This window comes from Carassius carassius, chromosome 33 (genome assembly GCF_963082965.1).
Source record: "Carassius carassius chromosome 33, fCarCar2.1, whole genome shotgun sequence".
NCBI classification, from domain to species: domain Eukaryota; kingdom Metazoa; phylum Chordata; class Actinopteri; order Cypriniformes; family Cyprinidae; genus Carassius; species Carassius carassius.
The window spans coordinates 28,558,100-28,702,278 of record NC_081787.1 but is presented as its reverse complement, the minus strand read 5'-3'; the positions used below and the strand labels follow the sequence as shown (position 1 = coordinate 28,702,278).

The 144,179-nt window shown below is 38.9% G+C and overlaps 6 protein-coding genes, 1 long non-coding RNA gene and 1 pseudogene across 8 annotated transcripts in view; 2 read left to right on the top strand and 6 right to left on the bottom strand.

Moving 5' to 3' along the window:
• LOC132114357 (uncharacterized) overlaps window positions 1–6,413 on the bottom strand; it is a 10,523-nt gene extending 4,110 nt beyond the window's left edge. Inside the window, exons 1-2 of the long non-coding RNA XR_009425297.1 lie at window positions 6,250–6,413; window positions 6,042–6,137 (exon numbers count right to left, since the gene is read on the bottom strand). This is a non-coding gene — a long non-coding RNA (uncharacterized LOC132114357). The remainder of the gene's footprint in view (window positions 1–6,041; window positions 6,138–6,249) is intronic.
• Window positions 6,414–7,618: 1,205 nt separating this feature from the next.
• Window positions 7,619–11,752, bottom strand: LOC132114355 (glutamine amidotransferase-like class 1 domain-containing protein 3, mitochondrial). Of its 2 annotated transcripts, none has more exons than XM_059522462.1 (5): window positions 11,665–11,752; window positions 11,093–11,208; window positions 10,766–10,937; window positions 8,128–8,329; window positions 7,619–8,015 (listed from the first exon to the last, which is right to left on the bottom strand). In XM_059522462.1, exons 2-5 carry the CDS (start codon window positions 11,198–11,200, stop codon window positions 7,823–7,825), a joined length of 675 nt encoding a protein of 224 aa, XP_059378445.1. In that variant the 5' UTR covers window positions 11,201–11,208; window positions 11,665–11,752; the 3' UTR covers window positions 7,619–7,822. The 2 variants fall into 2 exon arrangements, with proteins under 2 accessions (XP_059378445.1, XP_059378446.1); XM_059522463.1 differs by having other exon boundaries at window positions 11,093–11,213; window positions 11,665–11,716.
• A 958-nt stretch (window positions 11,753–12,710) lies between these two features.
• LOC132114354 (uncharacterized) lies at window positions 12,711–21,929 on the top strand (annotated as a pseudogene).
• A 6,435-nt stretch (window positions 21,930–28,364) lies between these two features.
• LOC132114054 (uncharacterized) lies at window positions 28,365–35,240 on the bottom strand. The gene is made up of 11 exons (XM_059522183.1): window positions 35,231–35,240; window positions 34,187–34,367; window positions 32,529–34,001; window positions 32,339–32,431; window positions 32,147–32,251; window positions 31,927–32,036; window positions 31,627–31,818; window positions 31,369–31,531; window positions 31,053–31,218; window positions 29,071–29,165; window positions 28,365–28,983 (listed from the first exon to the last, which is right to left on the bottom strand). Exons 2-11 carry the CDS (start codon window positions 34,341–34,343, stop codon window positions 28,898–28,900), a joined length of 2,640 nt encoding a protein of 879 aa, XP_059378166.1. The 5' UTR covers window positions 34,344–34,367; window positions 35,231–35,240; the 3' UTR covers window positions 28,365–28,897.
• An 11-nt stretch (window positions 35,241–35,251) lies between these two features.
• Window positions 35,252–39,761, top strand: LOC132114055 (cis-aconitate decarboxylase-like). Its single transcript, XM_059522184.1, has 6 exons — window positions 35,252–35,695; window positions 36,076–36,139; window positions 36,374–36,561; window positions 36,771–36,863; window positions 37,407–37,612; window positions 38,761–39,761. The coding sequence occupies exons 1-6, from the start codon at window positions 35,678–35,680 to the stop codon at window positions 39,686–39,688; spliced, it is 1,497 nt and encodes a 498-aa protein (XP_059378167.1). The 5' UTR covers window positions 35,252–35,677; the 3' UTR covers window positions 39,689–39,761.
• A 20,184-nt stretch (window positions 39,762–59,945) lies between these two features.
• LOC132114053 (E3 ubiquitin-protein ligase RLIM-like) lies at window positions 59,946–70,562 on the bottom strand. The gene is made up of 4 exons (XM_059522182.1): window positions 70,407–70,562; window positions 69,497–69,675; window positions 63,085–63,189; window positions 59,946–62,983 (listed from the first exon to the last, which is right to left on the bottom strand). The coding sequence occupies exons 2-4, from the start codon at window positions 69,648–69,650 to the stop codon at window positions 61,359–61,361; spliced, it is 1,884 nt and encodes a 627-aa protein (XP_059378165.1). The 5' UTR covers window positions 69,651–69,675; window positions 70,407–70,562; the 3' UTR covers window positions 59,946–61,358.
• A 6,364-nt stretch (window positions 70,563–76,926) lies between these two features.
• Window positions 76,927–131,769, bottom strand: LOC132114052 (neurite extension and migration factor-like). The gene is made up of 3 exons (XM_059522181.1): window positions 131,371–131,769; window positions 86,979–87,085; window positions 76,927–82,242 (listed from the first exon to the last, which is right to left on the bottom strand). Exon 3 carries the CDS (start codon window positions 82,045–82,047, stop codon window positions 78,370–78,372), a length of 3,678 nt encoding a protein of 1,225 aa, XP_059378164.1. The 5' UTR covers window positions 82,048–82,242; window positions 86,979–87,085; window positions 131,371–131,769; the 3' UTR covers window positions 76,927–78,369.
• Window positions 131,770–136,487: 4,718 nt separating this feature from the next.
• Window positions 136,488–144,179, bottom strand: part of LOC132114295 (iron-sulfur clusters transporter ABCB7, mitochondrial) — a 37,203-nt gene continuing 29,511 nt past the window's right edge. Inside the window, exon 16 of the mRNA XM_059522407.1 lies at window positions 136,488–137,045. Within this exon, the coding sequence (XP_059378390.1) occupies window positions 136,824–137,045 (222 nt within the window). The 3' untranslated portion in view covers window positions 136,488–136,823. The remainder of the gene's footprint in view (window positions 137,046–144,179) is intronic.

Sequence of the window (144,179 nt, the reverse complement as noted above, 5' to 3'; positions counted from 1 at the left end):
TAGTGAACGAATACGCCCTTAATGAACGAGTTTCATATGAGTCTGAACTAGATCTGGAGATCTTATCGTTCGTGAATGAAATGACTGAACTGATACACATGTCGTTCGTGAACGAGCTGAATGAACGGATACATGTCGTTCGTGAATGAAATGAACTGGTATAGCTTATCTCGTTCGTGAACAAAATGAATGAGATTAAACAGGGTAAGTCTGCCATTTAGCATGTCAATCTCGCAAAAATGCAAAGCGCAGTTAAGTACTGTACTGTGCACATACGCTTGTTTTGATATTTAGCAACTCCACGTTTAATCCCCGATTTATGAATGTGAATATATAATATACAAACGGTCTGACCAAACAATTAAAATGCTAATTAGGCAAGAAAACCTTGTGCTTTGTTCATCTGAACAACTTAATTAGACTTTATATATTGAATGTGATTATACACACATTTTAATAAAGCCAGATCAGTTTTTGTAACAAGTGAATACGTTCGTTGACTTAAGACATAACACATAATACACTCTTTTGCCATCTGCTGGCTTATTTTGTGTAATACGAAGAAATGGTCTCTGAACGAATCATTTTGGTGAACAAACTGAAAATGAACGAATCTCTAAAAAGAATCATAATTTCCACCACTAATCGTGCTAAATAAGCTCTGACTTTAATAATGTTCGACCAAGGGAAAAAAAAACTTCTGGGGGGTCGGGTGTTTGGCTCGACGTCTTGGTGCAAATGACCCTAGGTTGAATTTACTCTGAATCATTCCTTTGTTACCCACATGCTGTGAAAACTCACCTGTATCTGCTGCTCTGCAACTGAGATGAAGTGAAGGATAAAAAAAAAAGTTTGGTGAACAAGCTTTTAGTCAACTTGACAGAACCTGTGAGTCAACATGAGAAAGTACAATGAGCGAATCTTCTATGTGCATAAATACACTCAATAATCGTACATTCGTGACAACATCGTGTGTAATTCTACACATTATTAAGATTTCTTAAAACAAGAACAAAAGCGCGATGAAATGGCTCAACGCCGCCCAGGATCCAAACTCCGAATAGTAACGTTAATAACGAAAACTGTTGTATCGTAGATTCCAAGGGAAAACTCATAAACAACAGAACTTCAGAATGGTCTCTCTTTATTAGGACTCATCTCTGTAGCCAGCAATATACACACACAAGCACACACCACACGGCATGTTCTTCTCTGCTTTTAACACTGCTACAGCCCACAAACATGGTACGTCACCGCCCCCTATTGGACAACCCCAATGCCACCCTTTACATACAACATTTCCCCTCCACTTAACTCAGAGGCCATCCATCCTTTCTTCAAGACACCAAATCTTTTAGAACAACTGTAAAGTGATTTTTTTTTTTTTTTTTTATATATATATATATATTTTTTTTTTATTTTTTTTTTTTACATCATTCAACTCATAACATTTCTTAATGCAAAAAAAAAAATGATGTCACAAAGTCTTTATAATATGCTAGTGGTTATGCATTTTATGTCACAAAGTCTTTAAGATATGCTGGTGGTTTCCTCTCTCTTACTGACCGTCGTAGACATCCAGAAAGTGCACTCTCAGGCTCCCGTCTAGCTGGGCTTTGAGTCAATTCAGGCATTCTTTGAGCACTGGGTAAATCTGGCAGTTGATTGCTTTGACATCCAGATTTCAAACTCTCAGGCTCCCAGTTATCTACAGTTTGAATTGATTCAAATGTTGTCGACGTACTGAGTGATTCTGGCATTTGAATATCAGCATCCATTGACACAACATCAGTCTCATAAGGTTGAACACACAAGGCATCTTCAAAGTCTTTAGTCAGCATCTCTTTTTGTTGTCGACTGAATAATTGATCAACATGACGTTGCACTACTTGGGCACTTCCTATCGCTACTTTATAGGATACAGGTCCTGTGATATCCTGAATTACTCCCTGCACCCATTTTGGTCCATATCCAAAATTCCTAGTATACACCATATCTCCTACTTCAAAATAGCGAGATTTTGCATGTTGGTCATGTTGCTCTTTTTGAACTACTTGTTTCAATTCAATTTTGCTGGTGAAGTCGGGGTGTATTTTGTCTAAGGTGCACCGCAATTTCCTCCCCATCATCATTTCGGCAGGCGACAATCCCGTGGTAGACTGGGGTGTAATACGATAACTGAACAATGCTCTATGCAACTGGGTATCCACAGTGGTACCAGAACTTTTTTTCATGAGATCCTTAAAAGTTTGAACTGCCCGCTCAGCCAGACCATTAGATGATGGATGATACGGGGCTGAAGTAACATGTGTTATTCCATTCTTAGACATAAATTCTTTGCTTGCTTCACTTACAAAGCATTGAGCATTATCAGACACCATCATTTCAGGAATGCCATGGGTACTGAAACTCTTTCTGAGGCACTCAAGAGTAGTCGCTGTTGTTGCTGAATTTACGGGATAGGCCTCAATCCACTTAGAATGGGCATCGACTAAGATTAAAAACATCTTCCCCAGGAATGGACCAGCATAGTCCATATGCACTCTTCTCCATGGCTGTCGTGGCCACTCCCATGGATGGAGTGGTGCACTCCCAGGGGCTTTTCTCTGTTCTTGACACACAGTACAATCTTTTACTCTGGCCTCAATGTCCGCATCTAAATTTGGCCACCACAAGTAACTCCGCGCCAGGCCTTTCATCCTCGACATACCTGGGTGAGATTGATGTAGCTGTTTCAGCAACCCCGAACGTCCTTGTTCTGGAATGATGATGCGGGCTCCCCACAGCACACACCCGTCTTGAACACTAAGCTCTTGTTGTCTCTGTTTATAAGGGGCAAACTCATTTAGATTACTGTGATTAGGCCAACCTTTAAGAACATACTCACGGACTCTAGAAAGGACAGGATCTCGACTTGTCCAATGCTTGATTTGTTCGGATGTCGTCAAAGGACTAATAATGCTGTCCAGCATTAAAACATAATCCTCCTTTGATTCTTTCTCTGGAATCTCTGGCACCGGAAGACGACTGAGGGCATCGGCATTTCCATTGTCCTTGCCAGCTCTGTAAGACATGACATACTCATATGCCCCCAACATCACTGCCCATCTCATAATTCTTTGAGAGACCATCTGTGGCACAGCTTTGAGTTCATTCAGTAAACTTAGTAAAGGCTTATGGTCTGTACAGATCACAAACTTACGGCCATACAGATATTTATGGAATTTCTTGACCCCGAACACTACAGCTAAACCCTCCTTCTCCAGCTGCGAGTAGTTTTTTTCTGCTACTGTAAGTGTTCGTGATACAAACCCAATGGGTCTCTCCGTTCCATCTGCCATCCGATGAGATAACACGGCTCCCACACCGTATGCTGAGGCATCACAAGAAAGTACTAGATCTTTTTCCTCATCATAGTGGATTAACACACGGTTAGACTGCAGTAGTTCTTTGGATTTTTTAAAGGCTTCCTCTTGTTCCTCTTTCCAACACCAGGGGACTTCCTTCTTCAAAAGCAGGTGTAATGGAGCCAGCAGTGTTGAGAGGTTTGGCAGAAATCGGTTATAAAAATTCAACAGTCCTAAATAGGCTTTCAGCTCTGTTACTGATGTTGGTCTTGGTGCCTCTTGAACTGCTTGAATTTTTTCGGGAACTGGATGAATACCAGTGGCATCCACTTTGTGTCCCAGGAAAATTACTTCCTTTTCCAAGAATTTACACTTTCCCCTTTTCAACCTCAAACCATACTCCTCCAGCCGCTGCAACACTTTATCCAGTGTCCTCAAATGCTCCTGATCATCTCGTCCTGTCAGCAAGATATCATCCAGATATACAGTGACCTTCGGAATATTTTTCAGGACTCCTTCCATGGTCCTCTGGAAGATTGCTGGACTGGAACTAACTCCAAAAGGTAATCTGGTGTACGTGAACAACCCTTTATGTGTATTCACGGTCACATACGGCTGTGATGTCTTATCCAACAGAATCTGTTGATATGCATGACTCATATCTAACTTGCTGAATTTTTCACCTCCAGCTAAAACTGCAAACATGTCCTCCATCCGAGGAATGGGATACTGCTCCAGTGACGACTCTCTGTTAATGGTTACTCTGTAATCTTCACAAAGTCTTACTGACCCATCTGGTTTTAAAACAGGCACAACAGGTGCTGCCCACTCTGAAAATTTCACAGGCTCTATAATATGATCTTTAATCAGACGATCCAGTTCGACTTCAACTTTCTCTCTCATAGCAAAAGGTAGTGACCTTGACTTAAAAAAATGAGGCTTTGCATTACTTGGTACATAAATCTTAGCAGTGGCTCCTTTTAATGTTCCCAGTTCCTCTTTGAAAACCATTTCATGTTTCCTTAGGATATCTTGTAACAACTCTGAACTGTCTTTAATTTTTGTCACTTTTTCCCAGCTGAGTTCCAGCTCTGTGAGGCATGATCTTCCCAGTAAATTAGGCCCAGATCCTGCTACCACCACTGCTGTGAGTTCTTTGATAAGCCCTTTGTGTTTGACTTTAACCTTGATGGTACCCAGAACGTGCACTGACTGTCCGGTGTATGTTTTTAAACTGAGAGAGCTTGTTTTAAGTTTAGGCAAGTTTTTCTTAGCTTCTAATTTGCCATACTCCATCTGTGATAAGACAGTCACGCTACATCCAGTGTCAATTTCAAACTTTACAGGGCATTCATTTACAACCAGTGTCTGTGTCATGGGGGGTACATGGGGCTGTGGTGTCTCTATACTATACATGGTGAAAACGTCTTCAGATTGATCTTCCTCCTCTTCTTGAAGATAATTAGCCCTCTTTGATTGATTTCCTCTCCCCCATTTCCAAAATTTCTTGTCTTTATCAACAGCCTTTTCTTGTGGTTCCATTCTACACACTCTTCTCACATGTCCAATTTTACCACAATTATAACACTTTTCATTGGCAAATCTACAGTCTTTGGGCCCATGATTACCTCCACCACATCGATAGCACAGTCCTGTAAAACTTGACTTACTTTTTTCTCTTGTGTCCATCTTGAAAACAGTAGTACCCATTCGACTTCCTTTATCTTTATGCAAATCAGCCATATCCTTATTAGCAGCTTCAATTGCCTGAGCTTTCCTTAGCGCTGTCTCAAACGTCAGTCCATCCTCAGCCAGTAATCTCCGTTGTATGCTGTCATCATTAACACCACACACTAATCTGTCTCTCAGCATAACAGTGAGTGTGTCTCCAAAATTGCAATCTTGTGCCAGCTTCCTCAGTTCGGCCACATATTCTACTATGCTTTCATCACAGTGTCTGTTACGTGAATTAAACTTCCACCGTTGAACAATTTCACTGGGCTTTGGATTAAAGTGATTTTTCAGCAAACTCACCAGATCCTCAAAACGTTTTGATCCCGGTTTCTCAGGACTCAGTAAATTCCTCATCAGTGTATATGTCTGAGCTCCGACACAGCTCAACAATATGGCTCGTTTTTTCTCTGGTTCCTCCACATCATTTGCCACGAAAAAATGATTCAATATTTCACAATACTCCTCCCATGATTGTGACTTATTGTCAAACGGTGTAACGGATCCCAGCATACCAGCCATAGTTCAGTTCAGTCAGTACTCCAGGTGATAGTGATTAACTTTCCTCAGCTCACCCCGTTGAACTTGGCAACCTGCTGCTCCACAGTTCTGACTTTCATCCTCGTCGCCATATGTTGTATCGTAGATTCCAAGGGAAAACTCATAAACAACAGAACTTCAGAATGGTCTCTCTTTATTAGGACTCATCTCTGTAGCCAGCAATATACACACACAAGCACACACCACACGGCATGTTCTTCTCTGCTTTTAACACTGCTACAGCCCACAAACATGGTACGTCACCGCCCCCTATTGGACAACCCCAATGCCACCCTTAACATACAACAAAAACCGTGACATTTCAAACCACAGATATATTAATTGTCATTTCTATCACCCATATCAATTAAATTTAACAGTTAACGTTACTTTTTTAATTCAAATATTGTGGTGAAAACTTACCTATATCTGGCGCTCTGAAGTGACGGTAAAAAGGTGAGGTAAAAATCCGATTTGGTCCAGTTGGTGAACGAACAGCTTTTATCAACTTGACTGAACCTGTGAGTCAACAACACTAAGTACAATGAGCGAGTCGTCTATGTCCAAAACGCTTATTATGAACTTAACACTGGCAACAATCCACTTGCACAATATAAAATGTCACACTTACTCTGTATCACTCTATTTCTTCTGAGACACGTGTGGTCCAACATGGAAAATCCAGTTTCCGCTGGCTTCTCTCGAAAACTCTCAGAGGAAAAAAATAGGCGCGTGTTCGACTTGAAGCAGCGCTGTATGACATCAAAGAACCGCGAGAGCGATAAGAGAGCACACGGATCCAATGCATTCGAATCGCTCTCGCGGTACTTTGATGTCATACAGTGATCATTCTGTGCAGCTGCTTCAGGTCGAACGCGCCTATTGATTCAGCGAATCATCTTGAGCGGTTCATTTTTATGAATCGCTCAATTCCGCCAATGATAAATTGGAATCTGACCATGAATAAACTGAAGCAGCTAGACAAATTGTAGGTGTAATAATTTACTTAATCTGTGCTCATAACTGTAAATTACAGGAATGTTTTTAATGTACACACTAAAATAAAATACATTGTAATTAATTAATTAATATATATATATATATACCACAGTAGTGATAACTACAAGACAACCATTGACATTGGCTTGAGAAACTGGAGCAGAAAGTTTGAAATAGATTTAATGTCGTTAAGTTTGAAGATTTAAAGCGGTTTTAAAAGCTTGGAATTCAGGGTTTAAGATCATGTAATTTACCAGACAGCTATTAGAGAGGTAAATTAAGTTAAGTTTACTAAGTTTAGTTAACACAGTAAATTAAGTTAAGTTTGCTGCAATTAAAGCATTAGAATTTATGTAAAACCTTCTGCAAATTTTGTGCAGTTGTTTCAACTTACATTTATTAGTTAAAATAACAGTTATACTTGTTAACTCAACAGAAAATCTATTGCAGTTGTTTAAACATACATTTTTGAGTTAAAATAACAATTTTACTTGTTCATTCAACTTTCAGTTTAGTTGAGGACAAGAAAACTTAAAATTTCTTGTTGTCTGGACAATCTAGTTATCTCTACACAAAAAAAAAACAGTTGAAATAACTAAATTGCGAAAATATTTTTTACAGTGAGGAATAAATTATTTTTTTTAAAGTATATTCAAATAGAAAACTATTATTTTAAGTTGTAATAATATATCACAATATTACTGTTTTTTTCTGTATTTTTAATCAAATAAATGCCGGCTTGATGTACAGAAGAAACTTCTTTCAAAAACATTAAAAATAGTAATGTTTCCAAACTTTTTGTCTGTACTGTACATACATTTTTTTTTTTTTTATTAAATTTAGTAATGTTATTGTTTTGGGGAGTATGCCAATCTTAATGAAAGAAAGAACAAGTGTAATTTAAACCTTAAAATAATATATGTTGTAAAATAATAATTATTGAGCTTGTCTATTATGACATTAAAAATCAGCACATTAACAAACCAATGAGCAAGCAAATGTTTGAAATCAGTAAAATTTTATTGATAATAGGTTACCACAAAAAAGTGTGTCCAGTTTTACTGAAAATGAACTGGTCTCACCAGGTTTAAACTCATGACCGGTATTCAACTTTTTCTGGGGTTAGTGGATAACATCTTTATTCTTTTATAAATAAATATACATATTTATTGATGTAATAACTTTGAGAAAGTGAAATGGCAAAGTTAGGCTAGTTTGAGAACTTCTTTGACCATGACACCCAGACCATCAAAGACCTCATGGATAGGAGCGTTGCACATGAACGCACTCGTAGTCACCAGTTTGTTCTTGGAATCGATATGCACCTCGCCGACATTCTTATTCAAGTGTTTGCAGCCCAGTTCAGCCATGGCTTTAGCCACCTGAGCGTACGGCCACCTGCGGTCACAAGAAAGACAACACTCAGTTCAGAACCAAAACACCTCTAACCCAGTGATCTCATCAGGGTCAGGTTTTAATAACTCTAGGGCCTAAACCTGCCCAAACTCACTTCTCACACTCTGTGTCATGGCCGACGGTCAGCTCACATCCTGGAATAGCTTTGGCTGCCAGTACAGGAGAGATGCAACACATGCCCATGGGTTTCTTCGCCTTATGGAAAGCTTTAATGATCTTATCAACCTCAGGTTTGATTGAGTAATCCTTGCCTTTGGTGGCCCAGTCACTCAGGTTTTTAGCCACTCCAAAACCACCTGTACGGCACATTAAGAGTCAATTCACTATTAAAGGGGTCATGAAATGAGTAATCAATTTTCCTTTGAACTTTTGACACATAAAATGTCACTATAATGTTAATAAAAATATGCTGTCTTGGGTTCAGAATCAAAACTTGCAAAAAACAAACCAAAAAAATAAAATAATGAAATCTGCTAAATGTTTGTTTCAGAGTGTTTGCTCATCTGCAATACGACTGTAGGATGTTTCCTATCAAATGTCAAATAAACGTGTAGAAAATGTCTTTAAGATGTTTAAGATTTACAATGCATGTAAAATTGATATCTTAAAGACATCCATCAGATGTTTGTACACAGAAGATGCTTTCCAGATGAATTGATCTTTAATAGACCTCTTGCATATGGCGTTAAATATCTCCGGGGATTTCCTTCCCAGCTAGAAATTTTTCATGTTCTGGGAATGTTTTCAGCGGCAAGTTTTATTTTAGTTCCCAGAATGTTCTTTTAAAAGTTAGGATAACATTCTCTAAAAACATTCTAAAAATGTCTATTGATAACATTGTTAGAAAATTATCCTATAATATTCTTATAAAGCTTCCCATCACACTAGATGGGGCTCAGAAGTCAAATGTTGGTTGAAAGTGAAAACCCAACCTTTGTTTGATGTCAAACTCCAGTGTAAATAACTCCAAAAACAGTATTACCAATTTCACTTATTATAAACAAGACTTTATTTAAGAATTAATGTATGAATCTCAACAATGGTGACATGCTTCATGCCATAATGGATTCTGGGTGACATGAATGAGTTTTGTATGACGTACCCAAAATACATTGCTGCATGAAGCATGTCACCATTGTTGAGAGTAATACACTGAATCTTGATGTTTGTGTGACAAAAGATTTTTTTTTCTTCTAATTCTTGAAATTATATGCTTCATATTCAGCTTATCCTCAGGCTGTTGACCCATTGAGTCACTTTAACAAATAATACACAACTAATACCATACATTAGGTTGGGTGTAACCATGTAACATATGTGGTGATGTCTTATTCATCAGCAAGCAACCAGCATCATTTATCTATACCATAATAAAGATAAACACTTACCACCATTATGGTGACATCAAATCAAACTATTACTTTGAAACAGACATCAACATCTAAACCTCTGCTTAAATCTTGATTAGAATGTTAGGGGATAATATTCTAATAATGTTATTAATAAACATTTTTAGAATGTTTTTAGAAAACGTTATCCTATCTTTTGAGATAACATTCTGGGAACAAAAATAAAACTACCCGCTAAAAACATTGTTAGAACAATGGTAATGTTCTTAGAACATTTTTAGAACAAAATCGGACCCGCACGCTCAGATATACACTGCTCTAGCCCGGAAAGAGTGCGCTTACTTAAAACGTGTCTCTGCTCCTGCTAAAACTGCGTCCTGTGCACGCTCAAATATCTCTGGGCTCATGCGCTAAAGATATAAATGATTTTCACACCTGAATTAAACATTGTCAAAGGTTATCATTATGCACTTTTAAAAAGTAGTCTCAAAACAGATTTGTGCAGGACCTTTCCTTTATTTATTTATTTTATTTTATATTGTTGTATTTTTGTTTTAACATAAAATGGTTATTGTATCTACTTTGTTAATTATATCTCTGGTATTTTGATCTTTTCTTTGCACATAGGCATCTCTCTGTGAAATAGGCTACTTTTTTAACAGTTTTAAAAGGTATACTACAAATAAAAATTTAACCAATCAGACCTCCACAACTAACCGATGAAAATACTGTTGGTCTCTGAGCAATTTATCTAAAAACAACATATTATAGCCTATGGCCCTAAAGACTTTGTATAAAACATCAATGTTATGTCATAATGTGTCAGATAGATACCTCAGCTGAATTTAAAAGCATAGCAATAAATTCTCAGTTGGTATGATGGCGATAATACATAACAACTCAAATCAACAACAAATGTAAAAATAGATGTGAATGATGCAATATATAACAACAAATACTCCAATAGCATCACTGTTTAATTATTATTATTATTATTATTATTACTATTTTAATCCGGTGTTTGGTTTCAGGTTGGAATTATTATTTTTTTTTTCATGAAAATCCACTTAATATTAGCTATACATTCAATGGCACTTCAATGGCTACAGTGATATAATATATATATGTAATTACATTGTCTGCAAATGCATTAAACCCATAGAATATAATGCAGTGTTTAACAGTTTAGTGCGAGAGCAACGGAAATCTGCGCGCGAGCAGAGAGATTTGCGCTCGCGCATTGTATTAATGTGCTTTCGCGCAACAATAATGCGCTCTCGAAATTTGTCAGTAAAATAACGCCATACTTGCAGACGTACAAGTTCTGTGTGGGTACTGTAATTGCTCTGTGCTACAGTGTGATGATGCAGCTGCTTGAATCACCTGGAATAATGAGAGCATCAAAGGAGCCGACATCCAACTTGACCAGGTCAGTGACGTCACCCCGGGCGATGCGCGCGCTCTCCTGCAGCACGTTCCTCTTGTCCGTCCCGGGCTTTCCTTCACAGTGGTTAACTACATGCATCATCTCAACATCAGGCGCAAACATCTGGACCTACAAAGCAAAGGGAGCTGGTTTTCATTTTCTCTTGACTTTGTTACTTTTCTGTTTATTTCCAGGAAAACCCAGATTTTCAGTGAGTTCTTTTTCAAACCCCTGTTTAGGTTTTGTGTCGTGTTGCTTTATTTGTGTGCATGTACGTGCATTACCTTGGCACCTGCTCGACTGAGGTGCACCATCACAGCGGACGCCTCGTGAACCTCTGTGCCGTCATACACGCCACAGCCGGACAGAATCACCGCCACGCGCTTTACCATCTTAACTGCTGCACTTAATAAACACGGAAATGAACTATTAATGCAGGCCGTTACTGCAAGTATTCATTCGAACAATATGGACTGTTGGCACTGAGAAAAAATATCGCAGGTAAGCAACAGGTGCCTATTCCACTGGCAGAATGAATTATTTATAGCACTGGCTCCCCTAGAGAGTCCTGCCCAGGTAACGCAAGATCCGTTTCCAGGGAGTCAGTGTAAACACACACTGAACAGTCACTGTATTCAGGAAATATTTCTTTATTACAAAACGTTGGTTACATAAGTGCTATTAGTGCAATAGTGCTTGCAGCATTAAACAGCAACCTTAAGAAATATCTGAACGTTAATACAGAAAAGACACCATTTAAACACCATGACATGTTTCAGATGTTTCAAAGTTCAACAGTCTTACAGTTTTCACTAAATTTACATTTGCAGTTGTTTAAAAGCATGCGGCAGCCTACCTTGCTAGAGGAGTTGAGTTGACAGTGAAGTGAAGTGCGTTCCTGCTGAATGTTTCGCTTGAGCATGAAAAGACATGCGGACAGCTGCTTATATTCACAGTCCCAGTCCCTCCCATGAAGGCGGGTAACACACTGACCAGAGCTTCCTGGAAGGAAAATAAAACTCTTATCTCTGTTTTCCCGTATAGGCTGTGTGTGCTTAGTCATGCTTACCTTTATTTCTTTCTGAGCTCACCTGTACTGTATTTATGTTGGTGCCATATTAATTAACCTGCACTGTAACAGCTGCGAGATAAGCTTCAATAAAAGAGGGCAGTTTGGAGCACTGTATTAGGTTATAAACTTTAGTAGCCTATATCTTTATATGATCATTTGAAAAAGAAAGTAGTCTATCAAAGATGTTATCTGCGAATGAATGCATCACACGTATTTCCCAGCACCAAATCAACGTGTTTTTTTGTTTGTTTGTTTTTTGTGGATGCATCGTGTCAGTTCTCCTCAGATTCACACAGGTGACTAACCGCTGGAGTATATCACATTAATTATGAACATAGGCTATTCCATTAGCTACCATCTGACAACCTAATACCCATCTTCATTTTGAGCTCTAAATCTATTATTTCGTGCATTAATTTGAAATTATCAATGGAGATATTAATCTTTAAATGTAACATTTTGTAAAATGTTTTTGAAATGTGATTAAAAGAAGAAGAAAAAAAGAAAGAAACTTCGCATTCATACAAAATCCACATTTACTGTGCATAAAATTTACAATTCTATTAATTAAACAAAAGGCTGATATAAGTTACATATTAATTACTCAAGCGAGCAAATAAACGTTATATGACTAGGCTATATGACTGAATTTGACTTTTTATTATAATAATTGGAGTAAGTGTAAAAGATGGAAGCAGAGGTATAAAAGATGAGGACACTTCAGGAAAGAAGAAAATAAGACGGCTTTTGTAACGTCTGACCTCAGCGCGCATGTCGTCACGCGCGCGTATAAAGCCGAGCGCGTGCGAGAAGAGCGCGTCTGAATGAGAATGGCGGAGTCCGAGTCACTGCACTCCTCCATCGGAGTCCTGGGCATCTCCGGGGGTAGGCTGCAGAACACAGAAGAAAGATCTTCTAGATCTTAAAGATTTATTAAAGAATCGTCTAATTTAAATGATTATCTCTGTTGTCTACCTCGAGGTTTAAAATAAATAAAAGTAAACAAAAAAAGTGAACTTTTTGCAAGAAAAAAAAATCGAAATTAAAAAAAATTATTGGCATTATGGATATTTATTGTAAATGTTTATTGATAGGCTAAATATAATATTATTACGTGTGGTATTAATATTGTGTTTATTATTTAGAGATTTATTTTAGTATTTCCCTAACACCAGTAGAGGGCATAACTAACGTGTACGTAGGCTACTGTGCGATAGAATATATATCTTGATAGATTATGTACATCGCTGGTAATCTTTCCCCTTCTAAAAAAATAAAATTAATAATAAAAAGGAGTATTTCTCAAAATAACAATAATAATAATAATAATGTCTTATTAATAGGTTCTTTGTTGCTTCTGGTGAATAACTATGCGAGCTCTCCAGACGACCCCCTGATCACAGACACTGCTTTAGGAGTTCTGCTCCTCATATTCGCTGCTCTGTTGGCTTATTCGGGTATGTATTGCTCACATCAACGTTTATTTGTTTAATTTTATTTATTTATTTCCTCTAGCTTTAATAAAAAACAAATGTACTGCACATTAACATATAGCCATATACAGCTTGATATATATCTCAAAGTAAAGTATTTGTGTAGGCTGACCAAGAGAAGCCCAAGACTGACAAAATATTGTTGTTGTTGAGCAGTCTAACATGGCAACATTGGCTCTTTCAATGTTGTGATTTTGGGGCGGAGCTGTCTGTTTGGCCGACCAATTGGAGCATGGAACTTATTTGATCAAGAAACTTATTTGAAATAAGTTATATAATATATATATATTATACATACATATATATATTATACATTACACATTTCACCTCTAAATGTGGATTAACTGTGAATATATAAATTAACATTGTTTAAAAAAAAAAGTTCACATCTCTTTTTCATCACCCCATGTAAACTTTCTCTATCTTTCATTCTTCATCTCACTGTCCTTTTATCCAGGTGTTCGATGCAGCCCGTCCCATAATGTACTCTGTGGTAGTCTGTGTCTGACAGTATCTGCTCTTTGGTGTGGTTCAGGTTTAGTGCACATACTTGCAGGTGAAAACATAATAAATGGCAGCAGAGGCCTGCGAGATGCCATGGTGCCAGGCCTTGCAGCTTTCACTCTGGCACTGCTTGTTATTTGCATTGTGGCTGTTTTATGTCACGAGGTTGTCCTCTCATTCATCTCCCTAAGCATATGTCTAGCGTGCGCCCACCAGATTGCAGGTCTGGCAGATTCAGCCTTTGGACAGGCATCCACCGCCGTCTGCTACCTCATGGTCTGTTTTGTGGGTGCTTACTTCGGAAGTGGCCGTTTGTTGTCTTACATCACACAGAGAAAGATCGTGCTACCTGGAACATTTAAAAAAGATAGCATGAAACCAACACAACATCAAGAGGCTAATGATGTTGTGGCAGTCGGAGTGATCATGAACTTGTTGTCAGCTAGTGTGCTAGCTTGTCCTCTGCTTGGTGTTGTCCCTAATCTTTTCTCTGGCCATGTGCCCTGGCTGTGGACCGCTGGTGTCTTCCAGCTGGGTGTGTGTGGGCACCCTGCCAGCCACTTTCTATGGTTTCACATCTACCCTGCGGTTCACTGAAGGCTACACCACGCTAGTGGTTCACTTCACAAACCAGGTGCCCTCTTCCCCAGTGCCGTTTCCAGTTGTATTCTCAGTGTTGTTTTTCATCCTGGCCTTGTTTAACTTGCAGGGAGGGTTTGTGAATACAATCTACCAGCTGTTTTCTGTGGCATACTGTATTGCAATTGCATCCGAACCCCAAAGCTTCTTTCAAAGAGGAATGCGAGGTGTACAGGCTGCCACTTTTGTTGTTTCCACTTTTGTGCTCTTTATAACCCTTTATAACATGGCTTCTTCAAACAAGATCCCTACAGGTGCAGGCTTCCTCAAGAACCTGTTGGCCCGCAGTAATAGATTTGTCCTACAAACCAATGGTAAAGAGCTACACGCTCCCTATCTGGGCTACTCTAAATATGCCGATGCTGAGGTGTTGGGCCATGGCTGCAGTGTCCTGGCCACATTTTCGATCACAGCCTCGCTTTCTACTGGAAACCCCTTGGCCATTCTGATCCTGCCTTGGGCGGTGGTTTCTGGTGGTTTGCTGCACCTGATATCTGGCTCTGTTGCATTTGCTCGAGGAAAGACCCTAGAGAGTTCGACTTTCATCCTTTATGGTATCATGTGGACAGTGTGGGGACTGACGCGCTTCGGAGGCCTCTATGGAGATGTGCGTGGCCTACACCTAGCTGTGGGGATCATCAGTTTCATGCTCTTCAATGTGTTAGTGACAGCTGGAGCCCTGTTTCTCAACAAGGCTTGGTTCATCTACACCTTTACCTTCCAACTCATCCTCATTAGCTTCTTATTGGATGCAGTAGGCGCGCTGCCCTATGGCTATGATATCGGGGTGACCATTATCCTCGGGCTGGTCAGCTTCTACATGTTCCTGGCCAGCATTTTCAACTTGACCTTTAAAAGTCCACAAATGCCATTTGGTGATCCTTTCATCAAGTTGAGCGGCTTTGGAGGAGGTAAAGACAGCTGTCCTCACCTTCCAGCCAGGAAGTCCTCATCCGTTCAGCAAATTGCAGGTGAGTCATTATAGCAAACAAGGCTATGTACTGGCATTACACAAATGCATATGTGTCCATACCAAGTATATTTTCCTTTCTTTTATGACAGAGATCATGAAGAACGGGGGCATATGTGGAATGCCCACAGACACCGTCTATGTCCTTGTGGCAGCGTGCAATCGCCCACAAGCTGTTGAAAAGGCATATAGGTCAGTTACATTCCTCACGGATAGACTAAGCTTAAAAAGAAGACTCTGTGACACTTTAGTTCGAGGATTGATTCTCACTTTTAACTAGCATGCATATTACTAGCTTTGGCTGTTTATTAGAACGTATATTGCACAATTTATGTATGAGCATATTCTACATCCCTTAGTCTTACACCATACCTTAACAACTACCTTACTAACTATTAAGGCAGAGGCAAATTTTGTAGTTAATAGTAGAGTTTGGTTTCTGCTCCACCAGTGTATCCTAACCATGTGATCACACCTCTATAGGGTAAAGAAATAGGCTAAAGAACGACCCATGTCCTTATGGATTTCGTCTATAAAGCAGTTGGAGCCAGTCAGGGAACAGATCAGCCCTCTTCTCTGGGACTTTATGGAAGCTGCTTGGCCATCATCCATTAGCTTAGTTATAGCTAGAGGTGGGGTTTTTTCCTGATATCTGCAGTGTACCCACATTGTGTAGCAAATGTTGTTAAATGTAATCCAAACCTCTCCAATACATTTAGCACCATGGATGGAATTCTTTGGATTGGGTGACTCGTCTAAATATATCGGCACACCGCAAAGCATAGCCATAAGAAATCCAGATTGCACTGTGGCTACACACCTCATAAATGCAGTATGTGTTGTCATGTCACCTTTATTTATATAGCGCTTTAAACAAAATACATTGGAAAACAGTGTCAATAATGCAAAAATGATAGTTAAAGGCAGTTCATCATTGGATTCAGTTATGTCATCTCTGTTCAGTTAAATAGTGTCTGTGCATTTATTTGCAATCAAGTCAACGATATCGCTGTAGATGAAGTGTCCCCAACTAAGCAAGCCAGAGGCGACAGCGGCAAGGAACCGAAACTCCATCGGTGACAGAATGGAGAAAAAAACCTTGGGAGAAACCAGGCTCAGTTGGGGGGCCAGTTCTCCTCTGACCAGACGAAACCAGCAGTTCAATTCCAGGCTGCAGCAAAGTCAGATTGTGCAGAAGAATCATCTGTTTCCTGTAGTCTTGTCCTGGTTCTCCTCTGAGACAAGGTCTTTACAGGGGATCTGTATCTGGGGCTCTAGTTGTCCTGGTCTCCGCTGTCTTTCAGGGATGTAGAGGTCCTTTCTAGGTGCTGATCCAGCATCTGGTCTGGATACGTACTGGATCCGGGTGACTGCAGTGACCCTCTGATCTGGACACAGACTGGATCTGGTGGCCACGGTGACCTCGGAACAAGAGAGAAACAGACAAATATTAGCGTAGATGCCATTCTTCTAATGATGTAGCAAGTACATAGGTTGTTATGGGAAGTGTTTCCGGTTCCGGTTTACCTAATTAATGCAGCCTAAAAATCCTTTAACGGATTTGGATAATAAAAGCATATTAGTATGTTATGTGTATGCCAGGTTAAAGAGATGGGTCTTTAATCTAGATTTAAACTGCAAGAGTGTGTCTGCCTCCCGAACAATGTTAGGTAGGTTATTCCAGAGTTTGGGCGCCAAATAGGAAAAGGATCTGCCGCCCGCAATTGATTTTGATATTCTAGGTATTATCAAATTGCCTGAGTTTTGAGAACATAGATGATGTAGAGGATTATAATGTAAAAGGAGCTCATTCAAATACTGAGGTGCTAAACCATTCAGGGCTTTAAAAGTAATAAGCAATATTTTAAAATCTATGCGATGCTTGATAGGGAGCCAGTGCAGTGTTGACAGGACCGGGCTAATATGGTCATACTTCCTGGTTCTAGTAAGAACTCTTGCTGCTGCATTTTGGACTAGCTGTAGTTTGTTTACTAAGCGTGCAGAACAACCACCCAATAAAGCATTACAATAATCTAACCTTGAGGTCATAAATGCATGGATTAACATTTCTGCATTTGACATTGAGAGCATAGGCCGTAATTTAGATATATTTTTGAGATGGAAAAATGCAGTTTTACAAATGCTAGAAATGTGGCTTTCTAAGGAAAGATTGCGATCAAGTAGCACACCTAGGTTCCTAACTGATGACGAAGAATTGACAGAGCAACCATCAAGTCTTAGACAGTGTTCTAGGTTATTACAAGCGGAGTTTTTAGGTCCTATAATTAACACCTCTGTTTTTTCAGAATTTAGCAGTAAGAAATTACTCGTCATCCAGTTTTTTATATCGACTATGCAATCCATTAGTTTTTCAAATTGGTGTGTTTCACCGGGCTGCGAAGAAATATAGAGCTGAGTATCATCAGCATAACAGTGAAAGCTAACACCATGTTTCCTGATGATATCTCTGTCACAGTGTCTGGGTTGTGTCCCTGGGTTTCCACTAGATGTCCTCCTTTCCCACGGAGTCTGTCACCTTATTAACTGTCTGTTCCCTTATTTGGTCACCTTCCTCCTGTTGAGTAATTGATTGTTCCCCACCTGTCTCCTGTTCCCTCATTATCCTTTTGTGTATTTATACCCGGTCTGTCTGACTCTGTGTTACGGAGTCCTTGTTTAATGTTGAATGTTAATTCATGTCCGTCAGTTCTTGCCCTTGCCTTGCCTTCTTGTTTGGTTTATGTTTGGATGGATGTTTTTGGTTACGACTCATGCCTGGACTGTGTATTCTCTTTGGATTACCCCTTATTAAAGACGTACTCGCAATTGGTTCTCTCTCCTGTGTTTTCTGTAACACCAATCGTGACAGAAGGTCTCCGTCACACAGGGAACCAGCGGTATGTCGTTTTTCCGTTCCCCAGCCAAGATGGCGGAGCGGCGAACCAAGTACCTTCGGTTGATCGCCCTCCGCCAAGAGGGCAATGAAGTGGGGGCCCTGGCTCAGGTGTTCTGGTCCCTGGCCGAGGGCATGGGCTACAACGATGCGGCCCTCAAGGACTATTTTAATGGCGGGCTGGATGATCCAGTGTCTCAGGAGGAGATGGCGCAGTTAGAGACACTGGAATTCTGGGAATTTGTGCGTTACCTGCAGCATCGGCTTCGGTGGGATGCCCCAGCCACTTCTGTCTCTTCCGGCGGGGTGGTCGTCAGCCCAGCACCACTACCCAGGATGGCAACCAGCCAAGCGCCACAGCACAAGATGGCCGCCAGCCTAGCACCAATGCCCAAATTGGCCACCGGTTCAGCTCCACAACCCAAGATGGCCGTCAGCCTAGCGCCACAGCACCAGATGGCTGTCAGTCCAGCGCCAATGCCCAAATTGGCCACCGGTCCAGCGCCACAGTACAAGATGGCCGCCAGTCCAGCGCCACAACCCCAGATGGCCGCCAGCCCAGCACCACAGTACAAGATGGCCGCCTGTCCAGAGTCATGGCCCAAGATGGCTGCTTGCCCAGCGCCGCTGCACAGGATGAGAGTCTCAGCTGACCCTCCAGAGTCGAGTCAGGTGCCCGTGGACCCTCCAGAGTCGAGTCAGGTGCCCGTGGACCCTCCAGAGTCGAGTCAGGTGCCCGTGGACCCTCCAGAGTCGAGTCAGGTGCCCGTGGACCCTCCAGAGTCGAGTCAGGTGCCAGTGGACCCTCCAGAGTTGAGTCAGGTGCCAGTCACCGCTGATCCTCCAGAGTCGACTCAGGTGCCAGTCACCGCTGATCCTCCAGAGTCGAGTCAGGTGCCAGTCACCGCTGATCCTCCAGAGTCGAGTCAGGTGCCAGTCACCGCTGATCCTCCAGAGTCGAGTCAGGTGCCAGTCACCGCTGATCCTCCAGAGTCGAGTCAGGTGCCAGTCACCGCTGATCCTCCAGAGTCGAGTCAGGCGCCAGTCACCGCTGATCCTCCAGAGTCGAGTCAGGTGCCAGTCACCGCTGATCCTCCAGAGTCGAGTCAGGTGCCAGTCACCGCTGATCCTCCAGAGTCGAGTCAGGTGCCAGTCACCGCTGATCCTCCAGAGTCGAGTCAGGTGCCAGTCACCGCTGATCTTCAGGGACTGAGTCAAGTCGCCGCTGATCTTCAGGGACTGAGTCAAGTCGCCGGTGATCTTCAGGGACTGAGTCAAGTCGCCGGTGATCTTCAGGGACTGAGTCAAGTCGCCGGGGATCTTCAAGGACTGAGTCAATTCTCCGGTGATCTTCATGAACAAAGGCAAGTCACCATTGATCTTCATGAGCAAATGCAAGTCACCAATGATCTTCATGAGCAGTGTCAGGCCAGCACCAATCTTCTGGAGTCCAGTAAGGACACCAGGGAATTACCAGAGTTTCGTCGTCCCGTTGGTCCAGCCGCACGGAGGTCTGCTCTGCCTTGGGGGGCTCTGGTCCTGACCACATGGCTGTGGTGGTCTTCTACTCCGCCCTGGGGGCCTTCCGCCCTGACCCCACGGCTGTGGGGGTCTTCCGCTCCGCCCTGGAGGACTCTGGCTTCATCCACAAGGACGTGGTGGTCTTCTGCTCCGCCCTGGGGGGCTTCCGTCCTGACCACACGGTTGTGGTGGTCTTCTGCTCCGCCCTGGGGGGCTTCCGTCCTGACCACACGGTTGTGGTGGTCTTCTGCTCCGCCCTGGGGGGCTTCCGCCCTGACCTCACGGTTGTGGTGGTCTTCTGCCCCGCCCTGGAGGACTCTGACCTCGACCCCAAGGATGTGGTGGTTTTCTGCTCCGCCCTGGGGGGCTTCATGTTGTTTTTTTTGCCTTTTTGTTTTTGTGTTCACCCCTGTCCCTGTTCCTCTCTTTTAGTCTGGCCCTCCGTCCCTCCCCCTGAACCTCCTCCGGTCCTCCTCCCTCCTGGTCTCCCTGTTTTGTGTTTACATTCTGGTGTCTGTTCCCCATGTTTTTCTTTTCTGGCCCTCCGTCCCTCCCCCTGAGCCTCCACCTGTCCGCCTCCCTCCTGGTCTCTGTTTTGTGTCTGTCGTGGAGCGTCTGGGAGCCGCTCCGTAGAGGGGGGGTACTGTCACAGTGTCTGGGTTGTGTCCCTGGGTTTCCACTAGATGTCCTCCTTTCCCACGGAGTCTGTCACCTTATTAACTGTCTGTTCCCTTATTTGGTCACCTTCCTCCTGTTGAGTAATTGATTGTTCCCCACCTGTCTCCTGTTCCCTCATTATCCTTCTGTGTATTTATACCCGGTCTGTCTGACTCTGTGTTACGGAGTCCTTGTTTAATGTTGAATGTTAATTCATGTCCGTCAGTTCTTGCCCTTGCCTTGCCTTCTTGTTTGGTTTATGTTTGGATGGATGTTTTTGGTTACGACTCATGCCTGGACTGTGTATTCTCTTTGGATTACCCCTTATTAAAGACGTACTCGCAATTGGTTCTCTCTCCTGTGTTTTCTGTAACACCAATCGTGACAATCTCCCAAGGGTAACATATAAAGCGTGAAGAGTAGCGGCCCTAGTACTGAGCCTTGAGGTACTCCATACTGCACTTGTGATCATCTTATTCTCATGGGAATGTTGGACTTTATAATAGACCTCTACTGTACAAACCATGCTTTCCTGTTTGACTAGGTTGGTCCCATTGCAGTCACCTCTGCTAATCCCACCGGTGAGGCAGATACTACCCATCATAACCAAGTTTATGCAAAACTTGGTGACAAGGTACAGTTTTTTTTTTTTGACGATTCATATGTATTACCCATTGAGGACTTAAATATCATTGGCGTATATCCTGCAGGTAGATGGTGTGCTGTGTGATGGACCCTCACCAGAGAATATCGCCTCCACAGTGGTAGACTGCACCAAAATCGAGAGTGGCCAGATTGGATTTTTCCGTGTCGGTCTTATTCCTAAACCTAAGGTAACAAGTGGTCATTCCAGCAAGGATGGCTCACTATTCCAAAAATTATTCAGTTGTCTGGAGTTAACGGTATATCTGTTTTATTCTGATTTTCCAAAGGTTCTTCAGATCTTCGAGGAGATTCAGAAGAAGCACATGCATGGTCAGATGAATGCAGCTTTTGAGACGGATATCACAGATCCTCACAGACATCTCACGGTCTCTCAGACAAACTTGACTCTGAGCTAGACTCTGAGATTGGTCATATGACCCCTGCCAACTCATAGAGCTCTCTGAACCTCAGCCAGCATGAGCATCATGAAGAAGAAGACAAGACTTTATAGATACTGCAAAACACTAAATGTATTAGCCACTTTAATTATTAAACATGTACAGTCCAGACTTTTAGTGAGTTACCATCAGGTATTTTGGACAGATGGGCTAGGAATCAATAAAATAAAAATTATATGAATGAATAAAGATGGTAATAGGCCTAAATATTGCAAATAGACATTATTAATGTGTTTGGTGTTCTTTACCATATTAGTGTGCTAATCATTGTCTTACCATTAATTTTAAACCCTTTTCTATTTATTTATTAATGTTATGACATATTAAAATGTAACAATTGTGTATAGTATTCGTGTGTGGTTTTATATTTGTAAAAGAGTTGTATAAAATATTGAAAATTAAATAAATATGGGCGGTCTACTGAAAACCCCCGGGTCATTATGCTGTTCAGAGGGCCTAGAACCCTTAGCGGCACCCCTGCATATTTATACATATTTGTCATTATTGGGAAATGTAAAGATCTTACACCGTCTTAAGTCTATAATTTTGAAAATCATTGTCTTAATATTGTGGGATATACATTGCAAAAACAGTTGTCTTTCTAATACTGCCTTAATTTCAAACTGAAAGCGTGAGTGTCATGAAGCTTGAAAACGCATTGCTATAAAACCGCTTTGCATGTTGTCTCAAGCATGCGCAGAGGACTTTAATCTGGCTTTATTTAGGCTATATTTCTGGAAGGAAATATTTTCTTTTTCATTTACGATCTTACAGGCACACTCATCCTCCAGCAAACATTCAGATCATGTTGAGATAAAAATTGTCAAGATTGCTTAAAAAGATTGTTAATATTGCAAACTGTTTTCCTGTAACATACCAAATGTTTTAATGCCAAAAACCTCAGAGAGAAAGTAAGGTTATGGCTTGATAACATTTTGGCATTAAAAAATAAATTAAGACCATGGCAAAATGCAATAAGAGAACCATATACGTTTACAGGAGCCACCTACTGGTCAAATAAGTATTGCTTTGATCAGATCAAATACAAGTAAAAAATAAATAAAAATTGTCAGTGAAAGCTGATAATATTGAATCAAATGTGATGGTATTCTGATAGTAAATGATTTTGTATTTTATAAATCGCTTAATCAGAGGTATAATAATTTGACCAAAACATGTCTTTTTCACTCTGTTTCTCCTTTTAAAATTTGATAATGATGTTTGCCTGACAGTAAAATTTGTTAACTGCCAGTTATTTCTCTTTTTTAACTCTCTTTTGATTCTGTTAAGGGTGAGAGAGAGACGGAGGTTGACAGATACACAATATAATAAACTATTAATTATCATCTGTATATCATTAGTTTGTCAGTTTTTTTTTTTTTTTTTTGTATGTTGTTATTGAGAATTATGAGAGTCTGTATCTGCTTTGCTTCAAATTAATTATTCAGCAGTGAAGAAGGAAGCAAATGCAGTCAAGGTTTGATCATTATGCTTGCTGTGTTAAACCAGACACATCATGCTTTCACATAAAACACATGAAGCAGGTCATGTTTTCATTTTGGGACTTTAGGATATCTTCCTTCCTTTCATTTACTTCCTTCACTGTTAGTAAAATGATTTGATTTCTCATCACTGAACATGAATATATGTCCATTCATACAGTCTGTGTTAACATGCATTTGAAATAGTTTTATTCCACAAACAGACTCTCTGAAATAAATAAGTAAATATATGTAACGATAAAAACTCCATAACTATGGGAAGAAAGAGGTGGGAACCGGCGGACAATCAAAATGAAACTTTAATGCTCAAAATAAACATAAAACAGCGCGTCAGCCCTTCACGGACGACTGACGTGCACAAATAAAAAGCAAACACAACTGAAGCCCAGGCCTGGTCCTCTCTCGTCCGTCACTGTCGTCGCTCCGGTTTTATATCCTTCCATCTCCTCCGTGAGACTCGAGACCTCGCTCCTGTTCCCACGTCTCTCGGCCCCGCCCCACTCGTCACAATATATAAATAAAGTAAAAAAAGTATATATATAAAATATTTATGACTACAATGCCACTTTACAAACTGGCACCTTAATTTAAAGCTAAAACTGTGAGTTTCTTGAAGCTACAATTCCTTGAAAACACATTGTTATAAAACCGATTTGCATGTAGTTTCAACCATGGAAGAAGATTTGGACACACTTTAGTTTGGGGACCAGTTGTCACTATTAACTATTGTCTCAATATACTCCTAATTTGCTGCTTATAAATAGTTATTAAGGTAGCTGTTAAGTTTAGGTATGGAGTCAGATCAAGGGATCTAAAATACGGTCATGCAGAATAAGGCATTAAAATCTGCTTCATAAGTAATAATAAACAACCAGTATTCATGTTAATAGTGAGAATTGGCTCTTAAAAAAAGTGTTACAGAAGAATTTCATCTGGCTTTATTTAGGCTATATTTCTGGCAGAATATATTTTTCTTTTTCATTTACTATCATGGCTTTCAGAGTCTTATAATCAGATTTCTCAGACAGCTTAGGGAAAACGAGGAAATAGTGAAGTTAATTATAGACAACAACTAGACGTCTTGTCGGTATATAGATTTTTCAATTAGCTTTGTACTCATTTACAGGTTTACTGATAGGAACTGCAAATAAATCTCAGTCTGATTTAAACTGAAGAAAGAACATAAGAGGGACTTTTTCAAGTTAAACATTAAATGGACACTCAAAGGCCTATTGTTTTCTTTGGGCAAATACGTGAAGAAGCCGAATGACAGCGGTAATAGGAGTGGCATCCAACAGTTTCTATTGCAAAAAGGTGTTTCTTTCCAGGAAATCTGAATGATAGTAAGACTCTGGTGTGTCAGCCTGTATGAATGGGTTTTTGTGTGCTTATTTGGGCAGGTGAACCAATGACCCAGCCCTGTCAGTTTACTTTATTTGCCTGTCCGTCTACGATGGGCACAACCTGCTCTTTGAATTCTCAGACTGTTTCATGATGTGTCACGCAGCTGGCAGGACATCCCAGGGCATCCTGTTTACAGCCACATGAAATCTAAAACTTGCCAAAGGTGCAGTTTGGGTGGTATAATGCCTTCATTCTTATTTTCAACCCTTTCATGGACTCAGCTCATATCGTGTGCTATGCAGAATGAGCAATTTCTCAATTTCCAAATATCCTTCCAGCATCAAACCTGTATCTATTGAGCATTCAGAACTTTTATTTACATTTATTCACTTAGCTGACGCTTTTATCCAAAGCGACTTACAATTGCCACATATGTCAGAGGTCGCACGTCTCTGGAGCAACTAGGGGTTAAGTGTCTTGCTCAGGGACACATTGGTGTCTCACAGTGGATTCGAACCCGGGTCTCTCACACCAAAGACATGTGTCTTATCCACTGCACTAGCACCACCACTATTTAGTCTGAAAGGATTGAGAACAATTAACAAAAGTACATTTGGCTGGAGATCCCATGGATGGGACTTTCTGACAATGGCAGAAGTTGTAGTTCTAAATGCTGAAAAAGCTCTAATAGCAATCAATTATGAAGTTATGAGAGGTAGAATCTATCAATGAGAAAAGTCTTTATTCAAATAGAATAAAGCATGCATGATTAGTATAGTAAGAGGTAAACGATACAAAAGGGCTGTATATATTATATAGCAATTTGATGCGTTTGGACATTGTACCATAGGGTCATGGTAATATCATGAATCACACTTCACTCTGGAATAACAGCTGAGTCAGGTATGTGTGTGTGAAGTACCATTTTAGAGCATGTATTTTGGGTGGATACACTGTAAAAAATAAATTATAATGAATAATAATAATAATAATAGTCAACTGGATGTGTTCAACTAGTGTAAAAACTTAGAAATTTGAGTTTGAATTTGTTTGTTCACTGAATGATAAATGCCTCTTTCAGCCAATAAATCCAAAAAGACAACAATAGATTGCTCAGAAATGTTTCATTTAGTAACTCAACTCTTTCATTTATTGTTTTGATAGCTGAATATATAGTTTTATTGGACATTTCATATCTGCAGTGAACTGCTATCTTTGTTTGAGAATAAACAATCATCCTACAAAGCTAAGATATCCAGGATATATTGTACATGGGTGAGCTTCTTACATCACCACTAATAATTAACAAAAATGACAAAGTAACAAGTCAAAAACAGCAACATTAAATTCTTTGTTTTTAGACTGTGTTTGATTTGTTGGGGCAATAGTCGATTGAATTGATTGAAAAAGAATAAATAAACAAATAATTGCACTTCATAGTACTTGAGACTCCAAATATTGCATAGACCAGAAAATGATTGCTGTTTTAAACATATAATGTGTGTATAATATCAATGCCTTTAACATAATACATCTGCAATCTGCACCACAATGACAAAAGGTAAAGTAAAAAGCTCAGAAGCCATTACTGATATTTGATTATGATGCACAACAATACAGTTCAGTCTGGTAAATCAGTGTAGTACACAGTAGGTATAATGACATTATAATAGCTAAAAATCTGACTCAGGTTCAAAAGAGACCAATAAATCAATGATTAAAGAAGAAAAACTTTACTGTTAAAAAAAAACCTTGACAATATGACAGCTGTGGACATTTACCATGCTAATATAATGGGTTTCTTTAAAGAAAAAATATTAATCTCACACTATATTATGGAAAACACCTGAAACCTGAAAACTGATGCATCAGACTTTCATATTACAGCAGGTATTGTCTTGTTTGATTACCCAAAACTTTGAAATCTCTCTATTATTAGTGAGGAAGAAGGAAATTGACAGTCAAATGGACATTTCAACATGATCTTTTACGTGACACGTAATTGTAGCACACACATTTCTGGACAGAAACCGAATGATATCAGTGTATTTGAGTATCCTTTTAAGTTGTTCTAGTATTACATTACCATAAATTAACAAGTCAAGTCAGGATTGTCAAAAAAAAAAAAAAACCTTTTAGTTAATTAATATTACTCAGTACTTATTTGTGTAATGAGTCACACTACAACCTTAAAATAAAGTATAAACCAATATGTTTCCTTTCACTACACCTGCATGAGAAAATAACACTCATTACTAACAGGATGAAGATGTAGCATGCTATTTTCCCCTGTTTATAATTTGTTTATAACTCTGACTCAACTTTAAATTATGTTTTAAACCACTTTCGTGCCTCTGACAAAATACTGTAGAAGACCATTATGTGTGACTATGATAGATGTCCAGACCTTAATTTTCTAAATAGCCCATCATTTACCTCTCAGCATGTTCTATTCCAATCATCTCCATTCTTTAGTGATGTACTCACTGATTAAAGTCAATCTAAAAATGAGAACCAATTAATCAAACACACGTTTAGGTGTATGGAAAAAAAGATGTTTATTCAAGAGTATTATTAATATACTTCCTGTAAACTAACAATAAGAAGAATACTTTCAGTTTAGATCCCTGTAGCATTGAAATAGTACACTTACAAGTATACTTCTATAGTACAGTGATATTAGTATACTTACTTCAGATATACTTAAAATATATTTAAACTTTGCTTAAGCTTATTACTCGAGGTTTACTTATATTTTGTAAGGGTAATTGTTTTCCTATTAGTTGCATTATCTGTGTCAAGACATTCTTGTTATAACATCACATTAAAATACCAAGTGTTGTTATGTTATGTTATTCTCATGATGTCTGAAAATAAAACATGAAGGAAAATCGACGGCTCATTCAGTCAAACAGAAAGATAGACTTTATTTGTAGGAGAACCTTATGATTTAAAATGATTGGTTTTAGTCTCTTTGAATTGAAGTTCCCCAAACCAGAAATGCCACCCATAATTTAAAACGCAGTGGGCATATCAGGAATAAGGTGGATAATGGCAAATAATCATATCTTAGAGTGTTAAATCTTAAATCTTGTCCGTTTGAAGGGCACAATGGATTCTTTGAAGTTGCCATTGTCAGGCAAAAAAAGAGGACTCTCCTGCAGGACAATCATCCCAAAGTACACATCCAAATCTACAGATGCTTGCTTCAGGGGTCAGTCGTAGAATAGTCTTGAGTGGCCTGTTCAGCCTCCAGAATAAATCTTTAGAAAGATCTTTAGTGAGATTTGAAGAAGCCATTGGAAACATGTAAACCAAAGGTTTATTGGAGGTTAGAAAGAATAAAAGATTCTGCACAACAATGCAACTCTTGAATACTTTTGAACTGGAATGTTTAGAGACAATTTTATTTTAGATCATTTTTCATAAACTTTACACTCACATGTGTATTAATAAACGTTCTTTAATAGTTTACTGATTCTTTGGTTGAACTGTTTTTATGACATTTTGTTCATGGCAGCAGAATGTTTTACAGGTCAAAGGGGTTGAATAATTTTGATTGCAACTGTATTTATACAACCATCATCTGCAAACTTTTATATATTGTTTCCTTTTTTCTTTTCTTTTTTGTACATGGTCTGCACATATTGCTGGATATTTACTGCATGTAGTGCATTGCATATTTTCTGCAAATTCTTAAATATCTTTCTTTGTGTTTATTTTGTATATTGTTCCTTGTGTGTTGTGTGTTCTGTATTTGTTGTCTTAAATGGTTTTATAGCATTAAAGCTTGATAGCTTGCTTGGAAAAGCATTTTAATATAAGCTCAATATATATTATAATTATGCATGTCAATATTTTATTAGTCAGATAATAAAGCACATTTGAAAAATAAATCTCATGCATACAGTTTCTGAGTTCACAATACAAATACAAGCATACTTTTGCGAAGATAATTTTGAAATACATTCTGACATTCTCTGGTTGAATTGCTCATATATTTTTAAGTGCTTCTGTTTAGTATATTTACTCATGATCAACAAAGGCATGATCCACTGAAAGAGTACATAAATTGCAATAAATTAATAAAAAATTACAAAGAACACTTTTCAACCTTCAAAAGCATTGGCAAAAATATAATACATTAACACAACAGTAACAGGTTTATGTAGCTAATTCCCACTTAATATAAGCTTCAACAATGCTCACTCAACAATGCTAACATGTTTTCATAGTGATATTCACAATAATTGATAATACAGTGAAGTGATATCCAAACTGCTTTATATATGTCAAGTTAGTTACGTTTTCTCTTCAAAAGCAAAGTGAAACATCCTTCAAATTAAACAAGGTAAGTAAAAGTGCTGTCAATGCTGATGTTGGTAGTAATCCTACAACATGTTACTTTTTACTCTTTCAAAAATCTGCCTCACTTTCAATGCAGGCACACAACCTTCACGAACAATGCTGATAGTTCCTGAAAATTAAAAAAATATTATTATTATTATTATGGAAAACATATGTAATGATGACAGCATATCAGATGTTTGGGATATCAGCTTACCTTCATCAATTTTGAGGCAGTTCACTACAGTCGATGCCACCAACTCATTAGATTCACCATCACACAGGACTCCGGCAATCTTATAACCAAGACGACTGTTTCAGGACAAAAAAAAACAATGCTTTGATTATGCTTACTGCCAAAGCGAAGACGTTTAGTGTAGCAAATGAATTATTGCTTTAATATAAAATGACAAGACAAGCAGAGAACACTTCCTAATAATAAAGTTGGCTTCAGAAGAGGTATACTTTAATATAAGAGGAAAACCTTTAATTAGAGCGCACTCTGCTTTAATTAAAGGGTTAGTTCACCCAATAATCAAAATTATGTCATTTATAACTCACCCTCATGTCGTTCCAAACCCGTCAGACCTCCGTTCATCTTCTGAACACAGTTTAAGATATTTTAGATTTAGTCCGAGAGCTCTCAGTCCCTCCTTTGAAGCTGTGTGTACGGTCTACTGTCCATGTCCAGAAAGGTAAGAAAAACATCTTCAAAGTAGTCCATGTGACATCAGAGGGTCAGTTAGAATATTTTGAAGCATTGAAAATACATTTTGCTCCAAAAATAGCAAAAACTACAACTTTATTCAGCATTGTCTTCTCTTCCGGTCTGCTGTGAGAGAGTTCAAAACACTGCAGTTTGTGATATCCGGTTCGCGAACGAATCTTTCGATGTAACCGGATCTTCTTGAACCAGTTCACCAAATCGAACTGAATCGTATAAAACGGTTCACGTCTCCAATACGCATTAATCCACAAATGACTTAAGCTGTTAACTTGTTTAATGTGTCTGACACTCCTTCTGAGTTCAAACAAACCAATATCCCGGAGTAATTCATTTACTCAAACAGTAAACTGACTGAACTGCTGTGAAGAGAGAACTGAAGATGAACACCGAGCCGAGCCAGATAACGAACGAACGATTGACTCACCGGTTCTTTTGCGCTCGATGTAATGGCGTCATTGGCGATGATTGCCCTTGATTCAAGCCTTCGGTTTACCCGCACTCATAACATTAGCACAGAATCAGTTCAGAATCAATCACCAAAAGAATCAGTTCGGTTCAGACGCTCTGTGTGTCGGTCAGCTTCACGCTGAATCACACATGCACAGTATCATCAGCTCCTCTGTTCTCGAATCGGACGCATCTAACAGAAACACTTCTTGACTCAAGAACGATTTAATCTTTTGTTCATCTTCAGTTCTCTCTTCACAGCAGTTCAGTCAATGTACTGTTTGAGTAAATGAATTTCTCCGGGATATTGGTTTGTTTTAACTCAGAGGGATTGTCAGCCAAATGAAAAAAGTTAACAGCTTAAGTCAATTGCGGATTAATGCTTATTGGAGACGTGAACCATTTTATACGATTCAGTTCGATTTGGTGAACTAGTTCAAGAAGATCCGGTTCATTCGCGAATCGGATATCAATACACTGCAGAGTTTTGAACTCTCTCACAACAGACACGGAAGATAGGACAATGATGAATAAAGTCGTAGTTCTTGCTATTTTTGGACCAAAATGTATTTTTAATGCTTCAATTCTAACTGACCCTCTGATGTCACATGGACTACTTTGATGATGTTTTTCTTACCTTTCTGGACATGGACAGTAGACCGTACACACAGCTTCAATGGAGGGACTGAGAGCGCTCGGACTAAATCTAAAATATCTTAAACTGTGTCCCAAAGATGAATGGAGGTCTCACGGGTTTGGAACGACATGAGGGTGAGTTATTAATGACATAATTTTGATTATTGGGTGAACTAACCCTTTAAGTGAATGAATCAGTGCACCTAAGAATAGAGTGTTGTGGTTTGTTCTTGTTCAAGTTTTTTTGAAGGTAACAGAACAACTTGGATTATGTAAAATCTCAACCTTTAAACCCCTCAATAAATAATTTCATATACAGTGCAATTGTTTGGCGGAGTTCATATTCACTTGCAGAACTCTATCACTTGTTAGGGCCTTTATAAACTTACTTGATGACCATTTCATGGTTGGTACTGTCAGCTTCTCCACTGGGATTGGCTGATGTAATAGCCAATGGGCCAGTGAATTCACACAGGTGAGCAGTAATGGTGTGGTCAGGTACTCTAATCATAATGCTATCTTTGGTACCCACACGGTCATATGCAGGACCCACACCTGCAAACAATATAAGCAGTGAAAATGACTGGAGATGATAGGAAATTACAGATTTTGCTGTGTAAAATTTTCTTTTGGTTTGTTCATGTCCCATTTTTGATAATAGAGTTAGGTGAAAATACAGAATATTGTATCTGATAATAACCTTACCTAGTTTGAGTAGCCATTCACCCTTTGGGACAATGCAACTAATGCCTCCGGGGTAGACATTTCTCATGAACTCCCAGAGCAGAGGGCTGAAAGGAGGTTTGGCGGCCACAAGTTGCTCCACACTTGAGATACAAATGCAAATTGGCTTTTCTGCAGGACGGTCCTGCCAGAGAGAAGAGTTTGTGGGTCAGTTGACAAGAACATAGGCATTTGATGATTTGTAAGAGAATATTGTGTTGCTTTTCTGCAGGCATGTACTTTGATAGAGTAGATCTTCTCAATTGCACTGGGGTTGTTGCATGAAGCAGCCAAGGCATAGACCGTATCTGTAGGAATGCCACACACTCCATTGTTTTCCAACGATTTGGCAATCTTGAGGAGACCACTGGTTTCCCGAGAATTAGCGATGAAGCATGGATTTGTGCTCTCAGATTCCTTCTTTTTCTTGTTCTTGGATAACGAAGATCAATTAGTCAAGGAAGTTTTTTTTTCTCACTATGAATACATTAACTTCATAACGTTAACTTCATATGCATTTTGTTATAATTTAACTAATACCTTGATAAGGGAAGGTCCAACTGGAATCAGGGTATTGGAGAAGATACTGTTCACAAGGGATGCTAGCATGCCATACAAACATATGATGGCGAAGATTGCTAGCATGGCAACTAAAGAAAGAGTTTCAAAACAGTGCTAGGTAGCTTTTACACATTATTCATGTAGTTTCATCTTCATCTTCACAATATGTTTTCTTACAAATTTTATTTGTGTATAATACCTTCTAGCTGATAGGGCAGTTGTCCAAGAGTAAAGAGGAGAAAACAAACTATGATGACCTCCATGACAGTGGTCAATGCCAAAAGAACAAGATTTCTGTAGGCCGCTGAAAAGAAAAGAGTCCGATTCGCAATGCTTAAAAATTCAGAGTCAGTTGTGAGAGTCTATGATATGTATTTGTAAACAGACCTACCAACTAGAATCAAGAAAGCGTTAATGACCAGGAATGCTATTGCCCCAGCTGCAAATCCGTTTGCTGACTCTGTGGATATTTGCAAACGATGTCCTGCAGGAAAAAAAGATCTTAGATTTCTACTCAAAATTGTAGCCAAGTTTTTATTTTTATTTAATTATTCTTTCTATGAATTAATACATTTCCATACCTGCAAACCTAAACCAGCTCCAAGTTGCCCAAATAGCCACGTAAAAGGATGGAATGACAGAGCCAAATCTCTGGCCACCTTGTACCTGTAGTCGACTGACGTAGGCCTGAGTAATTGCTCCTGGGATGAGTACCCAGGGCACAGTTAGGTCGAAAAAGGCCAGGCCGGGCAGACTGCTATGGATGGATGAGAGTGCGGCCACTCCATTGGAAAGATAGAATAAAGCATCAGGGAGCAGTGCACCTTTATCCTCAGACTCATCTATTTTGGATCTTTTGAGGTAACTGAGATATTTCTGTAGGGATTCGGTGGCAACAGGCTGGGGTCCAACTGGGATCAAGGACTTCTCAGCAATGGTGTTGATGAGGCAAGCAAAGGTGCCATAGTAGGACAGGAGCGTGAAGAGGGAGCAGGTCACTCCAAAAAAGATGTAGTACCTCTCAATGGGAATCTGGGAGATGGTTGATATGGTCACCAGGACAAAAAATGAGTTGTGGACTAGCTCAAGAGTGTCTTTGTGTAGACTTGCGATGCAGAAAACCAAGGCAGCAGACACAAAGAACCAGTTGCCAACCATGTCGTGCCTTACTTCACCAGCTTCGGTCCGGCCAATGGTTACTGACACCACATGCTCTTCCCAGGTCTTCACCAACCAAAACATACAGTGCAGGCCAAACTTGGATGCATGGTAGCAGTCTTGACGCAGGTATGCGTAATAGCTAGATAGAAGCTGAGCAGCAGAATTTATAGTTATCCAGATGGCAGCTACTAAGACAGACGGGAAGTAGTTAAAGGCATAGAAGGCCAAGATAAATGGAGAGACTGTGTCACAGAAGAACCCCAAGGCCATAGGTTCAGCATATTTCGTGTTCTTCTTCTTCTCTTGACCCAAGCTTTGGGAGCTACTTGCGTTAGTGGTTCCTAGTAGCAGTACGTTAAAGAGAGGGTTTCCAAAACCCTTTAGCACGTAGCGTTGGGCCAGGCCCTTGATTAGCAGTGCTGATGAACCATATATAGCAAAGAGCAGGATTATGAGCTCCAGCACCCCAGAGACCACCAGAGCCCACCCTGCTACCAGACCTACAGCCTCAAATACCAGTGTCAGGGTGATGGCCCCAAACACAAAGGGCATAATGTAGTTTACAGTTGCTGAACAGAAGGCCAGCAGAAAGGAAAGCAGGATGTAAGGTACCAGCCCAGCAATGGCAGACTCTTTGATGAACATTGTAATGTCGGTTTTGTTAATACTAGTGTCTGCGAACAGATCTTGAATGGTGTTATTTATCAATGTTGATTCATTGAACAGGTTTGGACTTTGTTGGTTGGCACCTAGGAAAATTCTTGTGGCCCCATAACTGCCCCACAGCGCTGCATATCCTACAAAGGATGTCCCACTCAGATGGTCATATTTTCGGAAAGACAGCAAGCCTGCCACTAGCTGACATACTCCACCAATTAGAATGAGATGAACACCTGTATAAATTAACAAAGAAGCAAAGAAAAGGATGCATGATGTAGATGTACTGCGCTACACTGAACTAGCAAAAAATGCACCATGCAGATAAGTTTCAATAATTTACTGATTTTAGCATATAAAGGTATAATTCTTGCAAGTTTGTTTGCTTAATTAAAATGACAAAACGATGATCTGCTAAGACCTGCTAATATGTTTTCCACTCCCTCTGCAGGAACGCCAGTCCTGGCCCCATGGAAGTTCTGCAGTAGGACAAGGAAAGCACTGATGCCATTGGCCAGGAGCCCAAGCACACCCGGCTCTCCATAAAAACTTGCCGGAAAGCCACTTGCTGATGCCATGAACTTTACTTTAAAAGTAGCTTTCTGCTGATAAGATTAAGTTGGGTAAATAGCACATCACGATAGACAGTAAAGGTTATACAATACTTTTATCAGTCAAATCATCTCATAATAAAATAATAATAATAATTCACAGCATGCTTAAATAAATTTACCAGATTTGATCAGTCCAAAGTAGTTGATTTACCTAGGTTAAAGTAACTTAAAACTGATGCATATCAGCGAGATAATCAGCATGCTAAAGCATTCTGTACTTTTAGTGGTGGTTATATGCATACTTCTACAAACATCTCTACAAACAAATTTAATGTATCATAAAGGACCATTAAACACCTTCATAAAATGAACCAGTCAAAGCCGAGTTAAAATGTGCCTCATAATTCTATGTGCCAAAAGTCTTCTCATATCTTGAGTGTGCACTAAACAGTCTATTCATGGGTGTGTTTAGTTTCACATTCTCTTTGCCCTCCGTAGGTTAGCAGCACAGGTGTCTGGTTCAGCAAACTCCTGAGCAGCAGCCAAACACTTTCTGCAGAATGGATGTTTTAGCCTTTAGGCGTTAAAACTCAAACTGTCTTTATAACACAGGTGTCTGAAGTCTCTCAGCTGATCATTGATCATATTACATTACAGTCTATGTGCTGGTTCAGTGACAACTGCAGAGATTTAATCTGTTTCATCTCAAACCAGCAGCAGACAGGAGTCAACATAGACAGACACCTGTCTGTGGACAAGGCTTGAGGATAAACTAACAGTGAGTTTATGCAGACTTTTATGTCGACTTGATAATATATCCAGATTAAACTTAATTTAAAACTAAATAGGCAGTAAAATGTTAGTGTTGTTTTGTATATTTATGTTAATATGGAAGAAAATAATAAACTTACCTTGTGAAGATCCTTGATGTTTCATGAATGTGATGCTTCTAAAGAATGCTTTAAGTTTATAGAAACAAACTCAGTGGAGCTGGGAGGAGTTACAGTGATGTCAACCAACCCATGTCCTCATCAGGGATGACATCATTGATCCCTTCAACATGACAGTTTGTTTCCTGCTGAAAAATCCCTCCTATTAATCTAAAAAAAACATTACTTCGGGAAATCCAGCCCTGGTTATTATTTGGGTTTCGTGGGTGTATCATTGTCCTTTGTGGTCCAGTACTATATAAAAAGGACATGCAGACACACTTGACTCTAGCACATCAGCATCTTCTACCTACAATCATTTAAGCTCTACGCTGAAACAGGGAGAATAAGACATTGAACATTTCTTCAACTTTACATTATTGACAAAAGATATCAAGCATCTTCATATCCTGAACAAAAATTGACAACATGCTTTCAACTTTACAGGTAGAGAAAATGTTATGCGGTCGTGTTCTGACATAGTTGAGCAGTTTATAGATTTATGTATGTTTGCTTGATATTTAAAGAAAAATACGGTATTTGTTTTATTATTATTAACTAATTTGTTATTTTTTATATATTTATTTTGAAGTGTCTTATTGAAGCCAAACTATTTACAAGAAGAGTTATTAGGGTTTTTTATGTTTCATAGAAGGAAAAACTAGTATCGCATAATAAAATGTTATCAAATAAATGGCATTTGACGTTAAAGCTTTTCAGCTTTTTTAACTGGTACGCACAAAAGAGAACAAAACATATACTACATATACCAACTTCATATACTAAATGTATAGCTGAGTCACTCAAACATAAATGTTTGTCCACAGAGATCCACCAGATACTGGTCTGCTGTTTCTGCTGCTCGAGGACTCCATAAGTCTGCACTAGATGGTAAGCAAGCTCTACTCTCACAGCTTTATTTTCAGTAAACTGCTGTTTGTTAACTCTTGATGGAAAAGAAAAGAATTGAAAGTCTAAGCTTTTGTTAGGGTCTGGAATTTAACATTTATACAGAACTACTAATTGACTAATCTAGAATAGTGACTGGCACTCAGAAGGATGGGTGCTATCCAGCAATGTCAAGTGCCTCAGTGTTAACTTACACTTTCTTTTGTCTGTTTTTAGTGGCAGAGCGTCCTGCCCCTGAGGAAACAGTGACCAGCAGTTTTGGCAGGTTCATTCAGAGCGTCCAGCCAAGGCATCTGTCACCAACAGTGTTGCAGCGCAGCAAACGCATGGTTTTAGACAGCATCGGTGTTGGGCTTTTGGGGAGCACCACCGATGTGTTTAATCTGGCCCTTCAGCACTGCCAGGTAGGGCACAGTAAATAGTAAACTTTCGAGAAATCAGCCTGTGTTTTCCCATCATTAAGAGATGCAGATTTCAGTAGAATTGAGTGATATTGCAAAATATAATGGTAACTAGAAGCAATGGTGTACAACCAAAGTGCATGTTCGAACAGTAATGTTGGCCATTTCTGATATGCTGATATGTGAATGAGTCATTTATCCTTTTCCCCAAGCACATGTATGCTCCTGATGATGTCAGCTTCGTCTACGGCCGCCAAGGCTTGAAGCTCTCTCCAACCCTCGCAGCTTTTGTCAATGGAGTAGCAGTAAGTGTCATCACGTGCATTGAGTTGTAACTGAATTTCCTAGCTCGGATTACACTGAATGTGTGATTCAACGTCCTGGTCACATATGCAGTGTTTCCCCAAAAAGACCTGTTCTGCAAGGCTGAAATTAGCTTCCAGACAAGACAGTCAATGTAGCATTAAATTCTAAACTTGCTTTGTAGCATTTTTGGCAGCCAGTTGTGGTATTGTAAAAATAAACATCTCAAGTCATGAAACCTCAGTAATGTGAAACTTTCATGGAGTACAGTAACATCCATGGTGTTGTAGGAAAGTCTGCTGTGGACCCTCTAAATTGAGTGTTTAACCAATAACACTTCAGGAAGTATTTCAAATAGAAACTAGACAGGCTATGTTATTGGATCTTACTCATACTGCCGACAGTCATGCACAGGCTTTTCCTTTTCCCCGGTAGTGTTTTGACTATGTTAGAGAAGATGTAGATGTAGCCAATATGTAGAAAACACAAACCATCATCCCATAACTGCCACTTTAGTCCTCGATTGACATATCGGTTTTCCACAGGCTCATTCGATGGACTTTGACGACACTTGGCATCCCGCGACCCACCCCTCAGGAGCGGTACTACCTGCCCTCCTGGCAATAAGCGACATGTTGCGCAACAACAGCAAACCAAGTGGTCTTGACTTCCTAACCGCCTTCAATGTGGGCATCGAAATCCAAGGCCGACTGATGAGATTCTCCAACAAGGCATACAACATCCCTAAAAGGTTAGAATCCATTTGTTGTCTCAATTTAAGTGAGCGAGAGCAATAATTACTTGTCTAAGTACAGCACAGCCTGAATAACAGCATGGGTATTCTGAGAGGTAAAACATGCGCAGATGGGTCGGTCGGAGCATCTCAGATGCCATGTGGAAGTTCACAAAGCTCCTTTAGACAGCTGTTTTTGCAGAGCAGCTCTGTTTGTGCTCCGAGACACCTCTAATTTGTTATTTCCTGAGTGCTGTGAAAACAGAATCCATCTGGGTTCTGGAATTATGTCCAAAGCTTTTACAGGGCTTTCACATGGCAAACAGTAAAAAAAAAAGTGTAAATATTAGACATACTAATTTTGAAGGAGGGAGGGAATCATATTTAGAGACCTGTGGCCTCATTTGGGTGTGGACAGATTTGATCTTAGATTGTGTTAAACTAAAATCCAGACCATCGTTCAAATTTATACATCTTTGACATGGAAAAGTTCTTAACATGACATCAGGGTCTATGCAGACGAACACATTTTCCGGTGTCCGAGAATTGCAGGTATTTGGAAATTTAAAGAGTTCTTGCCGCTCACCATTCTCAAGTGAAGGATTTGGATCTGAATTACACGTATGCACATTTGAGAAATGATCGTAAAATCAAATGTAGGTACCATTTCTATGCAACATTTTATAAATGGAGCCCCTAATAACTACTGGAGACACAACAACAATAGAAACCCTTATGGTGGTGGGATTAAGAGAAACTTGCGACTGTAGTTTGAACAAGTATAAATACATATTTTATTGCAAAAGCAAAACCTTTGGATATTGGACACAAACGAAACTTCCAGTGTCAAATGAATTATACTTTGAAAGCCACATGTTCAGCTGTCCCTAGAACTGAAGAACAGTTTAAGCTTTAGATGAGAGTCAAGTCACCTTTATTTGTATAGCACTTTATACAGACATTGATTGTCTCAAAGCAGCTTTACAGAGTCAAACAGGAAAATAGTTTGTCAATAATGCAAGAGAACAATAATGAAGAGTATTTTTTTTCCGGCTAAAGTCAGTTCATTGTTGATTCAGTGATCACACTTGAACAGCTGTGGAGAGCTGATCACATCTAACTTGGTAAAATAATGGCCATGCTCTTTCTTCTGTCTTTCCGGTCAGGTTCCATCCTCCCAGTGTGGTGGGCACTTTGGGCAGTGCAGCGGCTTGTGCTCGTCTCCTGTCTCTGGATCACCATCAGTGCAGTAATGCCTTGGCCATCGCTGCATCTTTGGCAGGTGCACCAATGGCTAATGCTGCAACGCAATCCAAACCTCTTCACATCGGTAACGCCTCGCGCCTAGGTCTCGAAGCCGCCCTGCTGGCGTCCCGTGGGTTGGAGGCGAGTCCTCTAGTCTTGGATGCAGTACCCGGTGTAGCCGGGTTAAGTGCTTTCTACGAAGACTATGCCCCGCACCCCATCAGTTCCCTAGAGGAGGATCAGCACAGTTTCCTCTTAGAAACGCAAGACATCGCTTTCAAGCGTTTTCCTGCACACCTCGGAATGCACTGGATCGCCGATGCTGCCGCCGTCGTGCACAAGATCCTAGTCGGCATGAAAGGAGGCAGCATTACTCCAAACTTGGTGCAGGATATCCTGCTTAAGGTGCCACTGTCCAAGTACATCAACCGTCCATTCCCGGAGACAGAGCACCAGGCGCGCCACTCTTTCCAGTTCAACGCCTGCACCGCTCTGCTGGATGGAGAAATCACAGTGCAGTCCTTCCAACCAGATGCCCTCCTGCGGCCAGAGCTTCACGCTCTCCTCTCCCGTGTCCGTCTGGAGCACCCCCATGACAACCCTGCAAATTTCAACATCATGTATGGTGAGGTGGAGGTTACCTTGGTAAGTGGAGACGTCCTCCGAGGGCGCTGTGACACCTTCTATGGTCACTGGAGGAACCCACTTAGCCAAGAAAGCCTTCAGAAGAAGTTCCGTAGCAATGCAGGCACTGTTCTGTCCAACGAGAGGGTGGAGAGGCTGATTGAAGCTGTCGAAGGCCTGGACCATTTACACAAATGTAAACCACTACTGGCTCAACTGCAGTAAACAGCATGGTGCTTTATTATGACATCAATAATGCAAAATGAATCTTGATTTTTTTGGGGGGGAAACACAACTACTTTTAATAGTTTAAATAGATAGTTTAAATAATTTAAATAGAAGTACTATTCAAACATGTTACAGTCTGTCTGTCTCTCTCTCTCTCTCTCTCTCTCTCTCGATGTATATACTATAGAGTAACTGTACTGAACTGTCCCATTTCCTGCTGTGTCTGTTTTCAAAAGAATGTACACAATATTTGTGTACAATATTTCTCAAAATGTTTGTAAATATAAATGAAAGCTCTTTTAAAATATTGTGTAATGAAATCTTCATAATGACTTCTGTTTGAATTATGTAACATGCTGTTTACAATGAAACTTAATAAATTGTTTTGCTATACAAGATGGCTTATTCACCACATATTTTTATACACACACAGACACAATACATATTTAACACATACAAAGGACAAAATAAATGATTTAGGGGTGAATGACACGGGTATAAGGTCAAAAAGACATTGACGATGACAAATATGGTGTCTGAAAGTCTAAGCATAATGAGATTGAACAGACAGTACTGGACAAATTTGGCATTTTTTAGCAAAGGCAAGAAATTATATTCTATTTTCAATAAAAGTAAATATTTAGGTCTATGAAGCCCATCAAAATGAAACCATGATTAGGAACATGATAATAGCTTCTATGTTAATGAAACATTAACACTTTAAAATATAACAAAATTTACATTACACGCTAAATAGAGCTAAATGTACCTAAATTGTGTGGACCTAAAGTTCAGTATCCGTTATGTTTCCTCCTTTAGTCATGGGGACTAAAAATGTGCCTTTTTTTATTGAACCATAGACCCATAATGGACATCTCCAAATTATGGAATTAGACATAAAACTGGTACTGTAATTCAGAAAATAAAGTGTCTATATTCTGGTCACCCTCATTACAATGTTTTCAGGAAATTCATCTCTGATTAATATTAATATATCTCAAAATTACAAATCTGTATATTGGTTCATACATAAAATCTTGCTGCAAACACAATATTTAGTTTGAACTCAGGGGACTGTGATGTAAATTCAAGAACAGGTAACACACTGTAAACAAAAACATGCCCCATTACCCTCAGAAAGTATCTGAAAATATTTGGAGAGTCAGTAGGTGAATTTCAATCAAATATTGGGGCTCAAACAATGCGTTCAGTCTCGTGGTCTCCTCCTCCATCCATTCAGGGTCCAGCCACGGGATTTACACAAGCTCCAGTCCATGATGCTAACCCTGAATCAACAACAGAACTAACAAATATTGCTACAAGTGTGATTGCGTCAAATAAAAATTGCAGTTAATAGTGTTCATTGTCTGGTTGACTAAGTCTTGTATTAATTTATCAGAAAATTTCTGTCATATGTGCACAAACTGACAGTCACCACTGAAAAGCTTCTACTAAATTTTCTTGAATTGAATTGAATCGAGTTGAATTCCACGTCTGAAGAAACAAAGACCAATAGGGTGACCAGTTACTTGGGAAGTCAATATTCTCCTATTATGGTGTTCTTGAAGGAGAATGTTAAAACAGCTGAATCAACAGAAATCCTATGTTTTATATTAATCCAGCAGTGGAGGATAGTGTGGTGAGGTTGAAGATCAAGGCTGTTGTTAAATACTTGAAAGAAATGAGTCATGAGCTTTTGAGAAAGGCACTCAACGGTAGCGTGAGCCAGGGATACTGTTCCTGTAATAAGTGTACTTTGGATACAAGGGTCATGCTAAATGACTACTTACTCGAAACGTGGATGAGGACATGGGTTAGCTGAACAAAAGCTGCCTTTTGATTTTGTGAGGACAATGCCAGCTAAATATGTATAGGTTTGCAGAATTTCTACCATTGTTCCCAGTGACACATGCATTGTACACTGTTGAACACTCACTAGTATGCTCTTTAGGGGTACTTGGCAGTTTATTTGGCAGTTACCTGATGATGACTGCAATAAAGTTTTCTTTTTTCTTTTTTGCTTTCATTCAGATCCTCAACCTTCATTAAATCCTCATCTTTCACTATTCCATCACCAATATTTTGTTTATTTTGGATACATCGTACCATTATGGTGCAGGCTATAGGCAATTCTAGTTAGGTGACATGACACCCATGATAGTCTATTGATGTATGTGAACTTTCAATTGTGAAGTCTTTGTTTTTTTAAAGAAACCATAAACGACAGAATGACAGGAATAAGGGATTTTGCTTTCATAATAGTGTCACGTATCATCACATTTGTGACTGTTATAAAGTAATCATGTTATATATAACGTAATTATCAGGAATCGTTTTTCTCACATTCTTAGACAAAGAAGATTTACATCAAAAAGGTTTATCCAATATAAACAGAGAATGGTTTAAGAGTGTTAACCAAATAAATAACATTGAGGAATGACCAGACAAACAAACAAAAAGGGAAGGAAGCTCATTAATTTGAGGGAAGGAAGTCCAATAAACTGGAGATTTACAATTTCTCAAAAGCCTTATGACACAGGGCATACTTTGCTTCTAAGATTTGTCCTAAAGATAAAGGAAAGACTGACACTTTTGAATGTGTGCTACGAGATATGAAGAAACCTGATTAGACATCATAATACCTGAAGTTATCATCAGTCATCCTAAGATATCACAAGTCATAAAAAAAAAAAAACTCTGGCCTTCACGGGGACTATACAGCAACTCAAATTCAATTTGGTCTCAGGTGGCAGCTCAAATTAAAGTGTTAGTTCACCTGAGAATGAAAATTTGTCCATCTTCTACTCACCCTCGAAGCATCATAGGTGTATGTGACTTACTTCTTTTAGAATAATCCAGTCAAAGTTATATTAAACATGTCCTTGCTCTTCCAAGCCTTTCAATGGGGGTGAGCGGGTGTTTGTTGTCAACAGTTCAGAAGACGTGAAATAAAGTGTGCGAATCTGTAATAAAACGTCCCTCACACTGCTTCATGGGATGAATAAAGGCCCCTTGTAAGATAAATATCCAGATTTCAAAAGTAATAAACACTTTTTTTCTCAATTCTGCTGACTGTGGGGAACCGGAAGACGTGTGGGCGGATGTTGTAATACACCAGCGCTGCGTGGTTAGTGAAGAGCATGGAGAGAAAACAAAACAAAACACTGGACACGAATTAGAAGCACAAAACAAGGATTTATAAAGAAAAGCATCAGAGGATTTCGAAATAAGCCAAAAGGTTTTCCTTTGCTTAAGTAAGGAAACTCCTACATTTCCCAGAGGCGCGTGCGCGACACTTAAGGCTTCCATCTTCCGCCTACACAGTCAGCAGAAGTCAGACAAAAAGTGTTTATTATGTTTGAAATCTTGATATTTATCTTACAAAAATGCATGGATTTGCTACAGGGGGCCTTTATTCATCCCCAGGAGCAGTGTGAGGGATGATTTATTACAGATGCGTGCACTTTATTTCACGTCTTCTAAACTGTTGACAACAAACACCCGCTCACCCCCATTGAAAGGCTTGGAAGAGCAAGGACAAATTTTAATATAACTTCCATTGGATTTGTCTGAAAGAAGAAAGTCACATTCATCTTGGATGCTTCGAGGGTGCGTAGAAATGGACGAATTTTCATTCTAAGGTGAACTAACCCTTTAACATTTGTAATCAAACAATTGCAGTTATTAACTGATGAATTAGGGAAATATTTCTAAAACTAGACAAGCTTTCAATAATCTACTGTTGAAGAGCTAAAAAACTGTGTTTTCCCATAAATTAAAGTAAATGTTTCAGCTTGTTCTAACATGGTTTAAAGATGTTTTGGGAAATACTAAAAGCAATACTGAACTTTGTAATTGTAGCCTATGTTTCACAGAAAGAGTGTCTACAAAGTTGATCATGGGTCTTTAATTCTTTGTCTTATCATGACCCTCATCCATTAAGTTTGCAGTAAATGCTGTAAAGACAATGACAATGACTCTCTTCGATTTGATATCAGTGATGTCCATAGAAATAAAACAAACAAATAAGCAGATAGGAGTTACTTAATCAGTCCTAATGTAAAATAAGACTCATATAGAGCTGATAGATTTACTGAGTCATTAAGCTGTCAGTTACAGTAAAGCAGATTATACAGTTTGGAGAAATGGAAACTTAAAGTGTATGATGATAAACTTCATAACAGACAGGAGGTTCCTGGATGCGCAGTTATATAATCAGTTATATAATGTGAAATTATTGTAAAAATTCACTGAAGATCTGTCATTATGGACAACATTTATATTTATCGCATTAAGTGGGACATAACACACTTAGCTTCAGCCAATCTCATATTAATCTTGATTAACTGTATAGTATTACATCCTTCATATCTCTGAAGAGTCTTAAGTGTAAGGGACATGTGAATGTGGTATTTATTCCACAAGTTTTGACGCGTATCTTCTTGCCTTTTTGCACACTTGAAATCCATAGTTCGTTTATCACTGTTTATTCTTCCAAATCAACAAAGAATCACGTTCTTACATACAGCATAATCCAAGTGCAGCGATGTCTTCTCAACAACTTGTTTGTAGAGATACTATACTCATAAGGCAATTATGCTATGATAAACGGTCAAAAGTTTTGTGTTCTCCCACGACCATCTGCACTTATTGCATGAGCTTCAAACTTTTCTTACATGTGATACAAAATGGAAGTTACCGAACAAGCGCAGTAAGAACAACTATAATGTAAAGAAGTATATTCAACAGGAAATAACTAATTAACATAAATAATAACTGTATCAAATTTACATAATAAAAATATGAAAATATACATTTTGAAATATGAAATACGGCTCTTACATTTCCGGCCCCTAATTGACAGGCAGGAAGACTGACAATTACCTAAACTGAAGTAATATTTACATTGTACATCACTTTAGAAACTTTAAGTGCCCATTATCAATTTTGAACTGTCCATTTCTTTGTGTGGCATAGAAACAGTCCTTGATATTGAAGAGTATTTAACAGTCCATTTCACAGATAAGGCACAACTTATCAACAGGCCTTTCCAATGTATTGGTCTTAGTTTTAACCAACACACGTCTTACCAGTCCTTTGTTATCTGGAAATACTTTCATGATTCTACCAAAGACCCATGAATTTCTTGGTGAAGAGTCATCTATTATCAGGACGACATCGCCAATTGCCAGATTTTTCTTTACTTGATTCCATTTTTGACGCTCTTGGAGTAAGGGCAAATATTCACGCACCCATCGCTTCCAGAATAGGTCAGCAAGATACTGAATTTGCTTCCACTTGCGCCGTGCATATACATCTTGTTTTTGGAAAAGTCCAGGCGGTAAGGCTGGTTTCCTTTTCATTAATAGCAGGTGATTAGGTGTCAAGGGTTCAAGATCTGTTGGATCATCGGTTGTAATGGTAAGTGGTCTGTCATTTATTATTGCTTCCACTTCACACAGGAATGTATGCAAGCTCTCATCATTAAGTGTTTGTTCTTTCAGCACAGATCTCAGGATTTTTCTAACAGACCTTATCTGTCTTTCCCATACTCCACCGAAATGAGATCCAGAAGGTGGGTTGAATATCCATTGTATTCCTTTCTGCATGAGAGTGCTTTCGATTTTTGATTGGTTCCATTGTTGAATGGCCTTACGCAGTTCAGTCTCAGCACCAATGAAATTAGTACCGTTGTCACTTCTCATGATTGACACCTGCCCTCTCCTGCACACAAAACGTCGGATAGCATTTAAACACGAGTCTGTGTCCAGCGTATGTGCAACTTCAATATGCACAGCTCTTGTTGTTAGGCAGGTAAACAATACGCCATATCTTTTAACATTACTTCTACCTTGTCTGACTTCAAACGGTCCAAAGTAGTCTACTCCAACATTGGTGAAGGGTGGTTGATCTGGCATTATTCTGTCATGTGGCAGCTCTGACATCTTCTGCTCTACAGCCTTTGCTCTAATCTTTCTACATGTCACACATATGGAGAGAAACTTCCTGACAATGGAGTTTGCAGAAGGAAGCCAGAATTTTTGTTGCAACTTTGAAAGCATATAGTTCCTTCCACAATGTCCAACTCTCTCATGAATGTCTCTTAAGATTAAAGTTGTGACATGTGAATATTTGGGTATAATGATAGGATGCTTCACATGCTCAGGCATTGCAGATTTACCAAGACGACCGCCAACTCTCAGCAATCCATCCTGAAGTACTGGATCCAGTTTAGAAAGGCAACTGTTCTTTTTAACAGATGGATTACCTTTTTGCAATGAAGAAATTTCTTCTTTGAATACTTGACTTTGACTGAATTTGATGATTTCATTTTCAGCCCTTGTTAAGTCTTGCATTGTTAGAGCTTTGCAGTTTTCTGCTGTGGGTTTTGTCTCACAACTCTGAACTTCTTTGTCTTTGGCTGTTTTGCTGCGCTGTATAATTATCTCCTTAAAACGAAGGATCCATGCCACAGCTCTCTTTAATTTGTACCAATCAGAGTAATAATTGATCAAATTGTTCACAGCATCAGTGCCATCCACTGCACACACAAGGTTCACTGAAGCTAAGTGTTTAACCTCACTGTCATCCATTTTTGTTGATAAGTCATGATTTGTTTCAGGCCACTTATTCTCTGGTTCTTTGAGAAAAGAAGGACAGTGGATCCAACTCATGTTTTTCATGAACTTTTCACAAGTAAGTCCTCTGGATGCACAATCAGCTGGGTTCATTGAGGTGTTGACGTACCTCCACTGTTGTGGTCTGGTCGACTCCCTTATAACGGCAATCCTGTTGGCCACAAACGTTTTGAAACGCAGACCTTCATTGTCAATATATCTCAAAACAGTGGTACTATCAGTCCAAAATACAGATTCAAGCAATTCCAGTTCCAGTTCATCTTTCAGCATTTTGTCTGTGTTAACAGCAACAACTGCAGCAGTCAACTCCATACGTGGAATGGTGGTCTGCTTCAACGGCGCCACACGTGACTTCCCCATCATGAAGGCACAATGTGCGAGTCCATCAGTGTTTAACAGTCTGAGGTATGACACAACTCCATATCCCACTTCGCTAGCGTCTGAGAAGTGATGTAGTTGTGCGGAAGTTGAAACTCCAAAGTCAACAGGTTTAATGCATCTTGGCACACTGAAGTCAGTCAATTGATTTAGCCCTCGTAACCAGGCAATCCACTTTTCTGCACACTGTTCTGGAATGTTGTCGTCCCATGCAAGCTTTTCTTTGCACAACTGCTGCATTAGAATCTTTGATGGCAATATGACAGGTGCAAGAAAGCCCAATGGGTCATAGATGGAGCTTGTGACTGACAGGATTCCTCTTCTTGTTACAGGTCTTTCTTTCACACTGATTTTGAATTTGAACACATCTGAATTGACACACCATAACACTCCTAATGCTCTCTCAGCAGGAAGTGCATCCCGGCTCAAATCCAATTCTCTTGCATCTTCAACTCTCTCACCTTCAGGAACAGAGGCTAACAATGCACGACTGTTGCTTGCCCATTTTGTAAGATGAAATCCTCCGCTCGCACAAAGTTTTGTGAGATCATTGTACAAGGCAATTGCTTCAACATGACTTGAAACAGACTTTAAGCAGTCGTCTACATAAAAGTTCTTAAGAACTGTGTGAACTGCTTCAACAGATGATTTGCTGCGATTTTCTTCTGCTGTCTTCCTAAGAGCGAAATTAGCTACACTTGGAGATGATTTTGCTCCAAAGAGATGGACAACCATCTTGTACTCTTCCAAGGTTTGATCTACATCTCCATCTGGCCACCATAAGAAGCGGAGCAGGTCACTGTCTTTTTCAGGAACTCTCACCTGGTAATACATAGCTTCGACATCTGCCGTCATGGCAACTGACTCTTGTCTGAAGCGGGTGAGCACTCCAATGAGTGAATTTGTCATGTCTGGACCCTGTAATAGCTCACTATTTAAAGACACTCCCTGAAAACTTGCAGCACAGTCAAACACCACCCTCAGCTTCTTCTTCTGAGGATGGTACACCCCATGGTGAGGTATATACCAGACTTGACCATCTTGACGACGTAAGTGTGATGAAGGCACCTTGACTGCGTAACCTTTGCTCAGCATGCCATTCATGAAGTTTTTGTACTCTTCATGAAAGGAGTGATTTTTTTTGAATTTCCTTTTGATATTTAACACTCGCTGGACAGCTGCACTTCGATTGTTAGGCATTTGGACAATCGTTTTCTTGATTGGAAGGTCAATGTAATAGTGACCATTAGAAAATTGCACTGAATTAGATACAGACTCCAAAAACTGGTGATCTATCTGTGATAATTCGGCTTTGTCATCACAATTTCTTTCGGGAAAATCATGATTGTACTGTTGTATCAGCATTTGTTCCACACTCTCCAGGGAAATTCTGTTGACTGTAACGCTTGTTTGTGCACAGCCATGCATGCTGTCTTCAGGTTCTCTAAGAGGTCCATTCAAAATCCATCCAAGGGCAGTCTTTACTGCATATGGCCCATTGTGCTTACTATTTATTACTCTCCATGGTTCCAGAAGCTTGAACTCCTTGTTCCCTATGAGGATCTCCACTCCAGCATCAATGTGAGGTAACTTCACTTCACTGAGGTACGGCCATTTGTCAACTTCCTGTTGCTGTGGAACGTTCTCCATTGAAACTGGTATGCTCTTTTGTGTAAACACTTTGGAAAGTTCAACGAAGTTGTTCTCTTCCAATCCACTCACTTCCAAGTCAGTGAGCATGTAACTTTCCACTCGTTTGCTTGAGTTCATGGTGCTTAGCATCATGTCAATTTTCCTGCCTTGGACATTCAACTGTCTTGCTAGTGCCTCAGTGCAAAAGGTAGCAGAGCTGCCTGGGTCCACAAAGGCATACACTTCCACGCACTTGTTACTTTTTTTTGACTTTATCTTGACAGGTACTATTGCAAGAACACAGTCGTCTCCGGCCCCAGTGCAGGCACTTGTCTCGTGACTCATTGTGGTGGGTAAAGTGGTAACTTCAGTTTTATCAACTTTTACCATTTCCTTCTCAGGAATCTTGTCTTGTGTGGTTAAGTGTAACATACTAGGATGTCTCTTTGAGCACAGCTGACATGTGCTTCTTCTGTTACAATCTTTGCTTAAGTGTCCTTTGACTAAGCATCCAAGCAAAATCCATTCTTTCTTAAAAAGTCAAATTTGTCTTTATATGGCTTAGCACCAAACTGATAACATTGCTCCAATGTATGGCTTTTCTCACAGAATGCACAAGGTTTAGTGAAAGCACTGATAACTGGCGCACTGTTGCTTTTCATCATTGTCAAGTCTTTTTGAGTTTCGCCAACCTGTTTGAAGTCAGTTGCAAAACTACTACTTCCTTTTCCTTCTCTTTTCAGCTTAGCTCCTTGAAAAGACTTGTTGGTGTGTTTTTTATCACCTGCCAAAGCATCCAGATCTCCAAAAAGTGGGTTTGATATTACCTTTGCTTGGCGATCAACAAACTCAACCAACTGAATGAACTTGGCTCTTCTTCTATTGTGCTCCTCATACTCGTAAGCATGGGCTCTCCATCTTTCACGCAACTTGTATGGCAATTTTGAGATAATAATCCTCATGTTAGTAGGATTATCCAACTCATCCATGTATTCAATGTCCTCCATTACATTGCGACAAGTAACCAGGAACAATGAAAATGCACTTAAAGATTTTCCATCCTCTGACTTTATTTCAGGCCATTTGAATGCCTTTTGCATTAAGGCTGTCGCAATTTTCAACTCATTTCCAAACTTCTCATGCAAAAGTCTCATTGCTTCTGCATAACCACGATCATTTGGCATGTGCTGGCAGCTTTTGACAATGTCTCTGGGCTCACCTCTAGTGTACTGCTCCAGAAAGTACAACTTGTCAGCACTACTGTCAACTCTGGAGTCAACAGCATGTTCAAACGCCTTCATAAAAGATCTGAACTCAAGTGGATCTCCATGAAACAAAGTAACCTCACGTTGAGGTAAACAAGACATTTGTTGGTTCTTCACAAGCATTGCTGTGATGTCTGTCTGGCGTTGCATCACTCTTTGAAATTCTGATGTATCAGTGTTACCGCACAATGTTTCATTGACTGGTGTTGACCATTCCTTTGCAGTGTTTGTTTTCTTAGGTCTGACACTTGCAGGTATACTTGAATGAACTGCTTCAGGACGTGATAGCATTTTACCATGCCTTGATCTTACACTGTATTCATCATATTCATAATGATCCTGTTTTGGAATGACTACATTGGCTGCTTGGATGACCACATTTTGATCTGCATACTGTAGTTGTTCTTCACAATCTTTATACACTTTAATTTTAGCATCAGACATTGCAAGAGCCGTTTCTATTTCCAACTTTTCCATTTCAGCCTTTAACTTTGCTTCTTTCATTTCCAACTCCTGTCTTTCTTTTAGAGCGGCTGCTTTAGCCAACAAAGCTGCTCTGTTAGCTTGTTCCTTTAGACGAGCTGATGATGCTGTAGATATGGATGATTTTTTGGAAATAGATGCTGTTCCACTTCCTGACTTATTAGACGTGACCGTCCTGGATGACACCATTGACACACTGTCCATTGGTGAGACTTCATTATCACAGATTTGAGACATCTTAATGCACTGTTTAGTTTCCTCAATCCATGACTTCACTTTTTCCATGAACTTTTTGCAGCATAATAATTTAGGCTGAAACCAGAAATCCTGATCAGCATCATGCTCTTCATCTTTCAAATACAGCAGCACTGTTGCATTACTTTCAATAAATTCTTCAAACATCCGTTTGTAGAGTTTAAACTGCTTGTTTTCAACATCATTCAAGTTGGAAATGTTTTCCATAAGCAATTCAATCTCATTTGATTTTGCAGTTAATTGTCTCAACTTGCCTCGTCTGGCGTTTATCTGGTTGTGAAGCTTCTCTTCCAAACCCTTGTCCGTTAGCGCCCTCTTGCGTTCAGACTGCTCAACAACATCGTCGTCGTCGTCTTTTTTGTCCGCCATTTGTAACACTTCAAGACGTGCAATTTTACTTACAATCAAAGTTACACAACTAACACTTATTGCAAGCGGTAATATGATCGATCTTCATTCATTCATAAATCCAATGTCCTGCACAGCAGTATTTGGCCACAACAAGCGAAGCGAGTCCTTCTGACGTCTTAAGCACGGTCTTCCATTAACGTGCATTCAGGTGCGCACTTGTAAACACACTTAAATAACGGGTAAAACTTTTGACTTACATGTAAGGGACATGTGAATGTGGTATTTATTCCACAAGTTTTGACGCGTATCTTCTTGCCTTGATTCACGCTTGAAATCCATAGTTCGTTTATCACTGTTTATTCTTCCAAATCAACAAAGAATCACGTTCTTACATACAGCATAATCCAAGTGCAGCGATGTCTTCTCAACAACTTGTTTGTAGAGATACTATACTCATAAGGCAATTATGCTATGATAAACGGTCAAAAGTTTTGTGTTCTCCCACGACCATCTGCACTTATTGCATGAGCTTCAAACTTTTCTTACATGTGATACAAAATGGAAGTTACCGAACATGCGCAGTAAGAACAACTATAATGTAAAGAAGTATATTCAACAGGAAATAACTAATTAACATAAATAATAACTGTATCAAATTTACATAATAAAAATATGAAAATATACATTTTGAAATATGAAATACGGCTCTTACATTAAGGTTTATCATATATATGAAAGAAAGATACAGCTTTACGATTCTCTCTGAAAATAGTCAAGCTCCTGGAGGCATGCTGTGGGTGGAGCTAAAGAGTCATGAGCACTTACGTGCCAAAAAAGCACAGAAATTTGATGTAGTTCAAATTACTCCCTGCGGTTCCGAATCATTTCCCGGGATCTTTTATTGCTGGGAAAGCTCCATCTTTCAGTATTAAACAATCTGCAAATCCAGTGTCGGACTGGGCCTTGTTTATTAAACATTTGTCACTGAAATGATGGGAACAAACCAACACACTTGCGAAACTCCATTGTTGTCCCGGAAAAACAAAAAGGAAAAGGAATTTCGACCTTCATTACGTCATATAGGACCAATGAGACAAAAATGAGATCAAATGGATTACATAACTTAACCCTCTCCACTTATAAGGAGATTAAGTAGAATTAAGCAGACAAAATCCATGCCTGCAGGGCAGGGATGTCATGGTTACCATATAAAACATGGTGAAGGTAGATGGAAACGATCAACCAGCAGCAACTGGACCAAGCCCAGGAAGAGGCCATGCTTCTAGTGAAGTGGGCTCTCACACTTATAGGGCACTTCAAGCCCGCTAAGGCTTAAACCAAAGCTACAGTATCCACTATCCAGTGCTGTTCTGAGCGCATAAACAGGCCAGAGCACTCAACATGCACTCTAAGAGCCTGAACTGGGCAGAGTGGACTGGGACACTGCTCACCATCTGAAGTGAGGAGCGCCAGAAGGGTGATGACTTAAAAGGAGTTTAAGCTCTAAAAGGAGTGGAGAGCACTTTCAGGACATACTGTAGCCGTTTTTTGGTTTGAGGATGTTCTGCAGTCATTATGCCCAAACTCAAGACAGGAAGCACTGACTGATAGTGCTTGCAGGTCACCCACTCGCTTGACTGAAACTAGTGCCAAAAGGATGGTGAAAGGGGCCACAAGTTGGCCGACATTTTTGAGAAAGACACTCAATGCAAACTTGATGCAAGAATACCGTTCCTGTAATAAGTGTACTTTGAATACAAGTGTTATGCTAAATGGCTAATTACTCGAAATGTGGATAAGGACACAGGTTAGCTGAACAAAAGCTGCCTTTTGATTTTGTGTGGACAATACCTGAGTTTTATTTTTGTTTGCTTTGATTCAGATCCTCAACCTTCATCAAGATCGTCATCTTTCAATATTCTCTAACCAATATTTTGTTTATATTGGATACAGCATACCATTATGGTGCAGGCTATAGGCAATTTTAGTTAGGTGACATGACACCCATGATAGTCTATTGATGTATATGAACTGTCAATTGTAAAATGAAAGTAAGTGTTTCTTTTTTTAACTTCTGTGGGAAAACAATAGAATGACAGGATTAAGAGATTTTAGTTTCATAAAAGTGTCAAGTACCATCACCTTTGTACCTTTTAAATAGAGTAATCAAGTAATCATGTTAAGTAATTATCAGGAGTAATTTTTCTCACATTCTTAGACAAAGAAATGTAATATAAACTGTCATATACAGAAAATGTGATTTCTTTATGCTTTCAAAAGTCTTAATGGTTTATATCTTACAGGGATATTTTTACTAGGCTGGCAGGAAGGTTTTCAGGGCTAGAAAAACCGCCATCATTTAGGCAGTTGATGTGTAAGTGCTGCTCCAGGTTCAACCAGAAGCCGGATGCTGGTCTGTCCTCGTACAGAGCTCCCAGACCTGAATTGGAGGCATCTGTCATGACAACCTTCTTTCTGGAGGTCAGTCCCAATGGGACGCCTGAATAAAACAGGTGAGTGGTTTTTCAAGGGGCCACAGGTCTGACACAGCAGTGGGTTACCCTGAGATGAAAATGGCCCAGGCGCCAAGAGTGGGACGGAACATGGGCTTTAAGCCAATACTGAAGGGGCCGCATGTTGAGCAGTCCAAGAGAAATCACATAGGCAGGGGTGCACATAATTTTTCAGCCTCATATGAGAACCTGGAGATTTGGTTTGGTCCTCACACTGCATATAGTGTGACCCATTAAATGCCACTATAAAAAATGAATTAATAATAGTTATAATATTATTACAGTTTATTTATTTAGTTTTTTTAATTAAATAATAGTAAATAAACGAAATAATGGTGTGTGATAATATTATTAAAAATAAAAAGCAGTCCTAGTATTAAATACAAATGCATTTATTTTATAGTAAATAAACTTAAAAATAAAATGTTAATATTTACTACTACTTTGTTTATTTGCCTCTTTAAGAAGAATCACTTTATGTATTCCCCAATTTTAAGTCGCTTTGGGAAAAAGCATCTAAAAATAAATAAACAAAAGCGTTTTCATCATATTCAAACTTAAACTCAGCAGGCTTTTATTTTGGCAGGGTTGACGGCAAGTAAGTATACACGCTTCCGGATTTAGCATTGCTGATAAAGAGCGTCAGTGGATGAATGCATAGACAGTAAAAGAATTAAAAATTGCCTAGATTTATGCTTTCAGGTTGAAAATAAAACTTATATAGTACAGTTTGTGATCTAAAATGGTAATGGTGTATTAACAGCTGTCAACCATGTCGGTAGGCAAATGTGCTGTCAGAACATATTTATATTACGCATTTGTTATTTTAGTCGCGCATGCAGGCCTGCAGACCACTTATGTGCACCCCTGCACACAGGGAGTGGCCAACATGAGGCCGAGCATCCTTTGGAATGCCCTGAGGGGATGTTGGAAGTCCCTAATTTGAATGACTCTGACATAGTCAGGGAGCGTTCCGGTGTAATCTATGCCCAAATTTGGGCAGAATTTATAACTGTCCTCAGAAAGAACACTCAATGGCTGGGAGACAAAGAGCTCTTGGGTAAATTGATTCTTAACTCAAGGTACTCTGGGTGGCTTAGCAGCAACAACTATGAACAATGAGTTCCGGTTCTGACCTAGCTAAAACCAGACAATCTTCGCGATAGCTAAAAATGTCTCAAAAGGGAAAGGGGCCCATCTATGCAATTCGGCTGAGTAGGGGCTGGCCACATCCTGGCGAGCGGGCCCTTGGCGGGAGGAATGTTGACATCATTCCTTCAGGTACCGCTCATCAAGGAGGCCGTGGGCGGGCTTTCCTGGAGCCGACAAAGCCAGGCCGAGATCCTCCACAGCCTTAGATAGAATGCGGGTCAGCTCGCTGTCCACCCTGAGATGTGTTGTCTGCATCAGAGGTTGTCTGGCTCTTCGCCAGAACACTCTTCAGCATCTGAAGCCTTTAATGTCATGGAGTCATAAACGACAGACTGAGGCATGCAGGGGTTGTGCCAGTGTGAGTTCACATGAGCCCGGTGTTAAAAACCCCAATTCACCACAGTTTCTTTCTCCAAGAGGAGAGAGGAAGTATGAAAGCAGAGCAGGGAGGACCGCCTTCATTAAAGAAGGCGATCCACGAGCAGAAAAGGGCGAGACTCATGCTCTCACAATGAGAGCATGCTTTCCTAGTGAGCATAGCCTGCATCGAGCCTGACTCACAGCGCAACATTTGCAACAACATCACAGGAAATTGCTCGGAAATTTGCTCTTTAGAATGCCAGATGGCCGCAGGTGAAGGCTTCTGGTTGCTCGCGCTGCCAGGGGCTCCTTCTACGCCGATGAGCAGCAGGTTAAGCATCTTCCTTCTTCAGGATCTTGCTTGTAGAGTCAGTGAGATGATCTTCATTGCTGAAGGATATAATTTTTTATAAAATGCCGCTCATAGTCAACTTATATAGAGGTCGGCTCCTCCATTTTTGGCGCCTTTAAGAACAATGTGGAAATTTTTTACAGTGTGGGAATAAAGAAAACTTAAGTCAGCAAATTTAAGTTTAGTATTTATAACGTGGGAAACAATATGCTGTATTTTGCTGCTGCGATAGCAGTGTCATTCTCCACATGAGACCTCCATCAGCAGAATCACTGCCAAAATTGTGTGTATTATAGGACGATAGGGGCAAAACAGTAACAAACAAAAAAAATCTTCTGAAACAGATTAAACGTTCATGTGAGAAGAACGAGGAAACTTGTTTCATGCTGACAGTTTCCTGTATATATTGCTGAAGAGGACTGAGGAAACAATGATGTCACTTATTATAAGTAACACATCACTGTCCCTCATGGCCATCATGAATCTCACAGTACGAAGTAATTGGTTAGTGTTTCACTAAACACATGATTTTATCATTAATGATTGTGACGCAAGGATTCAAAAAAAGCCATTCAGTGTTTTAGTTTGGACTTTACGTGGCAAGTCTTGTTCACCAGCAGATTTGATGACTGGAGTATTATTATAAATCACATGATGAGTCAGGATGTAGGCAATTCATTTATTTGTTTCTTTGACATTTTCTGGCAGAAGCAGCAAAACTAGTATTGATCCTATAAATGCAATGCATCTTCACTCTTTTTAATTTCGATGGACAAATGTTTGCATTATGGTTAAATCTCCAAACTTCCAGACACCTGATGAGCTCTTTAGAACAATGCTTTTCTTCTCATTCAGAGCAGAAACTACAGAGGGAATTTCCCTTTATGGACTTCCCAAAGGTGGTCGAGATCTTTCTGTCAAATAGAGCAAAGAGTTAAACTCTTCACAAGAATCCCTTCAGGTGTGGTTCACTGAGTTGCACAAAAGTTTTGCCATTATTTTCTTGTTATTTCATTGTATCCAGTTACGTTTCCAAGTCCAAAGGCTCTATCAGATCCTAAAATTTACTTAAACAAATTCTACAACATTGTAATACCAGTGGAAGACTGAACGGGTAAAATGGTTTTGGATAAAAGGTCCCTTTGGATATAAGAGCTTCCAAAGTGATTCTGGCCAGAATTTTCCAGATCTTAATGCCTTCAAATGAATTTACCCCACAGCGTAATTACAGTTTAAAATCATGCACAGGGTCTCAGTATGCAGGATTTGTGCTTGGACCAAAATAGTTTGATATTGAGGCAGCCACATAACTTAAAAATAAGGAAATGTGAAAAGCTCAGCAGAAAGCACAAGTTAAAGCAATTAAAACCTTGTTGTTATTTATGATTTTTTTATTACATTTAAAACATCTTTGAGAAGGCATCTAAGTGCATGTTCATAATCATCTAAAGGCTATGATACAGCGCCCCTGCTGTCTACTGTTGGTAGTTGGAGACTTCAATCAAGTTGTCATTGGGATCACGAAAATAAGGGAGCGGATGGGACCCAAGGCGCCCGTCCTGTCAATGGGACTCCCCTCTAATGTCACTCCACATCCCTTCCAATACGACATTAGCATGTGATGAAAACTGTTATGCTTCAGTGTTTTGTTCTCAAAAACCAGGGATGTCAACCATTCAGAACTGAATTTAGAAAGGAAATAAATCCATTTACTGCTGTACTGTGTGTAAGTTTTAATTAAACTTTTTTATTTTCAGCATGGACTACCCAAAACATGCAGGATATTTTAAAAAACGGTTGGGAGACATTAGTAATCACTGAAATGTCATGTATAGAAATATGTATTCAAATGTAATGTATTATATTTGACTTTCACTTTATTTAACAATGTGTTTTGGCTGTTGATTTTGATTGGCAGCGTTCAAAAGTTCATTCAGAAAATAAAACCTTGCTAATAAATTTATCTGTTGAGTAAAATTTTGTAATTGCAATTTCATTCCAATTCAAATTCCATCTCCTGACCTGAAGGGCCAGTTCTGTCAGAACACAATATAGGTGACCTTGAGGGGGGCGGTGACGGTTGTCAGAGGGGTTTTGATAATCAGGCACAGGTGAGCAGATCCTGGTGTTGGGGTTTTGGATTTGGGCTCAAACTCCTTCCCAGCCTGTTAAAGGTTGAGTTTTTGCTCTCCAAAACTCAGAGCTTTATGGTCACCCTGAAACACGCAGTGTGGAAGAAACACAGAATACTTATACTCTGCTGCCACCACCTGGTATTGTTTGCAGTGTGTTTATGAATGGACTGACATTCTACCTTAAAAGTGATGACCCCCCCCCCCCCAAAAGCTTGGAGTAGAAGTGTGTGGTTCTGTTCAGGTCCCAAACCGAGAGCACCAGGTGGTCCAGGTGACTGGACAGGAACTTTTGAACCGGACGGATGTCCACCAAGAACTGACTGTGAAACATTTTTATACATAAAATTTGCAATTTCCATTTCATGCTGACGCTAATAAATACTCTTCTAAAAACCCCAAGGGAAAAAAAAGAAAAAAAAACCTGCATATGATCACTTGTTGAACTGCACAGACAAGTGATACAAACAAAATAACTTTAATATTAAACATAGAAGGCTGAACACTGCTGGCCAAAAGTATAGAATGTTTATTTGATTTATTTTTCTATGTTTAGAATTTTTTTTTTTTATTTCAGCATCATTCCTCCAGTCTTCAGTGTCACATGATCTTCAGAAATCATTCTAATATGATGATTTACTGCTCAACAAACATTTCGTATTATTACCAATGTTAAAACAACTGCGCTGCCAAATATTTCTGAGGAAATCCTGATACACTACCATTCAAAATATATTTTAAATATTTTTATTCATTAAGGATTCATTGAATTATTGATCAAAAGCTAAAGTAAATATATTTATAAAGTTAGAAAGGTTTATATTTCAAATTTTTCTAAAAGTTTTCTAATCATCAAAGAATCTTAAAAAAAAAACTGCATCAAGGTTTCCAGAACAACAAGCAATTTTCAACATTGATAATAATAAGAAATATGATTCCTGAAGGATCACGTAATACTAAAGACTGGAGAAATGATACTGAAAATTCACAGAAATAAATTATTTTTTTCAATTTATTAAAATAAATATAAAATTATGTTCAATTATACTAATATTTAACAATATTACTGTTTTGCTGTAATTGTGATTGAAAATGCAGCATTGCTAAACATAAGAGACTTGTTTCAAAAACATAAAAATATCTCAGTTATTCCAAATATTTTCACTGGTAATCTGTTTGATTTCTTGATTTGTTTGGAAAGCTGTGTGTACCACTGCCAATCATTTTTTCCAGGATATTTATCTTATGAATATTAATGAATCAACTTTCATACCTTCACTCACATTTAACATTAACAAGGAAGGCCTTTCACATGGTCACTTATGGCTTCTTGGTTGTAATACTTTGAAGCATCTTATGTAAATGATTCGAATTGTGAAAAGTGCTATTCAAATAAACGTGAACTAACGTCTGCCTTTGAGCCAATCAGTGGCCGAGCGTCACATTCCCTAATTAATATTTATGAGCCAAGCCGTCATCCCAGTACGATTCATAAATTCGCTTCCAGGAAATATCTCTCACATTTTACAGTAATGAGGCACTATTAACCTGCGGGTAGTCACTTCATATTAAACATTTCTATAAATTAGCATTTTTTAGCCATGCGCAATATCTTTCTTTCATAAATTAGGATCGAGTAAAACCGCAGTTTTTACTCGAAAACCGCAGATCGAGTAAAATTGGATGGAGTAAAACCGCAGAAAATCACCGCATACGCGCAGAGTAATATTATCATCAGAAAGTCCGATTTCACCGACGATATCACCTGTGCTAACCTGTCTGGACTCACACGGCTGCCGCTTGTGTGATGAAGAGTTAAAAATTTTATTCTTAAATCAAAGAGGGAACAAAAGCTACACAACAGAGAGAAAGGGAAAACTACAGTAAAGTCAAACGCAGTTTCGCCTAGCGTACTGTAAATGATAAAAAAGTAATATTTTCATCAACACTCTTGAGGGCTTGGTTACAGCTTGTCATTACATGGGCTTGAATACATACAGTAATGCAAGGTCAGAAAATATGGACTGGAAAAGTAGTATTTAGGACCAGTGTGCAATAAAGATTGATGATGAAATATCACTTCTATTAGATAATGAAGTCGCTGGTTCATGCTCCATGGTATCTACTGTCAATGGATCTTATCCTCAAAATATGTTAAGCAGTTTCCATAAAACTGTGCATTATATCATCGTGCATAAGCTGCATTTCAAAATGGCAATATTTTGATGTGAACAGATAAGTTAGCTCAATGGACAAATCATCCAACAAAAAAAGATTTCGGTTTACTATATCCAGACAATTGGAAAACGTGTTTTAAAAGTCGTAAAATGTTATCAAGGAAATAAAATGCATCATATTAGTGTTTGCAAAAATTGTAAACTGTACTACTAAAAACACAAATAATGAAGAGTCAAAACACATAAAAAAAAAAATTAATGCAAACTTTTTTTTTTTTGTCATGTAGAAAGAACATTATGAAAACATTGTCGTCTCATCCAAGCAGAAGGTGTGCAACATCTGTGTGCTGTAAGAACTGCTGCTGTGATACAAGCAAATGTCTCCTAAAGCCTCCAAAGGTACTTAAAAAAACACTGAACATTTGTGGAAAATCAATATTATTGATAAATACGAACCTTGAACCGGAATGTGCAAGAAACAACAAAAACTTTTAAAGCATATTACATAGTATGCATTCCTAAACTGGACTGTGAGATTGACTGTAAGGCCACAGAGAAACGATGAGTAAGTGAGGAAATCATTTTATTCATTTTAAACACAGCAAACTGGAAGCGAATCAAAAGAGGACTCAAAATATAAGCTATAAATAGGATGCTGACAAAAGAAATTCTATCAAGTAACTCGCTCTTATAATACATGACCTCTGAACAAGAATATGAATTTAACAATGGTTGGCTTGCTTATGATACATGAAATGTTGATGTAAATCATGGTGGAGAACATTATGCTTAGGGTTAGTATCCCAAGTCAACACAGAAACAATAAAGACCGATATCTCATCTATTGTTTCTAAATAACACTGCACTTGTTTTTCTAGCACGGGAATAAAGAACCTAAGCTCGCATATGAACCAACCATTACAAAATGAGAAAAATAATTTCCTCCTCAGAGTAAGATAAATGAAGCTATTCTCAATGTACAGAACTGTTAGAAAAACTTCCATTTAAGTCTTCATTTTAAATGTATATATTTACAGACTACAACATACAAGTCTATTTGTCAAAACGTCCTTTACATTTTCCTTATTAGCATTGCACGACATTGCCTACATGTAGCCAAGTTTGTTTCTTAATATATATGAAGTACGTTTGAGTCAGCCAACTGATGCATCATCGTCATTTGGGAAGACAGGCGAAAAACACGACCTGAAGTCTCCACGTAGCATATTTACAGCCTCTTCTGTTTGTTTGTGTAAAAAGTGTCTGGCCATTTGTTTTCAAAACCAGTATTACTGAACACTTTCAACAGCCAAATCAAAACCTATTCTATACAGGATGACAAACTCACTCAGAATTACTACGTGAAATTTACTATGATTTATCTGCATTTAGTAATTTATGATAATGGTGCAACCGGTACAACACACACTATGCCGTCATACCAACACAGTATGAAACCAAACTGATTTAAGATGCAGCAAAGTGTGAAAGTTTCAATGCATTTTCTGACTAAAATATATTTGAGTATATCCTTAATGTTATTTTTGTTACTCAAATGATTAACTTTTATTAAAAAGCAATCTTTGTTCAAATCTGATATGGAATACTTGCTTAAAATTACAACTCAAATCTCTCTTTTAGCATGAAAGTGTATGTACCACTCTAAGGTATCTCTACATTGCCCTTCATCAAATAATTTTGTTGAAAGGTGAGGATCAAGACAATAAATGATCAGGGCTTGCAGCATGGTCTTCATCGGTTGCGTCATGCACCAATATTTATTTCATTGTAAGGTGGGTCAAAATACACTGGCGTGTAGTTTGGGGAAAAAATATTGGCACCAGCAAATCTGATAAAACTTAACGATGGCTTCATATAGGATGTATGGGAAAATCTCAGTACGAGTTCTCACATGACTAGGTAATAAATGTAAAGGGAAGGGAGGAAGTGATGTCAAAGTGTCACAAAACCAACTTTGGCTAGACGACACTCTCGCGGTTGGTGGAAACCAGAACCGCCCTGCGGCAAATAGGGCAGGTTGAGTTCTCTGAAAGCCAGCGGTCGATACAGTGCACGTGGTATTCGTGAGAACAGGGCAGCTTTCGTAATTTGTTGCCTTCGGCATACTCCGTGATGCAGACGCTGCAGGTTTTGAATGCATCGCTTTCGCCAAAGTTTCGCATGGACAGGTTGTCGATCTGCTCTTTAGTGAGACCTCTGGGCTGGTCGTCATCTTCCTCGTTGAGCAAGAAGAAGTGCGCAAGTCGCAGAAAGGGCAGAGATCCAGTTTCATCCAGGTTAATGGGCGCCCGCTGTCTGCCTCGGTTCTCTCGAGGACTGTTAGCACCGGATCCTCCACCATCCACTTCCCTCTCCTCTGTCCGTGCCTCTACACCACTCTGGTTAGAGCCTCCATTCCCAGGAAGGTAGGAGTCTGGTTCCCCTGCAGCGGCTCCAGTGGAAGCATCAGGGTTACCCAGTCCATCAGCGAGGTCTGCAGCTGGGCTGTCTTCACGGTTCGAGTCTGGATAGTCCGAGTCCATAAAGTAGCTGAGTTCACCGAACCCAGTCATGATCTGACGAATCATAGACTGCAAAGCCATAGAAGTGGCTTCCCCGAGTCCAGTGTCTGAGATCCTGCGAATGGGAATGCGGATTGTGCTGACGTATGTTCTCACCCCTGCCCGCTCCGAACGGGAGAAGGTCCGGCGGAAACCCCCGCGCTCAGTCTCGTACAGTAAAGTGTTGTTGGAGGTCTGCGAACGAGACCTGGTTCGGTTAGCGATGCTGTCTCTCTGGCGGTACTCTCCAGGACGCACCCTGCGTACCTGTAAATCCAGCATTATTGTTGGAGGGCGACGTCCTGAGGCTCCTGCTTCTCCAGCAGATGCCTCTCTCTCCTGCTGTGCTCCGGGTAACTCGGGAGCTGCTTCCGGTTCTTGACTTTCCGTTTCCACAGTGCTCGGTCTAGACAAAAACAACTGCCGAGTCCTTGAGCTTCCCTCGACCTGGGGCTCTGGAAGGATCTCAGGACTGTGAGAAGGCAGGCCGTGCTGAGTAGGCGGAAGTCCATCCAATCTTTCGAGGTTGAGCGGCGAGCGACCTCTTGTGGTGCGAGCCCTTGTTCGTCGCTGCTCCGGGCTTCTACTGCGAGCCCTGACTTGACCCCTGCGTGGTTGCTCTACTGGGGGCGAGGCTGGGGGAGGTGAAGTTGGTGGACTTGGTGCAATTACTTCCGTGTTTTGAGACAGGGTGATAGGAACTGGTAGCTCTGGCTCTACTATAACTGCAAGCTCCTCCACCACTGGCTCCTCAACCACCTCTGCGGTCTCCATAAGACTCTCCGGCTCAGGGACATCTGGTCTTTCCTGGCCCCCTTCCAGCCTTTCTGTCTGCGTTTGCTGCTCAGCTATGTTGCGATTGACATTTATCTCCAAACTGAAACGGAAATCACCACTGTTGGGATTGGTTTGGCTCACGGCCCGCCATGACTGGTTACCCCTGTTACCACTCCTCGTTGTATTCCCCGTCTGTCGTACAGTGTTGAGCCAGTCAAGAAGGCTCTCCCCACTGGGGTTTTCTTCAGTGCCCTCAATCTCTGTCGCTGAGAATAACAAGAACATGATTTTCAAGAAATTATTACAGGTCAATTCACCTGGCTGATATGGATACTATACAAAAAGGGGGATTGTACAGCTGACTTACCAGCAGGCCCTTCACTTCTCTCCTCAGTGGAGCCATTACTGGGCGACTCAGGGCCATCCTTGACCTGCCGAAGGCGGCTTGACAGTTCATCTGCCGTAATTTCACCTGACCAAGAAAACGAATGGGTTAGAATTAAGTTGCAAGAGAAAGAGTGGGGATTTTGAAGGAACATGTAAGCTTTGGTAAAGCCAGGCCAACCAATCAAATGCACTGAGGTCAAATCCAAAATATTACATGCATGCAAATTTTCAATGTGTCTCCCATTTGACCTTCTCTTCGCATGAACTTTTAATTCTGTGGCTTTTAGTTTGAGGTCATCTATAATCCAGTTTACTCCTAAAAGTGAATCAACAAAATTAACTTTCAGCTAAGCAACTTTTAAATTTACAGTCTTGTAAATTAAGCATTGCTTGCTTTGTAACTGTTCAACAAAGAATGGAATAAATTGTGTAAATATTGCCTTACTGACAGTTGTCTGAAGTTTTGGTTGATTCCATTAAATATCTTTCTATCAAAGTAATCTGACATTATCAAGAGGAATTTGTTCTGACACAGTTTAACTCTGAGTTCTTGTCATATTTTATTACCAATTTCTAAACTATAGCAAATAAACTGTGATAGTGTGAGAAATGTTGAAGCTGTCTGAATACATTTTGGTTTGACTTGTTTATTTTATTTTACAGTGAAGACTATGCAGTGCTATTTTAAATAAGTTTCTGGACACCTACAAACTTAAAAAAAAAAAAAAAAAAAAAAAAGTAAACTGTGTAAATAGCACAAATAAATAAAAAGACGGCAAATAAAATAAAAAGCACATCTGTATTAGGGCTGGGACAACGCGTCGAGGTCACCGATGACGTCGACGCAAAAAATACGTCGACGCAAAGTATGCGCATCGATTCGTCGATCTGTTTTTATTTCTCTAAAAAAACGTTTACCTTATGTGCGCTGAATATACGCGATGGCCGGATCAACATTCTGTCAGGGGTTTTTCTGCATTGATCTTTTTTTTGGCGGCTGTCAAAGCTCTCCCTCGTGCATATTAATCAAAATCATTAAACACGATAGAAAAAGGGCGAAACACCAAAGTTTCACGCGCGCTCGCGCACTCACAGTCTTCAAACTACACAAGCGCGCACTCTCTCTCTCTCTCTCTCTCTCGTGCATATTAACCAAAATCATTAGACACGATAGAAAAAGGGCGGAACGCCAAAGTTTCACGTGGAGCATTCGGAGATTTTTTTTTTCTCCATGACAGGCTGCTGGCTCCCACTGTTAATTTTTATTTTATTTTTTTTTTTGGAAAAGCACTCTCTGTATTAGCTTAAAGCCCTCAAGTTTACATTGGTTACTGTATTCTTTCAATTGCTCTAAACAAGTATTTTGGGTGACCTTTTTTATTGAATGCTAGACATCAAGTTGTTGTTTTTCATCTGAAAGAACTTTTTTTCAGTAAGCTAGGCCCTATGTGTTCAGTAAGCTTGTTTCAGTAAGCTGTGTTTTCAAGGCTTCAAGGTTTTATTGAATGCTATCTCTATACAAGTGCAAAGTAATGCATTCTTAGTCAGTCTTTTATTTTGTAATTAAGAGCAAACATATATTGCAATGTTAAGGAATTCATGTTTTTTCATTCAGATATGTAAATCAACATGTATAAATTGTTAGTAGTCAATTAATGGGGAGATAATCGAAATCGAATCGGTCTGGAAAAATTAATCGTTAGATTAATCGATGCATCGAAAAAATAATCGCTAGATTATTCGTTTAAAAAATAATCGTTTATCCCAGCCCTAATCTGTATGCAATGCAGTTTCATTATTATCCAGAGTGGCTTACTTTAAATCATGTTTTGCGCCAGTAACTGAAAAAGTTAGTCGCGCAAGTGCCACCAGTGGAAAAGGTGAGTGTAGTTCCCTGTAATTACTCACCCTCATGTCATTCCAAACCTGTAAGACCTTCATCACCTTCACCTTCAGAACACAATTTAAGATATTTTTGATGAAATCCGAGAGCTTCCCGACCCTCCATAGACAGCAATGCAACTACAACGTTCAAGGCCCAGGGAGGTTTTAAGTTTTCTTTGTGCACAAAAATTATTCTCGTAGCTTCATAACATTACAGTTCAACCACTGATGTTACATGGACTATGTCCTTACTACCTTTCTGGTCCTTGAACATTTCAGTTGCATTGCTGTCTATGGAGGGTCGGAAAGCTCTCGGATTTCATCAAAAATATCTCGATTTGTGTTACGAAGATGAACAGGTACGACATGAGGGCGAGTAATTAATGACAGAATTTTCACTTTTGGGTGAACTATCCCTTTAAGATAATTAAAATGTCATGAAGACTTTCGAATGGAAAAATACTAAATTATTTACTGAAGGAGTATTACATTTCAGTATTGTAAGAAAACATTTCAATAAATGTGCCGTCGAAAGCTCCACTCATTAAAATATGAATAATTCTGTATATACATAAGCTGACGTTTCACTGTACATTCCTAAACCCCAGGTTAACGTTCTTATTTACATATTTCAGTGTCACTGACTGAATAAACGCATGTTTCTTCTAATGAACCACTCACGATAATAAATATTAAAGCAATGTTACAGTAATATGTATTACATGTGAAGACAAAGGAAGAATTTTTTTTGTGCTTTCTTTGGGAAGAGAAATATCAGAAACAAGATTGCAGATGTAATCAGTGAAATAATTATATGGTAAATAATTACTGTATTTTATTGGCTCAGTCCATCAAAAATATCATGGTTATTTGCAGCAGTAAATGTTATGTGGCTTCAACGATCTGATTAAAATCCATTCACAAATCTTTGGGTGCGTTTACACCTGGCATTTAATGTGGTCAAGTGCCAAAAAGAGAAAAGTGTTTAACAGTTTTCAAAATCAAGATTTTCAAATGACATGCATTTTTCCATGGCTTCTTCTGACGAAGTTGGATATTAGGTTTGTTGCGATAGTCGGTATTACCGGTGATACACGGTGTTTAACCCACCTACCGGTCATAGCACTTGACCACCGGCACCGTCCCCATCGTGTTGAAGTTTTAGCCTATAGCAATAAAGTACTTAATTCAGTTAGTGACTACGTGCCTTCGTAATTTAGCGTAAGCGGAACGAGCGCCGCAGTAAAGCAGCAGGTGTCCGATTTCATTTATCATTTGTAAACAGTGATTATTCGGGTAGGCTACCTTATTTAACAAAGTTTTTGATGTTCGTTCGTTTCATATTCGATGGTTGTGCGTTGTGTTTTGTTTTGTTTTTTTGCTGAAAGAGGCAGGCACTTTATTTAACGAATAGTGAATTTTTTTATATAATTTCTTGTTTGATACTTGCACGATGTGTGCAGTGGTTCGTTTTGTTAATAAATGCACTTTAAAGGTGTTTCATAAGTGCTTTTGTTTAGTTTTTGCATGGTGTGTTAAGTTATTATTCATTTTGCAATAAAGATGTGTAATACAAGCGAGTGTCTTATTGTTTTGTGTATTTTTATTAAGAATAAAATAAATTAACCCATGATTAGGCTAATTCAAACAAATGCTACTGAATTGCCGCTAATTAAAGTGAAAGTAAATTGAGACGTGTGCACGTCTGCACGACCGAATTTTCGGCCACCCGAAATCCCCGACACGCAACCCCCGGTGACACCGGGATTACCGTTTTTTTTACACGTCGATTAACCGGTGGAAAAAGTCCGTCACCGCAACATCCCTATTGGATATGCAGAATTTCGCCATCAAGTACACACTAAATGTACTAAATGTGGGGTGGTGTTGGCGCAGTGGATAAGACACATGCGTTTGGTGTGAGAGACCCGGGTTTGAATCCACTGTTAGACACCAGTGTGTCCCTGAGCAAGACACTTAACCCCTAGTTGCTCCAGAGGCGTGTGACCTCTGACATATATAGCAATTGTAAGTCGCTTTGGATAAAAGCGTCAGCTAAATGAATAAATGTAAATGTAGTCTAGTCTTTATGCAGTAGCTGTCCAGAAAGACTCTGCGTTAAACAGCAACTGAACAGGACAGTACTGGAAACCACCGGACTTACCAGGACAAGAAATGTCCATTCAATGCCATCTCCTGGCAGGGCGCACAGCTAAATGATGCTCCAAAATAACATTCCTTTCCATTGTCCTGGGACATAAAAGGATTGGGTGTCTTCATAAGTTTGTGTTATGTTTGTTCAAGTGTTTCTTAGAACAGAAACTAAAGGCAAACCATGAAAAGTAAATGCAAAAAGCTAAATTGGAATTGCTTACAAAAGAACCTAAAGGGGCTCTGAGAGAGCTGTGAAAGACCTGTGGTTTCACAATTTCTGAATCAAAACAAAGAGATTAACTTGTTCTGCTGCTTAAAATGTCAACATGGATTGTGTTGAGTTCAAAATTGGAAAAGATGTTCTGCTGTGTTTAAGGATTTTGGCAAAAATATTGGACTAAACAGCAAACAAAAAATAAAATATTAATTTTGCTATAATAATTGACTGAAACAGTGCTGTTTAATTAAGTGTTTTCCATTGGCTCGTTTTGACCGCATCAGCATCTATATCATTCACACAATGTGGTAAAACTCTTTCTAAATAAAAAAAAGTCTCAGCTTTCCAATTCTGTCAATTTGATCATGAAATTTGAATAATGCATGTTTTTTTTTTCTTTATTGTTGTATCAGCAACGGGTCATATCTACTAGTTCACTACTAGTTGTAACCCAATATAAACCATAATGAACATCAGGTGGTATTGAAAGAAACAGTTCAACTCACTGAAATAAATCAGGTCTCATGTAATCGCTCATCATGTAATTACTCAGTCATGCACAAAGTTAAATGTAAACTCGGGAAAGCCATTCAAAGTCCTTAGCATTTTGCTAAATAAAATTAATATGTAATATAATGCATATACCAGTTAGTGACATCTTCATTATTTAATGTACGTTTACATAAATAGTCATAAAAACACATTTTCTGAAAGTCACTAGGGATGCACCGGTTGACCGGCCATAAATCAGAACCGGACGGTTTTTGCTTAAAATACACGATCGGCAATCGGCCAGTTTTTGTTCTTTTTCCGGCCGATTTTTCCAGAAGTGCGCTCGCGTGCACAGACTTCATTGTAATCATTAGCTATGTCATTTGTGGGGAAGGATTTCGAAATCTGTGCACAGGACACGGGCAACCGTTCAGCACTGGAAATGCAGAGCTTCATGTCTGAGGCACAGATAGCAGGAAGCGAACTGCCGACTGCACAAAATAAGAGTCCCTTTCCTGCTCACTGAAGCTGCGCGAGTGTATACTGTACCGGTCCGCGCCCTGAACACGCGAAGACAGTGAAGGATGTTCAGCTCAACTTCTCACGTGTTGGAAGAGAAACGAAACGGACTAAACTGTGACAAAACTGAAATGTTTTTTTTTTTATGTTAATTAGAACTTGCACACACGTTTGAAAAGCCAGAAGTAAACGTCAGTTCTGCATTAGGATGATTATTTTTATTTTACCTTAAAATTATTTAGACTGAAATTGATTTTAAAATCACCTGCTGTAGCACACTGAGAAAAAGTGTTTCATTCATCCAATTAAAACATTTTAGGGTAATGATTCACATCTATATTTTTTAAGTTGAGACAATAAGTTATTTATGTTTCATTGTCTCAAGTAAAAAATATAGATGTGAATCATTACTGAATGAAACACTTTGCATCTTTGTTTTATTCGCACCAACATTATTAGATTTTAACATTTTGGAATAATATTTATATAGCATACTTTTATTTAGTCTAACTGATAAAGACCCAATTCAAAAACAAAAGCTAAATGCTGATCTCTGTACCATCTATGTTTGTATTGAATGTAGGCTACTTACTGTGCAGTTACTGACGTTAATTTCAGATGGATACAGTTATTGTTTTCAATAGCCAAAAGCCAGTTTGGCCTATTAAATACCAAATAAACATCTTGATTATGCACACTTCTTTCTTATTTGTTGCTTAAAGATTTTTTAAAAATCTGTATCGGAATCAGAATCGGCCAGTTTGCTTGTAAAAAAAACTTTATCGGAATCGGCCATGAGAAATCATGATACTATCGTCTACCAGCACAACCCTAGTCGGGCCAGCGATTTTGCGAGGCCTGTGATTCATCCTTCAGTAACACCTGAGGGACATGAAACGCTGCAGAGTGAAAGAAACCTAATGGCTGAAATCCAAAACATCAAGAATGAGCATCTGATCATTTCGCTAGCATCACATGCCGCCTGTATATTTCCTCGAATAATCACCTCATATCAAGCACAGTCATGTTACTTTCAGTTGACTGAAACCCAACAGCAACTATAACTTTAACTGCAGTGCACACAATTATCATTTATGTCTAGGTCTAAAAAACAATAAGGATTTACCAGGTGTGCCAAGCAGGTTGTTGTCTCTCATGAGCCGATAGTCTTCCTCGCTGAGATTGTTGACGAACTGGTAGAAGGCCTCTTCTCGGTCCAGACGGTCCAGCTGTCTTCTGCGCTGTGTTTCAGACTGATCTGCATTATCCTGGGCCTCCATCACTGAGTCCAGCTGTCAGATACAACTACAAACACAGAAGCAGGAAAACATCAGGTTAGTGTCAATCAGTCCAAACACACAGACTAAGAGGAGATCCATTGTGTTCAGCTGTACACGACATGTGACTGTAATAACTGAGCATAGCATGATGCCAACACTATCAGATGATAATACCGGCATCCCTGCATGTAAATACACGCGTGTTTCTGATGTTTCCTGGAGCTAGTGAAACTGGTTCAAACCTGAAAGCGCTCGCTGACTAATATGATCATTTTAAGCCATTAAAGAATAAAATTATGAGATCTTTCGAGTCTGTTCAAATATAATTACCTGCCTACAATCAGAGAGACTGAAAACAAAATGGCATCAGCGAGCTAAACAGGCTAAAGCTCAATCATTTCAAGAAAAACAACCTTTCCGTTTGTCCTTGATTCCACACAGTCAGCACAATAAACGCATTACCGTCACCAATAGAAGTCGAAGCTAAAATCATCAAAGCAGTATCACTAATAATATCACATCAAAGGTGTATTTCCCAATGTGTGACGACAAACCTCTCGCAAGCACGGACTGAAGAGAAGGGTGAAGGCTAACGTTAGCTGTAGCCTGAGCTCAAACTGGGCTTGGGTTAGATGGAGAAACAGCGATCGCGATCTTGCTAAGCTAAGGCGAAGCTAACGTTAGCATTAGCACGGCTGTGAGATAAAAACAGCCAAAAGTCAGCGAGTCTCTAACGAGGAAATTACAGAAGAATACCTCAATAAATATGTCGAAGCCGTGTCTAGTAACCGTTCCGTATCCGCCTCGTTGATGTTTGTTAATGTTAATCTTGACAGTAATTCAGGAGTTCATTTTCTCAGACGTCTCTTCAGCGTCGACTCTACTTCCGGTGTGAGGAAATGTGCGGAAACGAAATACAACTTAAAAGTCTGAACAGTCGCGTTTAGCGTTTAACAGGTAGGCTGTGTGCGACAAGACACTGCAGGGAATATAAATATATTTACATTTTAATGTAGATCACTGTAAAAGAGGTTAAACTGAAAGGTGAGTTCTTACACCGTCTCAATAACCCTACATATTGCACAAAACAATACTTAAATGTCAACACAAGAGTTTTAAGTGCGCACGTTGATGAATTGTAATTTATGGTTGGTTTTAAAATGAAAAGAGCTGATCTTTTATTTTGTAATTGTGCTAGAGACGCCGGAAAAAACAAAAGCGGCTTGTGAATGAAAATAATAACTCACGGACAGATTTACTGTGAGGTTAAAATACTTTGTAAATTCGTTCTAAACTTTTTTTCTTCATTGTTTTAGTGCTAACATTTCACTCTTATGAATGTCACCCTGTGGTAATTCGGCAAGATAATGAATAATTAAAATGAAAATAACTCGTTAATCTTTACATTTCACCTTTCCTGCAAAACATTTTCTCTCAGAATGGGCTTTTGATAATGTCAGCGTCTGATAATGTAATTGGATATTGAAAGCAATATATTGGGAAACTCTGAGTAATTATGATCAGGAAGTACAATTATTATTATTATTTTATAGAAATTTTATATAGAAAATAAATCAAAGAAACGGTAGCTCTTGAAAATAGGGAGGTGCTATACACACAAATCATCATCTTTTCACCCCCTGTTAACAGTAAACAGCAGACAATTTTATGGTTGTAAATTCATTAAAAATGTAGGCCAAAATAGTTCAAGCATGAGTGTCTGAATGTCACTTCCAGTTCTCCCATTCTGACAGTAAGAAGAAATACTATTTGGAGACTATTTTGGTTAGTTTTTTAAGTCGTGCTCATTTATTTACTTTTATATATATATATACACACACACACACACATAAACTCATTTTTATACTTTGTCCTGCATGGTCAAAGGTCAAAGTCAGCGCTTCTCATCTGGTGGGTTGTGACACATCTAAACATTGGTTGCAGATCCGTGGGTCAGAATTCAGACAAAAAAATACAAATCAGAAGATGCAAATAATATCATAATTTTTCATTTTAGAATAACAAAACAAATGGGCTTATCAACTAAAAAGAAAAAGTGGAAAAAAAAACTCTTTCCATATATTTTGTTGTAAGTGTCATAGACTGTGTGTCCAATCAAGACTAATGGCTCAAAGGATTGTGCAGGAGGCAGTATCTTTGTCAGTGCATGTGGATTTAAGATTTTCATCTGTTCATCAACTTCCTATAAAGATAATGAATGTAAATAAACAGGTATTTAAAGGAAAGGCTTGTTTTACTAGGAGAGCTTAAAGGGTTAGTTCAGCCAAAAATCGAAATTATGTAATTAATAACTCACCCTCATATTGTTTCAAACCCGTGAGACCTCCGTTCATCTTCGGGACACAGTTTAAGATATTTTAGATTTAGTCCGAGCGCTCTCAGTCCCTCCATTGAAGCTGTGTGTACGGTCTACTGTCCATGTCCAGAAAGGTCAGAAAAACATCTTCAAAGTAGTCCATGTGACATCAGAGGCTCAGTTAGAATATTTTGAAGCATCGAAAATACATTTTGGTCCAAAAATAGCAAAAACTACAACTTTATTCAGCATTGTTTTCTCTTCTGTGTCTGTTGTGTGAGAGAGTTCAAAACACTGCAGTTTGTGATATCCGGTTCGCGAACGAATCACTCGATGTAACCGGATCTTCTTGAACCAGTTCATCAAATCGAACTGAATCGTTTTAAACGGTTCGCATACGCATTAATCCACAAATGAATTAAGCTGTTCACTTTTTTAATGTGGCTGACACTCCCTCTGAGTTAAAACAAACCAATATCCCGGAGTAATTCATTTACTCAAACAGTAAACTGACTGAACTGCTGTGAAGAGAGAACTGAAGATGAACACCGAGCCGAGCCAGATAATGACTCGTTCAAGAGTCAAGAACCGGTTGCATCAGTTTTTGGATCACCAGTACTTCTTTCGGACAGTTCGATTCAATAAACCGGTTGAAGAAAATGGTTCACCGGTTCTTTTGCGCTCGACGTAATGGCGTCATTGGCGATGATTCAGATTTAATGGCAGTTCAGTCAGTGTACTGTTTGAGTAAATGAATTACTCCGGGATATTGGTTTGTTTTGAACTCTCTCACAACAGACCGGAAGAGAAGACAATGCTGAATAAAGTTGTAGTTTTTGCTATTTTTGGACCAAAATGTATTTTCGATGCTTCAACAAATTCTAACTGAGCCTCTGATGTCACATGGACTACTTTGAAGATGTTTTTCTGACCTTTCTGGACATGGACAGTAGACCGTACACACAGCTTCAATGGAGGGACTGAGAGCTCTCGGACTAAATCTAAAATATCTTAAACTGTGTCCCTTTATTGAAGCACCTGTTAATGTGATTGACTGACTCCCACAGAGATGAATGCAGAGCGCTGAAGCTTTTCATAAATCTGACATTTTATTTTGACCTCAAATTTAAGATGCAAATGGGTTGTTTGTCCATTTCTAATTCTTCTTCTTCTGACATCTGATTATTCTAGTTAACTCTTTACTTTATATTTTACTCGTTCATTAGGAATCTGTGTATCACGTCTGTGTTTTACACGGACCTCAAGGTCACAAACTCTCGAGTCCGATCATTAGTCAGAGGATATGGCTACTCTTTAATAGGCCACCTCATGCTTGCCATTCTTTAAATAGTTGTTCTGTTTAGCCCCCTGCAGTCACCTGTGCAACAACGTAGTTGGTTATCAGAGGATATGGCTTGCACTATGAAATATCCCACCCCACGCTTGCCTATACTTCAATAATATTTTTATCTAGCCCCCTATAGCTAATCTCATTATATAACAACTTGAATGAAGCTGAGACAAGAACCAGAGGTTGTGGCTAGCACTATGAAGTATGCCAAACCATGCTTACTAGTATTATAGTCAAATCAGAGATAATCAATACATCAGATTCTCAAAAATAAATCTAAGAGTAAAAAAAAAAAATGCATACCTTAGAAAACTACATAGTATGGAGTGTATGGACGCGCTCCACACTCAGGGCTCATCTGACCACAGATACTCAGACAAGACAAACATCCTCCAAATGGAGACATGAACTAACAATTAGAATTTGTATTGATCAAGGCCTAGACATGTTGAGTTTACACCTTTTAGGGACAGACGCTGGGAAGTGACACACCCTTAACAGTGAGCGAAACATCTCTAACTCTTAGGAACTGAAATACCTTTTAGTCTACTACTTGTACGATGACACCATTCCCCTTGAGACAATTCAGATGACACCAGACATGACTGTGAATATCACTTGTATTCATGTAGATCATCATATGCCATTAAGTGCAAAGGAAGGAGGTTTATGAAAAGAAACAAATGTGAGGAAGTTGAGAAAAGAGTTGTGTCTGAGGTTCTTCCAAGTCTTACAAAACTACTTTATAACAACCAGTTTCAGTCACTGTAAGTCATTCGTTCTACCATGGTCATGATGACAGATGAGATTACAAAGTTGAACATTTTTTTAAACTCTAATTCATGTCATATTTACAATTCAGCCATTAAATGTGTGTGTGTGTGTGTGCTCTTGTTTTTGTGTCATATCAGGACACAACTCTGTATAATGACATGGGTATGACACAGGTATCACAAGGAGAGGGTGACTTATGAGAACATAACCCATGTCCCCATTTTTCAAAACACTTATATATCATACAGAATGAGTTTTTTTGAGAAAGTAAAAATGCACAAAGTTTCCTGTGAGGGTTAGGTGTAGGGTTGGTGTAGGGCCAGAGAATATACAGTTTGTACAGAATAAAAACCATTACACCTATGGGATGAACACACCTTTCACAAAAACAAACGTGTGTGTGTGTGTGTGTGTGTGAAACCTACTTTACCATATTTTGGGGACAAATCTGTACCCAAAAGTGAGCTAAACCTGACAAAACCTTCATTTGGGGATGTCCTCATTTGTAAAACTGGTTTAAAATTAAAGTAAACAAAGTTTTTTTTATTTTTTAAAGGTAAAAATGCACAAAGTTTTCTGTAAGGTTTAGGGCAAGAGAATATAAGGTCTGTACAGTATAAAAACCATAACGTCTAAGGGATGTCCCCATTTGGATAGCTGAGTAAACGTGTGTGTGTGGATAGCACATGGAAAGACCCATTAAATGTGAAGAGTGGATATAACCAGTTAATAAATATACTTCCTTAATTGCACTAGTCATGTTGTAAAAGTCATGGCATCAGCTACTATCATCTTTGTTCACATTTAATTCAGGCATCAACAGTATAAACTGATGGAAGAAATATGACAGCATTCAAAAGGCAGCATTCAAAATCTTCTTTTAATTTGTATATGTACTCCATAAACATTATTACAAAACTTAGCAAGTTACCAATATTACATTTCACCATACAGGCATGTTCACAAATATTTAAAACCTTTGCAACAGATACAACATAAAATAATACAAGAATAATTTACATGAAAATCTATAAAACAGCAAATAGTTCACAATTTTTGTCTGCACTTTTTTGCCTATATGTGTTTTCAACAATACCACAACACTCTCACAACAAAATTCCTCTTAAAAAACTTTAATGTCTCAAAATTTAGTGGGGTTTTTTTTCTTAATATTTTGGTTTTTAAAACCAAAAGCTTGTCATTATACATCCTTTTCACTGCCCGCAGAGGCACAAAAAGGTTACTCTCTCACACACACACACACACACACACACATACTAATACTTCACAGCACTTTCTAAGAAAAATATACACTTACAAAATATCATACAAATTGGCACAGAGAAAAATATACAATATTTTTGTGATGTCGAGAGTTAATTAAGAATCCCTCTGGTAACAACTCTAGACAATATTTATAAAGCTCAATAATTTCTCCAACAAAAGGCAAAAGCAATTCCAGTTAATGACAAATAATTGTGTTGTGAATACATCAAACAGAACCATATGTTGTACATTCATAAAGAGCGGAGTAGGGTTTAATTTCTTATAATCCTTGTGTCATAGTTACTGGGTGAATACAGTTACCCTCTTAGCACCAGTAGGAGGAGGCAGCTTAACAGTGGCACGTTGTAGAAAACTTGAAGTACATTCAGTTGACAACAGGCAGAAATTTGAGAAGGCAGGCTAGACGAGCGAGCGGCCCATGTGCAGTTCCCTCATTGGGATCATCCTGCTGCTGCTAAACATGGCCAGCTGAAGGCAGAAGGGGACGGACGGACGGAGGGAAATCTTTCGAAGGTAAAAGCTATAGGTAAGGCATTACTTTACCTGAGATATCCTCCAAGTACAACTCTTTTAAATCAAAGGTATCATCTATTCATCTATATGTGGTAAATGCCAATGGATTCAGTGCTTTTGAAAGCACAAATTTGATTTCAGGTTTTTCGAGCTACAATTAATTAAGATGACATTCGTGAGCGAAACCTAGGGGGCGCTAATTCACTAATGTGCCACTAATAAAATCTACTCGGGCTCATTGGAAATACTTTGCCTCTACCTACATTTCTGCTGCAGCTTCCAGTTAAAATGAACACTAGAGGCAGTAAAACTGACAACTTTTATTATATTTACAGGGCCAGAGTTTTGATTAAGAAAGCTTGGTTTTCGCACAAATTCCTTGCACAATATTGTGTTATGACTTAAAATCTATTTTAACAAGCTGCGAGATTTGAAAACGGACAATTTTTAATATTAGCACCACGTATCCATCTTCGTATGTTTAGGTTTTCTAACTCTGTAGATTTGCTTGGTAGCTCACGTGATATGGCATTGCACTTGTGAGATGAACCGCTCCAATACGAATCCTATGAAACTACTATGAGTCAATGAATGGGTTTTTATATTACTTTTGCATTTGGGTAGGTTTAGGGTTGGGTTTAGTGTAGGGGGTATGTTATTTTCCAACAAAACAGAATAAAACTTATCACAGGCACATATTAAACTGAACTGAGCTGGATGATGACATCATTGAATTCAATGATGAACTGCCTTTTTGCTTTATTGACACACTATTTTGCCTATTTAATGCTGTTCAGTTGCTTTGTTACAATCTTGTTAAAAGCACTACATAAATAAAGGTGACTTGACTTTCGCCACAAGCTTGTATTTTCAATGAGCCTGGGTTGATTAAAACGAATTAAACAAAACACCATGTTCCCTGAAAAACCTTTGTTTCACAACAGAATCACTGGCAAAAAAACAAAAACAATAATTGTTGTTTTCAGATGTAATTTTCGGCACAGGACTTAACAATTTATGGAAGCCGTAAGGAAAATGTGTAAAAGTGGGCTAAAGTAAAATGGACATCATTTCTACAGTTTCTCAACCATCAAAAATACTCCATTGAACAAATATACAAATTATGAAACATTGTGGACACAGTTCCTGTTACAGCAGATTGTGAAATGATTGCTTGCTGATCAATACAAGAAATATGTCATCCTCAATTAATATGATCCGTGTCCACCTTTCCTATTTTTCTTCCGTATATGTTTAGAAGAGTACACTTTGCTTTTATTTATGCTTTTAAGCAGAAGTAATGCTGAGGTACATTGAATTTGGTAAGTAAGGTGACAAAAGTAAAAAAAAAACAGTTCTGCGTTGAGTTGTTTTGGTAAAGTGGTTGTACCACTGTCAGCTGCAGGTGCTCTTCAAACGGTAGGGTCCCCAAAGAAAACTAAACTACTAACCCAAAACTTGTTAAGTCTTGAAAGAGGACAGCCAACATTCATCAGGATAGTAAATGAAACCGCCAGTATTCATACAGATTATTAATGTGCACACAGAGTTTACATTTGGCACATAGATAGAATTAATGTTTTGCTTTGAACAGTGCATTTCTGTACAGTGATACTAAATAATAATAATAATAATCTGTTAGTAGCAATATATTATTTCAGTCAATAATCAATATCATTATTATTATTATTATAAATGGATGCATAAAAAAAAAAAATAGGCGTTTTGGGATTTCCATGGCATTGAAATGTCCCTCTAAGACAATTTCCAGTACAACTCCTGTAAAAAGCATAGTAGATAAGAGAAAATCATAAGTACATTCCAACAGTAAGAAATTCAAACAACATTAATCTGATATGTCTTCAATACAAAACGTTCCCATTGGGTGCTGTTCATGTTTAGGGATCTACCAAGGGTGTTGTTATCCTAAACAAAGGGCTGAGCATTTCACACTTTAAAAATCAGGCAGTAAATGGATAAAAAGAGAAGAGGGCATCTGTTTCAGCATACATAATCAAAAGGGGGAGCTTATTTCACACAAAGACACTTTATAATAGCTACATCTTTGTAGAGAGTAATATAATTACATAAGGGCAGCAAGATTCACCGATAAATGAACAAAAAGGGTCCAAAAAGAAAATTTGCACTTATCAAAGTTTTTCATTTTCTTCAGACAAAAACTATTCAGCAACTGCAAGGAAAAGAAAAACAGCCAAAACAACAATGCAGAATAAAAATGCAGCCATGGTCATTTAAAATCTCAATCAAGTCTTACACAATCAATCAATAGGTAGTTTGCGAGTACAAGAAGTTTCTCATGCAAGATCAATATCCTCTTCGGGAGCAAAAACAAGGAGGGGATACTGAAGGATGACGTAATTCCATGCATCTCTGGTCTTGAGTCCGTGTAGGTATGTCAAGAAATGAGGAGGAAGTGGGAAAGTGAGGAACGTGCATCAGCAGCTAGATATAAAATATTACCTCAGTTTCTCAAAAGAAGCCATTAATGATATGTCTTTATTTGGGTCTCGTTCAGGTCGTGTTTCCTTTAGATTTTCAATCCGAGGGAATTTTGCACTGGCTTTGTGACGGTACATCTTTTTGTGCGCAGGCCCATTTATACCAGGAACACCAAGATTAGGCTTTTCCAACATGTTACAACCCAAAGCCAACTGAGGGAATAAAGGTAAGGAGGCATTGAACTTTGCCTGTTTTTTGCCACCTTTGGTCCCAACTTTTCTGCCTTTTGTGCCCCAAGTAGCCAAATTGCCTTTCTTCTTGGGGTCAGGTGAAGTTCCTGCTAGGATTTTGAGAGTCTTTAACTTGAGGCTGTTTGCCTCTGAGGGCAGGCAGATATTTGCTGCAGGGCCCCATAATGGCTCAACAGAGGCCATCATGAATCTCTGTACTTCAGCCATCCCTGAGACAATATTTGACAAGATGTTGGATGGCTCTTCAAACTCTCGCTGGTCATCGTGGACTTGGCATTTGCTCTCTGAACAACCCATTCCTGTCCATTCCTCAGAGCCACTGCCCTTCAGCAGATGAGCAATGCCCTCAGTCTGGCCTTTGCCACCCTTCTCATCCAGTAATGCCTTTAACTTTTTAGATGCTCGCGAAATCTGCCGTGGAACTTTGCCCTTCTCTTTTTTTGGAGCTCTTGGGGCTTTGCTTTTTTTGGTACCTTGTCCTGTAGTTTGTTTGTTGCTGTTTTTCCTCTTTCCCTTGGTCCCCTTGATTTCACTAATCATATCATCATCAAAAGCTAGATTCTCCTCTTTCGTCCCCAGGCTTAAGTTGTCTTCACCATTAAAAATGTGCAATTGATAATCGTGACCATCTTCTGAATATCTAACTAGATTTTGCTGCTCGATCATTTTGCAGTTCCAATCCATGTCTTTGGTGCATGGCATCTTGGCTCCATCCTGGAAATCAGCAGCCTGCCCAACTATCTTCATCTCATGGCCCACAACTTGAGGGGATAAATTAGGCGTCTCTGGGGGAGAGAGTTCTGACAATGATGTGTGTCTGAATTTATCTGGAGTGAAGTTAGAGATATCCAGCAAGTCTGTGGACTCCCTCAGTGGGGTGATTGCATCAATACTTTGCTGAATCACCAGTTTGGGACTGCAGTGGGACAGAAAGTTCTCGTTCACATCATCCTCGCCATCTTTCTTGCAGGACTTAAGCCTCAGAGAGCTGTAATTGCTATTAGTAGCTGACAGCGAGCCAACTGAGTCGAAACTGATGAGCTGGCTGTTGTTGGTGTGCAGTGTGGCTCTTTGAAACTGTGGCAGCCCCAGAAGAGCCTGAAACTCAGCGTCAGAAGGCAACGGCTGCTCAGTCATGTAATTCTTTTCATAAAGCATCCTGTTGCTCTCCAGACTCAGCTGGCTGTAGCCTGACATGTTCAGACTCTCAGACAACGGCATAGCCAACTCTCCAGTGAAGCTGTTGGGTTGGATGGCAGATTCAGCAATATCTGCAGCGGCGAACTGCTGGTTTGGACTAAGCTGGGGATGCCACATTTGGGTAAGAGTTGGACAATTCTGGGGTGACTGCTGGAGCTCTGATTCTGATGGTGGGGAAAGGACACAACTTTGCGCTAGCTGAATTGAGGTGAATTGCTGCTTTTCCAAAGAGAGGTCCAGAGAGTGTTGGGTCTGCTGGGAGAAAAACGGGATACCAGTGCTACCTGAAGAATCAGAGGCATCTAGCAACGTTTGCAGATAGCCCCCCGGGATAACTGCCACATTCTCAGACGATGCCTCTTTGTTAGGGGAGCAGGTGGTAGACACAAAAGCAAATTTTTCAGTGGCATTAGCCGCTTGACTCTCACACAAATGGGGACTGTGTGCAGCTGGGCTGACGTTTGTATCTTCAGCACCTCCTACTGCGTCCATATTTTTCTGCAGCGAGCAAACTTCTGTCAGGTCTGTCACGCTCTTGCTATTCTCCACAAGGTCTCTCATTTTCTTGCTCCTAAGTCTGGCTTCACTTCTGAATTTCTGTATTCTGAATATTTTATTTCCTATTCTGCTTTCCTCTCTCTCTTGTGATCTGCTCTTCCGTGCGGCAGTGTCTATGATGTCATCTGGGTCTAATGTGCTTGCACAGCTGGTGGCTATTGTTAATGGCATTCCCATGGAAGCAGCTTCATCTGTAGAAGCAGCCTCCTGCCTGGGATCAGAGGCAAAGGGGCCCTGCGTGTTGGGTGATTGCTCCACAGTTTGAATCCGCTGAATTCTGATCCTGTGTGCTAGCTTGTGTTTCCTTTTGGAGGGACTGGAACTAAAGGCATGGTGGTGAGAACTGTGTTTATCTCCTGCTGCCAGCTTAAGCTGTTCTTCTCTTTCTCTCTGTTTCTCCTGCCAGAAATCTTTTAGAGGTGCAAGCTTCTCATATTTGTTGATTGTATCCTCATTTAAGCTTACCGTCGTGTTGGCTGAATCGATTCTGCCCAGCTTCACAGCCATGCATTTCTCTCCTTTGAACCTGTTGACGATAACGTATTTGATTATAACAGGTGGATCCTTGCGAGAGTATTTTCGTCTCTTTTTAGGGCACCAGTCAAGATCCTCTTCATGCTTAGGACCAATCAGTGGTTTCTCTCGCTTTTCAATGTTTCTTTCTCCTTCGGTGGACTCAACATAATACAAGTAGTCATCACTATACCTAACTTTTCTCTTAGACCGCAATCCGTAGTTCAGATGGTTGGAGCAGCTTGCGTTTTTTCGTGAGAACAGGTTTTTAGGCCTGTTGTCTTGTAAGGTGTCAAAAGAGGAAATGGTGGAGGAGCTGTCATCACTATAGTCCCCTGAGTCATCAGCTGAGTTGCTGGAATCAATGAAGTAGTTCATTTTGGGGCTGTAATCAGGTGTCTGCTCTATGGAGCAGTCATTTCCATCCCCTTTAATGTCATTTTGAAATCCAAGCTCCTCTGATTTAGGTGGTAGCTCATCCATAACTCGTTTTACCACACCCCCCTCTTTCTTTGTGCAATTTACCAAGACACTTGGGAAAAAGCTGAACTGGGTTTCTTCTTGCAGAACATTGGTTTTGTCCCTCATGTTGTCCTGGAATGACTCGTAGCGGATCTTCAACGAGCACACGTCGCTGCTCAGAGTGGAGTCATCATCATCATCAAACATGTAATTGTCCACGTCCTCCTCAGTGAAGAGATTTACGGATAGCTCGTTCTTGGAGCAAAGATCCAGCAGTTCCATCTTACTCTCACTAATGAAGGACTCGAAGTAGCCCCAGTCCTGATTTGAATTAGTAAGCAAACCATCCTCTCCATTGCACTTGTCTAACAGCAGGCCCTCATACAGGTTTTTGGAGGCCACGTCATCCAAGTCTGTTTTCGCCATGTCCTTCTTCTCCAATAGCTGAGTTTTAGGGACAGGAAAGCTCAAAAGCTGATCCGAGAGGAGCTGGTCTCCATAACTTCCCGTCTCACTCATGCTCATGCATTGCATATTAATATCAGAAACAGGGCAAGGGCTGTAGTCTCGGTTCATGTCAGCCATTTTGAGGTTGATACTGGCCTCTATATTTGACATATCCTTAGTCTCAATGAAGCAGCTGGGACAGGTGTGACTCTGCTGAATCAAACAGTCCTGCGTGAGCCCAGGAATGCTTGCGGGTTCAATCATGGTGAAATGCGTTCTTCTTGGAAATGCCTTGTGGGCTCAAGCCCTTGGCAGCACAGGGTGTGAGAGATATCGTGTGGTTTGAGGACTCATCAGTTGGGTGGTCATCTGAAGGAGTTCATGTTGACAGTGGTCGTGGTGAGTGGTGCTTCTTTAAGGCCAATTTAGCAATAGAATTATGGCAGAATGAGTCGTTTCCTAGACAAAGAAAAACAAGCACAATATTAATAATTTATAATATTATTAAATAGCACAATAACCCATTGCATATACAATAATAATAAAGACCACTGTAATGCATTTACATTTGTTGTGATGCAACATAATTGAAACAGATGTATATAAGTACCATTCAAATTTGATTGGATCATGGGTGTTGATATAATTGTAAAATATTATTTTTACTGCAGATGAGGGTTTAGGAGAAAGTTATTACATTTAGATGAAAGATTATATAAAATATTTTTTTGTAGAAAATCATTCACTGATGAATCACGCAATTAAGAAAGTATATAGGATTAGCTTTTTTACTTTGTAAAATCAACTGATATTAATTAAGTGTATTAGAGATATGAGGCTAGTTATATCTTATTTATTCAGCTTTTAGATGATGTATAAATCTCAAATTTGAATGCCTGGTTTTGTGGTCCAGGGTCACATATAAAGGTAGTCAAATGAAATATTATTTTCGACTCCAGCACATCCCAAAGACTTTCAGTGGTGTCTAGGTCAGGACTCTGTGGTGGCCAGTCTCTCACAATTTGAGCCTGATGAATCTTGACATTGTCATATTGGAAATATGGACATGAGTATGTCTTCTGACATCATCTGGCTGTTTGAGAAATTAAAAGCCACTGCATCGCTTACGGTTGCCAAACACACAACACGCCAGAAACATATTATTGTTTCAATCCTTAAATCTTATCCTTAAAAGTATTTCAAGAAATGTTTTATAATCTACTATATGGTGATAACTTTGTAGTGGTTGACCTGAACACTGCGATTATTTCCTAACTCATTTTATTAGCTTTTTTTTTCTGCAGTTGTGACATCTGAACATGCACCGCTTAGAGAAAGTGCTAATGGTGATTATGTGTTGGTCCAGAATCCTCAGCTGTTCAACAGATCTGCTCTAAGCTCTCGTACCAGTGCATTATGGGGAGCTGTTGTAAGCTCACATAACTGCTTCTGAAACCGGACGGAAAACCAATTTTCTCTTTGGGAATTCAACAATCAGCCAGCACGTATGAAGAATAAATGTGGAATCTCTGAGGATTTGATGTGAATCAGATGTGTGAAATCTTGTTATCCTCTTCTAGGATAATGTATCAGATAAGCTGACAACTGACCAGATCACATAAATCCACACGGGGAAGTACAGGACAGCATATGGTCTTTTGGCAGGTGTCAGTACACCTGACCTCTGCCAGACTTAATGAACATCGTCTGCTAAGCTGTAGCATTAGGTCTAGGGTTTACTTGCACTAGAGAAGAGGGAAAAATATGCCCAAATGGGATTCCTGTTTACTGAAGCTTCAGCTCTTGGGTGCTGGATTATCCACACATGTGGCCTTGGGCTACTGTAAGAGGAACACAGATGGTGAAATTGGAACATGAATATGATTATAAGCTAGTTTTGCTTTTTGAATATGAAAGCCACAGATCTTGGACATCTTCTGAGGAAGAAAGAAGCTAACTGTCTGTGGAGATGTCAATGTCTCTGACTGTCAGGGTCCACAATGACAGATTTGATGATGACAAGACTTTAATTTGGGGTTAACGATCCCTTTAATGTGCGCTGTGATACACTCTGTCTGCTACACACAAAAACAGAAAGAACCTTCTCTCATTCTCTGCTTTACACAATATTCAGAGTCCGGAAGCACATGTTTTTAACAGCCTGCTGGGACAAAATCATATTTACTGTCTGCTACAAATGAGCACTTCTGAGGAAGAACTAGCTGCTGGATTTGACAAAGATATTCAAGAGTTTTGTTTGCACATGGTATCCTCAAGGCATATATGTGGTATATTTCAGTTATGACTGTGTACTAATCAATACTTATTACTTCTGAATGGAACGATGGTCTTATTATTTGAACATACTCAAGAGCAAACTCATTATATGTTACGGTAATTGCTCTAGAGCACCACAGACCACCACTGTTATAGCTTTACTACCACTGCTAGACATCTTTTACAAGACGGTCAGCAACATCACGAACCGTTCCTGCCGTCAACCTTGGAATCATAATCTATTGATACCACTGATCTGACAGATCCAAGAATACCAGACTCCCCACAACCTACCCCATACAATGACATCTCATTACGTGAAAATGACTTCTCCTCCAATCCATGATCCCACTGTTCTCGAAACAAAGTCTTCACACATACGATACATGATCTCCTGCACTACAAAGACATGACAATAAAGAACTTGTCTTGGCTTGCGTGTGTGACTGCTAGAAACAAAAGGTGTCTGCTTTTTCTCATAATAGTTCCTTAAATCACAGAAATAAGAAGCTTTCAAAAATTGAATGTAAAGTATTAACAAAAGCACAATATGATTTTTTTCTCATCTTCTTACAAGAGAGCACATCACATATCAACAGCACACAGTGTATGTGATTTTTGCAAAAATGACAGTGTAGCTAATATAGGGTTGTGGTTTTGTTATTTTTTTCTGAAAAAATAAATAAATAAATGCAATTGCAGGGAGAGGAAAAAAAATCCACACTTGTGGACATTTGTGATATTATATCAGTATGTCTCTATGATTTTAATAAATATATTATCACAATTATTTATTATTAAAATGTTTTAATTATTATTATTATTAATCCTACAAACAAAAAAACTAAACTTGAAACAAAAAGCATTAATGGAAAAAATATGAATATTATATGTTACTGAAAATTAAATAATAATAATAATAATTTATAATATAACTCAAATATGAAATAGTATTTATAATTCTAAAAATAAATCTTAATTTTCCAATTTTAAACACAAAACTATCAAAATAAAAGTTTTGAACACAAAGATATTAACTGAAGAGCCACTGAATATTCTCTTTTATTAAGAAGCGCTTCTTGTTATTAGTTTGTGAAAATAGCTGGTGCCGAGAGAAGCACAGACGCATCACGTGTAAATGAACATAGTGCCTTGCTTCACTCTGAAACACACTGTGCATATATTCATTCAATTTAATTGCAGCCTTTTCAATTTGAAATCCACACTAAGCCATGTTGCTTAAAGGTGCTGTGTGTAGGATTGACACCAAGTGGTTGAACTAGGTATTGCAGTCCAAATTCAAAATATTGGAGAGGGTTTTTTCTTCACCCGGCCCCTCCTCCTCAGACTTGACACACACGCAGGTTGCCAGATTGACACTTGACGATGAATGAAATGAAATATGCTGTGTTTTCCGCCAACTGGCAAAGCAAGGTGCCGAAACACAACTGGGTAAACAGGCAATGGGCGGGTTTCACAAACCAAAACATCGACAGACATTCCGGCCCTGAACACACATTTTCAAAGAAGAATAACTGACTGTAGCATTGTTTTTCAGATAAATAAGTATATTAACTTGGCATGTTTCTTAAATATCTGCAAACATATTATGGCATTTTTATGCTTTAGTGGAGTCAAAATCTTACATACAGCACCTTTAATATTTCAATTAATTGTGTAGTCCTGCATCTGACTAGAAAACTTATTTTGTCCTTTTCCACTCTCTCATCTCAATGAGGCACTTAAACACCTGAGGTGTGGAAAACAGCATAATAGGAGATCCATCAGCTTACAGTCATAAGTCCAGTGGTCTCTTGCATTTGTGAATAGAGGCAAATGATCAGTTTATCTGCACTGGATGTTGGAAATGAGAGTAGTGTTGTTAAAAGACTGGTACTTCGGTACCAAGTCGCTACTAAAAAAATGAAAATGTTATGATACCAGATTTTTCTTAAGTACCGGTGGTACCAAGTACCCGGTCAACCTGGATTTTCACTGGTATTGGTACCGAATACTGAAATTTTGGTACTGTGACAACACTAAATGAGAGCAAAAGAAACGTTGGATGATTTATTGGCCCTCTATCGAAACCGAGAGCTGAAGGAGGCTGTTTTTCAGTCCCCGAGAGTGGGCCTTCTTTCAGTACTTATCTGTGTGATTGCCCCAGTTCCCTGAGCTGGAACTGAGAGGAGTGTGGTTATGATAAACTAAAGCTTGCAGTGCCGCTGACAGGCCTGAGTCACAGAACAGAAGCTTTCAGGGATTCTGCAGGTTTTATGAAGTTAAACTTAAGACATTTCTAAAGACCAAGTAAAAAATTAAATTAAGGAATGAACTTGATGGGAACACTATACATCATTACAGTCTTTTTAAAGAAAACACATCTTCCCACAATCTGCATTACATTTATTTCATTTATAAAAAAAAAATAACAATAATAAATATATATATATATATATATATATAGCTTAATGCTTGAATATCTGCACCAAATCACTGACATGTAGGATGTAAATTAGAATATTTACCTTAATTTACTTTTTAAAGACCTTTAACCCTTATTTAAACCAATTTTTTTATGTTTATTTTTCTTGTTTATTATTATTATTATTATTATTATTATTATTATTATTATTATTATTTGACAGATAGAAACTGTGATCAAACAGTCTATACACATTTAGACTGTTTTATGCAAAACTTCTGAATCATTATTATTACTATTATATTTTTCTTCTCCACACTGGTCTATTATTGTTGTATTAGCTTCTTCAGATAACCCCAGCGGAAAGAAGAAAAACAAACTGTGCTTGGTCTCTTTACTTTTGCTGCAATAAGAAAATAACCAAAAGTGACATGACAATATAAAGAAGAAAATATGCTATTTTACAGTGAAATACCATGGTTGCTTTTCTTACCCATCTGGTCCAGTTCATTGGTCTCTGTTGAGCTGATCCTGGTCTGTTTGCTGTCCATCAATGGGAGTATGTCCTGCTCGAGTGGGGCTTTGTTATATCACTCCAGCCTACACAGACAAATACAATGATGTTTGACGTCAAGTTTATATATTTATCAATAATGTTAAATGATAAGCTTACAAGGATTCACCAATAAGATGAAACAAGGACTAATGATTTCTCTCTATTAAACTAATTGTAACCAAGACATTTACAGTCTGAAGCTGAAAGCCACAAGGCAAGATGTAAAGAAAGAAACAGAGCTTCCATCACCACAGCAACTGCATGCAACAATTTACTATTCTAGGCTCAATTTAACACCAATAGGACAGTTGTTAACCCCTGGAAGCTTTGTATGTATATCTAGCACTCAACATGTTTATGATAATTACTTCAAGCCGTCACGATATATTCACTGCAGGCAAAAAGAACTGGGTAAAATGACTTCTGAGACTGAAACAACTCGCATGAACAAAGATAACAATACAATGGAGTAACAATTTTGTACGGCGCAGAATGACCGTGTAAGTTCTGACTTGCTGCTATAAGAAACATGACATATAAGTGGTGTCAAAAATCACACAGAAATAGAGCAGATCTGGTACTTGCGTATGGTATTATTAGTATTACATTATTTATATTGAAATAAGCCTCAACTTTTTATACATGTTTTGAGTATTGTTCTATTGTATTTAAATGTTCAAAGTAAACAAATGTTTAAAAACTGATTAAAGTGCAAAATAATTCAAGAACAATAGGTCTCACTTAAGGTCTCATTAGTAAATATTAACATTAACCATGAGAAATAGCTATTTGTGTCACGGCTTACGCTGCTGGAAGGAACACGGAGCCGAGGGATAAACGAAACAAGGATTTATTAAATCAAACAAAGGCAAGGTAAGTAGCAAATTACAGGTGGCAAGTGGCAAGTGGCAAGTGGCAAGTAACAGGTAACAAGCGGACAAGTAGACAAGGAACTAGTAACGAGTAGACGAGTAGACCCGACAAAACAGAACTGAAAGGACAAGGCTTTTATACAATGGATAATGGGGAAACACAGGTGGATGGCATGACTAAATTAACAGGGACATGGAACACATGCGGAAATGACTAGACACACCTGGGAACTAATCAAACCACACACGGAAGACAGAAACTGGGTCACAGGGGCAAAAACACACAAAATGAGTCCAGGTGTGTGACAGTACTCCCCCCTCCCGGTAGGTGCGTCCTCGCACCGTAGAAACAACAAAGGGAGGCGTGGGTGGGAACTTGGGAGGAGGTTCCGGTGGAGGACAGCCTCCCAGGAGGGGGCCAGCAGACAGGGACCACAGAGGAAGGAGCCAGGGAGGAGATGACGGAGGGAGGAGCCAGGGAGGAGACAGGAAGGATCTGAAGCAGGAGGTACCCAGCAGGACCCAGGCCACAGCCATAACGGCCCAAGGTGGGGCCGACGGTGGAAGGAGCCATGGAGGAGGAATGGTCACCGACTCCAGGGACTCGACCCACGGCAACGGAGCAAGTGGAGGAGGAGCCTGAGGCGGAGACGGAGAGCCAAAGAGCCAGGGTGACGGGGAGGCGCCGGAGGTCCTAGGCGGAACAGATGGCTCTGGTGACTGACGCGGCGAAGTGGATCCGGAAGGCCGCGGTGAGGCCAGAGTGACAGAGGACTGAGGCGTAGCCGAGGGGATGAAGGAGCCTGACGGAGCCGGAGGGACGGAGGGATGAGGCGAAGCCGGAGGAGTGGAGTCCCGAGGCATAGGATGGACGACGCCAGACCAAGGCGGAGCCGGAGGGACGAGGGAGCCAGGCAGAGCCTGCGGACTGCCGGGCCACGGCGGAGAGGAAGGAGCTAGGAGCCATGGTGGAGCCGACGGGTCAACGGGCCGAGGCGGAGTCCAGGCCTCAGAGGCTGGAGGCGGAGGTGAGGGAGACGCCGACCAAGGCGTCGCTGGAGGATGGCGGTCCCGCTGAGCTCGCACCACAATGATGGTAGGCTGAGGGCGAGCAGAGGGGCAGCCAGACGACAGCGGAGGAGGAGGCAGGAGTGGGTGGGAGGGTGGGAATTTTGGAGGAGCAGGCATTGGAGTAAGCTCTGGGGCTGGAGCCCTTCCTGGGCTTAACGGAGGATCAGGAGCCCGTCCTGGGCTTAACGGAGGATCAGGAGCCCGTCCTGGGCTTAACGGGGGTTCAGGAGCCCGTCCTGGGCTTAACGGGGGTTCAGGAGCCCGTCCTCGGCTTAACAGTGGATCAGGAGCCCGTCCTGGGCTTAAAGGAGGATCAGGAGCCCGTCCTGGGCTTAACGGGGGTTCAGGAGCCCGTCCTGGGCTTAACGGGGGTTCAGGAGCCCGTCCTGGGCTTAACGGGGGTTCAGGAGCCCGTCCTGGGCTTAACGGGGGTTCAGGAGCCCGTCCTGGGCTTAACGGGCGTTCAGGAGCCCGTCCTGGGCTTAACGGGGGTTCAGGAGCCCGTCCTGGGCTTAAAGGAGGATCAGGAGCCCGTCCTGGGCTTAACGGAAGATCAGGAGCCCTTCCTGGGCTTAACGGAAGATCAGGAGCCCGTCCTGGGCTTAACGGAAGATCAGGAGCCCGTCCTGGGCTTAAAGGAGGATCAGGAGCCCGTCCTGGGCTTAAAGGAGGATCAGGAGCCCGTCCTGGGCTTAAAGGAGGATCAGGAGCCCGTCCTGGGCTTAACGGAAGATCAGGAGCCCTTCCTGGGCTTAACAGAGGATCTGGCATAGGTGAATTGGAAACCCCCTCATTTTGACCCATTTGGCGCTCCACATTTTGCTCCCTCGTGGTGGGCAGTGTCGCCGGCTCTCGCACCTGGTCTGACGGGTTGCTCTCTGGCTCTCCGTCATCGGTGGGCTCGGGCTTATGCCTCGTACCGTGGGGAGATTGTAGGCTGGGCTCTGGGTCCAGAGTGGACCTGGCGAGATCCTCCATTGGGCCGACCGTGAGAGGTGACCCATTTCTCACCAGATTCCACTCTATGAATGCGGCGAAATCCTCCCGAGGACCATCTTCAGGCGACAACGCTCTGCACCTGGAGTTCAGGCTGGCGTGATAAAAGGTGCAGAGCGCGTGGTCCGGGTAGCTGGTGGCATTAGCTATCCAGAGAAACCGTCTGGTATGGTCCTCGAGAGACAGTCCCTCCTGCTCCAGCAGGAGGAGGAGGTATTCGGGGCGATAGAGGGGATCCATGACACACTACGGAAAGAAAAAGACTGTGAAAAAAACGGAAAACAAAACGGAGGGAAAACACGCAGTTTTTTTAACTTTTTAGGTCGGGTCTTCTGTCACGGCTTACGCTGCTGGAAGGAACACGGAGCCGAGGGATAAACGAAACAAGGATTTATTAAATCAAACAAAGGCAAGGTAAGTAGCAAATTACAGGTGGCAAGTGGCAAGTAACAGGTAACAAGCGGACAAGTAGACAAGGAACTAGTAACGAGTAGACGAGTAGACCCGACAAAACAGAACTGAAAGGACAAGGCTTTTATACAATGGATAATGGGGAAACACAGGTGGATGGCATGACTAAATTAACAGGGACATGGAACACATGCGGAAATGACTAGACACACCTGGGAACTAATCAAACCACACACGGAAGACAGAAACTGGGTCACAGGGGCAAAAACACAAAATGAGTCCAGGTGTGTGACAATTTGTTAATGAAGTTATGTTAACATTAGTTTAAAAATATAACTGAATTTGTTCCTTGCTGAAAAAAACAGCATATGCTGGTTAGGTATGTTCTGATGCAGGGGTGCTGGTTTATGCTGGTCCTTTTGCTGGTTTATGCTGGTTTATGCTGGTCCTTTTGCTGGTTTATGCTGGTCCTTTTGCTGGTTTATGCTGGTTTATGCTGGTCCTTTTGCTGGTTTATGCTGGTCCTTTGCTGGTTTATGCTGGTCCTTTTGCTGGTTTATGCTGGTCCTTTTGCTGGTTTATGCTGGTCCTTTTGCTGGTTTATGCTGGTCCTTTTGCTGGTTTATGCTGGTCCTTTTGCTGGTTTATGCTGGTCCTTTGCTGGTTTATGCTGGTCCTTTTGCTGGTTTATGCTGGTCCTTTTGCTGGTTTATGCTGGTCCTTTTGCTGGTTTATGCTGGTCCTTTGCTGGTTTATGCTGGTCCTTTTGCTGGTTTATAATGGTTCTTTTGCTGGTTTATGCTGGTCCTTTGCTGGTTTATGCTTGTCCTTTGCTGGTTTATGCTTGTCCTTTTGCTGGTTTATGCTGGTCCTTTGCTGGTTTATGCTGGTCCTTTTGCTGGTTTATGCTGGTCCTTTTGCTGGTTTATGCTGGTCCTTTTGCTGGTTTATGCTGGTCCTTTTGCTGGTTTATGCTGGTCCTTTTGCTGGTTTATGCTGGTTCTTTTGCTGGTTTATGCTGGTCCTTTGCTGGTTTATGCTGGTCCTTTTGCTGGTTTATGCTGGTTTATGCTGGTCCTTTTGCTGGTTTATGCTGGTCCTTTGCTGGTTTATGCTGGTCCTTTTGCTGGTTTATGCTGGTCCTTTTGCTGGTTTATGCTGGTCCTTTTGCTGGTTTATGCTGGTCCTTTGCTGGTTTATGCTGGTCCTTTTGCTGGTTTATGCTGGTTCTTTTGCTGGTTTATGCTGGTCCTTTGCTGGTTTATGCTGGTCCTTTGCTGGTTTATGCTTGTCCCTTTGCTGGTTTATGCTGGTCCTTTTGCTGGTTTATGCTTGTCCTTTTGCTGGTTTATGCTTGTCCTTTTGCTGGTTTATGCTGGTCCTTTTGCTGGTTTATGCTAGTCCTTTTGCTGGTTTTTGCTGGTCCTTTTGCTGGTGTATGCTGGTCCTTTGCTGGTTTATGCTGGTCCTTTTGCTGGTTTATGCTGGTCCTTTGCCAGCACATGAACAGGATAAACCTGCATTATAGCATCAAAACTTAACCAGCATATGCAATTTTTTTCAACAGGGTTAGCTGTTAGATCAGGTCCATTAACTAATACATTTACTTGTATTAATATAATAACTTGTATTAAACTAGTTATTAAACATTAAAGAGAAAGAAATTAACATCATGATAGTGTTACTTAACAATAAGCCTATAAAGAATCAGAACATTTTCAATCATTGTTTTGGACATGTTTACATTTGAAAATAAATAGCCTATTAAGTGTTAAGTATGCAATAACAATATCATGCATGTTCATTATTAACGCAATAAGCCCCAAGAAGCCGTGGTTTACAGTGAATTTATAACAATTAAGGGGCGTTGTTAGGCACTTCACTTTGCGTCATAAATTCACTGTAAACCACAACTTCACGGGGCTTATTGCTTTTATAAAAGTTTATTCCATATATGTAGTACGGTTTCACAAAATAAAACGGATCAAATAAAGTTTAAAATCTATTTTGATATTAATAAAAACAGTATTCTTCCACCAATATAGTTTCTCAGAATCAGTTGAGGTTGCAGGAAAGTAGTTGCAGAGCAACACACAGAAGTAAACAAAGGTGTGTGTTTGTAGAATAATTTACAACAGCTTAGAACACAGCTCAGCCAATCAGAATCAAGGACCAGAACTATCCGTTTTGTGATATTTTGTACTACTTTATATCAAAACTTGTCTAACTGTAAGTTATGATTATGATTATGAGTATAAAGACCAGTCACTTCTGAGCTCTTTTGTCATGGTTATCAATCGATGGTAACACTTGCTGTGTCCCAATTTGGCCACTTACACTATGCCCTACAAGTATAATGTACTATTTTGTAAATGAAATTTTTTTATTTTTAAGTGTGTAGCAGAATAGTAGGCAAGCATTAGACATACTATTACTTCAAAACAGATATCACTGTCACATAGTTATATGAATCCTATCAACGTGCCTAGTAGTTTTTTTTTTTTTACCCCTTTTTGTGTTTGTAGTTCTGAACAGAATCCTCATCGAAATCCCAATGGATTGTGGGTGATCTTAGCTGTTTATATGTGCATGGATCTGTAGTTCGAACACACCAAGGGCCGGTTCACAGAGAACGCATCTCTGCTTTCGAAAAAATATGTATTAACTGTACGGGCCAGCTGCTCCCCGGCCCTTGACGAATGTGATTCGCGGATTAATTGCACAGCTTAACCATCATAGAGTGAAAGTTTATTTAACTCATAGAGCTAAGTTTCATTTGCATGTGTTTTTAAGTCCTGTCAGTTTAACAGGGCAGAGGGAGAGAGAGAGAGAGAGAGTGCACGCGAGAGAGAGTGCGCGCGCGAGAGAGAGAGAGACAGAGGGAGAGAGAGAGAGAGAGACAGAGGGAGAGAGTGACAGAGAGACAGAGGGAGAGAGAGAGAGACACACAGGGAGAGAGAGAGAGAGAGGGAGAGAGAGAGAGAGAGAGAGACAGAGGGAGAGAGAGAGACACACAGGGAGAGAGAGAGAGAGAGGGAGAGAGAGAGAGAGAGACAGAGGGAGAGAGAGAGACACAGGGAGAGAGAGAGAGAGAGAGAGAGAGAGAGAGAGGGAGAGAGAGAGAGACACAGGGAGAGAGAGAGAGAGAGAGAGAGAGAGAGGGAGAGAGAGAGAGACAGAGGGAGAGAGAGAGACACACAGGGAGAGAGAGAGAGGGAGAGAGAGAGAGAGAGACAGAGGGAGAGAGAGAGAGACACAGGGAGAGAGAGAGAGAGAGAGAGAGAGAGAGAGAGACAGAGGGAGAGAGAGAGAGACACAGGGAGAGAGAGAGAGAGAGGGAGAGAGGGAGAGAGAGAGAGGGAGAGAGAGAGAGAGAGAGAGAGAGAGAGAGAGAGCCAGAGAGAGCGCTCAGGCCGCACGCTCACTGTCTTCAAACAACACAAGTGCTGTCTTGCTCTTTCTCCCTCGCGCATATTAATCAATTGACACGATGGTGTCGATGTTTAAATCAATTATAATGAGAATATAAGTCTGCTCACCCCATTTTTGTTTGTAGGATAAAATTAGATTAGATTTCATATCGCAATATATATCACAGAAAAATAAAATATCGCAATGTCATTTTTTCCCAATATCGTGCAGCCCTAGCGTGAATGCAACTGTTCTTATAATTATTATTAAATGAAAATTTAAGGTTTAATCCAAACCACAAATATTATTTTGAGGAAAAACTCAGGAAAAAAAAAGTAATAAGTTAGTCCAAAGTATATTTTTTTACAGTGTAAACTCAGGGACCCTAGCTGGCCAATATTATTACATTAATGGTACGCATAGTTTGTTTAATAGTTTGTTTATTTAGAGATCTGTGTGTTATAGGTCTTAAAGTGACAGCAGCCTAGTAAACCTGCTGTTGTCTGTGTCATTAATCTTATTAATAAATAAATGAAAAAGAAAAACATACTCACTGCTTTTGACTGAAAACCTTTTATAGTATTAATGAGTGTTGATTTAATTTATACAGTGAAGATGGTGCAGTGTATAATATATTTTTTTATTTCTGTAGTATCTGTAGTATGTGCAATATTATTGTGATCAGATTCTTAGTTCACATTTTACTTCGTTCGCATTTTATCTTCAATAAGCTTGAGAACCTTTTACTTTTTACTGTACATTAGTTAGGCTAGTATTAGTTTTTGTAACAACCTTATTTTTATAGAAAATAACTATGTTGTCATATATATTGTTATTGTGATATCAATCTAATGGAATGGTGATATTAGATGTTGCCAACCACTACACTTGAGCTTCTATTCTAAAAGGATCATAAATAAATAATAAGGTCTGAACAGAAAAGCTGTTGTTATGTTTCATTACTGAGTCAAAGCTGTGAATCTGGTGCGCTGTGCATGTGAGAGCTTGAGGCAGGCGGACAGGAAGGATTGAATTAACCATCTGTTCTCATATACCTCTCATTATTCCTCTGCTGACGCTTACTGCCTCATTCAGAGAGGAGCCTTCACATGTGCATCTTAAAAAACACTGCACATGATTTAGAACAACAGAATTAGTCCATTGTTCTTCAGAAGGTCAATAAAACTAACGGCTTATGTGTTTGAGAACTAAATGGTACATTTCCCCCCAAATTTCCTATTATTTCCCATAGGTAGGACTGGCAATAGGTAGATGTTGTATTTTTACATTTATGTCAGTGTTCTTATTTAGAAAAAAAAAGAGAAAAAAACGTAAGTTAGGGCCATTTTAAGACAATTATTATTTGTAGATTAATTTATCCATTTCGCTATAACATTTTCAATATCATAATGCAAGAAATGTCATTACTACAATGTTAAATAAATAAAAACAAATAGTGTTTAAACACCATTGTAGTATTTTATGTACTGCTTTCATGCTCATTTAAACGGAATAACATACTGTATAAAATACTGCATTACAAATTAACTCTTTCCCTGCCGTTGACAGAATTTTATGGCTATCTGCGTTTTCACTGGTGTATGGTAGGAGGCGCTATTACACATCTACTGAAATAGTTTTAAAACTCTGGATCAAAACATGGCAAAGAAGAAGCAGAAACAAGCGATCGCTTATATAAGCAGGTGCATATGTAAAATAATGCGATCATCAAGCATTAAACAGCATACAGTATGAATGAAAAATGCCTAACCCTACCGACTGCAGTTTTGACTCAGTAATTGGTAAAGGATTGTGCAAGTGTTGATGGAAGTTATCTATTCCATCTGTTTTGATCATCATTCTGAATCTGATCCAGGCATAGTCTTTGACAAAACTAGATTTTCTCAGCTTTTTGTTAAAAATGTTGTTTTTTTATGACACTTGACAACATTCAAATGTTGATTATATTTTGTGTTTGTTTAAAAGCAGGGGCTCTGTTCTTTATTTTGGCATGTTACATGCAACAAATTATCCTGGGTGCCATTAAACTTTTGTGAAAATAATCAAAAACACAGGCGGGGAAAGAGTTAAAATGACTGTATAACTGGTAGTACGAAAAATCCAGATGAAAACAAAAATAATAATCACAAGTAAACAAACAAACGAAAATATCTTGACACATTACAGTAATGCAGCTTGCATGGGAATTTCATGAAAAACATCATGAATGTTTATTATAAAAAATAATAACGTTTTAAATAGTTTTAGATTATATATACCATGTTACACTGCTGTCATGTCAATTCATCCCTGAAAAAGAAGAGCGCCTACAGTATTTTTCGGACTATAAGTCGCACCTGAGTATAAGTCGCATCAGTCCAAAAATACGTCATGATGAGGAAAAAAACATATATAAGTCGCACTGGACTATAAGTCGCATTTATTAAGAACCAAGTGAAAACATTACCGTCTACAGCCGCCAGAGGGCGCTCTATGTCTTCAGTGTAGACTACAGGAGAACTGAGGAGCATAGAGCGCCCTCTCACTGCTGGAGACGGTAATGTTTTCTCTTGGTTCATTTCTCTTGGTTCATGTCAAATTAATTGATAAATAAGTCGCACCTGACTATAAGTCGCAGGACCAACCAAACTATGAAAAAAAGTGCGACTTATAGTCCGGAAAATACGGTACTTGAAAAATTACACATTTTTCAAAGTCTATATATAAGATTACTTATAAAACATTGTGAGGAAAGATTCTGACTAGCAATTAATGAAACGTTAAGAAACTGACACTAGGTTTATATATGCCACTGAACGCAACCGCTAAGAGTGCGCACTGACCAAAAGAGTTCATACAGAAGCGATTAGATCTTGATAAATCGTGCTGCTTTATTTGTCTGTTTAGGTGTTGTGCAGATCAGATTGTGCTTCTCATCTCCTATAAAAAGCCTCTAGCTTCACAGAGATTGCTGCTGAACAGATTTCTCCGGCTGAAGCGACACCGACACACTCGTATCGAGCAGATTGGGTGATTTCAGCCGCTCGGTCATCTTCCTCTCGCTCTCTCTGCTGAGGAGACCCAGTGAGGTGTTAAAAGTTGATTAGGTGTCTAAAGGTCATATAACCGAAGCTGTCACTATCCCAGAGGACTGCAGTCATAGACTTAATGAGCCAAATCCTGCTCTATTTACTTAACGGAGGCCCGGCGCATTGGTCATAAGGGCCAGGAGAAGAATCGCTGTAGCAACAAATGCACTAATTGACAAAAAAAAAAGACAGCTTGAAAGATTATTGAGAGGAAACAGCTAGTAGAGCAAGTACCAGTTAGATCCAAACCTCTCGTGCTATCAGCGCTTACAACAACATCTGTGTGATAAAAAGGTCAGCTACCTGGAATGTTGTCATCATACATACAGTCCTCGTGTTGGATTGAGGGAATTCAAATAATAGGCAGGGCAATTAAACCTGCAGCGATCGATCGGTAATGTCACACAACACACACTACAGCTCAGTGTCGTCAATTCGTTGTCTTTCTCTTCGCCCTTTGCAACAGTTGGAAATAAGCTGCTTTTATTAGGGGTGTTTGCTAAGTCAAGCATCAGTAGTAATACTAGGACCTGATTTGGGAAAAAAAATCAAGGCTCGAGATGTAGAGACCAGATATCACAAGATATCCAGATATCAGGGAAAAGTAGCTAAACGCATTCTGTGTGAACGGCCACTAATAAGAGTCCTAGCCTAGCATCACACTATCAAATACTCAGGAGCATCTGCATTGCAATCCCAGCAGCCCCTAGCTTTGTGCTTGTCAGTTTCAGGCAAGCATCACGCTTGGAACTGATGGACTTGATGGAGATGAGATGTGTTGATGTAGAGCACAGTGTTGTCACTCAGGCATGTTTCACTTTTATGTGCAATGCCAGACTGTATAGATTAGACAATTACTCATTATACTAAATGAGCTCAGATAAATCAGACAGACTGGGCAGCAGTGTTCAGGGTGTTGCACTCGGGTCATCGTCTTTATGAGAGCAATCATTGTAATGTTCAACTAACATCCATGTTCTCCAGGGATCTTCCATGTGTCAGGTCTGAAAGCTTGTGACAGTGATGAAAAAATAACGTGCCAATTTCTCCGTCAAGCATACCGGTCAGCTCCGTTCATAATTGTCTCGAGACAATAAAGACTTGAATCTATCATCTTGTCTCAAGAGAAAAGGTTTTTTTTAATCTGCAGATTAAAAAAAAAAAAAATTCAGCCTTTTTGTTTTGTATGTGCTTGCTGAAGCATCACGGTCCAGAAGTACATTCTCGTCCTGTCTTGGTAAATCAATTAAGCAACGTTTAAATGGATACCTTTTGTTTCAGTCAGAATGAAATAATTCTGATGAATTTGATAGTGTTTATATGAAGGCTAAATAAATTGATCGGGTCGATATCTCTATGTCTTAATATGCATCTATGTGCATTTGATTTGCAAGTATTAATAATTTGATGCAATTGCAACAAATAAAGGTGAAATGTTCATGCACTGCTTAACTACTTACTATGCGTCTATATTTATAAGAAAGAAAGAAACACAGATAAAGTGAAGAAACCACTGATTTTTTTTTAAATAAAAAGGTAAATAAAATGTGTTATCTCTTATAATCATAAAAAAACAGTTATTAATGCTTAATCCTGACATTTGCAATCTGTGGCTCTTTCAATCAGAGCTCTGTACTGATTAGCACACATTAGCTAAACCAGTGCTGGAGTAGCCCTGTCCGCAGCCTGCCAATTAGAGGCATTTTCATTGGAGCTCGCCGCATCTGAAGTGTGACTGGAATAACAACAGTTCTCCAAATGGCATATTTCATCCTGTTCTCTGCCGTGGAAATCCTGGTGGAAGGAGGCTCCCTGGAAACACTGGAGCCAGAAACGGCATGAGAGTGACAGATCAGATGAGTGACATGCTCTCTCATATCTGCACTCCAGGGAAATAACCTCGTAATCCAGCATGCACTATTACACTGGCAGGCAATAGGCTTCATCCTGCAAGGCTATGAAAGCCACCTCATGATTCAGATAGCAGGAAAAGTAACAAACCCTGAGTACTGCAGTACCTGCAGGTGGCTGACGGAGCACGTCTCCGGCTATATGAGTGATCTTAAAGTGACGTGGCACATGAGCTGAAGCAGTGTTTACCTGCTGCTGCTGCTGACAAGGCCCTCGCAACTTGTTACGTTTCCCTTTTTTCCACGCAGCACTTCTAACGCTCCGCTCTAATGGCTTTCCTCATTATCTTTTGAACTCATCGAAAGTGACGAGGAGAAACAGGGAAGGTATGGCTGGTACGTGGGAGGCTCCAACAGGCCACCCAAACATCGACACGTTCAAAATCAGCTAAATACTAAACTATGGAGAAAAGCGAAGGCTTTTGCTGTCGAATTTTGAAGTTACAAAAGGAAAGTATGAGTTGCACATACAAAAGACTTACAATATTGTATTTAAGATGTACAAAATAACACGAGACTGACACACAACATTGTATTCTTAACATCTGCATCTTTCACATGGAAATGTATAAGCATGCAATAACAGATCTGTACTCACATCATTTAGATCTTCACTCAACAGGTTAGAAAAAACTAGATCACATAATCTATTCCTGCCATTATCTTGGGCTCACTGGTCTGCATTATGTCAAACAATTGCATCGACATGGATGCATGCAGGCTTGATCTTTGCCGTGTTTCAATCTTGATACTAGTTCTAGGGTCAGCAAGATATGATTTTGCCAAATTTAGATTTAGGCCAACCAAAACACCTCTGTCTGTCTGTGATTGGTTACTTTGCTCAGCGCTGCAAAAACATGTCGTGAACACTCTCCAGAGCGCAAACACAAATACGCAATAGTTTGCCAATATGCTATTATTACAGCTTCAACTTGGAGAGCTCTTGCTTGTTTTTGTTTTAGCACCCTCTAGCACCCACATAGAACCAGGTCTGTTCATTAAATGCTCACTACATTTAATGCACGCTCCAATAATTGATAGCTTGGGACAACAATAACTAGTAGTTGAAGTAGTTGCCTGCAAATCTGTGAAACTGCTAGTGTAAAGATTATGAGGCAAGAAAACAACTGCATTTCTGTAAAAAAAAAAGGTATTTGTTTTTAAAAATCGGGAGTGGAAATTCTTTGATAGCATGTCACAGATGTTGTTGGGAGAGTTTAATTTGTTTTGAACCCGGAGCATTCCTTTAAGAAACATGTTTTTAAAATGTCAAGCTGACGCATTTACGCATTGTGGCACATATCCTGCGCTGACATTAATTAACTGCACTTAGCAATGAGGGAAATCAGGCCTTTGCATGTTATGTTGTGTGAAACAGCCCACTCACAACACTGGCTTTTCATTCGGGTCCAAGGGTGGCCATTTCTTCATTCGACTCCAGTTAAATCACTCAATGGAAAAGGGTGTTCGGTGCACGAAATGTGCTGCTAAGCTCTCGCTGCATGGTTTGATATTATATTAGCATTACAAAGGTTTTCCCAGAATCCGTGACACACAGCCAGAGGGAGGGGGAAGATCATTTGCTTTTCATAGGAAGAAAATTGCTGTTTCCTCAAGAATGTGACACCGGATTGATCGAAATGGAAGAGCTGTTTTTACACGACAGAGTTTCTGGTTACAGCAGCGTGCATCTATTGCTACATCCTTTAATTCCCATAAGCAACCAGGGGGCAGATAATCAGGCCGAGCTGGCACACGTAAAATCATTGAAGACAATTAACAACTGAAAAACGGTGTTTCTCACATAGCGTGAGTATGCATGTGTTATGGATGGGGAGGTGAGCTCTTCTTGGCGCCAGTTCTCCATGCAGAAGAATAGACTTGGCACCTCTGAATGCATCTCCACTACGGCCCGTTGTCACTCGCCTCTGGTTTCCTGCCAATCGCCTACTTGTCGGAGTGAGATTTGCCACAAAGAAGCTGGCAGGCCTGGGAAACACTGCTGATGGAGTGTGATAATGCAGGCCTTGCCTTCGGATACTTGGATGGCATCAGAGAGCAGACTGAGTCAAAAACAGCTTTACTGTGGCTTTACTGTGCCACACATGCAAAATCGGCTGCGGGTCATTTTGCGAGCACGGGTTTCCAGTGGCGGGGCGATTAAACCGTATCCTTTTTTTAAACTGAATGAAAGCGATGCATCAAAACGACTGTTAAAATGTGTGATTCCGATATAATAATTATTATTAGCCAAGCACTGATTGCCTATGCATTTTAAAAGAAAAGAGTCGACCAGACTTCTCATAAATGATTTTTTTGGAATTCCTCTGAGAACTGATCATTCTTTTCAGGACATCTTGCTTGAATTACCTGTTTTATAACATGCTAAAACATTTGAATGACACACAATCTAGACATTCTACATGAAGTTACTGGTTCCTGAATGGCTGTAGATGTCAAGTCCTCATGCCTTAAGGACTTTAAAGCATGAAAAGCATGAAGCCTTGACATCTACAGCAGAATCCACAGCATGGTCAAGGTTTTATTTCTTAACACTGCATACAGTATCTAAAAGACTACATATTACATGCATCCAATTAGAATGCCCCGATAATTCAAGTAATGGAAGCAAAAATATCCCTAGGTTTTTGTTTTTTTTAATTGATAAGATTTGATATAGTTTTGATAAAGTTTTGCCAAATGTCAATCACAAATGTAATACTGATTATACAATAGTTTAACAAACAAGATGTTAATTGACTGGATTACATTTCTGCACTGAAAAAGTTCCAATCAAAGCTGGAGAGCAGAACATTTGTGCATCTCAGAGCAACACTGTAGTGTTTCATTCCCGAACAAATCTATTTTTGAAATGAATCACTTGAGTCAATGATTCAGTGATCCATTCATAAAGAGAGCCACTTGCTTCTTTCTAAATGAATCAGGTGTTTTAGCCAAATCGTTTTAATGAGTGATTCAATGAATGGCTCATTCAGTCAGGGACTTCCATGACCTAAACCAGCCAAATTGTCATCCCAAAAATACACTCAGCAAAATATTATTTAATTATCATGATCAACAACCCCCCACCCCCCCAAAAAAAGTTAAATCTCTAAAATCCTGATCTTAATCAAACTCTTTTATTCAACCATTCCAAAGGATTTTCCTGACAAACTAAAGCACACTTGTAATAATAACACAGCAAATGTGTGTGTGTGTGTGTGTGTGTGTGTGTGTGTGTGTGTGTGTGTGTGTGTGTGTGTGTGTGTGTGTGTGTGTGTGTGAGTGTGCGTGCAGCATGACATCATGTGACATGAGCATCTGAAACAGCCAATAGAAAGACAGCCAGGAAACGAGATCACTGCATAAGTGGTAGAAGTCAGATATCATGAAGGGCAACTCTGAACAAATCTTAAAATTGGGGAAAATCAAACAGAATTTAAGGGAAAACTCTTTTTTTGAGCCTAAACACTGTACATTGCAATTCTGAATCATTTCTGATGCAACATTGCTGGATATCACCCTCAGGCAATAAATGAGATCTCTGTAAAGACTTGGACAGCAGTGAGAAATAAGGCTGCAACCAACCATATTCAGATCGATTAATCTATCGATTTTTACTCGATTAATCTTATTGATTATTTTCTGACTGGTCGGCTAATCCTTTTGTTTAAGAGGTCACAAGTTAAGAAATTTTCATGTACCTTTGACAAGTCATTGCACTACAAAAAACATCCTAAGTTTCAGAACTCAAAACTTTAGTCCAAAAACAGCTTTTATTGGATCCAAGGTGCAAAAACGACTTGTTTCATATTTTCTCAGTTTGACGTCATACTGCACAACATTTGAGCTGGAAGACATAGTTCTGTTGCTCGTTCTAAATCAGAGATCTCAATATAAAGTCAATCCGATTCTACCAAGAACAAATGATCCACTCTATGCCATACAAATTAATCTCATAGGTCATTACTCTTACTGTATGTCAACAGTGGTGTCTCTTTTAGAGCAGGCGGAGAAACACTAAACATAACTGAAAAATGAAAGAGCAACCGCTGAGTGAATGAAATGTCCCTCTCAGTGCTGTACACATACATGACCGATCTGCTTATGCAGACACAGGCTTTCAGTTCAGAAAGCTCCTCTAATGAAAATCAATTGTATCAATGAGAGCTATTTGAGCTTCTCAACCACTGCAGCACAACAGATCAATTAAGATACTGAAAAATACTCCATTTGAAATGCTTTAATGTGGCAACCTCTTTTAAAATTCAAGCCTCTGAATATAAAAGCAAGCTTATCGGGTCCAAATGTAAAGCAGGCAGATTTGAGTTACAGTAATCTCAGAATCGATTGTAATTTAATGCACTGAGTATGTACATGTGTGTGAAGAATAAAGAGATAAAGCGAGTATGTGAATGTGTGCGTGTGAAACGCAGCGATGTGTGAATCCAAAACCTTCTCTTCTCCTTCTGTGCCATACACGCTGTGTGCTGCTGGCATGGAGAAATGAACATTAACACCAATATCTGGATTACCAACGTCTGATGCACACTTACTTCTATTCAGTGATCTTTTATAAAGCCTTAATGACATGAGAATCCATGGCTGGTTTGACACATCTTATGTTACAGTTAAAGTGCTGTTACTTCAGTTCCAAGTCAATCCTAATTACTGAAGTCTTCCTGTGTGGCAGCGAGTTCTCTCTCAGTTCAGGACTCTGTATGTAAACAGACAAATGCAATTAATAAAAAGGCCCACCGTGACCAGATTTGTGTAAATACAGTTGTTTTGTATTGAAGGGACAGTCCACCCAAAAATGGATCATCATTTACTCATAATGATGTCATTCCAAACCTGCATGACTTTCTTTCTTCTGTGGAACAAAAGATATTGAAGAAACGGTCTCAGTGTTTTTGTCCATACAATGAAAGTCAATGGGGTCCAAAGCAACATTTGAACTAAAAACACTGGGATAAACTCTGAGGTCCAATGCTGTTTCAGTATATGTGTCCCTGGAGCACAAAACCAGTCTTAAGTGTCACTTTTTCGAAATTGGGATCTTTCCATTGATGTGTGGTTTGTTACGAGGACAATATTTGGCTGAGATACAACTATTTAAAAATCTGAGGGAGGAAAAAAATCTAAATATTGAGAAAATCATCTTTAAATTTGTCTAAATGAAGATCTTAGCAGTGCATATCACTAATCGAAAATTATGTTTTGATATATTTACAGTAGAAATTTGCTAAATATCTTCATGGAACATGATCTTTACTTAATATCCTAATGATTTTTGGCATGAAAGAAAAATCGATCATTTTGACCCATACATACTACATATTTGGATATTGCTACAAATATTCCCCAGAGACTTTGTGTTTTTGTGATACAGGGTCACATATATGAAAATTAAAACGAAATACAGTAACACTTTACAATAAGGTTCCATTCATAAACATTATGTAACCGCATTAGTTAATCTCATTTAAACATTTACTACTACACCATTAAAATCAAAAGCTGCATCTGTTAATATTTAATGGACCGGGGCTAACATGAACTAACAATGAACAATTGTAAACAAAGATTAATAAAAACTGTCAATTTATTTGTCATTGTAAGTTAATGTTAGCCAGTGTGTTAAAATATGTTTTTGTGTGTTCTGCAGAAGAAAGTCATCAAGTTTTAGAACTACATGGGGGGAAAAAATATTAATTGTTAATTTCCTGTAAGTGAATGTGAACAAGCAGAGCAAAAACAAATACTAAATAAATAAATAATAAAATAAAAATATATTTTTTGAGTTCAGTTGTATTTATATGCAGTATCTATACATGCATTGTTGTATGAATTCAGTCAGCGTAATGCTTGTGCTTTCTGTCCTCTACGGTTTAGCTGAACAATCAGTGTGTGTTGAATACACACTTGTGCAAATCTTTATAGATAAACACTACTGGTCAAGTTCAGAGTGTTTTTTCAGTATTAATCAGCAAAAACTGTTTTCATCAAAAACAATAACCAGAAACATTTCTTAAGCAGTAAATATTATTCTGATTTCTGAAGATCACGTGACACTGAAGAGTGAAGACTGGAGGAATGATGCTGAAAATACAGCGGAGCATCACAGAAATAAATTACACTTTTTAAATGTATTCAAATACAAAACAGATATTTTAAATTGAAATAATATTTCACAATATTGCATTTTTATTATATTTCTATCAAATGCACAAGGAATGTCTTTCAAAAATCTTAAAACATCTTAACGATTCCAAACTTTTGACCAACAGTGAATATATCGTCTATAGATCATAATGATTGTCATCCATTTGTAAAAATCTATTAACAAACAGACTATTTTAGCCAGGTTTGGGTGTGCTCCATATTTTTGAAGCTTATTAGAGAATCATGTCATTAGCTTAGCCACATGCTAATGTCAAACACCACCTGATTCAAGTCTGCTGTGCTCTTTAGTCAGGTTTTCATTTAGCTGTTAGCTGTTAGCGGATTACTAGGCAATGGGACAGAACTTTCAGACTGAGCTTTTACCCTTCCTAATGTCCTGTATTTACTGTAATATATGTGTCCCTGGAGCACAAAAGCAGTCTTTAGTCGCTGGGGTATATTTGTAGCAATAGCCAAATATACATGTATGGGTCGAAATTATAGATTTTTCTTTTATGCCAAAAATCATTAGGATATTAAGTAAAGATCATGTTCCATGAAGATATTTTGTACATTTCTTACTGTAAATATATCCAAACTTAATTTTTGATTAGTAATATGCACTGCTAAGAACTTCATTTAAACTACTTTAAAGATGATTTCCTCAGTATTTTGATTTTTTTGCACCCTCAGATTCCAGATTTTCAAATATTGTCCTCCTAACAAAACACACATCAGTGGGAAGCTTGTTTATTTAGCTTTCAGATCATATATAAATCTCAATTTAAAAAAATTGACCCTTATGCCTGGTTTAGTAGTCCAGGGTCACATATGTGGTATATTCTGCATACATCCAGTGTTGTATGTTTACTAATGTCGCCCAATTTTCCCAAACTGAATCAGCAAATGATCTATCTCAGATTATAAGAAGGCAATGTGGCAGTACATTTCCAGGCAGTAATCCGTTGTGATCAGTTTGGGCAGATGCAGATGTGAAAGTCACTGCTGCTGCAGAAAGAGAGTGGAAGGCATTGCAAACGCTGGGGGATGCTGAGCTGAGTGTGTGAGCACACAAACAAAAGCTCAGCTACCTGCTACAACCACATACTGACACGGGAAGACGTTCAGCTAAACCAGACCGACCTGCTTGATCACACCTGAAAGGGACAGTTCACCCAAACATTGTAATTCTGTCATTTCCTCACCTTCAGGTTATTCCAAGCCTGTATGAATTTCTTTCTTCCGCTGGTCACCATTGACCTAAATTTTATTTTTCTCATGCTATGCAAGTCAACGGGGACCAGATACACTCTTCAAAATATCATATAAAAAAATAAAGGAACTCTTACAGGTTTGGACCAACTTGAGGGACAGTCAATTTTGAGTGAACGCACGCTCACACAGGAAAATAAATATTCTAACATTCTGACATCAGAAGACTTGAAAAATGAAAATTATGAAAAATATTAATGAACTGATTCTTTAGTGTTTGGGAAAGACATTTGAAGTTATTAGGCGCTGTGAGCTTTACTGATTACTAGCGCGCACCGCTACTGGAGCCATGAACATGAGCCAAGCGCTATTATCATCAATTATCAAAAGAGACACTGTTATTGGTTTCAAGGTTGTCACATACTAACTATTCATGTTAAAACAAAGTAATGCTGTTTGTGTGAACTTTATAACAAGGCATGAGAAGTTTGTGGTATTGTTTTGCAGTGTTAAATATTCCTGAAACTTCCGCCATCACAAATACGATATGAATAATATATATATATATATATATATATATATATATATATATATATATATATATATATACATAAAATTATAAACTGAACAACTACATTTGCATAAAGCACATACTTTGCGGACAAAATTTTTAAATCTAAAATAATAAGCCTGATTAGGGACAGTAAAGATCCATTTCCAAAAGCATGAACATTAAATAACTTGGAGAATATATATATATATATTAATTTTTTTATTTTTTTTGAAAAGTTAACTTTTAAGAAAAGTACGTTTTATTTATCATATGTTGTCATATTTATTGTTATATTACTATTTGCAGTAATTACTGTTTACTTTTCATAGTGTAGTTTTTGGTGAATTGTAGGCCTATTAATAAACTAGGGTAGGTTTGATCCTCAAACATCATTTTAATTAATTACAATATTAATACATAGAAACCACAACATTTTTTTTTTCTTTTCTCAAGTGACATTTCAATGATATTTTGACCACTGAACTATGAAATGTCCTTATATTTTAGGCCTGCACAATAAACCAGATTGTAATTGTATTCATTATTTCTGCTTCTCTCAATTTATTAAGCATAATCGTCTGAAATTTTAGCTGCCTGGTTATTATCTTGAAAAGGTTAAAATTTTAATGTGACATTTGCATTACCTTGCACAGGTTACAAGCCTCCAAAAGAGTTCATGTTTGCGGTTGCCAGATTTCAAGTGTTTAAATCCCCCAATTACAGCTTTTTTCTTAAATCGAATTGGGGCGGGGCTGAGAGCCAATGATCCCACCCCACTCATCATAATAATATATTATATAATAATTATATTCAACTTACTTCCATTAACAGCACATTCATTCAGAACTTTATAGATAAGTGCTAATTAACAACAGCACACTGGCATGTACTAATGTAGTTACCAAAAGACTCACAATACTTGCATGTAAATAGTCAGACAACATGCAGTATTTGTCTTTAAGTATTGATGTCCATCCTCAACCTAACCACAGGCTCTACTCTTCACCACAATGGTAACACTACAAAACCAACATAACAGATGTTATGTTGTGTAACAACTTATAATGTTAATCCTAACATTACACAACTTTTAAGTACTAACTCATGTCTCTTTATGTTCATCTTGTGTAAAAATACACAAAATAAAACTTCATTTCTAAATTTATTTCCCTTGTTGTCTGATGCAAAGCATGCTGGGAACTAGAAAATGCAATCATTTTAAGTTCACCTTACTACAGTAACATTTCAGTGTACAGAACATATTTCAATTAAGTCCAATGAACTTTCATTATTATTTGACTGACAACTCATTTCATTTAATTAATTTCCCTGTTAGGTTTTACAGTGTGTGTCTGGAAAAACATGATTGTGGAATGATATTTGTAAACTTGACCTCATTTTTAGTATAAGGACACTTGTGATTTTACAGTAGGAGATATTTATGACATTTACATAGATTTTTTTTTTTTTACACAAAATATTCATGAATTTATTGAGAACTAGAATAGATGCATAAAAAAACAAATAAATAAATGTGCAAATATCACTCCACACTGTTTTTCTGAGACCACCAACCAGCTACATAATGACTGGAAATCCACAACAACTGAACTCAAGAGAGTTTATATACGACTGAAGTTCATTCAAGTGATGACATGAATCATTTAAATATGAGAACATGTGAGATTAGTTTTCTTGTTATTCATTTAATCAAAGATGCTTCTCTATCATTGATTAAATCACAGTTTTCATTAAAAAGCTGAATTAGAGCTGACTTTATCCTCAATATTCATAATTTAAAGAAAGGTTTGACTCATTTTCATTAATTTTGGGGCCAATCTTGTAATTGTGTTTACCGAGTGTCAAAATGTTTTCACTGTGCACATACAAGTCAAGAGCCTCAATTACCCTCCAAACGACTCCCATTATAACACAAATAACAGCAGAATATAAAATCCAGGACACATGATTCAAACTAATGCCATCCATCATGAACAAGCTCTGCTTTAATTTGTGTCTTGCAGGCAGTGCTGTCTGCGGCCACACTCCATTATGCAAGACTTCTTTTCTTTTGTATATTCTGCTAAGTCATGCTCCACTGACAATTAAAAGCATTTAATTAAAATCACAAGACACTTCTGCTTTTGACCCCGGTTCAGTGTTCTGAGCTACAGCTAACAGAGGCTGCTTTGATTTGATACACACCAAGAACATCCCTCGACAATCAGATCAGCCGTTTTCTCTCAAGACCATATCTAAACGCCCAGCATGCATCAGGATTCAAACTGGAGCACTGTAGATGTGCTGTGTCACCTGTCTGAAGTGCATATACTGTAGGGTGTGAAAGCAGCGTTATTGAGAAATCAATGAAAAACCAGTAGCCACTCGCGTCACCGCTCTGTCGCTGACATGTCTTTACGCGCCTACTGTGATTATTTTTGAGATCTGACTCAAACAGCAAATAACCCACATGGTTTTCAAGAAGCAACAATAAAATATGGCTGAGTGAGTCTTCTTCATCTAAATCTGACTTTATTTTACTCAGCTGGTCTTTTTATTTCTCAGCACTGAAAATTCTACATTAACCGGTTTATTGCATTGTTTAACGTCACTAATCAACCCAAATACATTAATTTATACCAACAAAATCAGGTATAAATAGCTCTCAAATGTAACAGTTGCAGGTTCCCACTTTTTAGGGCCAATTGTGCAAAAGTCTTAGGCAAGGTAATATTTTCACCCCAAAGAATGGTGTTCGGCCAATTATTTATATCTTTTGCTGTAGTGTGTCAGTAGGAAATATCAGTTTACATTTCCATCTTATCTTAAAACCTTTTGAGGGGGTGAAAATACTAATGTGCCTAAGACTTTTGCACAGTACTGTACTTTACAAACGACATTGTTGCTACTTTATAAAAAATGAGCATACAGTGATTCTCAGAACTGATTAAAGACAGTGACAGACAGCTCTCATTTTAACTAAATATCAGAGTGATTGACAGAGATACAGTAGAAACATTATGTGTGGTTTTGTATTAAATAATGACCCAGATCATGAAATACATGTATTAGGCTTAGAGTAAGGGAAGCACAACTTGGGAAATCAGAGCATCCAAGGAGTGTGTGAATGCTTTGGATTTATTTTAAATATTTGTAATGTTATCCATTGCAATTTTTTTTTAAAGTACTGTTACAGGCACCGTTTAGGCACCGGTACCGTTTTAAAAGTATCGAAATGGCACCGATATCGTAAAAAAAAAACTATCGATACCCAACCCTACCAATGAATCATATCCTCTGAATCATTTAAAATAATTTTTCCAGCTAACGAACAATAAAACAGCCAATCAGAAAGTCTCCTGCTTTAAAGTATTTTCAACAAAACTGAAGCATGCACTTATAATAAACAAAAGGTTTTTGTGTGTTGGTGTGGATGATATATAGTTTGTTGTAGTTATCGTTCTTGGTGTGAAAAAAAAAGTATGAATGTATCCCAGGCTGTCTGTTTAAAATAAGGAAAAAAAGGCAAGAAAGACAAAATTACCCAAAAAGGCAGAGCAGTATTAGCTAATACAGAGTCCTTTCATATTTCTGGGGTACTTAGCTATTAATGTTACATCAGAATTGTTATGCTAGGCTGGATGAAGGCGAGAACAGGCAGATCCAAATGCAAAATAAGGTTTAATACTACAAAGAACAATACAAAAAATGGGTACAAAAGAAATCACAGAGCAGGAGAACAAAGAAAACAAAGACAACAACATCTACAGGGAGCAACAACTGACAAACAAGCACTGAATCACATGAGTATATATACACAGTGTAACGAGGGGGTGGAGCTAATGAACTGTCATGGTAACCAACAAGACAGCGGTAGAACCAAAGGCAAACAGGAGTGAACAGAAATACTGGAGTATTATTCAAAATAAGAGTAAAAGACACAAGACGGGAACACAGGCAGGGATCATGGCAGGAATTAATAACACTTATTAATGTAATTAATTATTTGGATCCAGTCAAATAACAAAAAGGGTAGGAGCAGGGCCTCAATTCTACAACTGTACTCTACACTACTTATCATCACTCTCATTTTCACTGTTTTCACTAGTGCTGTCAAACGATTAATCGCAACTAATCACATCCAAAATCAAAGTTTTTGTTTACATAAAAGATGTGTGTATTGTGTATATTTATTATGTATATATAAATACACACACATCAGGCCAAGCACTGTCAAGATAAGTTTAATTAAAACTTGAACAATAACACAGTACAGACATTTGCGTCCATACAGAGTACCTACAATATCTACAATGCACTGGCCAAGCTTGAGAAGAGCATATTTCTGGCCATATGATCAAAGCAGAGCAGCAGTCATGGATCTGCAAGCTTAACCAGCCAATGTTAATCAATACCTACACACAATGAAGATCATTATAATAAGATGAGAAATTACGCTGTATCTGTCCACAGCATTATAGACAAAGAAAGTGCTTTGGGCCAAAAGGATTCTGGGCAGTTCTTCAAAAGGAAAGCGGCAGGCTCTAGTTATTTGGCCTGAAATAATCAAGTGTATTGATTGGTGGGTGTAGATGCTTCAAGAGGTCTTTGTGTGAGAGAAGGGAGCACACATATCCTTTGGGTCATTAGAGGCGTTTATTCTGGCAGCCTCTAAGACAATCCCACTTCCGAACGAGGTGATGAAAAGCAGCTTCTTATTTAGCTCACCCAATCAATGTTCCTCTGTGATCGCATACAACCCCCAAAACAACACCCTCGCTAAGAGCACAACCCAATAGGGGCCAATTCCCACTCCTACCATGGCCCGTGACTCTACCAGCTCGTAAAGGGACGTGCCATTTTAGGCTTAGCGATGGCCAATTAAAAGAGTCCGGTGCAGTGGGTGGGGGGTGCGGGCATCCCATTAAGTGGATAAGGTTAATGAGTTATTTGTATGGTTGATGTCTTCTATGAGTCGGAAAGGTTAGGCGCCTCTACTCAGCTGCCCTTTGGAGTTGTGGCGAAAACTACCCCATTTACACGCTCTCCCAAGCAACCATAATGAGGGTCACGCTGGTCCATGTGTATGACTGAAAGCTCCTGGAACAAACAAGCTGCTCCGAGCCAAACATAAAGTCTCACTTCCTCAAAACCATCATCCAATCTAGCAACAGGACCCCTCAATTTGAGGATGCATTTCAAGTCAATCTTAATAGCGAGTGTGCTAGGGCTGGGACAATAAATCGATGCATCGCAAATCGAGAAATGATTCTGCATTGTTTCTGAGATTTTCCGAAGGAATCACAATTCTCTCTTGAATTGATTTTGAGCTTAGTTTTTAACAGCAGATGGCACTGCATTCTTTAGAAGTAGCCGTGTTCTGCTTGCTTTCAGTTCCTTACAGACGCACCACTTGAACCTAAAATAATCATTCATAAAGTTAAAAAAGGTTTCAACTAAATACAAGGGCTATGTTTACATTACTCTCGCATCATAAAAGCATAAAATCCGATGTCCAAGTACATTTAAACACTTATATTACTCAGCCGCACACACAAGCACTCTTCTTCATGAGCATTTGAGTGTGTGGTTAAAAACGAGCCTAGAGTGCCATCTGCTGTTCAAAGCTAAGAGAAGAAAGAGAGAGAATCGCGATGCATAGATTTATTGTCCCAGCTCTAGAGTGTACATCTCTGAACCACGTTCCCTTTAATACTTAGCTCACGGTAACACAATAAATGCGACAATAATCACAAAATATGCTTGTCACTTCCATCCGAGTGGAGTGATAATATTTGACTGACCGCAAGAATGACGTAACTATGAAGCAGAGCCATACTTTTGTCAGGTCTCTCATGTCAATGGGCAGCGGGTGCTTCTTAAGCGCAAGTATTGGACAAACACAAACAAATGAGGCAGCTTGCAGTGACTCAGTGCTCTAATGAACCACTTTATTGAGAATTTGCGCTCAGTCTAAAATGTCTATGTGGCTCCCAGCTGCCCCTCTGAATACCAATTACTGGGTGGGGTGTGGGGGGTTGGCTTAAGTCTGCTATATCACTGCTGCCTTTATAGTAAGACACAGAGAGAGAGAGAGAGAGAGAGAGAGAGAGAGAGAGAGAGAGAGATGGCTGCTGGGAAAGCTTCAGTGAGAAAGGACACTACAAAACAAAACAACTAGAAGCTCCTTGCCTACACTGATGAGAAGCTGGAAGACTGAGCTGTTTTGGTCTTACCAAAAAAACAACAACTTGAATATTGCTTTTTTTAAATAAAAAAATCAATCATTTGAGATATGCTTTATTGTACATGTATCATTATACTCCAGTATACTGTATGCCTGTAGATTAAGCTGTGCAATAATTATGTTTACATTTTGAGACATTTTGCTTTACTTGAGCATACTGTATGTATGCAGGTAAAGTAGGATGTACTATAATTTATATATATATATATATTAGGGGTGTGCACGGATAGTCGCACATTCGAATATTCGATCTGCTCTAATTATTCGATAAATAAAAATGATATTCGTATTTCGCAAAAAAAAAAAAAAAAAAGTTCACAATAAAACCTAATTTGGTCACTTTCTGTGATTCTCCACAGCATATTTGTAAAAAATAATTAATGAATGAATAAGGGGCCGTTCACATATCGCTCCTAAAAACGCTAGGCGCTCCGCTTCTCCTTCTTTCCAAAGCGCCCGGGCAGAAGCGCTCCTGAGGCATCTGCCGTTGCTAAGCAACAATGACGCACTCTCTCCATGAAGACGCAGAAATTTCAGCAAAGGATAAATGGATTTGCAGCACAAAAAAATCGCTTTCAGTAGCTCTGCTACTAAATTTGTTTCAAAATGGCAATCCATATACAGCTATGGTCAGCTGTTCCTTCATCTTGGCTGAGCTTTCAACGTTGTTACGGGAAAGGACGAAGCTGATTGGTTAGTTCTTGTCACATGACCTGCGGTGCGCTTGCCGCTCTCTGAAAAGTTGAGAGGTTTTAACTCGATGCGGTGCGGACGCGCCTGGAAAAAACGGGCACGTCGCACCACGTGCACATCGCGACCGCGTTGCTTCCATTATGAGCGCGCATACGAGGGGCGTGTCTAGGGGGAGGCTGGGGGAGGCAGTGTCTCCCCTAGGTTAGGCCATGTCTCCCCTGAGAAATAGACTGTCCATCTGATGATGATAAATACAAATTTAAAAGTTGCTTGTTTTGTGCATATTTTCCATCACTAGCAGATGGGTCTGACCCAACAAAAATCCAGTTTGGCGCTGTTTGACAGAGCGTGCGCGCTTCAGGGATACGCGCTCAGAAAAAGTTAATTATGTGAGAACAGAACGCCAATGAAATCTTTACCTGGCAGAGCTTTAAAGCACTAGCGTGTCCACAAGGGAGGCACAAATGAGCTTTGCCATCCCAGAACAGCGTATGGGATCGAAGTGCATTGAGAGCGGAACAGCGTGATATTGACTGAAACAGGTTTTTTTGAAAGTCAGAGAATTCTGCGACTTGCGCCTGCGACTTTGAGGTCCAGCGCTAAAGTGCCCTCGCGGTCCGGTCTGCCCCCTGACCTCGATTTCTGCCGAGAGTAGTATATTAATATTTTCGGTTGTGGACGATAAAAATATCTCCACGATCTGCTTTTGAAGAAATATTGTTGTATTATGCTTAAGCGCACATTGTATCAGCTGCTGTTCTGTCTCAGCGGAATTAATATACTGTGACATTAACATCAGTGTTAACTCGGAGCTAGAGTTACTCAGGGATACTGCACTTATTCACAAACTATTTTTTTGCATCTGCTTTAAATCCTTACTGGTTATTTCAACATTTCATTCGTGTGCTTTTATTACGTACAGTTTTCCTGAGCCCAATCAAAGCGCTGCACGAAAACGAAAAAGCCCTTCAAACTGTGCCTGATTTCTAAGTAATGTTTTGTGCTAATACTTTCAAAACACACAAGGTTTATGTATAGACTCAGTTAGTTATGTCTAAAATGAAAGTAAACAACTGAAAGAGGATGCATGTCTGTATTTATGCGCGCAGGTCTTAAAGGGACAGTAGGCTACATGCTGCTGTGTGAATTAAAGGGATAATTCACCCTAAGATTTCATTTCTTTTTGAGTTTATACCCTCACATTTTGTCCAAAACCTATATTAACTTCTTTCTTGTGCTGAACACAAAAGATATTTTGAAGAATCTGTGTAACCAAACAGTTGCTGGTCCACGTTGACTTTGATAGTAGCAAAACATACTGAAGTCACTGTGAACCAGCAACTGTTTGGGTTTCCACCTTCTTCAAAATAACTTATGTTTAGCATTTTTTCACTATTTACATTTTTGAATTATTCCTTTTATGTTACTAAAACACCAAACACGCAGAGAATAATCACTCAATAATCTTGACTGAAAAAAAAACACTTTAATACAGTTGCTTTAATAGGAATCAGTGTAATTTTTTTAATGCTCCTGCTAAATACAACTCTTGTACCTGAAAATAAAATGCTTTATTTGTATAATATCTTTGTTCTGATTTTTAAGTAACAAAGATAAAATAATGACAAAGATTTTTATCTTCACCCTTGTACTTTGGCCTAAATATCTGCCACATTTTTTAATAATAAAAAAATAATTAAAAAAATAAAACTATATTTAAAAAAAAATATGTTGCTTCTGCTAATGACATCATAAATTCAATTCTTATAGTTTCCCAAAAAATAGCTTTTATTTCAACTCTCTAGGTCTCCTGACCCCCTGTAGCCTAATAAGTTTCCTTTTATCTAGGCCTACATGTTTATATTTACATTTATTCATTTAGCAGACACTTTTATCCAAAGCCACTTACAACCAGAGAATAACATTTACTGTTCTCATACTGTTCAAATGAGCATATCATTTATTTATTTTATCTGGGGCCGCATTCACAAAGAAACTTATAAGGGGCTACAAGTAGCTCCTAACTGGCGAATTTAAGAGAGACTCCTAAAAATAATGTCCATGTCACTCATAACTTTAGACTTCTAATGTGTTTTACTAAGAGTAATTCAAGAAGCATTTTAACCCTAGAAGTAGCACCTACGTCTGGAACAGCTTAGAAGAAACAAATGAATTTACCTCTTGTCTATACAAACGTGCCTTCAGTTTCATTTAAAAAAGCCTACTCGTGTAGCACGTCTTCTCACAAGCAAACAACTGTCACTCATCATCAGGCAATCACCGTGATCTATTATATATATGAATCTGTCAATAATAATGATAATAATATCATCATCATATCATTAATGTTGACCTGGTTTAACTAACTTTTATGTGATAGCCTTACAGTCTAATAGGGGCCCTGTGCCTATCTCTGGGTTCCCGGCTTAAAAAAAAAGTTATGCACTAAAACAGATTGTGTGTAGTATAGCTTAATTTTGTGCCGATTTTTATCAGTTGTTTATGTTGCCCCCCCAAACAAGCCAAATGCCCCACCAAATATGACATCCTGGTAACCCCTCTGGTGCATACCGCGCGCCTACATTGAAAAATAATTAACTTGAGCATGCAAAAGACGCGATATGTGAACGGCCCCTAAGAACTGCGGTCTTCTACTTCAAATATGCTGTGGAGAATCACAGAAAGTGACCGAATTCAAGAACATAACTGCGGCATCTCTCAAGCAACGAATAAACACCGCTAACTTGGAGAATGCAGTGAGAACTCCTCTTCTCGCGTCTGCTCTGGACCCTCGGCACAAACATCTCAGGTTTCTCGAAGAAAACATGACAGAAGTAAGAAAAACAACTTTTTTGAACATTATCAGAACATTTTCCTTGATGCGAGTGGTGCGGATGCAGCCGTCACCAACGATGAAGAGGATGCAATGCCCACTCGTCGGAAAAGGCAGAGCCAGTTCTTCAGCGATGATTACAGAGAGTTTTCTCCGCGGCCGGCCTTATTGTTAACAGACTAAGTAGCCGACTTTCCCCCGATCATGTTAACATGCCCGTATTTCTTAACAAGAACATGTAAAGCAATAGAAAAAAAGCAAAAAAAGATTTGCTGACAGTTTAAAAGGTTTTCAGCTACAAAACACGATGTGTGATGTTCAAGCTTATTGTGTGTAAGCTTGTTCAAAATGACGGAAACAATAAATGTTGCTGAAAAAAATAACGTCTGTCTCATTAAACTTAATTAAAATAAACGAATATTCGAATATTTGTTTTTTGTGAGCTCAAATATTCGAATGTGATATTTGCGGAAAACGCCAACCCTAATATATATCACTGTGCAATAACATATTTTACCTTTTTGTGATATAACAATCAAGCAACTGAAATTGGCTATACAGTATGGAATGCATAACATGAGTAAATCAGTAAATCTCCAGGTAAGGCTATATATATAATGTTGAATAATTTGTTTTTACATGTGTCAGAAATGAATTGCCCATCCAAAATCCTCAAACTGGAACTGAAAAGGCAGTATACTCTCAACTACATTCCCTCTTAGAAAGAAATGGTATCTGCGAGGATTTCCTGTCAGAACTTTGAACGTATCATAGTACTGAGCCTGCTCTCATCAGAGTTAAAAATGACCAGCTTTTATCATCTGATCATGGTTGTATTTCCCTATTAGTGTTAGTGGATTTTAGTGCTGTGTTTGACCACAACATTCTTTTGAGTAGAATACAAAATTACATTTGCATGGTTCAAATCTTACTTATCATACTGTCAATTCATAGCAGTGAATGAAGAGGTATCATATCAATCACAGCATGAAGTACAACAAGGCTCAGTACTAGGACCTCTGCTTTTCATGCTTTATATGTTTCCCTTTGGAGCTATAATCAGGAAACATGGTGTTAACTTTCACTGTTATGCTGATGATACTCAGCTCTATATTTCTTCATGGCCTGGCGATACATTGCAATTTGAAAAACAAATGAAATGCATAGATTATATTAAAACAGGGTGACTAGTAATTTCCTACAGCTAAATTCTGAAAAATCAGAGGTGTTAATTATTGGACCAAAAATCTTCTGATATTATTTTGATAATAACCATTTGATAATACCTAGAATATCAAAATCAACTGTGGGTGGCAGGTCCTTTTCCAATTTAGCGCCCAAACTCTGGAACAATCTACCTAGCGTTTTTCAGGAGGCAGACACACTCTGTCAGTTTAAATCTAGATTAAAGACCCATCTCTTTAACCTGGCATACACTAGGGCTGCATATTAAATCACATACGAATGTCATGCGCATCTCATCAGAAAAACCGGTTCTGTGATTAGTAGTAAATCTCCATCATGTGCGTTCAGATGGAGCAGCGTTTACTACACAGAGCCATAGTTCACTGACAAGCTATGCAATGTCACATTCATAATTACAGATGAATCGCCTGCAATTATGAACGCAATATTGCGTTGCTTGTCTGTGAACTACGGCTCTGTGTAGTAAATGAGAATATGCTAGTTTATCGTGAACCAAGTCTTGTTTACAGCAAAGAAAAAACAGTCTACTTTAAATTTATATCAAAATCCTGTCATTTTTCTTTACAAATCCTTGTTTTGTATTTCTAATTCATGAGCAGTGTTTTGTTTTGCTCTCTCCTCTGGGCTTCCATGGTAGTCACTTCCGTGTTCGTCACCACAATCAAGGGCAAAATTTTAATTTTTGGGTGTACTATTACTTTAATGTTGATTCCAACATTTACTAATACACTATTAAAATGAAAAGTTGTATCTATTAATGTTAATTAATGAACCTAAGCTAACATGGACTAAAAATTAACTAACGTTAACAAAGATTAATAACAAATTTATTGTTCACAGTTAGTTAATGTTAGTTAATGCATCAAATATAGTAAACATTAAAAATTATTGTAAAGTGATACCATATTTATGGACTGAATGTGTATAAAAATGCGTTGTTAAAGATACACTTTTATGTATTTTTTTTTGTATTATTTTTTTTTTTGTAATCAGTAGCATTGTTTTTTTTTAATGCTGTTACATACCAGCATGTTTCTCTAATTTATAAATAAAAGAATAGATCACCCAAAATTTCTGTCATCACCTGTCATTTAAACCTGTATGTCTGTCACTTAGTCTTTTTTCAGTACAATGAAAGTGAACGAGACTGTCATCTGCCTAACATATCCTGTGTTCTGCAGAAGACAGAAAGTCAGACAGGTTTGGATTGACAAGAGGATGAGTAAATGATAACAGAATATGCTTTTTTGCTTGAATGATTCCTTTAAGACCAATGACTGACAGGTTTGTGAAATGTAAATACCTTATGAAATAAATGTACTGGATTTAGTTTTGATTTGAAATCTCATTAATTCACAACAGGCTGCGAAGACTCATAAAAGCAATTATTGTTTCAGCTGTTAATAGAATCATTAATGACCCAGAATCTTTACATGGACGCAAACAAGGATCACTAATTCCTTAAGATTCATATTCCTAGATATGAACAGCAAAACAATTTGATGCATGGTTTGCTACAAATAATTGCTCAGGTGATCAGAAAGATAAAAAAACACCAGTAAAAATGTTTAAGGACATCTACATGGTCCGTCACTCATTTCAGCAGCCTGTGCTGCACAATTACGTGTAGCATGTAAACATCTCGTTTAGCACAGGTAATGGGAAATTTCAACAGGTTACTCAAGAGCCACTGCCTGCATGCATATCCAGCTGTGATGCGACCACAGCCACCATCCTCACATTTCTCATGACAACCCTAACGAGCAGCCTCACATTCTGTGCCATAGCACTAATTTGAGAAATTTCCAGCACAAAGACATAATTAGACAAACTAATTAGACGCAGTTTTCGCTGCACAGAGATCCTCCGCAGTTCAAGTTAGCCGCCTACCTGGCATGTTCTAAAATAGGCAGGAGCCGTCAAGAACATATATGTTAATTCTGTGTGCATGAAAGCGTGTGCACAAGCGTTACATTGAGTTGAGGCAGCACGCACAACTAGCATGCTCTTCAATCTCCTAATGGCTAGTGCGTCACGGAGGGCCAAGACGTTGATCCATACGTTTTCTGTACAAGAAGCTTTCTACAATATGTATGAGACTTGTTCGTTACGTTCGAGAGCAGAAAGACACAACAGTATGAATCTCTACGGAAGTAATAAACTAGAGTCAATAGCACACAGAAGGCACATACTGTATGGATATTTGAGTCTCTGGAGAGTTAATTATTTATCGCAAATTGCCCCTAGAATGGCTTTAAAATGTGCCATAGAAGGAAGAACCTGAAATTAAGAGAGACCAGGCAAAGTGAGAAAGTGAGATAGGCCGGAGAGAATGAGATGTAATTGATTTCAAATGTGATGGGGGAAGCCACGGTCTCCAGAGAAAAGTCGAGCTCATCGCAGCGGAAATGACTGTGGAACGCAGCTCTATGAAAATTACAATTAAGACTCAGGCTGTATTAAATACTCTGCTAAAACAGACATTAGCAGAGAAAATGTGATTACGCAAAGCCTTACATCAGAGAAGAGATGAACAGAATATCTGATGTTGCGAGTAGTTCTTGTTTTGGTGCTTGTGGTTTTGAAAACATAATTACAGCCAAATTCAAGACCAAACCTTAAAAAACAATTCCCTGGATCAAGCTGGATTGATTTTACTTCGCAAATTCATGCTTTCTCATGAAATAAACAATTTGCTTTGCAATAAATAAATAAATACATTTTAAATGGGAAAGAACGGGATTAGCACATGATGTGGGTCAAACATCTGCATGAGGCTTGTTTCTAGAGCATGTGCATAACCACTAAAGCAATGCATAAAAAAGATCACTACCATAATATATAGATGTACATGTATGTTCAAGTATGTTTCCATACACACACACACACACACACTACATGTACCATTTATATTCACATTTATATTGGAACATGTATTTACAATATATGTCCTCAATAATTAGGAAAATATACATTTCGATGTATGCCCATGCATCTGTATTAATACACTGTACATACAGTAGAGACACAATGCATTAAAACCAAAAAAATCCAATTAAAATCAACAAAACTATTTACATCTGCAACACTGTTTACCTGGTAAAGCATGTGTGTCAAACCGGACAATTCTACTCATAAGTGATCAATAGAGTTTAACTATGTTGCTAAGCTAACAAAGTGATGCTCTAATAAGCACAATTAATAAATAGTGCACAATAGGGCTGTCACGATTTCTTGATTAAATTCGAGAACTTGATAAAAAAAAAAAATCCTTGACTGCATTTTATCTATGTCGATTAACCGGCAAAATGGCTGAAGTGATGCATTCCAAGGACAAGAATCCATAAAAAGCATTATTATACTCTTTACTAAGGCTGAACTAAAATATTAAAACCATTTTTAAAAATCATAATAAAGTATAGTGCTATTGTGAATTCACAAAGTCTGCGATTCAGTTAAATAAATATATGTGCTGCAGATTTATTATACGCTTTATATATACAAAGGGGAGTCGTGGCCTAATGCTTAGAGAGTCGGACTCCCAATCGAAAGGTTGTGAGTTCGAGTCCCGGGCCGGCAGGAATTGTGGGTGGGGGGAGTGCATGTACAGTTCTCTCTCCACCTTCAATACCATGACTTAGGTGCCCTTGAGCAAGGCATTGAACCCCCAACTGCTCCCCGGGCGCCGCAGCATAAATGGCTGCCCACTGCTCCGGGTGTGTGTTCACAGTGTGTGTGTGTGTTCACTGCTCTGTGTGTGTGCATTTCGGATGGGTTAAATGCAGAGCACAAATTCTGAGTATGGGTCACCATACTTGGCTGAATTTCACTTCACTTTACAGTAGGTTGCCTATTACTGCTGCATGTACCGCAGCCGCAGGGCCACGGCAATAACTGCACATCAGTCCCGTGTTAAAGCACTCAATCATACTGGTAAAAAAAAAAAAAATGTTTCCTGAATGCACTGTCAGTCACTTTGAATAAAAGCATCTGCTAAATGCATTAATGTAAATGTAAATAAATGTAAAGTTGTTCACTAAACTACTTCCAGGTGGCACAAAGGGACAGTTTACAAACTGACTGGAATTATATTTTGTTTTGTAAACAGAGGTCAAATAATGAAATACAACAAAAATAACTTTATAATATAACATTATAACATCCTTAAAAATCATTAGAAGATTTATAAAAAATGCATTTTTAGAAAGTTAATTTCAAAAGGCAAAGCTGATGGTTATTTGTGAAAATTAGCTTTAATGTGTTTGTTTGATAACTTGTGGTTAAAGCGCCACTCAGTGGTCAAAATCTGAAAATACACTTTACAGACGGGGCGGAGGCGGCACTCGCGGTGGTAGAAAGCACACTCTGGTTGTCCACCTACTGTATGTGTGTAGGTTACATGGATCTCAGAACGACTCCATTCACAGTAAATGCTGCTCCACACAAACAGTCATCATTTACATGTGCGAACTGTCTCGATCTCCATCTCTGCATATGCTGTGAGTTCGAGTTGCTTATAACGTTTATCTGGCAACAGTGGGCACCTTCTGTCAGATTTGTAAGGTTAATTATTTGTAAACCTACGCCAGCACAGGAGAATAGATCATCTTTCTAAATTTGCTTAAACTGTTCATCACGACTTCAAAATGATAGTGTCTGTGGCATTTCTATCATAAAGAAGTGGCCAAATATTACAGATTAAGTGGACATTTTAATTAAATGTTGTTTAGTCAATATTAATCAAGTTTTAGTTTGCACTGAAAAGTGTAAAAACAATTGTCAGGCTGTTGGTGCCATTTGTAGGCGTTTGATATAATAAATAATGTACATAAGTTATGATTATATTGTTGTATTACATTATGTATTTTAACTGATATGACATTTAACTGATGCCATATGTCATAATCTCCATTCACCATGTCTGTCACAAAACAAAACACATTTCTCATAATCCTCTCTTGCCATCACCTCCGCACTCAGCTCATTTTACACACCTGTTTATCTTCAGTTTCAATATATGAGCAAATACCAAACACTCATTCATTGTCTGGTCTCGTTGCTACTAGGACTGTTATATTGTATTTGCCTAAGAACTGCTTACCAACGTTGTTTCCTACAGAAGGCCTTGCCCATCCACTCACCTTGGATAATTACCTGTGTCTTCAGACTGTTCTCCAGTCAGTACCATTAACATAAAGACTCTTCCATGTTATTCTATGAATTTAACTGCTTCTTATTCACCTGCATTTAACTGCTTCTAAATAAAGACCATCACCATCAAGACACCATATGTTTTTGACTTTTGATATTTTATTTGAACCAATTATCATTAAAATGACTCATTGTTATTATCTATGCAATTTAAAGCAATCTAAAGTATATTGTTCACTTGGATCTAGAGGTCGCCCGATATATCGGGCCGATATTTGTCATTTTTTTATATATATATATATCGGCATCGGCCGATATCCGTGTTTAGTAGTGCTGATTTAAAGTCAGGCACGTCGGCGGGCAGCCCCGTGTTATTGGTGCGGTGGAAAGTGCTGCTGCTGCATGTGAAGGACCCCAAGCCAAAACTTTTGTAAGATTCAACAACAGTCCTGGGAGATAAAGGTAGTCAGAGAATTTGACTCTGTAAATGGGGTGGAGAAGTTGGCAGCTTTTACAAACACTGGAGCGTGATTGAGTGCTCCGTTACTCCGCCCCGCTCACAGACAGCACCGCGCTCGGAGAGACAGCTGTCCTGGAGCTGCCCAGAACCGTGAATCACATTTGTTCGGAGGCATGGTTTGATGCAGACAATAGCCAGTTTTTCATCCAACTCATTTGTATTTAGGGATGTCAATATTCGTTAATTTCCATGATTGATCATCGTTTAAATTAACGATCAATTAATAACCTTAATGCTGCAAAATGCGTCTGCAGCGGTATTATTATTATGTGCAAAAGCCACTTGGAAAAAAAGCTTTCTCACCCGAATTAAAGGGGTTTTAGTCTGAATAAAATGCTAGTAGCAGGACTGTAACATGAATAGATGTGATTATGATCATTTGATAAAATGAAGAGAGCGCGTCATACGTTGGAGATCATTTTTCTTTGCTGACTGTTTCCCGTCAAGGAGACCGCTGAATGCGCCTCTTTAAATGGTTTCGTGGTGCTCGTTGTTGTATTTTACAATGCAATTGCAATGTTTTCAAATGACACTATACTATTAAAAATAAAACGATCCCAAATGTAACTGTGGCGCTTGTGGCTGTGCTGTGCAGTCAGTGAACTGCTTTTTTCTCATCAAACATTTTATGCAAGTATTATGACCAGTACTTTATTTGATCCTGTTCTGCAAAATGAATTTTTGCGTTCCGCTAGGCCTATTTGTTTTAAAAGATTCGGCATTTACAGAGCATTAGATCGTGACAGTACATGAGTTCATACGAGGACGAGCGAGCGATAGATGTATTTGGAGGTTATTGCTCACGTCTCGTTCTGCACATATCCAAATGTTTCCATATTCGCAATGTACTGAATGTTAAACTATAATATTTTTTTATTTTTTTAATGTAAACTAGACAGAAAAGATCATCCTCTTCACATGAGCAAAAACGTCCTTGGCATAACAGCAGAGTGGACCGGTATACTACGCTCTATTTAAACTGACCAGTGTAATCTTTTATATGTTTAGTTGACTGTACTTTATTTTAATAATGAACAGACTGCGATGTAAGTTTGTAATTAGAATGCACTTTAGATGTTCTGTGTCATTTATACCAAACACAAATATTGCTGGTTGCTAGTGTGTTTGCAGCACAACTGTTATTTATTTCAGTTTACTTGATTTTTACTTATAAAATTGTATTTATTTTATTTAAATGTATATTTAAGTTTACATTTATGTTCCAACAAACTTGAAAAATTCTGCTTGATAAATGCTCTCAAACTTTTATGTAAATTATTATATATATATATGTATATATATATATATATATATATATATATATATATATATATATATATATATATATATATATATTACCTGTTTTATATATTTAATACTTGGTCAGTTTATTGATTTTGTTTGGTTAACTTTGGATACATTTTTTATTTTAATACCGTGCAGTGCACAAAATTAAGATTCGAGAGATGGTTCAAGTCAGTGTTCAATAAATGATGATAAGTTTAGAAATGTTGTGCATCCACTTATTATTAGTGTGACATTTTAGCATGCAAATGAAGGGGAAAACTTCAAGATATCGGCCCTAAAAATCGGCAGCACATATCGGCCATCGGCTGACCCTGACCTCTAAACATCGGCATCAGCTATAGAAAAACCCATATCGGTCGATCTCTACTTGGATCTAGATTTATGAAGACAAAAATTGTCTGATTATTCTTTAGAATAATCGACCGATTAATACTCAATTACCAAAATAATTATTAGTGACAGCCCTAATGCACAACATAATGACTAAAAAACTGTGTAAAATAGTGAGTTTAGTTTTTAATTTAATTAATTGATAGGAATAATTTTCAGTAAATAATTGAATATATCGTTTTATTCACCATCTCTCTAGATTTACAAAACTGCCTTGGATGCCTAAAAATGCTGTCTAGGTAGGCGGCTCACTAGGGTTTCAGCCAGAACTATTGTCTTCGCTAGCGCTGCTGAATCAGTCGGTGTGAATGAACACGGGTTAATGAGTGAGTCAGGCTAACTACGAGGAACAAGAACTGAGAGAGTTGTTATTAATACAATTATGATTAAATATGCCATGTCTTAGTGATTTGATGTCCTACTGATTCATCAAACAAAGAGTGTGCTCTACAAATGAAGAAATTAAGCAAATTTAGACTTTAATAGAAAATTAATAGGTGGTGCTGAAGGTTTCAGAGCAGATATAAGGATTGATACTGAATAAAAAGGAGATTTTCTTCCTTCTCTTCCGCTCAGAAAACCCTGTTTGGATCTGGTGCTGTGTTTGAAATGTCTTGAGTCCAGTGAGATTGTCCCAGGGAGCTGGAGAAACAAACCCTTGACAGCTCCCAGCATGCCACCGCATGCTGATGACAGCCCTGTCTGCCAGCTGGCTGAAGCTTCCTGGCCAAGAATCAGTCTACAAACAGGTGAAAGTCTTGTTGCCTACACTGAGAGATGAGACACGGTTTACAGGAAAGGTTGCCTGTAGGACTGGGACATATGACCACATACGGTGCAATCAGAAATTAAAGCACTGTTTTCTCCAGAACTTCCTGGGACACGTGAAATATCAGCAAATATGAGGAAGCAAATCATATGTTTTAGTGACAGGTGCAGTTTCACTAAGAGACATGGAGTGTCTCATTTCAAATATGATAATGTTTGTGCCACCCATGCCAGGAAAATCGGGCAGTACGTAGTATAACAATACAAAAATAATGCATTACAATGCATGCACAGATTCACGGCCAGTAAGAACTTTTCTCAATGCAATTGTCATTGGCAGCTATGATAAAAAAATATATTATATAAACAATTCAGTACAAAGCATGTCTTGCGTTGAAAGAGTTTTAAATGATATAGGGATCAACCTCATAGAAATCCAAACATCATTCATAATTCTCTGTTCTGAACTACTGAAATCATTTGAGTCAAAGGACTTCAAAACATGACACTGCAAACCTCTCTGAGAATAAAGGAGTTTAAAGCTTATCATCTGACAACCACACCACTTAAAACAGACGAAAACACTTGCCTACTGCTCCACAGTGCAATGACTGACTTTATACTGCAATTCAATTATACCAAGAATATACAATATTCTTACTATTAATTATTACACTAAAACAATTTCCATGACTATATACACCCATATATTTCCCATTTCTTCTTTATGCTTGACACCTAATGACACATGAAATCTAACTTAGCTTCATAAATTCCCCCCTACAGGGGTTTGATCCTAGTACCCTTGAGTTAACAGCCCAGATCTTTAACCATTACACCATGATACCAACCTTTGCCAAACTGGATGAAAGAGACGAGCACAAAAGACTGAGACTCTTTATTTGCTGCTCATTTGGTGGTGTTTAAAGACGTCCTCTCTCAGCCGCTCCTCTGCTCCTGAAACCAGAGCTGCCAGCCCAAGAGGAGGCCGAGAGACACAAAGACTCTAGTGTCACTGCAGGTTACTGATGATGGGGGGCTGGGTAATGAGAACGCCAGCGAGCACACAATTAAAACGCCCAAGATAAAGCAGGACTGCCTTCTGAGAAGCCTCTACATATCATGCATTGATTTTATTGTATTATGAAGGCATCCAACACTCATTCTAATATACAATGAAATTTTATTCTGTTTCCTTAAATGATTTTTGCCCCAGCTACAGTCCATCACAGTGCATTTCTATTCCAAACCAGGCTCAGTGGGAAAAGATACCCGTGGTGGCATTTCTGCAAAATATTACGTTGCTGCTTGCACACTTTCAAAGTGAAATGTCAGTGCAAAGCCATATCATATGCGCTACCGAACAAACCTTCTGTGGACTGTCTAGTGGCACTGAAAGCATATTCAGTTTTATCCAAAACAGATGAATGTGAATCCGCCGATGTTTTATTTCATTGGTTGTTGTTAATATTTAGCAGTTTGGAAATGAAATGACCAGAGAGTGGTGCTAAAAGGTCTATCACATTATATAGACCTTTAAAACCACATCCCACTAAACCTGACCCTAAACCCAACTGATAGTGTTAACAAAAGCTCCTCACATCACAAGTGTACCGGGTGCGCTGCCAAGCAAGTTTACTACGTCAGAAAAGCCATACGTATGGATCTGGTTATGTTGTGAGGTCAAAACATAGCGTTGTTCAATGAACCACATGAAAATTAAGAGTTTATTCATGTAGATTCTGCCCCTGCAATCATAGTTTGTGTGAATAGTGTTAATTTCCACTAAAAAAAAAAAACATTCTCTGTAGCTGATTTTTATTTTTTTATAATTCGAATCAGATATTGGCAAATCTCGACTACTGATGTTAATCACATGATTTGATACTAATCTGTTAGATACAACTCTTAATTGGAGAATATTCTTAATTCTCTCTTAATATGAGAATAACATGAATGTATTACCAACAAAACATATGCAACTTTACACAACTGTATTGTACTGGCCATAAATACTTCCGACTAGCCATTAACCTTTCATTTGTAAGCTATTGTTTAAAGGAGTTTTGCTTTGGTGGCTTAGCTTCAAGAAAGTGCTCTCTAGTGGTGTTAGGAATCAGACTAAGATTGTGTTTTTGGATGACCTCAAAAGAATGCAATTACAAAGATCATCTGGAGAAGACAGCTGTGATTGTGCCTCCTGATTTGATGAAATCAAGTGTTGCGCTGCACCTGCAGTCATCTCTATGTGAACCAGCACACTGTTGACAACTCTCCGAGTCACACATGCATGGAATATGATTTCATCAATGAGCTCTTGACCAGAGCCACTACAGCCCTGCAATTTACATGTAGCGTAAAACCACCACACCATTCACATTGAAAAAGCCCCCAGCTCCGTCAAGAGCTACTTGTGCCAAACAGCTCTGCTTATTCAGATGTGCGCTTCCACACTAACTGATCACATCAGACAGAAAGACGAGTGTGTTCTGTACATTATAGTATAGTTAAACCAGATACAGTGTGTTCCATGCACATGGCATTATAATACGCTTTTAAACATGAGGGAAACAAAGATGTGCACTTTAGTGTGTGCCAAGAATGAGTAGGAAAATGTGCTGCGTGCCAGAAAGAGGAAGTAGACAGCTTTCCTGATGGGTTTCCTTACACTGGAATAGGAGCATGGCTAAAAACCTCTAGAGGACACCACTTCTCTAAACACACTCAGGTTAAAATGTGCTTCACGCAGACAGCTCTTTATGTTTTGAGACCAGGATGCCTAAAGATGCCATCTGCATATACAGCTCATTTGATATTGAAACCATCATGCACAAGAATGCCGTCTAGGTAGGCAGCTCCAGACTTTATGACTTTTTAATATAACTATATATTGCCAAAAAAATGCTTTCTATGTTGGCAGCTGAAGCTCAGATAACACAAATGCTTCATTTCCATACTGCAACCAAATATGCATCTCGAAGGGTATGTGCATCATTTTGAAAATGGCATCTAGGAAGGACCTAACTGGATCCTGAGAACACAATGTTTAAAAGTGCCATCAAGTTAGGCAGCTTACTAGGTTTAAAAACCACAATGACCCAAGATCCGGTCCATTAGGGTTCACTTACACTGCAACACCATGACAAATGCATGGAAAACACCAACAACTACTAGAAAAACCAGCTAATATATCATCAAAAAGAATATATTTTAAACAGGCAAAACATTAATTCATTAATTTCAGTGTGATTTCATTCACAGCTGATGAGCTTCAGCCTCGGGTGAGCAGATAGCAGAGTGTCTGGAGCTATCAGTGTGTGGAGATCTCAGGAAAGCACGAAAGGACGTTGTGGCTCTGTCCCTCAGGAACAGCCTGAGCTCTTTCCCCCTCTGGCCATGAAAAGCAATCAAGACGCTGAACAATCTCCCATGGACCTCGCCTCGCTGTCGGCCTGACTGAGCTTATCCTCGGTCCAAGAATATATGACTCAAACAGAAAATCACAGCTGCTGGAAATGAAACGTGTACCGACCCAGTGCTTGGATATGACACATCATATAAGTAGTGTGGACAATGCAAATAATGAAATGATTGGTGGGAATACATGGGTTTTCTAATGGCCAATGATGATTTTAATAACTAGAAAGAAACTGATAATTATAGCGAAGATATACAAGAAATTATTGCAATTAAATCTGCATGCATTTTGCACAATATTTATGCCAAATTTTATATAAAAACAGAAACTGTGATAGTAGTTGAGCCTATTGGTAGTTTTTGGAACTAACTAAATGTTGATTCAATGGCCGCATAAATGTTTTAACGCTGATAATCTCAAAACGACCAAATAACAGCCGCTTAACAATCCTTGATCTCACTAATTGACACACTCAGTTTCCTGTGACTCATCTAGGTAGGTTCTAGCTACATAATCACTTAGCAAAACTGTTGTTGTAATGTGGCTAACGAGGGATTTTTGCTCCTGCAGTAGTAAAGTAGCTTTCAGAAATCCCTCAGGCCGAGGTCTTTCAATTAAACGCACAAAACAATACACTCACAACTACAGCGACAACGCTTGGAGTTCAACTCGAATCAATGCAAGTGAGCGGTTTCATAAAGAGATGCATGAAAAAAACAAACAAACAAAGGAAATAATGAGTGGAATGCAAATGAAGGATAAATCAGAATCCAGAAGCCAGAAATGGAATGTCATGGAATCAAAAATGATAAAGAACAAATACAACATGGGGAAAAAAGATAAATGGATGCAATTTTCTTGTGCAAATCATGAATCTCACTTTAGCTTCGGGTTCAAATACTTCATGATGCCATCTAGTCCCCATAAAAAACATTCATCCTCATAGGCATCATGAGGACATTGTTGTGATGACCATAGAGAAGAAAAGCAGCAGACGTTCTGATTAAACTCTGGAAAGAGAAACACTAGTCCATTGATAGACTTGTGACTCAGTGAGTGAGCGGCACAGATTGGGCTGACAGAGAGCTCCAGCCTGCCAATGGATTCAGTGGGAATGAGATTCAGTTCTTTTATAAGACTACAAACAAACACAGTCGTCACAGATGATTAGATCTGCACAACACCAGATTTCAGGCCCACTGTACAATTAATAAATGCATCCTGGATCCCAAATCTACTCACCCCCTCCGGACAGTCACTGATGGTCAGGAGCGATCCCTGGGTTTTGAGACCATCATGTCCCCAAACGTTGCCTAAATCAGTCATTAATTAATGGCCAGATATGAAACTGTTCTTGAAACCTAAAGAATTAGAGGTTGATAAGACAAGTGATAATGATAATACCAAACATGCATCTCAAAGGGACGTACTGTATTAGTATTCACAGTTCTTCTTTTGAAATGATCTCATAGATGTTTGTTTTCTGGCAGAAGACAATAAAAAAGTATAAGGCAAAAGAACACTTTGTGCCTTTCAAGTGAACAAGCATACAGCAACTTTGGGCTAATATGAGACTGTGCCTTTGACGGACAAATATGCTGTCTAGGTAGGTAGACTAAAAAACTAATGATATCCCAACATGAGGTCTTAGCAAGCAACAAACGAATGAGTCCATGCGATGCACAAAAAAAAAATGCTGTCTAGGAGGCAACACTTACTGTTTTACACTATAATGTCCAAAAAGGATGTCAGGGTAGGCTGCTCATTAGTTTTTTTGATACCATAGTGACCAACATCATCAATGTAGGCAGCTCTTGAGACCAAGATGGTCCAAAACGCTATGGTGCCCAGACACGCAGTCCATGCACACAACTCACTAGGAAACGTGCCCAAAACGCTTGGTTTGGAGACAAGTGTCAGAAGTGAGCATGCTTTCATCAAGCCCAAAGAAACATTACTACACACGCTATGAACACCGCCTCATCATCATATCTCACAATATCACTGTGTGCACTGTACTGAAACAGTCATGCAGTGCATGCATATTGATAAAGTGGTGCGTTTTCATCCGCGTCTCGCGCAGAACAGCGCGTCACATGACTTACCCGTTCCTTACGCCGCCAGATTGTGTTGATTTCTTAACGCCGAGAGCTTCAAACGCCACAAACCAGCTCATATGTGTAAATAATCTCCTTGATCAGAGGCACTTGTGCATGTCCTCGCGCATCCCGGGCCTCCCGTCAGTGATGGAGAACAGCCCGCTGATTCGCGCTCCTCTATCGCTCCATCTGTGATGATGCTGAAGAGCACGTCTCCATCCGTGGATCAGGTGCTGGATGCTGCCATTGTTCAGCCTGCTGGCTCTCGGAGTCGGTGTGATGATGGGCGCAGTCTCCGGCTCGAGAGAGCGAGCGAGTGAGTGAGTGCGCGCGCCCTCGGTGCTCGAGGCTCGTGACGTGTGCGCGAAGGGGAGGTGCTACAGGTGAAAAGGCCAAAAAGTTTTCTTTTACCAGACCCACAATACATCGAAATAAAAATTGTTGATTGTGACTTAGCTCGTTCATATTCTAAAATCTGCAAAGCATTCTTCATCTGATTAGATTTGCGGTGCTAATTGCATGAAAAATGTAGTTCCTAACGCGATCAATTACCTTGCACATTTTAGATAATCTAATCAGACAACTTTTAGATTACTTTTGACCTAAAACCTTTTTTATTTTTTGCACTATTTAAATAGGATAATCTTATACCATATTGATATAAAAGCACAACGAGAAGAAAAATCTATGATTGTTATAATGAAGTGCATTAAACATTATATTACATCAAGGTATCCCAAACTGGGCTTAAATTACCCACTGAGTGATAATTCATATAAAAATGGAGTACATCAGTTACCGATGCAATACTGAAATGTTGAGAAAACACTATTGCATTGATTTTTTTTTCTTCTTTTTTGTAAATGCAGTGTTTAATGCTGTTCTGTGTAATTATATCAATCTAATGACTAATCTTTATGTGAATGTCTATTGTAGAAAGGAACATTTAAAAGATGTAAAAGAAAAGATTCTGAATAATGTATTGCTATTGTGTGAATAACATGCAATCATATATTAGTAACACTTTACAGTGAGGTTCATTATTTGATGTTAACATGAACTAAGAATGAACAACACTTCCACAGCGTTTATTAATCTTAGTTCATGTTCATTTCAACATTTACGAATACATTTTTAAAATCAAAAGTTGTGCCTTGTTAACATTTTTCATAAACTAACAACGACTGTATTTTCATTAACTAACACTAACAATGATTAATAAATACTGCAATACATGTATTGTTCATTGTTTGTGAACACAACTAACATTATCTAATGGAACCTTAGTGTAAAGTCTTAACCATGTAATCAATAAAAATAACTAGTCTGCTTTTAAAAGTAATTCATTTTCAGGATCTGATTATTCGATCCAGATTTTATGCAATCAGTTGCCAGCTCTGTATATTTGCATATAATAACATAAAGGTTTTAGTGAGAGCTCAGAGGTTAATAACTGATACAGCCTTAAAAACACTTTTCACTAAAGACCATAATGAAGCTCATTCCGATCCCAAATGTTTTTGAATGATGTTTTCTACAAGCTACCCATTTATTTAATGAAAAATACTGTAAAAATCCTGTAAGTGATGGCCTCCCGCCATCTCCTTATCCATTGTGTGACTCCCAGCATACATGGAGACGTTATCCTGGTAAACAGTCAAATACAGTCCTCATTAAACTTTGATCTCTGGAAGAAGCACACACACACACACACACACACATCACAGACACCTGTGGATGGTAAAGTTAATTTGGCCTTCCATCACAAACCAGCACTAACTAACAAATGTTTCTACAGTTAAACTGCTTCAGCACTGCATTTGATACGCTGCTAAATGTGCTTGAAGAAATATAGAGGAGCACATTCTTCATCACAGTTTGCACTGAACACAGTTACAAGTGAGTAAGAGTCAACCTAACCAATGTACAAATGTCCACTTTTATTGCACTTTCATTTTCTAGATAATTACCATCAGCAAACTAGACAAAGACAAACACATTCTAATGTTTAAGTAATGAATGGAAAGTCTGGAGAATGCAACTAAAATTATTATTATCATTTATTTATTGCATTTTGGGCCACTGTGTGAAGATTATGTTTGCATGCATCCGTTTAGTAAATACACGAAGATATTATATCATTGTTTAGTATACTTGCACTTTCTGCTTTTTTTGTTTTCTTTTTGAGAACAACGTAAACGGTTAAAGATGCAACACAAGAAAAAAAAAATGAAGAAAAAATGAGACAGGGGTATATGAACTGACAAAATAAATCAAATATCAAAGAAAAAGACTAAAGGACTTGCACATATGAATACTTTTTAAAGTTTTTGTATTGAGTGATTTGGACACAGTCAGCAAACAGAACGTAAAAAACTAGTTTCTGCTTGGAAAATCAGTTTAGTTTTTCTGTTCTTCTTTAAATTTGCCAAATATAAACAACAACAAGTACATAAAAATGTAAACAAATAAAGACTAAATAAATCCTTGTCTATAAAAATAAAATAAAAAAACTTTCCATAATTAATGGCAAGTCTCTATTTTGAAATATTAATGATGATAAATTATCTTCACTTATACTGTACTTATCGTATTTTATTAGTTATGAAATATTTATTTGAAGTCAACAAGACCTTTCTCCAGTCACTCTGATAAGAAAATTTAAACATTTGGGATAAACACACTTTCGTTAAGAGTCAGTAGAGTCTAGAGAACATCAGCTATAGAGATAAAGGCTATTTTGAAGCAGTCCAATAACTTGAGCTGATCTAGTGAAACCAGAAGATCGCAGGCCTTCTGCGTTATCTCTGTTGATCCTAAGAAAATATTTATCAGATGTTGTGCTAGTGTATCACTGACCAGACAAGAACCACAGATAAACATAAATTAGTTGCTATTTCTTTTCAACATTATAATTGCAAAGCAACATTTAGGCCACGGTTTCATGTTATAATGTTTCCGACTTTAACACGTGTAAAAGCAAACCAATTTCTCTTGAACAAAACAGAAGATATTTGGAAGAATGTTGGTAACCAAACTTCCATAGTCAATGGCTACCGCCAGCTTTAAATCCATTTTGGCTTGCATCCTATAACGCTTTCGGTTTTCTTTATTTAAAAAAACAAGCTCTTGCATGGCTACTCTGTAAAAGTAATGGGAAATTCCACGCATGCATAAAATACAGCAGGATATATGAATAGCACTTGATTATGATAAGCAACAATATCTTCTAAAGCAGCCTTCTGCAATGCCCTGAAATCTGAAAGCCGAGCATTCTTCTTGTTTTTAAAGAAACGTCAAAAGCGACTGCGATGCTGAAGCACATTAGTCTTAGCCTTGGTCGCGTCCAGCTGAGTGCAGCAGGACTGGAGGAAGGCCGCTCTAGTTAAAGCACTTGTAGATGCTGAGAGCCTCTCATTTCCTTTCAAACAGCATAAAAGCTCGCCCAGGCGAAGACGTCTAAGTGGAACTCAAAGAACGCACTCAAGTGGCATCAGAATGTCAGAAAATCTCAGGTACTAATGCTGAAATTTGCCAAGGATATGCGATCTAAATCTGAATATGCATGTCATCTGTCATGTGCTCTGTGTTCAGGTGTTGGTCGGCTGGTGTTTCAGACGCAGGTTGTGTGCTGGGGTGAGGAACAGCTTGAACACACGTAAAGCAGGACGTGTTATTTGTGCTGCTCACACAAAGGCTGAGAGGGGGCTTTTATGTGCCTGGAGACGCCACAGTGGAAAACCTGCAGATTCCATTTGTGCAAAACAAGTGAATGCACCGGTGCATCCAAACGGGCCATTGTCCATTTAAGAAAGAGCTCCATGAAAGAAGCTTACATAATTACCTCAAATCAGAACAACTGATGACCGACTAGAAAATAAGGCCTGTAATTATAATACGATGTACTAGAACCCTTGCCAATATTTGCACGGAAAGCTGCTTACCATATCATCAGTCTTTATTAGACTGCTCTCGCCATATGAAGAGCAGGTTTTTTCTCTTTGTTCTGTAAACATATGGATTCCAGCAGGTCACTTTGATCGAACGCTGAACATCTGCACCAATCACAGATCATACTGGCTCAATCAATCATTAACTGAGATCATACAGAAATCCATCCAGTCACAAACACACTCCAGCTTAAAATACAATCGTGCTAGATAATGAAAGAATGAAAACAAATTAAGAAAAAAATATTTATTTAAAAATCTAGATAGAAATAAAAACCTGGTGCAAGCATCATTACTAATCAAATCTAAAATCCCAAAATGACAATTTTCCATAACGAGCTAAGGGAGATCGAGTGCTTTTAAAAAATTTTATTTGTGAATCGAATCAGTTAAGTGGATAATGACAAAAGTATTTTCTTATTACATTTTAGTTTTGATTATAATATGTATAATACAATAATGTCACGTTCAGTATCTCCCCAGACTGCTGTAATGGCATAATCCTCCTTTTTTTTTTTCTTCGGCTGTCTTTGTTTCCTGCTACTGGACACGCTTTAGTAATCATACACTGAATGGGTACAAAAAAATTAAGATAAATAAAAGATGGGAAATCTGAATTCCTATTATATCTAAAATAACATTGTGTATATTTTGTTTTATTATTATTATTATATAAGAAAATATTTCCATAATATATCCCACGGTATTACAAGAACATCATGTCAATCCATAATTAATACATTTTTAGTAAATCAAGAAAACACTCACACTGATTAATGTCCCACTTTACCTGCATCTCTCTTAAAACACTTTAAAACAAAACTGCATCACTACTTATTCTTAAAAATCAATCAACACCACCTTGACACTTCTGATAATTTTTATTTTATTTTTTTTTTTAAGTAAAATATATAACTGCAGTAAAATATTTCAGCAGAGGTACATTGACAGACATTGACCCAGCACCCCTCAGATGATTCAGTGATGGATCGAAACACATTTACATCTTTCAGAAACTCCTCTATACTGAATGAATATCTCCTCACACAATGACTTCGAGTGATTTCATGGACATCCTGGAGCATATAAAGCCCTTGGACGACACGATGATGAAAAGCTTCATCTGGCTTCATCTTCATTTGAAAGATTCGCTGAAAAAAACGCTTGCTCCCAGACACTCGAAGAAGGAAGTTTATTTAATACAAACTTGTTAAATGTACTTGCAACTCAGATTTGGTTAAATACATAGAGACAATGTTCATAGAGAAAGCTCCAAAACGGTCCAGACATATCAAAAGTAATTCAACAGACAAAATATCTATTCGGTGATATGTGCACTCTATACAACGCACTTCTCAGCGCATCTCATATATAATATGTACACACCAATAATAAAAACAACTTACAAGAGTTCCAGTTGACATAAAAGAGAGTGCTACAGATCATCTTGATAGCACGTGACAATAAAGGCCCTGGCTGTGGTCCAGACGCTCAGGTGAAGGGTCAGATTTAGCAGGAGCAGTTCCCACAGCCCTTCACACTGTTCAGGATCTCCTCCTGCAACTTCTTGCGCTCCTGTTCTTTCTGGGAGAGGCGCTCGGGGATGGGCTCGGGCCCGCCGCTGCCGCTGCTGCTGGTGTTTCTGCTGTTCTGTGTGTTCCACAGGTCTGCGTACAGACTGCCCGGCATCTCCAGCAGAGCCCGATGGCTGCCGCGCTCCACCACCTTCCCCTGCGGCACAACAAGAGACCGCAAGACGTGAGTGAGAGACACCTTCAGTGTGTAAACACAGTTTGACAACCGAGGAGAAGAGATCCTGCTGATTCTGAATTCCTCCTAAAAAGCGATTACAGCCGAGCATCATCACCTGAGCGGGAAACCTTTCTGGTTATACATTTCTGATCCTTTAATACAGTTCTGCATTGTATGTAACTAAAGTGTTTTCACCCTCATTTGGGGGTCACACTGTGATCTTCACGGTCAGAAGTGACCGGACACCTAAAATGTAACTTTTTGCTAATTTTTTTTTTATTTTAAGATAATTTTATGCCACTAATTAATATTTATGCAGTAATTATGACAAATTTCTGCCCATTGAAAATACTGTTTTTTTTCCTCACATATTTTTGTTACTTTTAATGAATGCAGTATTTCATGTTAAGATAAGAGTCGATGCCTTTAAAATCTAATTTTTGAAGCCAGATTAGTGACACCTGGTGGGACCAAAATAAGAAAAACATCTGCAACTCCATGGTTTAGCCCATAGATTCTCTATATATTCTCTATATAAAAGGCTTATGAATTCTCTAATTGTTTTTAGACATAAATACTTTTTTATTTAGTTGTGCGTTTGGATATATATTTACATTCTCAAAAACTACATTTTGTCAAGGTTTAGATTTTTTGTTTGTTTGTTTGTTTGAAATGTTGATTTGAAGCGTCAGTTTTTAAATTATAATTACTACAGTCAAACCTAAACACAGAGGAAGCATTTTGTTATACAAACCTTAAAATGTCTATTAAAAATGTAACAAAAATGAACAAATTTTATTTTATTTTTTTCAGTTTTCTGTCTCGTTTTGGATATATGGTTATATAGCCATACCAATTCATTTGAGTGTGTAAAACTGTGTGTGTCTGTTTTGCACTCTTGATGTTTCAGCGTATAACCCTTTCATTGTGGTGTCATTTCTTCTGCATTGTGTCAGATTTGTAGATTGTACACACAAATTCTCAAGTGTGACTTTTTTTTTTTTTTTACAACCACTTAAGTCTGCTCGAATCATGGTCTCCATGTTTGTGTGTTCACATTCCAAATGCCATAAAAGTCACAAGTTTCGTACCATTCCGATGAAGCTGTGATTTTAAATCAATTCAAAAGTGACCGAAAAGCACCAGAGGGTTGAGAGGTCATTTTAATTTTGAGGGTGGAAAAACTAGAACAAGGCTATGATTTATTGAAATAAATGCACATTCAAAGTAAAAGCATGTCGCTGCTGTGCGTTCTACAAGCGGTTTCAGAGCAGTTCACAATCAATAAATACTGCACCTTTATGATGTACTGCTGATGAATTCTGACAGTGTTAGCTGTAGGTTGTTTTGTATTGTACTATGATGTAGATAGATGTAAAATTGCACATACTATCTCACTCAACTGTCTGCATGAGTAGCTTGAAGTAGAATAGCATAAACATTACAAAATAAGAGTCCTGATGTATTTCAGACTTGTTTATACTTAAAAGCCCTGCATTATGCAGAACTTTTTTTTCAGGTTACACAATAAGACATTTGAAATATAATTGATTTAATAATTATTGAATAAATTCAGTCTTGACAGAAATATATATATATATATAAACCTACTGGACTTTTTTGTTTAAAATAAAAACAAAAATGTAATAATGCTGATTGTGAATGTCCCATTGCATCCTTTTTTTTGAGGAAAATTTTTTTTTAAATACATTTTAATTGTTTTTGATGCGCTCCCGAATTTTTTTTAAATTAGGAAAAAATTCAGCCTTGAGTTTGCAGTCTGTATTGAATGCAGTGCAATGGCACACTATCAATGAAAAATGTCTTTGTTTTACAAACAGAGTTACATCATGTAATCGCTATGTCACAGATGCATGCATCTTAACATGTTTCGACCTCAGAATAATCATTTGACTTTCCATGAGACTCGTTGAGATCATGCAAGGTTAACAACTATAATCTATTTTTCTGCAAGGGTAGTCGTGGGAGAACAGCACCGATGCACAGTAACCATCTCATAAACACACACAAGAAGAAAAAACCCTGAGTGTTTATGCAGGCTTAGCCTTGGGATTGTTTCAGGAGGCCAGAGGCTGTTATTTAGCATTTAAGCTTGCTTTCTTTTATTGACGCCTTGATATTCAGCAGCATAAAGACGCCTGCAGGCAGAACGACTGTGCAGCTGCATCCAAATTGGACGAACTGGGCAAAACAAGAGATTTGGAGCCATGAAGGGGCACTGACAGAGAGACAGTGTGTAATATTTGAGAAAGGTCTAAAGAGAGCTGAGACTCGGAGCAGGGATGCAGCGGTGTGGGCGTACATGCAGCATCGCCTCTTAAAAGACTTCCAGCAACACAGCTTTCACAATGACAGATCAACCAGTCTCTCGGCTGTTTGCTAGTTACTTGCATCAATTACGACGCCACTTTTGCCAAGCAAGACTCAAACACTGATCGTATTTTTAGCAGCGGTGTCATTTACAGCTTGGATCACTGTATTATGACCCATTTTGATACTGGCAGGAAAAGACAAGATTTCACAACAATATTTGCTTCAGTTTCTTTTCCACCCCCCACACGCATCCGGATTGAAAAGGTCTCCACACATGGGAGACAAACAAAGGTGTCGCTGAGCACTGGGCAAAAGGTATTTCCACTGCTAATGAGCTAAAAATCAAATGGTCCAGCCCCCGCACGCTGCCCTCCGCTCTCACACAGCTGAAGATCAGGAGTATGAACACATGTACACGCTAGCACCAGGAGTATGCATCAACTTGCATGTTTCTTCTACAGACTAAAGGAAGGGATGCTAAACATGCTGGCTATTCAGTACTAAATTATCTATGTCCTGATTAGTGCTGGGATGTAACAGATTTTATGTCATTTGGATTAAGTAATCAGATTACCAAAAAAAAAAAAAAATAGTAATGTGCGACACTTTAATGTGTCGCCATGTCTTTGTGTGTGTTTTTATACATTTATTTTCTTCCTCTTTGTATTTTTATGCAAGAAAAGTAAATGAGTTTGACATCAAATAAACAAATGATGGTAAAAGTTTGTTCTAAACGCAATCCTAAAGTATTCTAAAATGTGTAATCTAAGAGATAATTTGTTCAATTTATACACTGTCGCCTTGCATAATTACGTCAAGAAATCACTACACACTACAAACAAATTAAATTAGATCATGACAGCGCACATTTCTGTCATAGACAGTACTTTTAGCATTTTATTGTTTGCATCAGGATGATATTAGCCCAGAAAGCTTGCATCGATGCACACTTACCTGGTAGAAAATTACTGTAAAATATAAAATTTCACATTTTATGTAAATGCATTATTATTAGTTTGTCTCCAAGACATTTGTAGAAGCCTACCTGCAAAAGGTTTTAAATGCAAGGGGTGGGTGCACCAAATGTGGATTTAATTCAGTTAAATAGAGGTTAATTGATCAATTAAATCAAGTAAGCCAAATAAATACAGCATTTTTACACAAGTGCCTAAAGCTTTTCACAGTACCATGACTTTGTAGGTAGGTTTCTATCTAGACCAGGGATTCCCAAAGTGTGGTGCGCGCACCCCCAGGGGTACGCGAGCTGCCACCAGGGGGTGAGCGAGAGGAAAAATGTAATGGCGGTCTGTTTTTTTTAAGTGGGTTTTTTCCTTACAATAAAAAACATGAACAGTAAACATTTCCTTTGTAATCGCTTTAATTTTAAATAAAAAACTATAATTTAATAGTTTTCGATGGAAACGCACTGTTATTCTTTTATGTACTGCAGGCTAGGCTGCTATATGCGTGCCAACTCGTTTCATTCATTCCATAATATATATTATAAATATGCTTAACTGGCTGAAATCAGAGAAACTGTCAAGTCTGACATCTTATGATAAAGTTGTTAGTCAGGAGGAGAGGGGCCAAGAGAGAGTGAGGATTTGGAGGCAACAGAGACGAAGAGAATAGAGAAAGAAAATGAGCAAATAAAAAATCTGGAGGAAATCTCTCTCTCGCTGCAGGCTGAGCGACTTTTGCGCTGCACTCGAAAAGTTACAGATGCATCCTCTTATTTTATTTGATGTTTGTACCTATGCTCTTTGCAACTTAATTATGTTGTGGATCGTGTGTAGGCTAGTTTTATTGTCGCACTTGAAAAGTTTCAGACTGATCCTCGTTTTTATTTATTTTATCTATTTCGGAGCTTATTCTCTTTAATGATGTGGATCGTTTGTAACTTAATTACAATTTAATTCAATGTACTGTCGTTCTAATTTCCATAACCGTTGTGTTACAGTGGTTCTCAACCTTTTTTCCCACTGGGCCGCACTACGGTCCAAGTCCAAGTGCAAGCGGATTGCACAGATTCGAGTAGCAATGGGCTTCTTCACACTGCCTCTACATGTGCAATTGTGCTTTTGAAGACTACTGACCACCGCACCTGTCCGTGCGGTCATAAAATATGGGAGGCACGCGTTCGTCCTCTCAGAGCCTCCACACCATGACGATGTTTACGTCACGCTTACCTAGCGGACTCCCCGCGGACGCTGAAAGTTTAACATATGGCTTAAGATGCAGTCTGTAAGACGCGCACAGGAGCATGACTTGATGCGACATTGCAGAAAATGTGCATTCACAAATGTAGCCTATGTTGATCCAAATATGGAAAGCACATTCGAATTTAATAATATAAGGTTCTCTCCAGAGATGTTTTGCCACATTTCTTCAATTAAGGATGATTGCTATGTAATATATGGTGTTCCCATTTGCCTGAACTTCTTCAAGTAGGTTGCGAGGCAAACCGAAAATCCAGCACCCTCCTTCACTACTGATACTGCGACTATTCTTTTTTATACGTGTTCATTCGCTGGCATTTTTCACATTTCTTTTTTTTTCTCCCTTAAAAACAAATTTGTCCATTATGATGCTCAATTTTACCGAACTAATGGCTGTTGATTGAATTCTGCCAAAGTGGGCGCTTGTATGTGTTCGTTAAATGCGTAATGTTATGCGAGTAGGTCTGCTCATGTCTGAAAATAATATATGAAACACAAAATAATTTAACATAAGAAATATAAGCTATAGCCTAATGTTTTTTAAGTAAATGTTTAAATTAATGTAAAAAAATAATAATAATAATAATTGTAAAACTGAAAAAAAAAAAAGAATTGTGTTCAGCATGGTGGGACGCATTTGAATTCGTGGCCATGTTTCTTTTACGCGGCTGAAAATAACCGTGCTTTCTGTTACTGAGTCTGAGCCTGTGTCTGTCACTCGTCCTTTTAAAAGTGGAAGCTTGTGCGTAGCTTTGTTGCATTATATTGAAACTTTGTTGATGTTTTTATTGTCGTGCGTGTTCTGGTTATTTGCGCATGATTAAACATGACTCTTTATATGGCGATAAAAGACAGCTTTGTTGCGTTGTGGGGATTGGGGGTGCGCCAACCCGGTTGGGACATAGAAGGGGGTGTGCAGGAAAAAAAGTTTGGGAACCGCTGATCTAGACAATGCATTTTTTTTTCGGATATACTGTAATATAATAAACAAGCACTTAATTATTTGGGGAATCTGATAACATATAACCAGTCCCTACTGTGCAGTTCAGACATTATGCAAACTGGAGCAACAAACTCAAGTGAGGTCTTTCATTTCCCATGAATGCATTAATGCTGAACAAGACATAAGCCATAATGCAGTGTGTCACTGACAAGCTCCACACCCATTTCAAGGGCAACTTTGGAGAATAGTCATCATTTCACAAGCTCATTTCTACCAACAGCCTGGATCTCAATAGCAGAAGGATACACAAGGACAGCACTGAGAGAGCTTTCTTCATCATTGCAATGAAAGAAACACAAGAGACATTCACATGAATGCTTTTATCCCATCTACACATCTGAAACTAAACTCATCACACTTTTGTTTCAATGTAGCAATCCCACAATCACCATACTATCACAAAAACACCTGAACCTCAGGGCCAAACTCTATATGGGAAGGATGCTAATGTTTCCCTATAGGTCCCTTTCACGTGACTCACATTAGGGCTTCAACACGAGTTTCATGCACGACTTTGACCTGCACGTGAAACACAGTACACAGAGTATCAAAGGAAGACCATTTGACAAGGTTGCTACGTAGCAAGAACGAGGGGTTTGATATGTCTTAGTCAGGGCATCTAGTGGTCAAGTCCACTTGTCGAATGCATTCCCTAACTGATGCATTGGGATTGGGTTTGAGCCTGTACACATGGTGAAAGCAGGAAAAAAACACTTGTCCACAAACTGCATCGCAGTGTAAATGCATGTCATTATCTTTCTATAATAACCCAAAAGAAGCGGAATCTTACACTCATTTATCATCATTTGGCATGCACATTGTAAAGAAAAGAATATTTTGTTTTCCAATGGAGCTTCTTGGCTGTCTGTAAGGCTGATGTTGCTAAAGCTACCACTGTCTCTGCCTGTTTTCCCTAATGCTGTCAGAATGAGCATAAATTGGAATGTGAAGTGACATTCAGCCAAGTATGGTGACCCATACTCAGAATTTGTGCTCTGCATTTAACCCATCCAAAGTGCACACACACAGAGCAGTGAACACACACACACACACACTGTGAGCACACACCCGGAGCAGTGTGCAGCCATTTATGCTGCGGCGCCCGGGGAGCAGTTGGGGGTTCAGTGCCTTGCTCAAGGACACCTAAGTCGTGGTATTGAAGGTGGAGAGAGAACTGTACATGCACTCCCCCCACCCACAATTCCTGCCGGCCCGGGACTCGAACTCACAACCTTTCGATTGGGAGTCCGACTCTCTAACCATTAGGCCACGACTCCCCTAAAATGTGGTTGTCAAAATGTGCATATGAAAGCAATGTGAAGTCGAGCTCATAATGTGATAGCACGCAAAGTCACCATGAGACCAACTATGTCGTTATTTTAATCGCGCCGTGCTCCCCGTCATAAACACACGCTGACTGCACTGCAAAATCAGATTGCGTGAGACTTTCCTGTTTTGTTGTTGATGGTATGAATGAGCATGAGCTCTTGAAGCTCCGCCCTCTTCTGAAAAGGCAGGGTGGAGCAGCAGCTCATTTGCATTTAAAGGGACAAACAC

Coding starts and splice junctions, on each gene's coding strand:
- LOC132114355 (XM_059522462.1), bottom strand. CDS start 11,200: ATGGTAAAGCGCGTGGCGGTGATTCTGTCCGGCTGTGGCGTGTATGAC. Junction 10,938..11,092: donor TCAGTCGAGCAGGTGCCAAG/GTAATGCACGTA, acceptor TTTGCTTTGTAG/GTCCAGATGTTTGCGCCTGA. Junction 8,016..8,127: donor CATGACACAGAGTGTGAGAA/GTGAGTTTGGGC, acceptor TTGTGACCGCAG/GTGGCCGTACGCTCAGGTGG.
- LOC132114054 (XM_059522183.1), bottom strand. CDS start 34,343: ATGGCATCAGCAAGTGGCTTTCCGGCAAGTTTTTATGGAGAGCCGGGT. Junction 34,002..34,186: donor AGTGGAAAACATATTAGCAG/GTCTTAGCAGAT, acceptor TAATTTATACAG/GTGTTCATCTCATTCTAATT. Junction 31,532..31,626: donor AGAAGATCTACTCTATCAAA/GTACATGCCTGC, acceptor TCTCTCTGGCAG/GACCGTCCTGCAGAAAAGCC.
- LOC132114055 (XM_059522184.1), top strand. Junction 36,140..36,373: donor CCATAAGTCTGCACTAGATG/GTAAGCAAGCTC, acceptor GTCTGTTTTTAG/TGGCAGAGCGTCCTGCCCCT. Junction 37,613..38,760: donor GCATACAACATCCCTAAAAG/GTTAGAATCCAT, acceptor CTTTCCGGTCAG/GTTCCATCCTCCCAGTGTGG.
- LOC132114053 (XM_059522182.1), bottom strand. CDS start 69,650: ATGGAGGCCCAGGATAATGCAGATCAGTCTGAAACACAGCGCAGAAGA. Junction 63,190..69,496: donor CAACCTGCTTGGCACACCTG/GTAAATCCTTAT, acceptor TTTCTTGGTCAG/GTGAAATTACGGCAGATGAA. Junction 62,984..63,084: donor GAGAAGTGAAGGGCCTGCTG/GTAAGTCAGCTG, acceptor TGTTATTCTCAG/CGACAGAGATTGAGGGCACT.
- LOC132114052 (XM_059522181.1), bottom strand. CDS start 82,047: ATGATTGAACCCGCAAGCATTCCTGGGCTCACGCAGGACTGTTTGATT.